Here is a 144,179-nt window from a genome sequence, read left to right as displayed (position 1 = left end):
CCACCACAAAAGTTTTTTTTTTTTTTTATGGTCTGCTAAACTGCAGACCGGAAGGTCGGCAGGACAGCAGTTCGAGACCCGAGTGCCACGTGATGGAGTGAGCTCCCATCTTCAGTCCCAGCTCCTGCCAACCTAGCAGTTCGAAGGCAAGAAATTGCAAGTAGATAAATAGGTACCGCTTCGGCGGGAAAAGTAACAGTGTTCCGTGCACCTTGGTGTTCAGTCATGCCGGCCACATGACCACAGAAGCGTCTTCGGACAGCGCTGGCTCTTCGGCTTAGAAATGGAGATGAGCACCACACCCTAGAGTCGGACACAACTGGTTGGGGACACCTTTACCTTTTTATGAAATCCACAGGTTGGATTCATAGTAGGAATGTCACGAGCCTCCGCAGGAAGGGTGGAGTCTGACAGACTCCCCCATGCCCGCCCTCCCGGTCCCTGTTTGCTGAGCCACGGGTCACCCTAGGACCCACTTGGCAATCAGCCCTGGGCTCAGCGAGCACCCAGCAGCTGCCCGCCCATGTTGCAAGCTGCCATTTTTCGCAACAACGGTGGCTTGGGCTCTTCTGGGAAAGCCATGTTGCAGAAATGGGGGCTGGAAAGGGGCCATTTACGCAACATTACAGGCGTGAATGGAGCATTCATGCCTGTAATGTTGCTTAAGTGACGAGAAGCTCATGCAGCACCATGAAAAAGGGTGGGTGGTGGTGGTGCCTCGGCAAGCGCCCAACAAAGCCAGCCATGGGGGAATCCACCCATCCCTAATCCATAGAAGCCTGAATTTACTTGAATCTGTTGTGTGTTTCTCCAGCATTCCTATTCTCAGTCATTGATGTCACTGAGGTTAGTTCTGCATTGGGTAATTTTTCCTGACAGGACATTTAATTGGCTGATTCAAAGGCAGCCTCATGGGTAGTTGACTGGGTAGTGACAGGACAAGTAGGCATACATTCACAGACATTCCCTGGTCATAGGGAGACTTTCCTTAATCAAGGTGCCATTATGTGTGATATCAAGGTGGCACTTCTAACAACAACAATGACAATATAGATGGCCATTAGGGCACTTTTGGATGTGCTCCAGAATCATAGAATCATAGAATAGTAGGGTTGGAAGGGGCCTATAAGAACATCGAGTCCAACTCCCTGCTCAGTTGTTGTTGTTGTTGTTCAGTCGTTCAGTTGTGTCCGACTCTTCGTGACCCCATGGACCATAGCACGCCAGGCCTTCCTGTCCTGCGCTCTCTCCCGGAGCGTGCTCAAGTTCATATTCATTGCATCCGTGATGCTATCTAGCCATCTCATCCTCTGCCGTCCCCTTCTCCTTTTGCCTTCAGTCTTTCCCAGCATCAGGGTCTTTCCCAGGGAGTTTTCTCTTCGCATTAGGTGGCCAAAATATTGGAGCTTCAGCTTCATTATCTGTCCTTCCAATGAGCACTCAGGGTTGATTTCCTTTAGGATGGACTGATTTGACCTCCTTGCAGTCCAGGGGACTCGTAAGAGTCTTCTCCAGCACCACAGTTCGAAAGCATCAATTCTTCGGCGCTCAGCCTTCCTTATAGTCCAGCTCTCACAGCCATACATTACTACTGGGAAAACCATAGCTTTGATTAGATGGACCTTTGTCGGCAAGGTGATGTCTCTGCTTCTTACTATGCTGTCTAGGTTGGCCATAGCTTTCCTCCCCAGGAGCAAGCGTCTTTTAATTTCATGGCTACAGTCACCGTCTGCGGTGATCTTGGAGCCCAAGAAAGTAAAATCTGTCACTGCTTCCATTTCTTCCCCTTCTATATGCCAGGAAGTGATGGGGCCAGAGCTCAGTACAGGACTCCAAGTCAAAGCATCCCTGACAAATGGCTGTCCAGCTTGATCTTGAATGCCTCCAGTGTGGGAGAGCCCACCACCTCCATAGGTAATTGGTTCCATTGTTGTGTTGCTCTAACAGTCAGGAAGTTTTTCCTGATGTTCAGCCAGAATCTGGCTTCCTGTAACTTGAGCCTGTTATCCCATGTCCTGTATTCTGGGATGATCAAGAAGAGACCCTGTCCTTCCTCTCTGTGACAACCTTTCAAGTACTTGAAGAGTGCTATCATCTTTCCCCTCAGTCTTCTCTTTTCAAGGCTAAACATGTCCAGTTCTTTCAGTCTCTCTTAATAGGGCTTTGTTTCCAGTCCCCTCATCATCTTCGTTGCCCTCCTCTGAACCCTTTCCAGTTTGTCTGCATCCTTCTTAAAGTGCTGAGTAGAGGGGAATTACTACTTCTTGGGATTTGGAAAGGAGCTATGCTTCTATTAATGCAGCCCAAAAAAGCATTTGCCTTTTTTGCAGCCACATCACTTTGTTGGCTCATATTCAGCTTGTGATGGACAACAATTCCAAGATCCTTCTCGCTTGTGGTATTGTTGAGCCAAGTATTGCCCATCTTGTAACTGTGCATTTGGTTTCTTTTTCCTAGGTACAGAACTTGGCATTTATCCCATTTAAATCTTTTTATTTTATTTTATCTACAGGTTGTCTGCTATTTGCTTGACTTTTCCTGTGTCTCCCTGGTGAAATGTGGCCAGAAGACCAAGCACATGCTATTAAGCTCTGTCTCTTCCCTCTGAATTTCCTGATGGTACCTCTCCCATCCAGGTTGGCAGGGTCCTCCTGGAGGAGAAGGCAGACAAACAGAATTACGAATGCGAAACATCATATGGCGAGATGCGACAAATGTGGCCAAATGCATCTATCCTGTTATGAGGAGATGCTTGGAGCCACTGTCCATGTGCATTCTAAATGCTCATTCGCAATCAACACTGGTTTGTGCTTAAGATAATGTAATTTGAAAGTCTGGTAGGAATGACAGTGAAGTCTAGAATAAGTCCATCACTGTAAAAAATAAAATAAAAAAGTGCAGCCAACTTCCCAGCAACATAAAAGAGCATCATTCTGATGCAGCTGTATGAAAAGAAGGTTTAATTAACGAATGCTGATAACATTTACAGCTTCCAAAGAACTTCAAAGACTATCAAGGAAATCGGGAGAATTTTGAATGAGAGAATTTGACTCAAAGCATTCTATAATGTTTCCAAACCTGAAAGCATTATTTTCCTCCCCTTCAGACGTCTAATTTAGATTATATACCAGAAGCCTGTAATAAACCTCCCACAAAGAAATAATAGTACTCGGTACATATTATGGGCTGTTCAACTCCCCTTTTAAATGCAGTTCTTGGCCCTCTGCCAGAAATGAAACAAAACAAAACAAAAACTCTTTCCATAGCAATGGCAATGTTAAGATCAAGAGAAGAGAGATAAGTAGATAGAATCCTGTAGGGATGGCAGAGAATTCTGCCACGGATTTCAGTGAGGCCGAATGCGCTGGCATTCGACCCCCCGAAATACGTGGCAGAATGGCCTGCCACCCCCCGCTCCCCTGCGGATCCCCCCCGGGATGAGACTTACCTGGGGCGGATGTTCCAGACTGTGGCGGCTCCAGCGGTGGCTTCGGCGGTGGCTGGTCTTCCGACCGGCTGCCGCAGCCACCATTTGCAGTCTGGTCTCTTTTTTTTTTTTTTTATCCAGACGTGATAGGCTACGTAAAGACTTACATAGCCAATCACATTTGGGTTAAAAAAAAACGCGTACGCAAATGGCAGCGGCTACGGTGGCCGCCATTTGCGTTGCTTATTTTTTGCCATTTTAGTCTATGTAAATATTTACGTAGACTATTACAGCGAAAAAAAGGGGAATGCAAATAGTGTACTGGGCGCTATTTGTGTTCCTTTTTTATTCGCCGTTTTAGCCTACGTAATTTTTTTTAATGTAAAAACGGTGAATAAAAAAGGAATGCAAATAACGCCCACTACGCTATTTGCATTCCCCTTTTTTTCACCGTAATAGTCTACATAAATATTTACGTAGACTAAAATGGCGAAAAATAAGGAACGCAAATGGCAGCTGCCATAGCTGCCTCCATTTGCGTACACTTTTTGTGTGTGTGTGTGTGTGTGTGTGTCATGATAGGCTACCTAAATATTTACGTAGCCTATCATGGTTAAATACAGGGACCCAAACGGTGGTGGCTATGGCAGCCGCCATTTGCGTCCCTGCTGCCCAGCGGCCGGATGTCCGGCTGCGGGTGGAGCTGGTCGGAGGCGCCGCGGAATCCCTGTGGAGCGGAACCGGCCGGGCAGGACTCCAGGGGGAGAGACGAAGCACCTCCCCCCCGTCAAGGATTCTGGGAGGAGGGATGGAGCGCCTCCCCCCCCACCGCGAAGCAGATCCGCAAAACGGTGACTTTTGTACATCCCTAGAATCATGTAGCATTAGAGTTGGAAGAGACCCTGGAGGTGATCTAGTTCAACCCCTCACTCACTGCAAGATCTACAATGCAGGATTTGTGATGGGCAGATGTACCCCAACAGAAATCCTAATTTGTTTGCCAGGTTATGAATAGGGATGCACGAAAGTCACTTACCTGGTCTCGCAGCTTGCTTCACGGTGGGGGGGAGGCGCTTCGCTGCTCCCCCGAAGTTCAGGCCGGGGGGGAGGCTTCCCGCCTCACCCGGACGAAATTCAGGCCGGGGGGGAGGCTTCCCGCCTCGCCCGGCCGAAATTCAGGCTGGGGAGATGCGCCCCGTCTCCCCGGCCGCGAACTTCAAAAGAAAAAAAACAAAACAAAATGCCCCTGTGATAGGCTACGTAACGATTAACGTAGCCTATCATGGCTAGATCTGCAAAGTCAGCCGTGATGGGCTACGTTAATCATCACGTAGCCTATCACGGGTGACTTTGGGAAAAAAAAAAGTGCGTACGGCTAATGGCGGCCCCCATAGGGAGCCGCCATTCACGTTCCTTATTTGGTCCCTGTAGTCTACGTAAAGATTTACGTAGACTACGGCGAAAATAAGGGCAACGCTATTTGCGTTGTCCTTATTTTTGCCGTAGTCTACGTAAATCTTTATGTAGACTACAGGGACCAAATAAGGAACGCGAATGGCGGCTCCCTATGGGGGCCGCCATTAGCCGTACGCGCTTTTTTTTTTAAGTCACCCGTGATAGGCTACGTGACGATTAACGTAGCCTATCATGGCTGACTTTGCAAATCTAGCCATGATAGGCTGCATTAATCGTTACATAGCCTATCACAGGGGCGGTTTTAGGGATGGCAGAGAATTTCTCCCCGAAACTTCGGGGGGCCGAGAGAATTTCTCCCCGAACAACCTTCAGAGGACTGAATGCGTTGGCACTCGGCCGCCCGAAGTTTCGGGGAGAAATTCTCCCCCATCCCTAGTATGAATTCCTCAGTCCAATTTCAGATGAAAGTTCTCTATTCATTTGAGATATCTTTGTGTATATATAAATTGTTTCACATGAATGTCAAGAAAGTGCATCTTGGGAATGGTAGCATGGCATCATACTATGAGTCATGGTGTCATGCGTCACTATGCTGTGTTCCCCTCTCTGTCTGTTTTCAGATGCCCTACTGTTTATCTTACACCCAGTAAGGAGTTGCTGGAGCCAGAGGGAGCAACCACAGTGCATACAGTCCAATCCACGTATTGGTCCGGGAATTGCGAATTAGGTCAGTTGACTTTAAAATGTGAACTGAATGAAATTCTCCATCAACCCTACCTAGGAATGTCAGAGGAATCTGGTTGTGGGGGGTAGAGCTTGAGGAGTTTTCATCGGCTCGGCCCCTCGGACTCTGTTCTGTCTTCTGTCAGCTGGCCAACTCAGTGTGCAATGAGTAGGGTTGGCGGAGAATTTCTGCACGAATCTTCGGGAGGCTGAGTGCCAATTCATTCGGCCCCCCGAAAGTGTTGGGGAAATTCTCCGCCGAATGTCCCTCTCGAATGTCCCTCTCGAATTCTTCAGCGAATGTCCCTCTCGGCGGCGGGTCCCGGCGGCGGTTCGGCGGCGGTTTGGCAGGGGCGGGGGTGGCAGCTGGTCTCCCGACCGGCTGCCGCCGCCACCATTGCAAAAAAATAAAAGTAAAGTAAAAAAAAAACCACACCCGTGATAGGCTACGTAACGATTTACATAGCCTATCACGGCTAGATTTTCAAAGTCAGCTGTGATAGGCTACGTAAATCATCACATAGCCTATCACGGCTGACTTTGAAAAAAAAAAGCGCGTACGCAAATGGCGGCTCCCATGGGGACCGCCATTTGCGTTCCTTATTTTGGGCATGCCTTTATTTTCAATATTTTTTAATAGCATGCTCTTATTTTCGCCGTAGTCTACGTAAATCTTTACGTAGACTAGACGTTGCAAAATAAGGAATGCAAATGGCGGTCCCCATGGGAGCCGCCATTTGCGTACGCGCTTTTTTTTTTTTAAGTCACCCGTGATAGGCTACGTGACGATTTACATAGCCTATCATAGCTGACTTTGGTAATCTAGCCATGATAGGCTACGTAAATCGTTACGTAGCCTATCACGTGTGTGTGTGTGTGTGTTTACTTTTTTTTTCACGGCCGGGTACACGGGGCGCTCCTACCCGGCCTGAATTTCACCGGCGAGGGATGGGGCGCCTCCCCCCCGGCCTGAATGTCGGCTGGGCGAGGCAGGGCGCCTCCCCCCCTCGCCTGAACTTCGGGGGGAGAAGCGAAGCACCTCCCCCCACCGCAAAGCAAGCTGCGGGATGAGGTAAGTCCCTTTCATCCATCCCTAGCAATGAGTCAGGCCAGCTGACAGAATTTCTGTATTTTATTTTTTTTTTTTTTGCGTAAAAAAAAAATGTGCACGGATTTCAGCTGAGACCCCCCCCCCCAATATGTCAAAAGTCTCTGGAACTTGGAGAAACCACATGGCTCAGCTCACAAAAGCAAGCCAAGTTGGGTGTGCTGTGGAAGTCCAGCAAGGCCAAAAAGGGCCGGATTTCCTGGCAACAGATATCCCTAACCCTACCTGACAAAAGTGGTGAACACTCCAGCACAGAGGAAGCAACAACCAGCCACACACAGAACAAAATGTTGGGCTGTGAGTATTCCACAGCCTGTTTTATTTGTACTCCTGACTTAGCCTTTGGGAGGTTTCCAGTAGCAGCCAGGATAGAACACGTTATCTATGATTGCAGAGTAGGAGCTGAATTTACTTCTAATATATATTTGTGTATGTGCATGTAGCTAACATTTGCAGGAAGTGTCAGAAATGTTGTGAACACTGACATTTATTGATAAGTCTTAAGACTGTGAAAGACTGTGGGTTGGATCCAGAATTAGTCAGAGTAGATCCACAGCCTGCATCATCTTGCAAGTGGCAATGAAATGCTAAAAAATCAGGGATGGCTCTGTATCTGTTTAATTAAAGGCAAGGAACTAAGATAATCCATCCGGTAATTTTCAATGGATTTAGGTAAGTGAGTGATCTTCCTGACAACATAATTGTAAAGTATTTCTGAAAATCTGGAATGGAAGTTAATTTGCTCACTTCAATTGCTTTCCTTTCTGTTCTAAGTGATTTTAATTTTTTTTCAGTTCTACGTATTCTAATTTTTGTGATACAGTGAAGACAGAAACACTGCAAGTCTTTCCAAGTATTGTCGGCCGGCTTAATTGTCATGTCCTGGGCTGAGATAGCAGAGCTCTATAGCAGTCTTCGCCAGCCTGATGCCCTCCAGATGTGTTGGACTACATCAGTGGCCATGCTTGCTGGGCATGATGGGAGTTGTAGTCCAACACATCAGAAGGAACATGGGTGATCAGTGGGGGTGGGGTGAGGCAATTGGAAGCTGCAGAATTGGTAGTGGTAGGACTTGCAGTGGCCACACCCAATGTACTAATTTGGGGGGGGGGTGATAGGCAGTGGTGCTCTTTGGGGACCAGGAGATGAAACCATTGTCCTAAAGTGACAAGTGTCAGAATGGGATATTGGACTAGTAACTGTTTTTATGGTGGCAGGTATCCACCATTGCCTAACTTTTTTAGCATATACTGTGTCACCACCAATAATTAATTAATTAATTAATTAATTCTTCTGATACACAATACGACAATTTTCATGGTCATCCTGGATTCCCATGGGACCTTACCAAGATCACAAGAACTTGGCCTTAATCTTACATTAATAAGCATTTTCACCCTGATCCATCTAGGGGCAGAGGGGTTCACAGAAACAGGTTGCTGAGTGCTTATTCCTAGATAAATACTGCATCTGCAACTGGGTGCTGCTCATGCAGCTCCTGAGACTGCAAAACCACTTCCAGGCAGCAGCCAAGGCTGCACATGCATAAGCATAGACATCCAATTGCACTGATTGCCAGTGTGGTGCAGTGGTTAGAGTGTTGGACTAGGCCTGAGCAAACCCAGATTCAAAGTAGCTTACAAGAGTTCACATGTTTCCCCACAGGAAATATTTTCATCTTCCCTGTCCACATGACACCAGAGCCCCTCATAGACATTGATGTAGAATGAAAACGTGCATGCTGGAGGAAACCAAGATTCTGTTGGTTGAATCTTCCCTCAACCTGTCCTATGCACATACATTTGAAAGTCTGAAAAGAGCTACCCATGCATACAGTATTATGGATGGAAGGCATTACCCATATGATTGGGAATCCTACAAAAGCATGGGCTGTCCCAATCATTTGTGGTAAGAGCCCTCAATATATACATGCATATTTTTTTGCTTGATGTAATAGGCTACGTAAATACTTACGTAGCCTATCATGGCAGCCTGGCTGGATGCAAATGGCGGCCACTACGGCGGCTGCCATTTGTGTCCACAACAGCCCGTCCGTGGCCGGAACTCCGGCTGCGGACGGCCCTGGCTGGCTGCTCCACGGAGCCGCCGCGGAGCGGAGCTGGCCAGGCAGGATTCTGGGGGGGAGGACCGGATCACCTCCCCCCCACCGAGGATTCTGGGGAGAGGGACGGAGCGCCTCCCCCCCACCGCAAACCACATCTGCGAAAAGGTAAGTGACTTTCGTACATCCCTATGCATCGGTGATGCTGTCTAGCCATCTCATCCTCTGCCGTCCCCTTCTCCTTTTGCCTTCAGTCTTTCCCAGCATCAGGGTCTTTTCCAGTGACTTTTGTCTTTGCATTAGGTGGCCAAAATATTTGAGCTTCAGCTTCAGTATCTATCCTTCCAATGAGCACTCAGGGTTGATTTCCTTTACGATTGACTGATTTGACCTCCTTGCAGACCAGGGGACTCGTAAGAGTCTTCTCCAGCACCACAGGTCGAAAGCATCAATTCGTTAGCGCTCAGCCTTCCTTACAGTCCAGCTCTCACAGTCATATGTTACTACTGGGAAAACCATAGCTTTGATTATATGGACCTTTGTCTGCATGGTGATGTCGCTGCTTCTTACTAGGGATGTACAAAAGTTCCACCACAGATCTCAGGGAGGCCGAATGCCAGCGCATTTGGCCCCCCGAAATTGGTAGCGGAATGGCCCGCCACACCCCGGCCCCCCCGGGACGAGACTTACCTTGGGCAGATCTTTCTGGCGGCGGCAGCTCCGGCAGCAGCTTTAACCATTTCCAGGTTAAAAAAAAAAGTAACGTGATAGACTATGTTAGGGATGGACGAAAGTCCCTTACCTCATCCCACAGCTTGCTTCGCGGTGGGGGGGAGGCGCTCCGTCCCTCCCCCTGAAATTCTGGCTGGGGGGAGGCGCCCTGTCCCTCCGGCCGAAATTCTGCGAAATTTCAAAATTTAGTCGAAATTCTCCCCCCTCCGGGGGGAGGCGCCCTGTCACCCATGATGATTAACATAGCCTATCACGGCTGATAGCCGTGATAGCCGTAATACCTTGGGCAGATGCATGGGAGATCTATTCAGAACTTCACATTAATACCATTAATACAATGCGGGGGGGGGATCAAATTAAATCCTGGGTACCAGGAATTAAAGAAAAAACAGGGGAATAACAAAAGAAAGGATGAACAAGATAGGATGCTTTGAAGGACCGTTGTCAACTGAACAAATGACACTCTCAACCATCCCGTTTCAAATGCTGAATTTTAACAATTGTTTACTTTTTTTCTTCATATAAGATCACAGTTCAGGCAGATTTCAAAAGAAATTAAGGTTTTTGTTTCTTTTTCTTTTTTAAACACCCTTAAACTAAGTGTTAATGGCAGAAAGTGAAGAGGATCTAAACAGCCTCTTGTTGAGAGTGAAAGTGGAGAGTGCAAAAGCTGGTCTGAAACTCAACATCAAAAAAAACTAAGATCATGGCATCTGGCCCCTATCACTTCCTGGCATATAGAAGGGGAAGAAATGGCAGCAGTGACAGATTTTATTTTCTTGGGCTCCAAAGTCATGGCAGACGGTGACTGTAGCCATGAAATTAAAAGATGCTTGCTCCTTGGGAGGAAAGCTATGGCAAACCTAGACAGCACAGTAAGAAGAAGGGATGTACGAAAGTGACTTACCTTTCCGCGGATTATGTTGATGGTGGGGGGGAGGCATTCCATCCCTCCCCCCTGAATCCTGGCCGGGGGGGGAGGCGCTCTGTTCCTCCCCCCCAGAATCCTGGGTGGCTGGCTGTGATCCGCAGCGATTCTGCGGAGCCGCTGGCCGGCTCCGCCAGCAGCCGGACATCTGGCCGCTGGCTAGCAGGGATGCAAATGGCGGCGGCTGTGGCCGCTGCCGTTTGCATCCCTGCAGTCAGCCGTGATAGGCTACGTAAATGTTTACATAGCCTATCACGGCTGATTTAAAACAAAAACGCGCGTACGCAAATGGCGGCGGCCATGGCCACCGCCATTTCGTTCTTTATTTTGGCATGTCTTAGTCTAGGTAAACATTTACGTAGACTAAGACGGCGAAAATAAGGGGAATGCAAATAGCGTAGTGTCTACGCTATGTGCGTTCCTCTAATTTTTGCCGTCTTAGTCCACGTAAATGTTTACGTAGACTAAGGCATGCCAAAATAAGGAACGCAAATGGCGGCAGCCATGGCCGCCGCCATTTGCGTACACGTGTTTTTTTTTTTTTTTAAGTCAGCCATGATAGGCTTAGGGGTGGACGAAACTCACTTACCTGTCCTCGAAGCTTTTCGCGGTGGGGGGGAGGCGCTTCGCTGCTCCCCCCACGAAGTTGAGGCCAGGGGGGGAGGCTTCCCGCCTCGCCCGGCTGAAATTCAGGCCGGGGGGGAGGCTTCCCGCCTCGCCCGGCCGAAATTCAGGCTGGGGAGGAGGTGCCTCGCCTCGCCCAGCCGCGAACTCAAAAGTTTTTTTTAAAAAAAAAAACACCCCCGTGATAGGCTACGTGACGATTAACGTAGCCTATCATGGCTAGATCTGCAAAGTCAGCCGTGATAGGCTACGTTAATCATCACGGGTGACAGGGCGCCTCCCCCCGGCCAGAATTTCAGGGGGAGGGACGGAGCGCCTCCCCCCCACCGCGAAGCAAGCTGTGGGATGAGGTAAGGGACTTTCGTCCATCCCTAACATAGTCTATCACGTTACTTTTTTTTTTAACCTGGAAATGGTTAAAGCTGCTGCCGGAGCTGCCGCCGCCAGAAAGATCTGCCCAAGGTAAGTCTCGTCCTGGGGGGGCAGGGGTGTGGCGGGCCATTCCGCTACCGATTTAGGGGGGGCCAAATGCGCTGGCATTCGGCCTCCCTGAGATCTGTGGTGGAACTTTTGTACATCCCTAGTAAGAAGCAGCGACATCACCTTGCCGACAAAGGTCCATATAATCAAAGCTATGGTTTTCCCAGTAGTAACATATGACTGTGAGAGCTGGACTGTAAGGAAGGCTGAGCGCTGACGAACTGATGCTTTCGACCTGTGGTGCTGGAGAAGACTCTTACGAGTCCCCTGGACTGCAAGGAGGTCAAATCAGTCAATCGTAAAGGAAATCAACCCTGAGTGCTCATTGGAAGGATAGATACTGAAGCTGAAGCTCAAATATTTTGGCCACCTAATGCAAAGACAAAAGTCACTGGAAAAGACCCTGATGCTGGGAAAGACTGAAGGCAAAAGGAGAAGGGGACGGCAGAGGATGAGATGGCTAGACAGCATCACCGATGCATAGGGATGTACGAAAGTCACTTACCTTTTCGCGGATGTGGTTTGCGGTGGGGGGGAGGCGCTCCGTCCCTCTCCCCAGAATCCTCAGTGGGGGGGAGGTGATCCGGTCCTCCCCCCCAGAATCCTGCCTGGCCATCTCCGCTCCGCGGCGGCTCCGTGGAGCAGCCAGCCAGGGCCGTCCGCAGCCGGAGTTCCGGCCACGGACGGGCTGTTGTGGACACAAATGGCAGCCGCCGTAGTGGCCGCCATTTGCATCCAGCCAGGCTGCCGTGATAGGCTACGTAAGTATTTACGTAGCCTATTACATCAAGCAAAAAAACACAAAAAACCAGCGTACGCAAATGGTGGCGGCTAGGGCGGCCGCATTTGCGTTCCCTATTTTTCTCTGTTTTATCCTACATAAATATTTACATAGGCTATTACGGAGAAAAAAAAGGGAACACAAATAGCGTAGTGGGCGTCATTTGCGTTCCTTTTCCCCCCGCCGTTTTAGCCTATGTAAATATTTACGTAAGCTATTACGGCAAAAAAAAGGAACGCAAATAGCGCCTACTATGCTATTTGAGTTCCCCTTTTTTTTCGCCATAATAACTTACGTAAATATTTACGTAGGCTAAAACAGCGAAAAAAAGGGAATGCAAATGGCAGGTGCCGTAGATGCCGCCATTTGCATTAGCTGTTTTTTTGGGGGGGGGTTGCTTGCCGTGATAGGCTACGCAAATACTTATGTAGCCTATCATGGCAAACAGCAGATGCATATGGTGGCCACGGCATGTGGTCGAAAGACCAGCCGCTGCTGCTGCCACCACCGGAACATCTGCCCCAGGTAAGCTTCATCCCTGGGGGGAGATTCCACGGGGGGCGGGGGTGGGAGGCCGTTCCGCCACAGGTTTCGGGGGGCCGAATGCCAGTGCATTCGGCCTCACTGAAAACCGTGGCGGAATTCTTCGCCATCCCTACCGATGCAATGAATATGAACTTGAGCACATTCCAGGAGGGAGTGGAGGACAGGAAGGCCTGGCATGCTATGGTCCATGGGGTCACGGAGAGTCGGACATGACTTAACAACTGAACAACAACAAACTAAGTGTACATTCCAGAAATACCAATACCAATACAAATTCTGTATTTTTCCAAAAGTCTGCTCTGGTAATCATATCTAATAAAATGGAATATCTTAATCCAGGGAGTACTCTGGTAGCAGTGGAACCTGTAAGAATTCCTATTTAAAAGAAGATATGAGATTGTTTTAATTGTGACCCTGAGAATTGTTCTACATAAAGAAGCTGCACATGACTGCTGATTTCATATGGGTCATTCCCCTCCATTTATTTCTTTGAGAGAAAAAGACTTGGGAAGGATGAAACAAAAACTTGGCAAGAACACAGAAGCTGAAATGAATTGTTTTTGGCCAGCTCTGTAACCATGGCTCAGATGTAGATGCTCCTTGCACAACATCTCAAACAAAACAAGTGGCCTAAATAACATCACACTCTAGTGACTGGGACTTTGAGTTGAGTTGGGTTCAACAAAACACTGATATTGGACCCATTGCAAGTTAGAATGCCTCCTTTTATTAACATTCTTCCTGTAAATAAAGTTTGGGGTGTCCCCCCGCCCCATTCCAGGCCAAGTTTATTGAAAAGAATACTTTTCCTACTATGAATTGCTCATCTGAAAACTTTCCAAGATGAAAACCTTAATTTAGAGTTATTTTCAGAATGAACTTTTCCTCTGTGGCAGGTATGCACAATCCAAACTTATACAGAGTTTGTGTATATGACACAATAGTTTGACAGCTGACATGCGGTAGCCATCAATATTTGACAATGTATCTGACAGCTGAGTTGCGATGGGATCTAGTAGATTTTTTGTTAACTCCATTCATTCAGCCCTTCAAAACAGATGAATTTTGGTGTCAAATCATTATTTTAAAAAGCATAACCATTTAATTTTGATGTCAGATTTCAACTTTAAAATCTGACTGTTGAAATCTGAACAGTTTTTAGATTTTGGATTTGGAAGGGGGATTTAATTTCAGTGCTAGAATGAACATTGGAGGGGTGTGGTTGTTAGGGTTTGTGATTAGTATCGGATGTATAACTGGGTTCAAATACCTGCAGCTGTGAAGCTCACCAGGTGACTGTGGACCACTCATTTCCTCTTGGCCAAATCTATCACCTAGAATCCATGTTAGGACAGTCTTGTAAATAAACCCACAGAAGTTAAAGCACCTGAAAACCAGAAATTTAGGCACTTGGCAAATGTGCCTGGGAAGCGTATTCCATAATCTGGGTGTCACCGTTGACAGTACATGCCCTTGTGAACTTCTGAAGGGGGAGGCACCTGGTATATAGAAGATCATAGCAGATCTCAGGAGCAGATGCTCCTTCAGATACTCTGGTCCACCTTTAATTTCCAAGCATGGTTCTCCAGGGAAGCATAGCTTCACCCACACCTCTTTCTGAAGGAAAGTAGCAGCTTCAGACTATTTCTAGAGCAACATTCTGAGCACTCTACAACTTAATGAGTCTAGTATCAACCCTACTGTCCACACGGAGCTCTCAATTGTCCTGAAGTTCAGTAATCTCACCTTCATCTTACCACCCTTTTCCTGAAGAGTAATTCAATAATAATTTATTTTTTCCTAGTGCCACCACTGGAGAAAAGTAACTATTGTGTATCTGAGGGGCGGTCATTCAGTTTTCCCACTGTTACAATTGCTTCATTTCATTCCCATTTGCAAGGATACATAAAAACAGGCCTTAACACTAGGGAATTTCATATGCACCCCCCTGTATCAAATTAATGTCTTGTGGGCCTGAATAGGCTAGTCCTGCCCCCCACATACACCTTCACCCTCACCTGTGGCTTTCCCATCATCTACAGGTTTGGTCAGCATGGGTCTCCACACCTACCCATGAATGTATGCAGAGCTCCTCCATGCCAGTAGGGACCCTGATTTGGCCAGAGTCTCTTCATGCATGGGAGAGCACTACACATATACATCAGTACACATATAGATGTGCATCAGCCTTTCTCAGACTGGCTGAACATGTGGATGGCAGAGAAGGATTCCCACTCCTGGTAACAGTGAACAGGGGCAAGGCTCAGCATTGGGGGTGGGGCTAGCAGTATGGCTATTAGGTAGGGCTATGCACAGACTTCCCACTTCACTTCAGATGCTATTTCGGGCACTCTGAATCAGCCCCACTTCGACTTGGACTGATTCGGATCCCCTCCACTTTGACTCAGATCTGAATCCAAAGTGAGATTCTGATATCCGGGTCTCTCGGTTTGGGCATTTTCCTATTGACTTGAAGGGGAAAACACAAATAGCCATAACTTTTTTCAGTTTTCATGATAAATATATGAAACCTAGGGGCCTTTCTGCCCCCATGGAGGGGATCCCACCGGCCAACTTTCAGACAGTTTGACTCAGTACTGGAGTCCATGGCAGAATTCTCCAACATCCCTAGTCTTTGTTCACATAGCCTTATATGCCCAAAGTGCCATGAATCTTGAGTATATGGAGGATGCACAGCACTTTTTGTGTGTAAGTCTATGTGCAACAAGTGATGTGAATTGCCTAGGTAGGAGGAGGCTCAATGCATGCTTCCACCGCTAGCCATCTCCTGCTTGTGAAGGGGAGATGGCTAGTGGTGGAGGCGTGCACCATACCTCCTCCTCCTCCTGCCTAGGCAATTCACATCACTTGTTGCACATAGACTTACAAATGGCAGCCACTTCGCCATTTGCATCCCTTCCTCTTGCCGTGATAGGCTACGTAGATACTTATGTAGCCTATCATGGCTTGGCAGGGATGCAAATGGCAGCCAGTGTAGCGGCCACCATTTGTGGCCGCAGCCTGGCAGTGGCCGGAAGTTTGGCTGCTGCCAGCCCTGGCCGGTGGCTCTGTGGCCTTGCCGAAGAGTGGAGTCGGCTGGGGAGGATTCCGGGGGGGAGGGACGGATTGCCTCCCCTCACACGGTGGACTGCTGGTTGGAATGGGGTAAGTGTTTCGCACACCCCTAACATAGACTTCCAGTTGCCATGTTTTTTTTTAAAGATGGCAATTGTGGTGGAGGTGGAGGGACCAGTGAGTGGGTGGGTGGGCATCCAGAGAACCCGGATAGGGGTGGGTTCTCACATCCCTAAGTAGCACCACCAGAATGATCTCTGTCACTGAAATGCAGCCATTTTTCTCCAGTCCTCCACCACTGTCACTGATTGGAGATTGCTGGGTTCCATTCAGCCCTGATTTGGCAACTAGAGTTTCTGTTCACCAAAGCTTCCTCCCTCCTCTTCCTCCTCTCTTCCTCCCTCCCTCTTCCTCAACCCCTCACTGGACTTCCTGAAGTTGATACTTTTGGCACCAGGCTGTCTGGGCTGCTCAGAACAAATCACTGAGTTGAATGTGGTGCTTTGTAGACAAGCTGCTTTGCTTTGGAGTTGCTCGTTCTGCTCTGCCTCATATCATGTGAAGGCACCTCCAAAGCAGCCTGCTTCGACTCGTTATTCAGGCTTCAGACCAAAGTGGTGCACAGCCCTACTATCAGGGATGTACCAACGTTGTTTAATTGGGTCCATCTGTCATTCATGGATTGTCAGGTATATTTCATTCATTCACAGATACATTCATTCATTCATTCATTCACTCATTGACTGAAATGTATTTAATGTATGAGAATTTTGTTCGTGTTTGCAAATGTGCATCAGCACAAATGCCCACTTGTGCAAATGTGCATTACCATTCATGTTTATTTGCGCAAATCCCACTAACATTATCAAAAATGGTCTGCAAGTCAGAGGAATCTGTGTGACTCAAACAAAGCCAGTCTGCTGCTGAATCCACAGGTCGAATTCAAAGAAATACAAACTCATTTGAATCTGTTGTGGATTTCTCCAACATCTCTACTGAAGAGGGTCTCAGTGCACTTCTCTACTGTTTCTTTTGATATCATCATCATCTAGGGATGCTGGAGAAATTTGAGATGGACTAGAATGAGTTCACAGTGTCAGTAATCCTTTGGCAGGCCAGCCCTACTAATAGGAAGAGTGAGGCAGCAAATAGCGTTGCCCTTATTTTCGCCGTAGTCTACGTAATCTTTACGTAGACTACAGCGACCAAATAAGGAACGTGAATGGCGGCTCCCTATGGGGGCCGCCATTAGCCGTACGCACTTTTTTTTTTTTTTAAGTCACCCATGATAGGCTACGTGACGATTTACGTAGCCTATCACAGCTGACTTTGCAAATCTAGCCGTGATAGGCTACGTTAATCGTCACGTAGCCTATCACAGGGGCGGTTTTTTTTTTTAAGTTTTATTGGAATGGCGGCGGCGGCAGCCGGTCGAAAGATCGGCTGCCGTCCCCGCCCCTGATGAAGACCCGATGAACCGCCGCCGGGACCCGCCGCCGGGAGGGACATTCGGGAAAGGTAAGTCCCGTCTCGGCGGGGGTGCGGGGGGTGGGGGGTGCGGATAATTTCTCCCCGAAACTTCTTTGGGGGGCCGAACACGTTGGCGCTCGGCCCCCTGAAGTTTCGGGGAGAAATTCTCCGCCAACCCTAGTCTACGTAAACATTTACGTAGACTACGGCGAAAATAAGGGGAACGCAAATAGCATAGCATCTACGCTATTTGCATTCCCCTTATTTTCGCCGTAGTCTACATAAATGTTTACGTAGACTAGACGTAACAAAATAAGGCACGCAAATGGCGGCGCCCATGGGCGCTGCCATTTGCGTACGCGCTTTTTTTTTTTTTACTCAGCCATGATAGGCTACGTAAAGATTTACGTAGCCTATCACGGCTGACTGCAGGATGGAAATGGCGGCGTCTATGGCCACCGCCATTTGCGGGCCCAGCCGGCCAGGATTCGGGGGTGGAGGGACGGAGCGCCTCCCCCCCGGCCAGAATTTCGGGGGGGAGGGACGGAGCACCTCCCCCCCAGCCAGAATTTGGGGGGGAAGGATGGAGCGCCTCTCCCCCGGCCAGAATTTTGGGGTGAGGGACGGAGCGCCTCCCCCCCACCACAAATCAAATTTAGTTAAAAATAAGTGACTTTCGTACATCCCTAGCTAAATGTTACATACTAAGGTAATTTATGTAAATCGTTGTGCATCCTCTTATGGAATTATTTGCATATTTTTCTGCACACACACACACACACACACATACACACACACACACACACACACACAATCAAATCCACTTGTGAATGGACAATGGAACAAAAGCTGCCTAACCAGCAACCAGCTACGAAACACAGACAGAGTGGATTTGACACAATCCATACAACCATATCATCATCATCATCTATATAGCATCATAGGAATGTAGGAAGCAGGCTTATATGGAGTCAGACCATTGGACCATCTAGCCCTGCACTGCTGACACTGTCAGCCACTCTCCAGGATTTCAGGCAGGATTCTTTCCCAGCCACCCCACCTGGAGATGCCAGGGATCAAACCTGGGACCTCCTGCATGCAAAGCATGTGCTTTGCCATTGAGCTACAGTCCCATCTATGCACATGGCACTTTACAATGAAGAGTTCCCAACCTCAAGGAGCTTACAGTGTAAAATCGAGACAAGGAAACAACAGGGGAAGCAGGGGAAGATTATGTGATCGTTTCAATTACACCAACTTTGGCTCCATTACAATAAGGTATAAGGACTACGGGAATGATCCAAAGGCTTCCTGGAAAAGGTGAGGTTTGGGGATGGACTTAAAGAAAATTAAGGAGGTGATCACTTGGAAGCAATCTGTGAGGCAGTCAGAGGGGCAGCAAGGGAAACTGGGCAGAGCCATTCAGAAAGGAGGAGAATTTTGGACAGTGGAGAGTGCTGGAGCTGGGTGAGTGAAGGTCACAGGAAGGGATGTCTGAGGTTCTAAGTGAAGGGAGATGAGGAGGGTCAAGGCCATGGAAGTCTCTGAAGGTAAGGACAGGAAGCTTGTCTTAAGGAGCACCTCCAGCAACACCAGACAGGCTGCTTAACAAGATCAGCCTCAGATGGCCTTCTCTCTTCCCATCAGCCAGGACAGCTAGACTGGTGGGGACAAGGGAGAGGGCCTTTTCTGTGGTGGCCCCCACTCTGTGGAACTCCCTCCCTAAGGAACTCCATCATGCTCCCTCTTTAATGAGCTTCCTCTGTGCATTAAAAACATGGTTGTTCAGGCAGGCATTTGGGGTGGGTTAGGGTATTTTAGAAAATGTTTTTATTGTAGAATTTTATTGTTTTAAACTGTTTTATTATATGTTGTACATTGCCCAGAGTGGCTGGGTGACCAGCCAGATGGGCGATTAATAAATTTAATAAATAAATATAAATAAATTGTGAAGGCCTAGAGCAAGGTATCTCACTGCCTGAGGCAAGAGAGAAGACATGCTGCCACATCATACTGCCACCCCTCCACACACTTTTTCCCCATCCTGCGCCCTCCACTCCACTTACCTTTACTTTTGCCATCACCATGTTGGCTCTATGGAGAACCACATGGACAGAAGAAGCAGCTGAGGGGTTTTCACAAAACCTCACTGGGGCTCTCATGGGAATTTGCATGGGGCTGGTAGGGCTTTTGCAGGAGTTCGCATGAGTCTTGGAAGACCTTGCAGGGCTCTTGCAGGAGTTCACGCAGGGCTTGGGGCTCTCATGGGAGTTGATGTGGGTCTCACAAGGCCTTTCAGGGCTCTTGGATGAGATTGTGTGGGTTTCACAAGAGCTCCACGGCTGCTTCTTCTAGCTACCCACAATAAGGGAAGGGCAGGTGGCTGCTCTAGAGAGCCGGCCAACTGCTCTCTCACTATGGCGAATGCCATGGCTGGAGACCAGCTGATGGGAATCCCCAGAACACCTGCTGGAGGCTGTGGCAGTGGGCCCTCTGGTGGGGGTGAAGGAGTGCACAGGTCACAACTCCTCCTGCTCTGCCACCTGATGCAGGCACCTCACCCTGCTTAATGGTAGGGATGTACGGAAGTCACTTACCTTTTCGCGGATTCTGTTCATGGTGGGGGGAGGCGTTCTGTCCCTCCCCCCGGAATCCTCAACAGCTGGCTGTGCTCCGCGGTGGCTCCGCGGAGCAGCTGGCCAGGCCCAGGCCAGGGCTGTCTGCAGCCGGATTTCCAGCTGCAGAGGGCTCTGGGTAAAAAGAAATAAATAAATGCGTACGCAAATGGCAGCGGCTATGGCTGCCACCATTTGCATTCCTTATTTTTCACCGTCTTAGTCTACGTCAATATTTATGTAGACTAAGACGAAGAAAAGAAAGGGGAACGCAAATAGCGTAGTGTACATCCCTACGAACATCCAGACTGCAAATGGTGGTGGCAGCAGCCAGTCGGAAGACCAGCTGCCGCCGCTGCCGGAGCTGCTGCCGGAGCCGCTGCCACCCGAAACATCTGCCCCAGGTAAGTCTCGTCCCGGGTGGGATCCGCTGGGGGGGGGCATGGAGGTGGCAGGCTGTTCCACCACAGATTTCGGGGGATCTCACCGAGATCCATGGCGGAATTCTCTGACATCCCTACTTCATGGGTAAGCTGGCCCTGAGCTTGTGAAGGAATTGGGAGAGGACAGGAAACCACTGAGGGGTTAAGGAGTGGAGTCACATCATCAGAATGATAAGAGAGCTAAATCATTTTGGCAGTATGTGAGCAGATGAAAGTGAGAAAACAGAAGGCCATCTGGTCATGTACACAACCTTCTCAACTAGGGTGGACATGTTTCCTCTTCTATAGAGGTCAATATCTATTTGAAGGGCTGCCACTGGACTATAGGGATGGCTGGAATGCTTACCTGCCATTCCGGGGGTAGGGGAGTCTGCAGGGGGGGGGAGGTGATCCATTCTTCCTCACAGAATCCTCTTTGGCCGGCTCCACTCCGGGGTGATTCCATGGAGTTGCCATCCGGCTCCGAAGCCCCAGAGATACAGCCACTATGGCCATATCGCTGGGGTAGGTAAGGTGAGTCTCTGGATGCAAATGGCATCTGGGACGCCATTTGTGGCCATAAAGGCCTTAGTTTAAGGTAAATGCAGCTGTGAATGGCTGCATTTGCCTTCAACTAAGGCCTTTACGACCGCAAATGGCATCCTGGATGCCATTTGTGTCCGTGGTTTTCATTAACGTGATAGACTATGTAAATATTTGTGTAGCCTATCACGTAAAAGCAGGGACATCACATAAAAGCAGGGCGGCACGGCGGATCCACTGGCAAGGACTTCACACTTCAGAAGAAGGTAGGGGATCCGATCCTCCACGGAGTTCGGGAGGCCGGATTCAGTAGAATCCAGCCGCATTGGGGTCCGTGGAGGATTTCTGCAACATCCCTACTGGATTATCCCCTATTTGAAGGTATCCTAGGGATGTTAGAGAATTCTGCCACGGATCTCAGAGGGGCCGAATTTCAGTGAATTCGGCCCCCCTGAATCAGTGGCGGAATGGAGTCCCCCACCCCTCCATCCTACGAAACCCCCGCGAAACAGAGCCTACCTGGCTGCGGCTCCAGCTGCTGCCGGGCTGGTGCAGATGCAAATGGCATCCTGAGTAGGGGACGCCATTTGCATCCCTATGGTAGCCCGTGATAGGCTTAGGGATGTCAGAGAATTCCGCCACGGATCTCGGTGAGGCCGAATGCCAGTGCATTCGGCCCCCCGAAATCTCTGGTGGAATGGCCTGCCACCCCCCATCCCCCCGCGGATCCCCCCCGGGACGAGACTTACTTGGGGTGGATCTTCCGGGGGGTGGCTGCTCCGGCGGCTGCTCCGGCAGCAGCGGTGGCGGGAGATCTTCTGACCGGCTGCCGCCGCCGCCATTTCCAGGCTTGTGGGGGAAAAAAAAAAGACGTAATAGGCTACGTAAAGATTTACGTAGCCTATCATGGCTAGGTTTTAAAAAAAAGAAAAAAAAGACGTAATAGGCTACGTAAATCTTTATGTAGCCTATCATGGTTGGGGGTGGGTTTAAAAAAAAAAAAGCGTACGCAAATGATGGCAGCTACGGCCGCCGCCATTTGCGTTCCTTCTTTTTACCGTCTTAATCTATGTAAATATTTACGTAGACTATGATGGCGAAAATCAAGGGGAACGCAAATAGCGTAGCGGGCGCTATTTGCGACCCCTTTTGATTCGCTGTTTTAGCCTACGTAAAGGTTTAAGGATTCCAGGGGGAGGAATGGAGCGCCTCCCCCCCCGGCCAGGATTCCAGGGGGAGGGACGGAACGCCTCCCCCCCACTATCAACATAATCCGCGAAAGGTAAGTCACTTTCATACATCCCTAGATAGGCTACGTAAATATTTATGTAGCCTATCACGGCTAAAGCAGGGACGCAAAAGGCCCTGTTGCGGGTTGGCCCGGCCGGCAGCTCTGCAGCTGGGCAAGATTCTGCGGGGGAGGAACAGATCACCTCCCCCCTGTCAAGGATTCCGGGGGGAGGAACAGATTGCATCCCTCCACCTGCGGAACCTGGCGGAGCCAGATAAGTGGGGTTTCGTACATCCCTAAGTTATCCTCTATTTGAAGGGCTGGCTGTCCAGTCCAGTCTGGTTTAAATATAAAGAACTACAAGAACTGTTGCCCATCACCAGTAAAGACTGAACAGGCAGGCACACAGGTCACCTGGGCCATATCTCCACAGCAACAGAAGGAGAAGGGAGGAGTGGCTTACTGGCATTTTTCTAGGACCCACTTTTGGTCTGGGCAGGGCTCCACACCATTCCAACTCACATCACGTAACATACTTCTGGGTACAGATGGGGTTGGAGTGAACGTCCCTGCTTTTATGTGATAGGCTATGCAAATATTTGCGTCTGCAGTCAGTAGTCCCCTTCAGCCAGGGCATGGTGGCCGTATCGCTGGCACTTTGGAGCCAGCCGGCAGCTCCACAGAATCTCTGCAGAACGGAGCCGGCCGAAGAGGATTCTGAGGGGAGGAATGGATCGCCTCTCCCCCCCCTGTGGACCCACCCCCCTGACTGGCAGGTAGGGTATTCGTACATCCCTAGAAGAGCGTGATCATATCTCCCCTAAGTCTTCTCTTCTCAAGGCTAAACATGCCCAGTTCTTTCAGTCTATCTTCACAGGGCTTTGTTTCCAGTCCCCTGATCATCTTCATTGCCCTTCTTTCTAGCCCTTTGGTGCAGTTGATCGCATTACTTACCTCTGATGTGCACATTTAGGTGACAAACCCCAATGAGCACACTGGGAGTTACTTCCAACTAGACACACATATGCTTGTGCTGGAAAGGAAACACCCCTTGACAGGTGTCACAGTGAAAGGCACCTCCCTGGGCAGGGCTAGCACACCTGGGCTAAATACAGGGGCTGGGGCACCCAATAGCTATACCGCAAAGAACCCAGTTTATGGAAAAGAATCAGACTTTATGCTGTCTCCAGAAATCCGGTTTTTCCCTGATAAGCTCTGGGGTGGCTGCTGGATGGCCATGACGCCATGTATCCCTAACGACCTCCAAACTCAGCCAGCTCGGAGTAAATCGCTGGTGGAGGCACCCTCTTGGTCACAGTCTTCCACACGATGATGAGATGTACTGTATTTCTATTTAAAGTACAATAATTATTTCTAAACTTGCATCTGAATATACAACATAGCATATGTAAATTTGATGCCAATGTGTGTCCTCTTTTGTCCTCTTTTTTGACAATTCGTAATTGGCCATCGTGTTCTCGACCGGCTGCCTTCTACATCTGAAAACTTTTTTTTTCTTTTTTGTCAGTCCTCATAGCTTATGCATTTTATTTCCTGGATCACATTTCCTTACCGCTCTCACCACATTTTGGTGTTTTTTTGTTTTTTTTAAAAAACAGAAGCCTGTTTCCTTTCTGTTGTTTTATGATGTGGTAAGCAGTACTGAACATACTATTGTAAGGGAAAGCTTGCCCGTGATTTCATTACTGCTTCCTTGCCTTTATAGCCCTGCATTTACAGTGGCTTTTTCAATTTATTCTTTAGATTGTCCACAGACATTTATGGGCAGGCTTCTACTGTTAAGTCAAAGTCCCTTTGAAAATTGTCTTGTTTCACTTTCAGTTCTGTACTCCTGGCCTTGATTTATGAATGCTGAGTGCCAGTAGGCATGTGCTATTTGTCAAGGGCAAAGATTCCTTTTCAGAATTACTACTAGTGTATTTTATAAGTCATTGAACAACTGGCTGGGTTTTCTCTCCCCTTTTTTTCTTTTGTTCTTTAATGCTGTGGGGGAAGGGGAAAGTGCAGCTAATATTAGCAAAGATGGGAGACTCAGATATCTGTTATACATTCCCACTATCATTCATCTGTCAATCTTCAAGAAGAATCACATTCTAATAGACTGGGTTGCTTGCTTCTAACAGCCTTTGTTAGTCCTTCTTATCGTGTTCATATTTGTTTGATTTCCTTTCTTTGGGTAATGCTCATTCAGTTTGAAATAAATAAAAATCAGACTTTCCTTCTATCTGTTAATAAACTGGTTTTGGTTCCCTTCATTTACTTTAACATCAAAATGTTTTTGCTTCGTCCTGTGCCAAGATCCCAAATATCTACTGATTTAACGCATTGTTAAGCAAAATAGGATAGTATTTTATTTAAACAACGTCCTTCAAACAATGTAGAAAACCTCTTTCAGCCTGAGAGCTAAATTCAATTTCAGAGAAGCTCTCAGGGGCTGCATTCCAGTGGTGGGTGAAAAATGCCAAAGGCAAAAGAGGGTTGGGCCAAAATACAAAAGAAACAAGAAACAAAAAGCAGCAGCCTATTTTAGCCTGAACTTGCTTCCAGTAACTAAGCCTTAGGAGAGGCATTTCAACCTTTTAGAATAGGGAAAAACTATACAAAAGAAGGGAAACCACCACATTATAGGTGATTGGGAGGAAAGGGGTGGGATCAGGGGAAGGGGACTGCCATCTGCGGGACCCTAGAGGGCCAGATTGGGATCTCAGGAGGGCTGGATTTGGCTGTCAGGCCTGAGGTTCCCCACCTCTGCCTTAAAGTAATGGTAGTGCATACTGGGGATGTATGGACTATGTAAAATCTATTCCGTCTGTGTTTCGCAGATTGTCAGGTGTCTTTTGTTCCATCATCCGCTCACAGACAGATGCGAATATTTTTTTTTCGTCATGCAGAAAAATATGCAAATAATTATGAAAGTATTTACGTATGTATTTATGTAAGTATCTACATAATTTACCATAGTACGTAATATTTAGCTTATTGTCTCCCATTCCATTCAATGTCTCTTCGTATTTTCTTATGAATTTATACTTATAAATTTCAGGAAAGTAAAAAAAAATCATCTGGAAGTCCATGGACTCGGTGCTGCCTGAGGGGGTCACTCTGCAGTGGATTCTGCATGATGGAATTTTAGAAATCTGAGCTCATTTGAGTCTATTTCTAATTTCTCCAGCATCCCTAGTGCATACTGCCCATGTTGGTTAAATGAGGGTACCTTGGATTTGAATCAGTAAAGTTTACTGTACCAGGATACCTGAGAGAGCACCTCCTTCTTTACCTACCTGCCCAATCACTGAAGTCATCAGAGGACATGTTCCTGGTGGTTCCACATGGACCCATGGCTAGGGATGTCGGAGAATTTCTCCACGAATCTCCGGGAGGCTGAATGCCAATGCATTCGGCCCTCCGAAATTGGTGGAGAAACGGTCCCCCCCCCCGGAATGGGACTTACCTTTGTCGAATGTCCCTGGCACTGGCAGCTCCCGGCGGCGGTTCGGCGGCAGTTCGGCGGTGGCGGCGGCTGGTCTTCTGACTGGCTGCCGCCGCCGCCATTTCCAAGGTGAAAAACAACAACAACAACAAATGTGATAGGCTACATAAAGATTTACATAGCCTATCACGGCTAGATTTTCAAAAAACACCATGATAGGCTACATAAATCCTTACGTAGCCTATCACGGCTGACTTTGGGGGGGAAAAAAAGCATGTACGCAAATGGCGGCGCCTATGGGCGCCGCCATTTGCGTTCCTTATTTGGGCACGTGTAGTCTACGTAAACATTTACATAGACTACGGCGAAAATAAGGGCAACGCTATTTAATAATAGGCCCAAATAAGGGCCCAAATAAGGAACACAAATGGTGGCGCCCATGGGCGCTGCCATTTGCGTACGCACTTTTTTCCCAAAGTCAGCCGTGATAGGCTACATAAGGATTTACGTAGCCTATCACGGCTGACTGCAGGGACGCAAATGGCGGCGGCTATGGCCGCTGCCATTTGCATCCCGGCAGGAGACGAGATTCGCAGCCGGAGGGACAGGGCGCCCCCCCCGGCCAGAATTTTGGCGGGTAGGAACGGAGCACCTCCCCCCCACCGCGAAGCAAGCTGCGGGATAAGGTAAGGGACTTTCGTCCATCCCTACCCATGGCCTGGTTGGAGTCCACAGGGAAAAGAGCCTTCAGCATGGCAGCCCCTTTCCCATGGAACTCCCTGCCTTTGGAGGTTAGGCAGGCGCCAATGTTGTGTTCCTTCCAGTGTATTCTGAAGACACTGCTATTTCAAGAGGCCTTCCTTGTGTAACCTGCCATGGTTTATTAAATTAGACCTTACTGGAAGTTGTCTTTTAAAAAAATGTTTTCACTGGTTTAACCTGGTGTTCTATTATTTTACCTTTGTTGTTCACTGCTCCAAAATCTTCTGATGTGGAGTGGTATATAAATAATGTAAATACATAAATTAAATAAATAAAGTTGCATTCAATGTGGAGTAAGTGTAGAATTCTGGTCCTTCACAGTTTCTAGTCTGTTCCTGGGGAATCTTAACAAAAGGAAGGGCTTCATGGTGGGGGGTCACAGTCTAGTTCCTGCTTAAAAACATGGTGCTAGGAGCCTCTTCCTTAATGTTACATTCAGATTTATTTATCTGATGGACAGCACTGCTAAATTATCCATTGTATGAACAGCAGGAGGAGGAAACCAGACTTCTGCGACGTGCAGACTCAGAACTCAGCTGGGATTGTGCAAAATGGGGGCCAGGATGTCAACACAGTTGCTGTTGCTTGTAGTGGTCACATAGAATCATAGAATCATAGAATGGTAGGGTTGGAAGGGGCCTACAAGGCCACTGAGTCCAACCCCCTGCTCAATGCAGGAATCCAAGTCAGAGCATCCCTGACAGATGGCTGTTCAGCCTCGTCTTGAATGCCTCCAGTGTCGGAGACCCCACCACCTCCCTCGGTAACTCAGTGTCATATTGCTCTAACAGTCAGGAAGTTTTTCCTGATGTTCAGCCAGAATCTGGCTTCCTGTCACTTGAGCCCATTATCCCATGTCCTGCATTCTGGAATGATCAAGAAGAGATCCTGTCCTTCCTCTCTGTCACAACCTTTCAAGTACTTGAAGAGTGCTATCATATCTCCCCTTTCTTCTATTCTCAAGGCTAAACATGCCCAGTTCCTTCAGTCTCTTCTCATAGGGCTTTGTTTCCAGTCCCCTGATCATCTTTGTTGCCCTCCTCTGAACCCTCTCCAGCTTGTCTGCATCCTTCTTAAGGTGAGGTGCCCAGAACTGGACACAGTACTCCAGAGGAGGCCAGACACACACACACACACACACACAAACACACCCTTAGAAGAAGAAGAAAGGCCAGTCCCTGGGCTACTGTCATATCTAATAATCAGAGCAATAGACTAAAGATTAAATACTTGTGGGAAGGTCTTAATCTGTCATTGAAATGTATACAGTGAAGACATCAGGTGGATCTCACTGGGAAGGGCATTCTACAGACCACTACAAAGGGGGGCCACTACAGATAAGGCTCTTAACCTGGTAGCCAACCATGATACCATTATGGATATCAGCTCCCAGAGAAGAGACTCTGAAGAGGATCCTAGCAATGAGGCAGGAACCTATGGGAGAAGGGAGTCCTTCTGGTAGAATGGTCCTAAGTTGTCCTCCTCCTCTAACAAATCCTGCACCCCAGACATCTCAGATCATGTGATCCTTGTTTAAGACATCATCATGCTCAGAGTTCCCCTGTCCCTACACCACATCATTGACGGCCACTGCTACAGGCAGGGGAAATTCACAGTGATGGGATTTACAAGGTGGGGTCCCAAGAGTACCTTTCAAAATGCCTGCCGCAAATGTACGAAACTCACTTACCTTTTTGCAGAATCTTTCGCGGTGGGGGGGAGGCACTCCGGCCCTCCCTCCGGAATCCTCGATGGGGGGGAGGCGATCCGGTTGTCCCCCCGGGATCCTTGATGGCCGGCTCCACTCCGCGGCCAGGCTGCAGAGCAGCCAGCCAGGGCTGTCCGCAGCAGGATTTCCGGCTGGGGATGGGCTGCTGCGGATGCAAATGGCAGCCGCCATAGCGGCCGCCATTTGCATCCAGCCAGGCAGCCATGATAGGCTATGTAAGAATTTACATAGCCTATCACAGCTACCCCCCCAAAAAAACCCAGCATACACAAATGGCGGCGGCTACGTCGGCCGCCATTTGCGTTCTCTATTTTTCGCCATTCTAGCCTACGTAAATATTTACGTAGGCAATTACGGCAAAAAAAAGGGAACTGCAAATAGCATAGTGGGCACTATTTGCGTTCCTTTTTTTTTTTCGCCGTAAAAGTCTATGTAAATATTTATGTAGGATAAAACGGCGGGGAAAAAAAGAACACAAATAGCGCCCACTACACTATTTGCGGTTCCCTTTTTTTTGCCGTAATTGCCTATGTAAATATTTACATAGGCTAGAACGGCGAAAAATAGAGAACACAAATGGTGGCCGCCGGAGCAGCCACCATTTGCGTATGCTGGGGGTTTTTTTGTTTATTTTAGGGGTTAGCCGTGATAGGCTACGTAAATTCTTACGTAGCCTATCAATGCTTGAAGGACGGCAATGGCGGCCGCAGCAGCCTGGCCACGGCCGGCCAGGAGACCAGCTGCTGCCGGAACCGCCACCACAGCATCCGCCGCATCCGCCCCAGGTAAGTTCCATCCCAGGGGATTCTGCGGGGGGGGGGCAGGGGGGCAGGAGGCCGTTCCGCCACGGATTCCAGGGGTCTGGCCTCACTGGAATCCGTGGTGGAATTCTCTGCCATCCCTAGATTTGTGACTTGTATCAGCAATATTGGCATGCAGTTCTTGCACTGATGTTTCTGGATTTATGAATGACAGCAGGGTGGATAATTTAACACATTTGTATCCTGTCCTTCCTTCAACTGAGGTAGATTAGAGATGGTTACTGGTTCATTGAGCTTTATGGCTGAATGGAGATTGGATCCCAGATTTCTAATCCAACATTATATCCACCACACCACACTGGCTTCCATCCCAAGCAAACATTCTGTTTCGTGCAGCTGCAAAAATAAATAAATATCCACTTTAGACATATGAGTGACCAGGGCAAAGGATCTAACAGAAATGAAATGACTCAGAGCCTGCATTAGATTAACAACTGAATTGTTTGAGGAAAGATGGGACAACTAGCTAAAAATAAATCACAGCTATAACTTTTATAACAACAGTGTATATACACTTACTGTAAGCCATAATTTACAGTGTCTTGACTCTGCTTTATTCCCTTATCTTGTATATCTGCCACCCCTTTCTTTAATGCTTCTTCAAATATATGACTGACTCAATTGGGAATTCTTTTTTTTAAAGACACAAACAAACATAAAAAATGCTAACCCAAATACTCCCGTAGAAACAAACATTTGTAAAATGAGAGATTATTCCACTGGGGACTCCCAGATGAATGCAGTGTGGAAAGAAAGGAAGGAAGGGTTACATATTTTCCCCCAAAACTTATTTATCATTAACTTTTAGCATAACCCTTAAATCCCCAGTCCCAATTTCAAGCAAGCATAAGTATACATAATGACATTTGCTCCCATGCTACCTTTGTCAACGCCAGACCATAGCCATAGCCAAATCCAGACATGTGTTCAGGGGCTGAGGCTCAGAAGGCAGGCGATATTATTCTTCTATTGACCAGGCAATGACAAACAGGTAGAGAAAAGTTGCTTTTCCCAGGAAAGTCAAAAGGAATTGCTTGTAGACTTCCTGGTAATATCTATGGGAAGCAGGATTTTGGTCTAGATGGACCTTTGGTATAGCCCACCAGCACTTTTTATGATCTTAGGATAGGCTTCTAGCCAGGTTGGACTCAGAATCTGCCTTCCATCAGAGGAAGGGCTCCACTCAAAGAAGGCCCCTGATCTATTTTTTGGGAACCCTTCACAGTTCACACCATTCAGCAGGGTCTCCTGACTCTCCATGTAGGACTTTTCAGGGGGCTGGAGGGGCTGCCGTGGGAAGGAAGAGTTCGGAAAGACCAATTCCACCAGTGCAGTTGATCCAGTGTAAATCTGGATCCAACCGATCGAGTTTGCTGGAAAGGCAAGCAAATCTTGAGAAATGGCTATTCATATGGGACCAAGCAGTAGTCAAAATGATGGCAGACTTTCAGCTGTAGATACAATAGGAGAGACTTTGCTTGCACTTTACAGTGGTGGGCTTGTTTCCAGTGGGTTTCAGTAGAGAACTCCACGTATCACATCACATTTGATTCTTTTTTCCTAACTCCCAAGCACATCCTGCAAGTCTATTGTTTAAGAGAGAATCACTGTCTTGACAAAATGTTCCAATAATGTTCTGAGGGGAAGATAAAACCCACTGACACTGAAGAAGGGTGTCGTGCAAATAAAGAGAACACTTTGACCCCAGCGATAGAGGAAAACTAATCAGCCTGTAATGCCGTACTATGGAAGCGTCTCATGAAAGAAAAAGTGATGGTGACAGCAGGAAGATGGATTCATGGGTGGCTAATTGCCAAAGATTCTGTAATGCTAAAAATACCAGGTTGTTAGAAATAACACTCCCTAGAATATATGGACAGTGGTGGCAAAATACTACATTTACATTCAGCTGCAAGGAGGAATGTTTTCTTCCCCACCCCCACCCCCCAAAAGGTAGACTTATTTAATCCATCCTGGCAGAACAATAATGGGGAAAGTTATTTTTCTTGTCATTATTCTTATCGAGAGGGTCATTGATTAGGCCCTGGGGAGTTTAATTACAGAAGAACCAGTGAATTCCAAAATTCAAATGCAACCATCCCCATGTGTGTTGTTGTTGCTGTTGTTGTTTTGAAGCACAGATAGCTGTGTTAGTCAATAGTGGGCAGGAAACATCCAAACTGCCTATGTAACCCTGCCAACTGGCTAGCACAGGTCACAGATTACTCCAAATATTTTATCCTGTGCAGCTCTAAAATCATAACATTGCTTTAAAGGAGGGGGGGGAATAGACAGATCAAATATTTAAAGAGATATCGTATCACAAATGTGTAAAACAAAATAACTTGCAATGTGTTAAGCAATAGTACAATTCCAGGACCCCTCTAAGAGAGTACACTGCACACAGGCAGGGTGTGTGTGGAAGCCACCAGAGGAACAAAGCTAAAACCCACAAAATGCTTTAGGAGTCCCCAGACCAACAGAAGTCTTCTTCTTGGGGATGTGCAAACCCACCCCCGTCTGGGTTCTCCGGGGGCCTGTCCAGCCCCTGCCCCCACTCGCCAGTCCCCAGCCCACACTCGAGCCAGCCCAATCCCAGACTTGGCAAGCAGCCTGCACTCACCCCAGCAGCCTTGTCAAACGCTGCCGTTGCCATATTTTGAAAAATAAAATGGCGATGGTAAAATGTGCATATTTGCATATGCGTGAAAATGCGCATTTCCGCAGATGGATATATTTGCACATGTGCAGAAATGTGCACTTGTGAAAATGCACATTTCCATGCAAGCACAAAATACACATTTTCACACACATGCAAATATGTGCATTTTTGCAATTGCCGTTTTATTTGTCAAAAAAATGGCAACTGCGGAGCTCAGTGAGGCTGCTGGAGTGAGTGTGAGCCACTTGCTGAGCATGGGCAGGGGATGAGCGGGAGTAGGGGCTTGGCAAGCAGGGCTCGGGAATGTGGGCAGAGGGAGTTCTGCCAGATTCCCGGGCAGAATCGGGTGCCCGTGCAGTCTCTACATCTTCTCCCACAGAGATGCTGAAGAGTATCAGAAAGTACTCTTGCTGGTACTGCAGTCTCTGGGCCTCTAATCTGTAACATTTGGGACAAGTCTCACTAAGCAAATTCCAGGCCACAGGGCTTCTCCTTTCTTCTGCTGCTGGCACGGCTGACTGAGATGATTTGTACTGTTACACAATAAAACAAAATGTGCATCACACCCATTTAACAATGTTTTAAACAGAAGACAAATGTAGTCCTATAAGCCTCAGCACAGCAATTCATTTACACTTTCATAACAAAGTATCCCCCCCACACACTCTCTCTCTACAACATCACTAACAATATCTCCTATCAAGGAAATTGCTGATTCAGGAGCCCCAAATGTCCCTAGGGATGGCGCGGTGCCCGTCTCAGTCCAGGATTCCAGCAGAGTGCTGGTGCTTGTGCCCTCTGAGCCGCTCCCACCAAGCCCCTGCCCCTGCTTGACCCCCCTCCCATGCTCACTGAGCTACCCACAACTTACCTGAGCCCCCTCCACCTCCATCATGATCACAATACTGTACCCATAGATTTGTATGCAGAATGGCACTTCTGCATACAAATCTTGAGTATATGGGCAATTCAGGCACCACTTCATGTATATGTCTGTGCGCACATTTTTACACAGACGTATGCAAAATGGCACCATGAATTGCCCATATATGCAAGATTCATGGCACCATTGTGCTTATATGTTTATGGGTGCAATATCGTGATCGCCATGTTTTTTCAGACAGCTCCAGGCTCCACCCAATGCCAGCTCCGGCCATGTCTACTGGCATGTAGTCTCAGACCCACCTCCCACCATGGCCCAAAGGCCTTCCTGGCCACATCAGCCACCTGGACAACCAGAGCATGGCTGGATTCAAGATGTCCCCATACTGCTTCTTTAGAGAGATCAAAACCTCATTGAAAACAGGCAACACCCCCACTCCTAGGTCAGATGGTCTACTGACTAACAGGACTTCTGTCTTGTCTGGACTGAGTCTCAGCTGCTTGTTAACTGGATAACCCACATCCTATGCGCTGGGTGAAGAAGTGCTTCCTTCCCTCTGTCCTGAGCCTCACTGACCTCTACTTTATTTGTCCATGCTGCCATTTAATCTGATTGGCTGTGGTGAGTGGCATGGCTTTGTTTCCAGATGTTCGTGATGCAGTGTTGTGATGTCCTTGACAAAATTACATGGGCCGCCACAACCAATCAGGTTAAATTGTACTGATGGCAAATGGTACTGAGAAGATCCACCTTGAAATGGTATCCAGAGGAGTAGGTCATATGTTTGTCTGTTGCAGAAAACAGGTAAGCACATTGTAGCACCTGACAGATGAACAGATTTAGTCTTTGAGGCGACACATCGACTCACTGCTGTTTTTGCTAGAGCAGTATAAAGATGTTTGTAACGAGTGTTGACAGTTGCTGGAAATATGAGTTCCTCTTCCGCATTCATGGAAATGTGTACAAAATGAAGCCAGCCTTAACCTCTTGATAATATGCTATTTCAGAAATACCCTTATATTGTGAACCAAAAACACAACCTGTAATGATTCTGTAATGTTAGAGTTAAGAACATAAGAAGAGAGATGCTGCATGAGACCAAAGGCCTGCCTAGTCAAGCATTCTGTGGCTCGTTAGATGCTCATGGGAAGCCCAGATGCAGGGCATAAGTGCAATAGCATGCTCTTGCTCACATTCCCCAGAAACTGTCATACGCAGGGGCATACTTCTTCCAACATTGTAGATAATTTACAGCCATCATGACTAGTAGCCATTGGTAGTCTTATCCTCCATGAAATGATTTAGGGAGTTTTAGCTCTCCTAATGGAAATCAGTGGGTTTATAACTACTTGATGGTAGGGGGTACACCAGACTGTCTCCCTACATTCAATAAGTGCATGGAGGGTGTCCCAGGGCTGTGCAGGTTAGCCCCATCCACTATGAAGACTATGTGCTGCCTCCGTCCTCTCCTGACAAATGTCCATGGATGTATGTGAGAAGGGTATCTCCATACCTACAGATGTATGGATGGTGAGATCCTACAGGTGATTGGATGGGGTTTCTCCTTGCCTGTGGGTAGGGTTGGCGGAGAATTTCTCCCCGAAACTTCGGGGGGCAGAGCGCCAATGTGTTCGGCCCCCCGAACAAGTTTCGGGGAGAAATCCTCCGAACCCCCCCGCACCCCGCACCCCCCCCCGGGACGGGACTTACCTTCGCCGAATGTCCCTCCCGGCGGCGGGTCCGGCTGGCGGTTCGGCGGGTGTTCGAGCAGGGCGGGAGAGGCAGCCGGTCTTTCGACCGGCTGCCGCCGCCGCCATTGCAATAAAAGAAGAAAAAAAACCGCCCCCTGATAGGCTACGTAACGATTAACGTAGCCTATCATGGCTAGATTTGCAAAGTCAGCCATGATAGGCTACGTCAATCGTCACGTAGCCTATCACGGGTGACTTTAAAAAAATAATTTAAAAAGTGTGTATGGATAATGGCGGCCCCCATAGGGAGCCGCCATTCCCGTTCCTTATTTGGTCGCTGTAGTCTACGTAAAGATTTACGTAGACTACGGCGAAAATAAGGGCAATGCTATTTGCGTTGCCCTTATTTTCGCCGTAGTCTATGTAAACATTTACGTAGACTACAGCGACTAAATAAGGAACGCGAATGGCGGCTCCCTATGGGGGCCGCCATTAGCGTACGCGCTTTTTTTTTTTAAAGTCACCCGTGATAGGCTACGTGACGATTGACGTAGCCTATCACGGCTGACTTTGCAGATCTAGCCGTGATAGGCTATGTGAATCGTCACGTAGCCTATCAGGGGGCTTTTTTTTTTTTTAACTTTCGCGTTCGCGGCCGGGCGAGGCAGGAAGCCTCCCCCCCGGCCTGAACTTCGCGGGGGGAGCAGCGAAGTGCCTCCCCCCCACCGCGAACGTCCTTCGAGGACAGGTAAGGGACTTTCGTCCACCCCTACCTGTGGGAGCTTTCTGCACATACATCTGCATCCATGGAGAACTTCTTCTCACGGACTTCCAGTGGACATTTGTCAGTGGAGAGGGGAGGCAGTGCATGGTTCCAGCAATGGGTTCTGACAACCTGCATGACCCCCACAATCCCCTTCACACATTTGTTGAATGCGTGGAGGAAGTTGTGTATACCTCATGCTTGGCCACACTGAACTTGGATTAAAATGCTTCGAATTGCTATGCAAGAGCAAATGAATCATTGTTGTTGTGTGTTTTTTAAGACACCTATTAATCACAGGAACACATCAGAACTTAAAGAATACAACTACAGTTTGGATTAACCTCACTAAAGCCATAAGAACATAAGAGCCACACTGGATCAGACCAAGGGTCCATCTAGTCCAGCATTCTGTTCACACAGTAGTCAACCAGCTGTTGACCAGGAAACCACAAGCAGGACATGAGCGCAACAGCACCCTCCCACCTATATTCCCCAGCAACTGGTGTACATAGGCATACCATCTCTAGAAAGCCATACTGTTCCAGAAAGAGTGGTTCCAGATTTGTTTCCTGAAATTCACCTCTTCTGACAATATATTTGTTTGTAGTGGTAATATGTTGAAATTATTAAATCAAATCTTTGATAACATATCAAATATGTTGACTAGTGAGATTTCAGCACAGTTCTGCCACATCTGATGGTTTCTAATGCTCTGGAAAACCTTTGGAAAGTGGTTGAAGCTAAGCCATGGTGCGTCATGATGGAGAATGTGCCAAGATTGGATGAGCACATCAAATCTACCACCCAAAAAGTCAGCTCATGATCCGGGTCAGCATCAGCATCTTGGTGTTCTTTGACAGATGCTGGGGGCCACTATTGCCAATTCTTTCTGGTGATAGGACCCACCTTTCTAGGCATGCCTCATTGGCCCTATTTTACTGTGCAATGGGTGGCTGTGAATCCTTCACTGCTGGTATGGGAGAGGACTGATATTAGGGCATTCACCTGATAGCACTTTGCTGGGGGCAGGGTTGTCCCTTGAACTCCCTATTGTGATAACTTCTCCATATAAAAATATGAATTGGCCCAAACAAACTGGTGAAGACTAGAGTCGTAGGAGAAATTTGTTTCCATACATTTTTGACAAGCATTTACCCAGTTTTCACCTCCCTGAAACGAACACATTCTGGAGACAAAACAGGTATATTTCTGAGCTCGTAATGTGATTCATGGGATGACACCCCCCCACCCCCATGCATCTGAACAATGCCTACATTTGAAAAAAGGGTAGGGAAAATGCATTCTTTTGAAAAACGCACACAAATGTGCCTTAATCCATGGGACAAAATGCACACATCTAAATCAATGTGCAGAAGTGATGCGTACATTTGGGTAAATGCACACAAAAATACACACAAATGCTCATGTGATAAGTAAGAAAAGGTTGCATTCTGATATGGACATGAGTCAGAATGAGCTTTGAGGTGGAATTTGGAGAACCTCAACCAGATCAAGTTTTGCTGATTCACACATCCCTAATGAAGACTTGACTGCCATGCATTTTGAACTTGAGGCTGAGGGGGGCACCCAATCTATTGTGTGTTGAAATATGCTAAGGCTATTTTGAACTTCTGTTTCAAGGCAAAACCCACTTTCCTTATTTGTTTGGTTTCCATTTCCAGCCAGCTTGATCATCCTGTGCTTAAACCCAAGTGCCTTCTGTCTATCCCCCACATACATACAAGAAAAGAGCTAAAATTCACAGAGCTGTCAAGACACCCATTAAAACAGAGAGATGCTGCAACTGTGGCATCAGCATTATAGAATTAAATCTCCAAAGGATTCACTTCCCTAATGAGAAGCAAGAGAGCAAAACTGAGGTGGAAAACTGAGCTCCTTAGAAATGTGAAATAAAGCAAAAATTAAAGGAGTTCAGAAACAGGGACTTCAGAGAAATCTCCACCCGCTAGGGATCTTAGAGGAGTCTTACCTTTGAGAATCCTGATGTAAGCTAATCTGATCTGGACCTTCATAACTAATGTGGATTCCATACTACTCAAAATTTTGCAATAAAGTTCTCAGCTCAAAAAAGCACCAAAATGCATTTTAAAATGCATAATCATATATATATATATATGTATGTATGTATGTATGTATGTGTGTGTATATATTTCAAAGTTGGGAGTTAGTTGGTGGTCCCTTTTTGACTGCCTTCCCATTGACCAATATTCATGAAACACACTTCATTGGAAAGCTCTTGACATGCAGATTCCATGAATAACAATGGTTTTCACTGTAATGAAATGTCAGGAGTGTATTTATGTCCATAAACCTTTTTTAAAAAAGAATTAGGCTGTCTTCTATAACAATAGAAGTACTATAACGTTTTATTTTTAATATCAAAAAGTCAGGTATAATTAAAAAAACATAATTAATTGCAAGTTGGAGCAAAATGAAATATGAACCCCGAAACAGTCTCTGTACACCTTTATAAACACAGGTACAAGCCAGAGTATAGTGAATTGCCAATAACGTACAGCCTGATAACAAATCATGAGGGGATTAAGAGACACCTACAGTTAAAAGTAACCCAGTCAAAGTTTAGTTATTGCTCAGAAAGTCTCTAGCTGTTAAATTTAACAAAACAACATTTACATGTCTCTGTTTTATAAACACAGGTGCAGGCCAAAGTACAATGATATGCCAGTAACATATAGCCTGTGAACAAATCGTGAAAGGATCTACATTGCATTGCCATGAGTTGTGCATGCTCATGGGCAAACCTCAAGATTTCAAGTTGTCGATGGACCACAACAAGGAAGTTACAGTGGCCTCCCTGGAGTATACACCAGGAACATTGTATTCAAGGACGTTTTGTAAAGATAAAAGATGTAGCACTTTGAATGTTTCAATAAATACAAATCATTAGATTTGATTTCTCTCTGCGAGCTGTGTTCATGGGTAACCAACTGGTTTAGAAGAAATTTTATTTATTTATTTATTTCATTTCTATACCACCCAATAGCTGAAGCTCTCTGGGCGGTTCACAAAAATTAAAAACACAAAGTACAGCATAAAACAATATCAGTATGAAAAGCTTAAAACCACAATATAACAGTACAACCAGAATAAAACCTAGCAGCAATGCAGAGACTAGGAAGCTAAAATGCTAAAATACTGGGAGAATAAAAATGTCTTCACCTGGCGCCAGAGGAGTACAACATAGGCACCAGGTGAATCTCTCTAGGGAGCTCATTCCACAGCTGGGGGGGGCACAGCAGAAAAGACCCTCTTACATTTGCCCTCTATCTATCCTGTGCCCTTCAGGTTTGAGCCAGGCAGGGCAGAAGGATCAGCAGAGGTGATTTCATCTCCTGTTCCTCCTCTTTCTAAAAGAACAAACAAAAAACAGCTAGATTGGCCTCTAGCTCAATTGCTGGTCATGGATGGTGATGGAGAGGCTGTAAGATCCTGGCCTCCCCTCTCTGCCTACCAGAACATCCCCTTTTTGACCTCCACAAGGTCTTATGAGGTTGCTGTTGCAACCACACAAGAGCAGCTGCCATGGTGCTTACCACAGTGGCTGCGATGAGGCAGGAGACAGGATCCAATATTGGGTGCCCCCTGCCAAGGTTGCAGGAGTGTCCACAGTGTTGGGAGGGGGATTCTAATGTATCCTACTGTCCCTGGGATACTCTCTCAGGGACCAGATGTTTGCTTTGTTAGAAATGCATACTTTGATGGGGGGGGGAGTGTTTATAAATGCATATTATTACAGAATATATGTTCAAAAATATATCTCTAAATCTGAATGTCCATTGTTGTTATTAAAATGCATACTTTGAGAAAAAATGTATGTATGGAAGCATATTTTTTAAAGAAAATAGGTTCAAAAATATATCTTTAAATGTGAATGTTTATTATTAAACATGAACTGGCATGCATTATGCTAATTGTCTAAGGCCCTCCTCCAGGTGCCTCCTCTGAAGGAGGCTCGGAGGAGGCAAGAAGGGTGAAGGCCTTCTTGGTGGCAGCCCCCCAATTGTCGAATGAACTCCCCAGCGAGGCCCACCTGGCACCAACATCATTATCTTTTCAGTAGATCTTCCTCTACTGCCAGGCATTTGGCAGCACGTGATCAGTTTTTTAACAGGTTATGGGATATTGATTGGATGTGTGTGTGTGTGTGCGTGTATGCATGTGTGTGTGTCTGCTGTCTGTTTATATGTTTGTAGTTAAACTGTTTTTGTATTATGCACAATACTGGATCTTTTAAGGTTTCAAATGTTTGTAAACCACCCAGAGAGCAGTTTTGGCTATTGGGCGGTCTAGAAAAGTAATAAATGAAATTGTTATTGTTATTGTTATTTCAATTCATGTGGAAAGAGAATGGAACAGAATTATGATTGATCTCATGTGAAATAACCACAGACCAAAAATAGACTGATTTGTCCATCCCCACCTCCCATGGTAACAGGATCACTATTCTATGCACACTTTCCCTGGAGCAAGCCCCATTGAATACAGTGGGACTTTCTTCTGAGAAAACCTGCATAGGCTTGCGCTGCACATGAACATGTTTTCAAGGGGTGTTCAAAATTCACAATGCTGACAATGTCCACCAAACAATAAGTGACAAATTTCAGCCCAGCCCAGTGATGTAGCCGTAAATTTTGTTGTGCAGGCATACATCATGATGGTCCTCATAGCCATGCCTCCAAGGAAGAGTCCAAAAATGCAGGCAGCTTTGTTTATCCATCTCCCTCTGTGTGTGTGTGTGTATGATGATATCTGAATTTTGTCAAGCTAACAGGTTTTAATTACCCATTCAAGACCAAGCCACACCAAAATACTTTGCACTAGGACAGGGATAGCTGCCAACAATATATTGTTGCTAAGAACATTTGTTTCCCCCTTCCCACCCCCCACGCCTGCCCCAGCTACTGTAAGCATTGCAGCTAAACTCAGAGGGAACCGGGAAGCCTGAAATGGATGGTGGATGGGTCATCATTCCTACTTGATGTCGTCATTTCTCCTCATCCCAAAGTCCTGGTGCTTTGACCCTTTGAGCGCTGGATCCACTACAGCACTGCTTCAGCCTTGCATTTCACCACAACGCCAGCAGCTGGAAAGACAGACAAGAGCCCCAAGTAAAAACAGAGCACTACGTTCCTTCTTGGCAAAAGGAAAGACGGCGCACAGGTTTAAGGAGCATCGAACTAAGATCCAGTTTCTTTAAGGTCGATGGTCTCCCAGGGATGACTACCCAGATATGTAGTGTATGGTTCTCCCCTCAGCCACGAGCCTTGACAGCCAGCCAGTGAAGGATTGTTAGTGCCTTTTCCAAAGGCCTTCTTGGGGACAAAGCAACTTGCCCTTCTCTGACCCACAAAACAAACTGCTCTTTTAGTGAACTTCAGAACAGAGCTGGGCACAAATGCCATCGCAAAATTCTCCACCCTATTTGTGGGCAGAGAAAGGGGGGGCAATTTCACTTAATTTCTCTAGGGAGAGGAGAAATTCTAGGGATGTACAAATCCCACTCACCCATCCGTTCCAGGGCATCGGCAGTGGGGGGGAGGCACTCCATCCCTCCCCCTGGAATCCTCCCCGGCCGGCTCCGCTCCATGGCAACTCCAGAATTCTGGCTGCTGCTGGGCTGTGATAGGCTACGTAAGTATTTATGTAGTCTATCACGACAAAAGGCAGCCACGCAAATTTGCATGGCTGCCTTTTGCCAGGATAGGCTACGTAAATACTTATCCTTATTTAAATACTTATCCTTACATAAATACTTATGTAGCCTATTATGGCAAAGAGCAGGGGCCCAAATGGTGTAGCGGCTGCCATTTGCACCCCTGCTCTTTGCTGTGATAGGCTATGTAAGCATTTGCGGCCGCAGCAGCCTGGCAGCGGCCGGGAGACCAGCCGGAGCCGCTGCTGCTGCCACCACCACATCTGCCGCCAGGTAAGCTCCGTCCTGGGGGGATTCCATGGGATGGCGGGGGGGGAGGCCGTTCCTCACTGGAGTCCGTGGCGGAATTCTCTGACATCCCTAAGAAATTCTCAACAGTTTGTCACAGACAGGGCTCACCACTGGCAGGGTTCTAGCACAGCCTCTTTCTTTTTCATATGGGTTGGGGGGGTGCTGCCACTGCAAGTGGCAACAGCAGCAACTGTGCTTTCAGGCTGGCCCCATTTTGCATCCACCACAATGTGAGGGGGGCAGTGTTGTGTCTCATTCCAGGGAAGAGGTGGAGCTAGTGCTGCATCAAAATCTGTCCTACAGTTTCCTGAAAGTTTTCTTCCCTCATGAAAGAAGCTTCAGTTTTTCTACCTCGTTCTTAGGATGTTTTATAATTTCTTTTGGGGGTGTTTCTGAGCTTACCTAATCACTAGAAGGCAACTTTCTCTCTCTCTCTCTCTCTCTCTCTCTCTCTCTCTCTCTCTCTCTCTCAGATGCATCTCTCCATTGCTCTGCAGTCTCCCAGGCTGCCAGTGCTTCCTGATCTGAAAAAGCCCCCTGGAAGGGGTTACCTCATGATGTCTTCCCCTGGGCCTTCATTGAAGTGTGGGAAGCCAAGGAGGATACAGGCTGCTGGCAAGATGATTGTATGATGAAAAACAGGACACTTAAGCACGCTCTTTGGCCACCTCCTAATTAAAGTAAACACAAGAAACCTGAACCCAACCTATGAGAATTTCTTTTAAATGTTCTTCTCCTTTTAATTTCTTTTCAAAAGCCTTTTTTTCCCTATCAAATTGAATGAGAATGGTTGAAAAAAATGTGGGATAAATTTTCGGCACAGCACTACTTCAGAATGATGCAATCCTGGAATATTCACATCCATTGATTACAACAGGGGTGGAGAACCATTTGGGGGGCTGGATTCCACGCCACACAAGATTTCCCCAGACCAGAGAAGGCAAGGCAGTGGAGGGGGTAGGGCTCGAGGGAGGGGGAGGGGCCTCATCTGAGGTCCCATAGGCCAAATGGGCCTGCTTGGTAGGTCAAATTTGGCATGCAGGAAGGAGGCTCCACATCCCTGCTTTACAATGTGGCGCCCTTGGAAGTCTGCACAGGTGTATATCCCATCCAGAGGAGACACCCATGGAAAGCTGGTGCAGGGAATTATGAAGGTAAGGATTAGGAAAGGGTGGAAAGGTATTGTGCTCAGCCCAAGCCCCCCATCCCCCCAGCCTGGCAAACATGCTCAGCACATATCCTGCAAGAAAAGCTTATGTTTGCTTAGGATGTAGGAAGACAGAGGGTTACTATAGCTCAGTGTTGTAGCAACCTTCTTCTCTAAGCTGATGCCTAAATGCAAAGGTGATTCTCCACTTTAATTGGTTGTACAATGTTAGACAAGAGGCATCCTGCACCAACACATTCTTAATAGCAGTTTGACTGCATTGCCAATGAAATTTTAGGGATATGATAGACAGAACTTAATTAATGATATCCATGAGTAACAGAATAAAGGCAATGGATACAGTTTTATTTGACTTTTTTTTAAAAAAATGTAGACCTTATCTTTCGCTGCTTTATACCCAGCTCTAATTAAATACGGATTTGTGATTTCCAAGACACCTGGAAAAGCAGTGTGGTTTCTAGAAAATTAATTGAAGTGCGAAGGTCAAAGTGTTCGAGCACTAGTGGATGCATTATTATGCAGATCTCGATTATTGCTCTGTGTATTGCTGCACTTTTATTACACTTCTTAGAATTGCAGGCTTGGCAGAGACCAAAAAGCTTCCATGAAGTCCAGCTAGCTTAGATGTGTGTGTTGTTATTTTTTTAATGGATTGGCCAAATTCAAAGAGTACAGCTTTATCAATGGCTGCAGGAGTGTTCCTATGGGCTATCCTATGCCCAGGCCCATAAGACACAAACCTGCATAAAATTTGCATATTTACACACACACACACACACACACACAGAATTAGGAGGATTCATTTATTTATTATATTTAGGGATGTGCGAACTCACCCCCGTCCAGGTTCTCTGGACTCCTGCCCAGCCCCTGTCCCCACTCGCCAGTCCCCGGACTGTGCTTGAGCCCCTCCCACTCTCAGTGAGCAGCCCACACTCACCCCAGTGGCTTCGTCTAGCTCATGGTCATTATTTTTAAAAAAGGGGGGGCAATTGCAAAAATGGGCATGTTTTTGTATGCACGAAAATGCGCATTTTTGTGAATGTGCATGTTCTCATTTGTGAAATTTGCAGTTTTGCAAAGGCACACATTAGTATGTGTATGAAAATGTGCATTTTTCATAAAATACACATTTTTGCAGTTTGCAAATATGCGCATTGGCAAAATGTGCATTTTTGCATACACGAATATATTTTTTATATATTTTTGCATGTGTGCAAATTTGCGCATTTTTGCCATCGCCATTTTATTTCTCAGAAAATGGTGATCGCAAAGCTCGACAAGGCTGCTGGGGTGAGAGCAAGCCATTCACCAAGCACAGGCCGGGGGCAAGCAGGGGCTCGGAGAGTAGGGCTTGAAGCAGGTCCACCAGATTCTTGGGCTGAATTGGGTGCCTGTGCCATCCCTAATTATATTTTTAATCCACCCAATAACCAATGTTCTCTCAGCAGATTACAAACAGTTATGAGACTAAGGGCACGATCCCATGAGATTCACCCTTGAAGATCAGAAGCCTCCAAACTTGGACACTTATGAGCATCCAGTGCAGAGTGGGAGATGCAGTCGGGGCAATCATCACTTCCACCGTACCTCCCGCCCTGCATTTTAGCTAGACAGGCTTTTTTGCCCATCTACCTTGGGTGCTGTGGAGGGGGAGGGAAGGAAACTGGAGATGCCTGGAGATACTGCATAAGTCATCCTCTCCAGTCCACTCCTCTCCCCACCCCACCCACAGAAACACCCTCTTTACCGCATTTCATTTATTGTATTTCTATACCGCCCCATACCCAAAGCTCTCTGGGCAATTCACAAAAATTAAGAACCATGTTATACAAAGTACAAAACCATTTGCATTAAAACACATAAACAGATAGCATAGACACAGACAAGATGTATCTAAAAACAATTTTAAAGCAAATGTATGTGACCTTAGTGAGGCAGCTGGCACAGTTCTCTGCGTGCTGGCTATCAAAGGGAGGGGAAGAGGGCAGGGAGCATGGATTCCTGGGTCTGAGTTTGGCGCACTGACCCTGACCTCGTATCCAGGAGTCCAAAATATCTGGTGCCCCCCACTCAGATGCTGTCTAAGGGCTATAGGATTGCTCCCTAAGATGCCATAACACCATTAAAAATATAAAATGCAGTAGAAATATTTAAAAGATTAAAATACAATGCAATGCAAAACAAAACAAAACAACAAACGGCAGAGGAATCAATAATAAAGCAGCCATTGAAATCTAGAATTAGGTGTCTAAAAAGCCTGGGAGAAAAGAAAGATACTTGCCTTGCACTGAAATGATTGCAATGTAGTTGTCACTTGAACTTCTATGGGTGGGGAGCATTCCATAAGTGGGGCACGCCTTCTCTCTTGTAGCTATGTGCCTAGATTCCTTCAGTGGGAGCACCCAGAAGAGGGCCTCTGAAGGGTCTGAGCAAGTACATACAGGACAAAATGGAGCAACCCTATGCAAGATTAGAGAGAGAGATGCCAGCTGGGGAATGCTGGGAGTTGTAGGACATTTTTTCTCTCTCTATCAACATGCGTTGGATTGCACCCCCAAGCAGAGAGACCCCTCCCTCCCCCATCCAATAGACACTCAAGTGGAATAGATCCTGGGCCTTGAGAATAAGTTCAGGGCTGGGGATCCATAGGCCCAAGCCTACCAATTCCCCTGACTGCCCGTTAGTAATTATGGATATATGGTGCCTCCATCTTTAAAGGAAATAACAGGACCAGTCCTACCATTAGGTGGGGTGAGGTAGCTGCATCAGGCAGCTGTTGTGGGGTGGCGGGGTACCATAAAAGGGTAGCAAATTGTTATTTACTGAATTTATTGTGATTATTGTAGGGATGTACGAAAGTCACTTACCTTTCTGCGGATTATGTTCATGGGGGGGGGTTCCGTCCCTCCCCCTGGAATCCTCGATGGCCGGCTGTGCTCCGCCGCACCTCTGCGGAGCAGCCGGCCAGGCCCAGGCCAGGGCCATCTGCAGCTGGATTTCCAGCCACGGAGGGCTCGGGGGGGGGGAACGCGTACGCAAATGGCGGCGGCTATGACCACTGCCATTTCTGTTCCTTATTTTTCGCCGTCTTAGTCTATGTAAATATTTACGTAGACTATTACAGTGGAAAAAAAGGGGAACACAAATAGCCGTAGCCACCGCCATTTGCGTACACATTGTTGTTGTTGCTTTTTACTGGGATGTGATAGGCTACATAAGTCTTTACATAGCCTATCACATCTCTGTAAAAAAAAAAACACAACCCAAACCTCCAGACTGCAAATGGCGGCGGCGGCAGCAGGTCGGAAGACCAGCCGCCACCGCTGCCGCCGCTGCCGCCGCCAGAGCTGCCGCCGCCCAGAACATCCGCCCCAGGTAAGTCTCGTCCCTGGGGGGATCCACAGGATGGCGGGGGGGGGTGGCAGGCCGTTCCGCCACAGATTTCAGGGGGCCGAATGCACTGGCATTCAGCCTCACCGAGATCCGTGGCGGAATTCTCTGACATCCCTAGATTATTGTATTTTTACTCCCAGGGAGAGGCACTTGTGGGATTTTCTGGCTCCGGTGCAACATTAAATTGCCCAGCCTTGGCTACTATACATCATGATGGGGAGAGGGTAGCATTTGCTGCTCCACTATGGGCAGTATGCCAGTGAATGCCACTTGCTGCAGATAAACGGTAGATAAACATACCAGGGAATATGAAGACCTATATTCTTCCATTATGTGTGTGTATGTGTGTGTGTGGGGGGGAGAGTCTCTCTCAATCCAGCTGTTTCCCTAGTATGCTTATTCCTCATTTTGTCCTTTCCCTGAGCATGTGCAGAGTGTGCTTTTTCTTCATACACAGAGAAGCTTGCTAATCTTTTCCTTCATGCTGCATTGTACAAGTGTGACTGCTTCAGAAAGAACTTTCCGTTATACTGTCTCTTTTTCATAGGGATGTACGAAAGTCACTTACCTTTTTGTGGATTGTGTTCGTGGCGGGGGGGGGAGGTGCTCCGTCCTTCCCCCCGGAATCCTCGACGGGGGGAGGCGATCTGGTCCTCCCCCCAGAATCCTCGACAGCCGGCTCTGCTCCGTGGCAGCTCCACGGAGCAGCCGGCCGGGCCAGGGCCGTCCGCAGCCGGATTTCTGGCCGCGGACTGGCTGGTGAGGACGCAAATGGCGGCCACCATAGCGGCCGCCATTTGCATCCAGCCAGGGAGCTGTGATAGGCTACGTAAGTCTTTACGTAGCCTACCACAGCTGGGTAAAAAAAAAAAATGACGTACGCAAATAGCGGTGGCTACGGCGGCTGCCATTTGCGTTCCTTATTTTTTGCCATTTTAGTCTACGTAAATATTTATGTAGACTATTATGGCGAAAAAAAGGGGGAACGCAAATAGCGTAGTGGGCACTATTTGCGTTCCTTTTTTATTCGCCGTTTTAGCCTACGTAAATAAAGACTTAACATAGCCTATCACGGCAAAGACCAGAATGCAAATTCGAAAGACCAGCCGCCGCCAATGCCGCTGCTGGAGCTGCCACTGTCTGGAACATCCGCCCCAGGTAAGTCTCGTCCCGGGTGGAATCCGCGGGGGGGGGCAGGGGAGTAGGCCATTCCGCACGGATTTCAGGGGGCCAAATGCCAGTGCATTCAGCCTCACTGAAATCCGTGGCAGAATTCTCTGCCATCCCTACTTTTTCATGAGTTTCATAACAGAAGTGTGGTGTAGTGGTGAGAGGCCAGCCCAAAGTCACCCAGTGAGATAACTAAGAGGTTTGATCATGAGCTGGATGTAGAAATGCAAAGCTGAGCTGGGGGGCAAGTGGGGTGCTGACATGTGTAGGAGTAAGTCGCATTGAACTCAATAAGACTTACTTCTGAGTAGACATGCACAGAGTTGGTTCTCCTCTCCATTTTAGCCTCCCAACGTCAACAGCAATGCTGGATGCGGAAATATAAAGCTTAGCAGGGAGAATAATACCTTGTGCTGGGCTCCAGGACTGGCACGGTCATTTTAAAAGGTTTTTTATTTCTTTCGAACAGCATTTCTTTAAACAAAGAGTGCATCGCTCAGGCACACCTAGGACAGCCTTGTTTTTGGAAGCCCTTAGGAGGAGGAAGTGTTTTGGCTGAAAGTAAATGGAGAGGGAGGACGTCAATTGAAAAAGAACACCCACAAACAGGGCGGTGAGCACAATTCATTTTTTTTTAAACTTACGTATTTATTATCAGAACATACTACACTGCTTTTTTTTTTTTTTAACGAAAATTCTGTGACTCTTTGTGGACGATGAAAAAAAAGCCGCATGACTGCTGGCTCCGCAGGACCTCGTGGTGCTGTTCCTCAGAGGATTCTGTGGCACGGACTGAAGGGAATGCGATCGCATTTCAGTCCATGGTGGAATTCTCTGATATCCCTACTGGCACTGCAAGACAAGATTCTCCATATAACACATTGATTAAACAGAAGGCAAGAACTGGGGAAAATATGAGATGCACCTGTTGACGTAATGGCATAAGAATGCTATTGCAGTTCAGCTCACTCATGTCATTTGGCTTGTTCTGCATCACTTAGTTTGCCATTTCTTTTACTATTTTGCATAATTTATCCTGTCCCTGCTGGTTGCATGGGTGTGTGTGTGTGGGGAGGGGGTATGGGGGTGTTGGTGGGGTGTTGGTGAAGGACTAGCAGTAGACACTTAACTCTGCTCCCTGATCAATGAAAACTTTTAGTCCACCACCCATTTGGCTTCTTCAAATACCTGAAGGGCCATAGCACACTAAGGGCTAAGAGTTGTTCTCTGTTTCTGGAGGGGACTAGAACTAATTGGCTTATGTTACAGGACTGAATGGTTCAGTTGCACATTAGGAGAAATGTCTTAATGGTAAGAACAGTTCAATAATGGAGCCAATTACTTAGAGGGGTAGAGCGCTCTCCCTCATTGGAGGTCTGGACAGTCATTAGTTAGGGACATTGTAGCATGGCCTACAAGTCCCTCTCCAACTCTGTGATGTAATATTTGGCATTGCCCACACACTTCCTTGCATATTGTCACTATAATAGGGGCCAGACATACCTATACTCTCCTCCCCCATTCCCTAATCAAATTGAAGCAGACATTCCTAGTTCGAGCCATACGAGAATTTCCTTTGTACTCGCAAAAGAGTCAAGCATGTCCTGATTGCAAACTCAAACATGAGCACAAGAAGAAAAACGTGTTGTCCAAAAATGTTTTCAAATTCTTGAACATGCGCTCCCTTTTGAGAATTACACAGATTTCAGAGAAAAAGCAGTTTGAAATCTATACCTTTTTTAAAAAAAAGAGCAGTTTCATGTCTTAGTCTACTGGGGAAAGTTATGCAGCTTTGAAAAATACTTAAATTTTTGTGCAATTTTCCCATTCGGTGGTGTTCGATTTGTGCAATTTTCCCATTTCCCATTTGCACAAATCGAACAGTGATCACAAAGCATTTGCAGAAATCAAGAGGAGATGATCACCAAACTGATGCTCGTAGAATCTGAATGAATGTGAACATCGCTTGTTTGCCCATCCCTAATTCTAAGTGTGCTGAAATTTGCACCCGGTGTACTTTCCCTGGGCTCTAGCAGGATCACAGATCTGTTGGTTTTCTTAAATTTAGATTATCTAGATAGTTTGGGAGCAAACAAGACAGAATCCAACCGAAAGATACATCTTGTGTAACATTGGGAACAGATATGCACAGAGTCATGTGAGTTCCTTCTCCATATTGGCATTAGATAACCGATCAGTAATAAGATTTACTGCTGATTTGGACATGCTTTAGCTGAGATAATCAAACACGATTTCTACAGGTGGACAGGTGCCTTGATTGGCTTTTAACACCTTCCTACCCCATTTCTTATTAAGAATGGTGCCTCAGGACCAAAGGCACCTTTCTTGTGCCTTAGGACCAAATTTCATGTGCTGTGCAGTTGCACTACACATAACTTTGCCCCAGTGTTGTTTGTTTTAAGCATGCATGCAGTCTTGAGCAGAAGGTCAGCCTGTTGGAAGAGGCACTTAAGCCTCTCCCATCAGGACATTTTTCATCCCAAAATCAACCCCAGCTGCTTTTCTCCCCAAGGGGGAAAAGATACTGGGGTCCCAGTATCTTTCCCACTATGGGGATAAAAGTAGATGGGGGAATTTTGAGTGGTGGAAAAGGAAAATGGCCTGAAAGAAAAGGGTTAAGTGGTCTGCCCCATCCCTCCCCCTAACTAGTCTTCTGCTCAAAACTGCAGACTTCCTATTTTATTATTTGTTTGTTTATTTATTACATTTCTATACTGCCCAATAGCTAGAGCTCTCTGGGCGGTTTCTTATAGGCACAGTATGGTTGCTTTTTGTTTTTAAAGTTAGGAGGCAAACTATACACAGTTGCACATCACATACAGTTTAACCCCTGTTCATCTCCACGAAACAATAGACCTTTGTTGTTGTTGTTGGTTAGCTGGATCATCTGTCAGCCCTTTCCCAAAGCATGTCATGCAGGTGGAATTTCAACCACACCCACTTCCTTATCCTCTCTGTGTGCTTCTTCCCAGTCTGCAGTCTCACATATTGTTCTGGGAATTATTGTAACAAAGCAAGAAAGACAGACACATTCCCCAACTTCACAGAGACTTACCTTCTCCGAGGTTCAATTTCTTATTGCATACAGTAGTACTGAGTCACAAAATCAGGATATCCTGAGGACGCCTGATTCAGGGTTGCAATCAAGTTGGTAATGATAGTCCTACAACATGGTTGCAAGTGACAGATTCACTGAGTAAAGAAACCCAAAGCCCTTTGTTGTTCCTCTTATTTCCTCAACCGTTTCCCATGCACTCCACTGTGTCATTTCATTTGTATGACAAGCTCCAAGCATCAATCCTGTTGCATGCGAACAAATTGCAGTAAAAAAAGAGGAAACAATCATGGACTGGTAATTCTGAATCAATGAGATGAAACCTGGTCAAGGGTGAAGGAGGTTGACATCCCAAATCAGGGGTGGGAGGTGGTGTAATTAAATCTGTACATTTTAATTTGGATTCTCTCATTATGAAACCTCAAAACAATGGGGAGTCAAGAACACACACTTTTGCAACATCCACATATTACAATTCCACCACCCAGCCCCCCCCCACCACCTTAGGGTAATGTATCTGTTGCTAGTTTTATACTTGTGTGTCTTGCCTTTATAGTGTTATTTCAGCATGGACATGGTTGAATACAGAGGGATTCAAACCCAGACTTTTAAGAACAAAGCATTCAAAGCCCTGGGCCTAGATGGATAAATCTATCAGTTTCAGTTTCTCCCACATTCTGTTTTTTGCCTTGAATATGGAGAACTTTGTGAATTCTTGTAAATTATAATCAAAATTTAACAGGAACAAAATTCTCATGCATTCCTACAACTACGAGATCTGTGCTTGCGAGCCATGGACTACCCAGCAGTGCAGCATGGAGATCTGCAGCTGGAATGAGAAACATTTTTAGCAGTGTTGATGTGATTAATGCATAGAATTGCACCCTTATATACTTTTATTTAAAATAGTGTTTAGGCCACATTTAAAGGTAGAACCCTCTATCCATTTATTTCTTGTCTTCCCTCCAGGCAGTATAAAGGTTCTTCCATCTTTTATTCTCACAGCCATGCTGCAAGGAAAGTGAGGATGAGAGCTAGTGAGGATGGTGATTGGTGACCATCCTAAGTTCAGCCAGAGAGCTTCAGAGGCAACAGGGATTTGAACTCCAGTCCTAATAGCCTGACATGCTCACCACTATAATCTGCTGGCTCTACTATGATGCAAATAACAGTATATCTATACACAGAATTCCACTGAAGAATCTGTCCATTCGAAGAACAGGCTGTTAGGCCCTCTGGATCTTTCTTTTTTTAAACTGGTCCACAATGGGAGGGCATAGGAATTGGGAATCCCAAGATACACAATTTTGATATGCAAACATACGTTCCATATCACTTTTGAGTGTTTGCTGTCTATTTACAGCTAGTATGGCTTTTGGTTCACAAGTGTCAATGTGTCCTTTCCCCTCCCAGTTGTATGGTTTAGGTTTTCATTTTCATAGATAGCCTCAGTAGCCTAGGGCTAAACTGCTTGTCAATAAAGGCTGGACCATTCACTCTCCATTGTGCAAAACCAGAAAATACTTGTTGGAAAATGCTCTCTTTTACAGAACAAAAATAGACTTGGGATTTGTAACTCATTATGCATCTAACGTCTAGTTACTACCAAAACCTGCCAAGGGAGCTGGGTGTTCCCATGTCAATGAGGCAAAATATATAATATGAATCATCTAAGCAATGCCTTTCATTTGCTTAAACCTTTACTATTTTCCCTGACAAGAAAAAGCTGCCAGTAAATTTCAGCCTCTCACACACCCGTCTTAGCCACTACCCATGAAACGATTGCTACGGCTACGCATAAGAAAAACAACAGCCCTCTTTCTAACTAAAACAGGACAATCACCGCTGATGTGTTTAATCCAGTTATGAATCTTCCACATCATTATATCAACCAATTGTATTTATTTATACACCGCCTTTCCACAATAAAATTGTGCTCAAGGCAGTTTACAACGAACTAAATAACTGACTTTTTTTTTACGCAAGCTATGCCAAATATAGCAACTGGGTTTTTTTTTAATGCCACTGCTTCTTTTCATAAGTACCATTCAATGCAATAATAATTCATTCCATTAAAAACATTTTAAGAAAAAGAAGAAACTAGATGAGTAACACATGATGATGACGATGCAATATATAATGCAACTACAGCATTTCAACAATTCGTTACAGAAACATATGATAACTCAGTTCAGTAACTTATCATAATGTGATAGGTTATTGAACTGAGTGATACATAAGTGTGGGGAAAATGTCTGTATAATATAGGAAGCTGCCTTACACAAGTCAGTCTATTTGTCCATCTAGCCTAATATTTTCTACTCTTCACTGGCGCTGGGTCCCCAAGTTACCAAGCAGAAGTGTTGCCTCATCACCTGCTACCTGATCTTTTTTAACTGGAGATGCCAAGATGTACCGGAACCTTCTGCATGCAAAGCACATGCTCTAACACTGAGCTGTGGTCCCATCTTGATCGCTGGAGAATTTTTACATATTCAAGGACCCACATATTTGGGTGGCATTTGTTTGTTTTGACAACTCCTTTCCTGTATTGGGATTTTCATAGTTCATATTCAAGACCGTGTGGTACAGCAGCCTTCCCCAACCTGGTGTCTTCCAGACATGTTGCACTACAACTCCCATCATCCCCAGCCAGGTCTGGATGGGGGTGGTGAGAGATGTGGCCCCGAATATCTGGAGGGCACCAGGTTCAGGGAGACTGTGGTAGAGGGTCCTCTCATATCCATTCGGGTTGCCATCCATGTTTGCTTGCTTATGTAAATTTTGTGATCCCGCAGAGCTGGAGAGATTTCTTCTTGCTTACCAAAGTTCCATTTTACATGAGCAAAGGACATTTCCCTTGCATACATCAAAGAGGAGGTATTTCATAGAATCATAGAGTCATAAAATAGTAGGGTTGGAATAGTAGGGCCTATAAGACCATCAAGTCCAACCCCTGCTCAATGCAAGAATCCAAGTCAAAGCATCCCTGACAGATGGCTGTCCAGCTTCATCTTGAATGCCTCCAGTGTTGGAAAACCCACTACCTCCCCATGTAATTGGTTCCATTGTCATATTGCTCTAACAGTCAGGAATTTTCTCCTGATGTTCAGCTGGAATCTGGCTTCCTGTAACTGGAGCCCATTATTCCGTGTCCTGCACTCTGGGATGATCGAGAAGAGATCCTGGCCTTCCTCTCGGTGACAGCCTTTCAGGTACTTGAAGAATGCTATCATAACTCCCCTCAGTCTTCTCAAGGTTAAACATGCCCATTTCTCCCTCTCACACAACACACTAGAACAGTGGATCACTGCATGGGTGAAATCCAACATTACTTGAGTAGAATACAGCTCATGCAAAGGATCTTTCTTTTCCCCACCTCCCCTCTGCAGCTTCAGTAGCCTCCCCACCACCAAGTGTCTCCATAGGTCAGGAGGACCAACCGAACATTGTGGGCTGTGTCTTTGGGGGCTAGTGTGGGAGGGAGGAATCATCCCCAAATTGGATAGAATAGTCTTGCACCATTCATGCAACTTATCCAATTTCAGCAATTCTCCCTCTCACTGCAGCCCGGTGTGACATAGACACAGCCCACAAAGTTGCCCTGACCCTCTGGACAGGGTTTTTAGGGAATAATGAAGACTGCAGGGGGCATGAGGAGAAGAGAAAGATCCACTGTGTGAGCTTGCCTTCCATACATGCGTACCATTGGAATTGACTGGCTGTAGGCTCAGGAGAGACAAAGGGAAGCTTCTCTACCACAAGATGTGACAAGAGTCATCCCTTAGCAATGCTGTAGCGGTAAATTTTGAAGTGCTCGTCACAATGGTCTCTGTCTGTCCCCAAGAAGAGTCCCAAAATGAAGGCAGCTGTGTTGATCCATATCAACAAGCAAGTTCCAGCAGTTTGGATCTCCACTAGGAGCAGGTTTTTTGTAAAACAAATGAGTCTTAATTGCCCATTCTATATCCCCACCAACAACTACTTTACATTACAACAAGGAAAAATATACTGTTGCTGGGAAAATTCATTTCCCTTGTAGCTACTGTGAAGAGTCCAGCTAAGCTTGAAGGAACAGGGAGGTCAGCAGTGGGGTGTGGGGTAGCAGATGACATCAGTGTCCCTAATAAATATTCCCCAGCACTGTGTCCCTGCGAGCCCTGACTTCACTACACCCCTGTTCCTTAGCTTAAAAAGGGATTCAACATGTTCACGGAGGGCAGGTCTATCAACAGCTATCACCTACAATGACTAAATGGAGCTCCTCTCTAGAAAGGCGGCATGCAGCAGATGCTGGGGACAAGCAACAAAGAAAGGCCAGCCACCTTCATGCACTGCCTGTAAGCACCCAGAGACATTTGGCTGGCTACTTGGACACAGAACATTGGATCAGTTGGAATCCTGGTCTGGTGCAGAAAGACAAAAGAAAGTAGTCAGTGGTAATTCACCTGCTTTGCATGTGGAAGATGCCAGGTTCAAGTCCTGTCAGAAACCCTGGAGAGCCACTTCCAATCAGTATAGACCAGCTTCACCCAACCACATGCCCTCCAGATGTTTTGGACTACAACTCCCTTCATCCCTGACCATTGGCCATGCTGGCTGGAGCTGATGGGAGTTATAGTCCAAAACATCTGGAGAAGGCCATTGTTGACAATACCAAGCATGATGGACAAAGGGTCTGACTTAATATACCTTCATAATTCATGTCTTGTTCAAGCCAAATGACACATTACAATAACTGCGTGCCATGTCATTGAAGGTTAGCTTATTATTTACTGTAGCAAAAGCATACAGGGGCCCAATTTGGATCGGGACCACCACTAGGGATGTACAGATTATGTAAAATCTATTCTGTCTGTTTTGTGGATTGTCAGGCATCTTTCGTTCTGCAGTCCGCCCATCGATGGAATCAGATTTTTTTAGTTCCCAAATTTGCACAAATGCACATTTGAACAAATGCACATTTGCGAAAAATGCCCAAATCCCCCCATTGCACAAAATCCCATTTTCATGCTTTAGCCTATGGGGAAATGTGCATTTTTGGCTAGGGCCTTCTGTGTATCTTTAGGACAAAATTTGCACAAACTTGGGGAAGTTATAAAAATGTTCTACAAGTCGGCGGAATCTGCCCAACAGGGGAAAAGCCAGTCCACTGAGGAATCCACCTGTTGGATTCATCAAAATCTGAACTAATTTGGTTCTGTTGCAGATTTCTCTGACATCCCACGGCACCAGGAAGGGAGGATTAAACCTACCATTTTTTCCTCAAAACTAAAGAAGAAAAGAGGGGGGGGAAGTCTCCATTGGCATCAATGGTAGTGGTGGAGAAGATTTCATCCTCCCCTCGCCGCAATGTGCGGCTGTCCCAGTCCAAACCAGGGCCACATGCACCTACACTAGAGTAAATAGAAAGCTAATCTCCAGCAACATGCTATGTGATTAGCGTAATAACATCGTGTGGTTTTGCTCATTACCCTGCATACACAGAGCGGCCTCCTTGGCTGAAGCAAAAGGGAAAGACCTTGTGAGGGGAAATCCATGAGCCCATCAGACGCTCGCCACCTACAAGGGAACACTCATTAGTGGTATGTGCTCCGTGTGGTTGATTTCACTGTCTCCAGACTTGGCTGCTTATTCTCACTATGAACTCTTCTTTGTGACTCACATTTTACAGAAGGCAAATGCCTCATGTCGTGTTTTATTTACCACACATACAGTGCTGCAAAATACAGACAAGCATTCCTTGAAAGATGCAGCTTTTGGTCATGCACGCTCCTCCATTTGGACTGCCTACACACAAAAAGACCATGCTGGGTCATTGTGCATAATACCACTGCTGGTGTAATAAGAACATCATGCAGGGCCCATCAGGCCAACCAAATCCAGATTTCCCAACTCTTTTCTGGGACATGTTGAAATAGGAGAAGTTGTTTAACTTGTTTTTCAGCTATGTGTATATAAAACACAAATTACCGTATTCTTATGTATTACAAGAACAGGAAGGGAGTCGTTTATGATAAAAATTGGTTAAAGTTTTACTTTTACTTTAGAAAAAAAAGTAAATTATAGTATTTTGGTCGAACTATTGTTCTTAAGTTATAAGCAATGGGTTGTCTCTAGACCAGCTTTCTCTGATGGGGCTTGAACTCCCATCTGCCCCAGCTAGGATGGCCAGTGGTCAGGAATCCTGGAAGTTGTAGCCTAAAACCACTGGAGAGCACTAGGATGGGAAAGACTAATCTAGGCTAAATTCAGTTCTGATGGGCACAACCTTCTCCAACTAATCGGGAAGTCCCAATTGGACACCTAGAATTCCTTTCCCACCAGGCCATAGATAAAGGAATCTATGATCCTTTAAGATGAGTGGGGTGAAGTCAGTGCCTGAAGTGGGAGGAGCAAAAGGGGAGTGGGATGGATTTGAAGGAACTGGGGTGGTTGCAAAGGAGGCCGAAAAAAAGAAGTGGGATGGTTAGGCCAGAATGAATTCTGTCCACCTGAAAAGAAGTTGGATGGTTATAGGTCCACCTGAAAAAGTGGGGTGGCATCCTGCCACAGGGCAAGAAGAAATGGTGCAAGGCTTCTCTTGTGCCCACATAAAGGGTGTGGCTTTTGCTTCTGTTCAAGTCAAGGTGGGCAATGCATGGCCAACAGGCCACATGTGGCCCGCCCTCACCTCTTTTGTGCCCCCCTCGCAGTGCCTCACTGCCACCCTGCCAAAATTCATTGGCATGGTGACAATAGGAAAAAAGTCTCCTTTTAAAGGTGAAAGCAGCAGATTGCCACCCAATTTTAAAGTAGAATAGACCCTTTTTTCAGCCCCCAACACTGTGACACCAAAATTAATCAGCAAAGTGCAGATCTTTGCTTTTAAAAGGAGCCCTTTCTCCTGTCAACACTGTGCCACTGAATTTTTGGCAGAAAATTCAGCAGGGCAATAGTAGGGGCAGGGATAGGACCATGTTTAGGGTCTGGGGGAGGCAATGCAGCCCCTAGAGCCCTGGAATTTCCCCTACCCTGGTTTAGATCATGTGAACTAAAGCTGGTCCTTAGAAATATGCACTCACAAGTTAATGCAGATCTTTAATCGGGAAGTTAGAGAACTGACTGGCTTATGCAGGCTGAGAAATTCACTGGGCTGTGTTTTCTTCTTTTCCGTTCCTTCCATCTGCTTCTAGCTTTGCTCAGTGACTGCCAATGCATTCTCACTGACCTTTTCCAGCTCCCAAGTAACAATGAAAAGCCATTTGGAGACTTTTGCCAGCCTCTGCAGTTAAACTCCAAGGATGGTTTGGTCCAGATGTTAAAATTTGAGTCACAGCATATTAAGTGTCTTACAGCCCTTGTCTGAAATTGCCAATTTCAGTCTGAAACAAAAACCAACTGGTGTGTGTGTGTGTGTGTGTGGTGGGTGTGTAGTGTGTGTGTGGCTCTCCTTCCTCCAAATTCAAACTTTAACAGAACCTTTATTAGAGTCAAAAGTTTTCCCTCCCCCCAGCATTAATATTGCTATTACAAGCAACAATAATTTAGAGGGTTGTCTATTTACAAGGTGGATGAAATATTCAGAGACTCCACTAATAACACCTTCTCGCTTAGCCAGCTGGAGATGGGGTGACAGCCACCAATTAACTGGAACAGCTGTAATAAAGAATACATCCTCTTCTTTACATGAAATTATGGAAAGGGGCAATAGTACCATCTTCAGTGAAATGTTCTGCGCAATACATCACCCTTAGATTGGAACCCCGTGGATACATGCTGCCCAATCCTAAAGATGGTTCAGAAACTTCAAGGGATGTACAAGAAATTCATTTCAGTTTGTTTCTGATCAGGACTCAGCCAGATCGAACATGGACTCGGATGCAATCTCCAGTCGGCGTCTGTACATTTCCAAGCTTGCAATGTGCTTTGTGGACCCCAAAAAATGTGTTTGACAGCACACACACATTTGAAAAATGTGCATAAAAGGTGTAATTTTGAAAAATGCACACAATACGATCAATGGGAGAAAATGCGTGCAGTGTAAAGATGCACACAATTGATGCCTAAGTATGGAAAAATACACACACACAAATACGCATAGATTTTCATTCGCAAAGAAAACTGACAGAGTTTGTAATCCAATACAGATGCGAGTCGGAATGAGCTTCGAGGTGGAATTTTGAGGACTTTGGCACTCTCGGGTTTTGCTGATTCACACATCCCTAGAAACTTCAGCTAGTGCAGAATGTAGCTGCTCATATGCTGGTAGGGGCCATGTGGTCAGAGCATGTAACACCTATACCAGGGGTGTTGAACTTCTTTCCAATGTAATTATTCCCAAATTTACATCTGTATGTGTCAATTAGCATATGCAAGTTTTATGCAATGTTTTCTTTTGCCCTCTGTTTCGGCGGTGCATTTCCTGGGGGAGGGGGGATGTGCAAGTGGCCACCCCAGTTCTGTGTGTAATCCAACATTTTCTTTCTTCCCTCCCCTTCCACTGCCCAAATCCTCTAATTTAGATACTTAGGGGGCTCAAGATGTCCATAAGGTCATAAAGATTCTCAAGAGAATGCAGGCTGAATTTTAAAATTCTTTTAAACAGCAAATGTATGCAGAGGGGATCAACATATACATTAAACACAAGGTCATGCCTCCAGGCCTCTGCATCATACACATTATAACAGTCCTAGCATGCTTAGCATTCTTGTCTACTCAGCCATTCCATTCAAGGCACAAATACACTAGGAAAGATTTGTCCTCCACCCCCTCCTAAGTTGTTTCTGCTGTGATGGGGGGGGGGCATCCATAAATAATCTCAACAAATCATGACCCAACCAAATGTTGTTCTTTTATAATCAAGGGTGAAATCCAATGCAAGTCCTACTTAGAATAGACCCATTGAAAAGACTGGGACTTAATTTAGTCATGAGTAATTTAAGTCCCATTCTTTTCACTTGGTATACTCTAAGTAGGACTTAGGTTGGGGTTTCCCCCAAGTTTTATGGGCCAGGGTCCACCAAAGCAAATCCCATAGCAGAAGGGACACCAGCGTGGAATCTATTTGATAGGACTGTACTGAGCATTTATATTGCACAGGCTTCATATTACCTCTGTAATCTTTACAGCTGCTCCATGAGGGAGGGACTAGCTCAGTGGTAGAGCACATGCTTTGCATTCCAAAGGTCCCAGGTTCGATCCCTGGCATTTCCAGCTAAAAGATCAGCTGTGAGAGATGTGAAAGACTTCGGCTGGAGCCCTGGAGAGCTGCTGCCATTCAGAGCAGACAATGCTGGGCTGAATGGACAAATAGTCCAATGTAGTATAAGACAGCTTCCTATGATCCTATTATACCCATATTGCAAATAGGGATGGATGGATCCAGAGCAGAGGCTGAGATAATAGTGGCTTGCCTAAAGGCACCTAGCAAGTTCATGGCTGGGGTGAGATTTGATCTCTGAATTTCTCATAGCACCACTTAGTTACTACATTTAGCTACACCAGAGCTCAGCATTTACATCAGGAGTGGGGCAACTGTGGTGAGTTGGGGTCCCACATTGGCACCCCCAGAACCCACCCTTGGCTGAACCCCTCCTCTGCCACTGCCAGAAGTGGCCAAATCCCCAGCGATTGTGGAAAATAGCAATTCCACTTGGAAACAGGGAGTGTGGGGAGTGCACACCTGCTTTCCCAGCATGCACTCCCCAGCTCACCAAACAGCTGTTTGCCAGACTGAGCAGGAGCAGGATACCTGAGAGAGTGCCTTCACCCTTACCAACCTGCCCAGTCACTGAGGTCATTGGAGGGCTCACTCCTGGTGGTTCCTCATGGACCTATGGCCCGATTGGAGTCCACCAGAAGATCCTTCAGTGTGGTGGCCCCCTTTCTTTGGAATTCCCTGCCCCTGGAGGTCAGGCAGGCACCAACACTGCATTGTTTCTGGTGCCTCCTGAAAACAGTACTCTTCCAGGAGGCCTTTCTTAATTGATCAGACACTGATTCTATTGGCATTGTGTTTTTAAACAATTGTAATTTTAATGTGGTATTTTAATGTTTTTATGCTCTTACCATTTTATCCCTTGTGTTCACTGCTCTGAAATCTGTTCTAGATATGGAGCGGTATATAAATATTGTAAACAAAACAATAAACAAACAAACAAATAAATAAATGATTCTGCTGGGGGAAACAAGCAGAGGGGTAGTGGAGCCAGGGCTCACAGGGATGCAGCACAGACACTTTTTTGTTAGACACTGACAGCATTTGCCACCCCACTCAGAATTCCCTGTTCCCTGGCAGTGGCCCCCGCAGATGTCCTCAAACCCACCACAGTTGACTGCATGAGGCCAATGAGCCACACGTTGCTCACGCCTGATTTATGTGTAGCAAATGAAACTTCTCTGCGGTTGGCCTGTGGGGTTGAGGCGGGGGGGGGGGAGGCCACCTTTACCAAATTAGAATTGCTAGACTTCTTCCTCCCACCCACCAGCAGCCCCAAACTCGGGGCTTGCCACCGCTGACTGCCACCACTCTATTCCACTCCACCACCGCTTCCTTTTTCTCCTCCTCCATTTAACCTTGAGACATGCTGCTGCCAGTGATGATCAAGATTCTTCAGTTGACCTGGAATGAAAGGAGGAGGAAAAGTCTTCTGGCAGCATTGTGGTAGGGTAGCCACTTATCCACCCCCCAAAAAAGTGGGCAGAGGAGGACACACATTTCCATAAAATGTGCATATGCTAATTTATATGTGTAGATGTACATTTAGAAATAATTCCTAGAATTTGATCTTCATAGAAGGCAAGCCAAATCACCCCTAACTACATTTTTCAATTCATTTGCACCCCACTCCCAACTCACCACAAAGCAGTTCCTCTTCATGCTCCCTCCCTCCCTGTCTCATAGGAATGTATGAGAAATTCATTTCAGGTTGTTTTTGACTAGAATTTGTCCAGTTCACATCTCCTGAAACTGAATGTGGGCCTGCCCGCAATCTGTGGCTGAAGTCCATACATTTCCAAGTTTACAATGTGATTCATGGAACAACAACAACAACAAGTGTGCAAAAAAAAAGAAGTGTACATTGATGTACATGAGAAAAAATGTGTACTTTTTTTTTAAGGGCACAAACAGGCTTTAATGAATGGGAGAAAGCGTGCACATTTCAAAAATGTGCACAGTTGATGCGTATATTTGGAAGTATGCACAAATCTTCATGCAAAAAGTAAAACAAGCAAAGCTCCCAATCTGAGATGGACAGAAGTTGGAATGAGCTTAGAGGTGGAATTTGGAGAACCTCAATGAGGTTCACATCCCTTCTCTCTCTCTCTCTCTCTCACACACACACACACACACACACACACAGGCACCACCTTTCTCCCCCTGTCTCCTTCTGTTGTTGCTCTCCAGCAATTGCTTGCACTCTGGTATACCAACTCTTCCATTGCTTCTGGAGCTAATGCACTGGGCACCGATCCCTATTTTCTCTTCAAGTGGCACAGTGGGGTGCGGCCTTGTCTGCTGGCAGCTTATTTTCATATTTTCTCTGGCAGGCTGTCCATAAACAAATGCCTGTTCCACATGCAGCCACAATCTTAAGCTGTGTTCAACGGTGCCGCTTTGCAAGGAGGGCAGCGACTCCTGTAATCAGCTTCACCTTCAGATTTGTTGAAAGAAAGAAAGAAAGAAAGAAAGAAAGAAAGAAAGAAAGAAAGAAAGAAAGACCACCACTCATCTCCATCTCAGAACCCCCTTCACCGAGTATCTGGTTTTCTGGAATTTTACTGGATGAAAAGGGAAAGAGGACACCACCGGAAATACCAGGCTGTATGAAAGAGGATATTTGGCCCACCACTGGAATGTGGCCTTTGAGAGCTTCTCCAAAATTAAATTCAGCTAAAAGAATGAAGCCTTGGGCTAAAAGAGGTTTCCCTCCCACTAAAGGTAAGATAGCTGGGGTATCATTTTTTTGAATGCATTCAAAATTGAAATACATAGGGAAGCATTCCAAAAAGTGATACCCAACCCAGGCTAACCCATCTTGAGTCTGAAGTGGAACAGTCCATTCTACTAACTCAGGAGGAGTCAACAACCTCCTTCCCATCCCACCTCCTTCCCATATGGGAAGTCTCAGCCACCCTTGAAGTCGCCATTGCTTTCATTTACTCTGAGTTCACATGACACCACAACCCACCATGGTTTAATTTAGCCATGGGGGATGTTGTGTAGTGCTGGGCACTAGCACAGGCCATTTTTGTATGGGAACTGCAGGCACCCAGATTACCATGGCTTGTCGGGTTGTGTGAATCTGGGTGGCATGGCTTGCTGGGAGTAGGCAGCAACCCAACAAAAGCCCATGGCTTATTTGAGGGTTGCTGCCCACTCTAACAAGCCATGCTTCCTGGGTTCACACAACATGGCTGGTGAGGGTAATATGCAAATTCTGCCGACCCACAACCAGCATGCATGGCACAGGAAATAAGTCATCGTGGCCTATTTTCCCTACCATGATCATCTGAACCTGGTCTCTGGCTAAGAATCATGCCTTAGGATTCCACAGTTCTGAAGGGAAGACAATGCTTTGTGAGGTCCATGTCAGAAGTACAAAAAAGAATCATGTTTCATGGGACATGTTTCAGACCTCTCTGCTTAATGTAATGAGCCCATCAACATAACTGGCTGGCTGCCGCTCCATTTCCCTTCTGAACTAATAAAAACAACAACAGCCCAGCACATTGTCTTAGGATAATGCTCTCTGCCATTTGTGTTCCCAGAAAGGGGGGGAGCAGTGCAAGTTGATTGGAGCCTATTAGTAAGATTGGAGTTAAATGATTTATTACATGGTGTAATAAACAGAAAGACGGGAAGAAAGGCAGCTGCAGGCTATGATCTCCTTTGTGTTTATAAATAGACCATTCCCATAAATATGTTTGGGAGCATCACCTAAAATCATTGGTCTGATCACTGCAAAGGGATACTTAAGTATATGGGTTCTGTTTTAATTTGACTGAAAATGGTATATATCCAAAAATACAGTTAGGCAGCAAGATGGCGTAGTGGTCAAAGTGTCAGACTAGGTCCTCGGAGATCAGGATTCAAATACCCATGATGACAATGGGGTGGCTTTGCACCTGTCACTAACTCTCAACCTAACCTACCATGAATGCCAACCTGAGCTCAATGGAGAAAGGCTGCAATTAAAATGCCATAAATAAATATTGAACCTCAGACCTGCAGACCAAACCCAGCCCTCCAGGGTTCTCCAGACAGCCACAAACCCTTCCCCTGTCCCCATTTCCTCCAACCTCCAATCGTTTGGTGGTTTCGTGGCTTTTGCACTTTTCTCCATTCTAAAAGGTTGCCATGCCAAGTATTTTGGGGTGTTGTTGTTGTTGTTGTTCAGTCGTTCAGTCGTGTCCGACTCTTCGAGACCCCATGGACCATAGCACGCCAGGCCTTCCTGTCCTGCGCTCTCTCCCGGAGCGTGCTCAAGTTCATATTCATTGCATCAGTGATGCTATCTAGCCATCTCATCCTCTGCCGTCCCCTTCTCCTTTTGCCTTCAGTCTTTCCCAGCATCAGGGTCTTTTCCAGGGAGTTTTCTCTTCGCATTAGGTGGCCAAAATATTGGAGCTTCAGCTTCATTATCTGTCCTTCCAATGAGCAGTCAGGGTTGATTTCCTTTAGGATGGACTGATTTGACCTCCTTGCAGTCCAGGGGACTCATAAGAGTCTTCTCCAGCACCTGGTCTTAAATGAGCAATTAAGAAATGTGAGCTTTACAACAGACCTGTTCCTGGTGCAGAAGAAAACTGCTAGATCTGGTATGTGGATAGGATTCAACACAGCTGCCTAAATGTTTGGACTCTCTTTGGGGGCGTGGCTATGGGGACTGTCACGATGAGCCCCTGCACCTCAGAATTTACCACTTTTCCACTCAGAGTGAATCAGGAGCTGGGAGACAGGACTGAAGAGCATTCAGATCTGGAGGGCAAGCCCGAAGTCTCAGGACTGAAGAGCAAGACAATGAATGCAAGGCATCAACCCTTTCTCCTAACCACCTATTGTTTGATGGTTTCCTGGCTTTTATGAAGTTTTTCCCATTCTAAAAGGTTGAAATGCCTCTGCTAAGACTTAGTTGATAGCAGTAAGAACTTTAAGCTAAAATAGGCTGGTATTTTGACCCCAGCTTTTTGCCTACCTCAAAGCTTCTCCAAAACTAAATTCAGCCCTCTGAAAAAACCATAAGCTTTTTAGAATAGGCACTAGACAAACCTTTTGTAAAAGTTCAGGAGCTGAGAACCTCTGGATAATTATCAGGCCATCTTTCTTCACCTCTATTATGTCACCAACCTTTTCTTTCAAAAAATATTAGGGTGGGACCAGAGAGGTGGAGTCAAGCTAGAACTTGGGAGTTCAGAGATAGAGCCAGGTAAAACCTGGTGGGCTATAGGTAGAACAAGACAGAATCTGGAATTTACCTGCTTTGCAATCTCCGGTAATAGTTACCAGGCAGTCAGACTGGTAAGATACTGGTGGATTGGTTAACCTGTTAATACTAATAAATCATCTCCAATGATTTATGAGGGACAACCCTTATTTTCTGCTGTCTGCCTGTGGTAAATCAAAGGATGGAGTTAAGAGATTTGGATTGGCTCAGAAATGAGCCATGCTATTTTCTTAACTGTGGTTGTGTGTGTGTGTGTGTGTAGGGGTGGGTGGGTAGCTCAGTTTATTTCCCATCTGTACAAGTTAGGAAATTTAAATGGCCTTTGCACAGCAACCATCTAGTGTGTAACTGCTTTTACTGTCAGATTGTACATTTCTTCTTGCTCACTGGCTCTCTGCCTGTCAAGCAAGCGAGTGGCAGCAATGATGAGAAAAAAGATGAGGAGGTCAGAAATAGCAGCTGTGACAATGTTGGTGAAAAGGTTGACTCACAAAGGGAGCTCATGGAGGGCATCTTGCCCAAGGGTCCTCCAAAACCTGGAGCTGGCATTGGGGTTAATTGTTGTAAATCACTGGTAAAGAAACATACCCTCTTACTACTAGTGGAGCCTCTAAAAAGGTATCCAAGGTCTGGAAGCACCTTGGCTAGCTCCTTTAGAGTTCTGACTGGTTCTGTCTAAAACCCAGAATAGATTCACTGCCCCACTGACATCGGAGCCACCAGCCTCCGCTGCCTCTTACATTTCCATGGCCATTTTGTCTCCCTCCTTAGTGGACAAGTTTGGTACAGTGGATTCCAAATAATTGTTCAGCCATAAAGGTCCCTAATTGTGCAACACTATGCATGTCCACAGTAAGTCCACAGAGTTCACTGGGACTTAACCCAGGCAAATGTGTATAAGAGTGTAGCCTCGGTGACTTAGCTGAATCTGGGCTGTTTTGTGGGCGAATGCAGTAATTGTACACTGCAAAAGAACTGCAGAAATGAGGAAATAATTACCCACTTTTAAAGCACCTTTTCCTAGAGAGAGGAAGATTGGCGTCCTTATTGTAAGGTAAAAAGAAGAAGCAACCGAAAAAAAACCCATTCACATACAGATCTTGCAGTATCTCTGTATTGATTTTAATTAGAGACTGCGGCGTGCACTTTACCTCGTCTGTTTGATCTCATCAATTTCCAGGCTGTCTCCTAATGCTCCGTTTTAAGTGCCTGCTGAAGTACAGTTTTTAATTGCCTATGAAATGCTTTTAAAGCCGCCATCCAGGTCTAAGCATGAAAGGCCACTTCAGAAGAAACTGTTACAGTGGCAAATGCCTGTTGAAAGATCTGTCAGGGGCAGCCTGATGTATACATGAGGAGCAGAAGTGGGAGGGTTGAGATTAACAGGTGTGAGAGAAGAACTGCCTAGGCCAGGCCAGAACAATCTGTGTGACTCACCACCTTCCGGCAAGCCAAGCGCAATCCACCAGATACTTGGCAATCTTATTTTTGGCACCGTGCTGGGACTGCAACCATAGGCAGGGCTGGCATGAAAGGGAGGCATGGTAGGGCACCTGCCAAGGGCCCACACTGCAGCAGGGGCCCACAGATAAGAACCCCCTGGAGTTGTTCCTCCTGGAGTTGCTCCTCCGCCGTTTGCATCCGGGTCTTTGCCGTGATAGGCTAAGTAAGTATTTATGTAGCCTATCATGGCTGGGCAACCCCCCCCAAAAAATGGTGTATGCAAATGGCGGCGGCTATGGCGGCCGCCGTTTGCATCCCCTATTTTTCGCCGTTTTAGTCTACGTAAATATTTATGTAGGCTATTACGGCGAAAAAAAGGGGAACGCAAATAGCGCCCACTACGCTATTTGTGTTCCCCTTTTTTTTCGCCATAATACCCTATGTAAATATTTACGTAGTCTAAAATGGTGAAAAATAGGGAACGCAAATGGCGGCCGCTGTAGCCGCCGCCCTTTGTGTATGCCTTTTTTTTTTTTTGCCCAGCCATGATAGGCTACATAAATACTTACATAGCCTATCATGGCTGCCTAGCTGGACGCAAATGGCGGCTGCTACGGCAGCCACCATTTGCTTCCGCAGCAGCCCGTCCACGGCTGGAACTCCGGCTGCGGACGGGCCTGGCTGGCTGCGGAGTGGAGCCAGCCAGGCAAGATACCAGGGGGGAGGACTGGATTGCCTCCTCCCCCTCGAGGATTCTGGGTGGATGGACGAAGCGCCTCCCCCCCCACCGCGCACACAATCCGCAAAAAGGTAAGTGACTTTCGTACATCCCTAACAAGATGTGTCTGTTAAACACATGTCAGGCAGGCAGGCCACCACAAATGGCAGCATTTATGGATGGACAGGTCTGTCTCTTTCTGGTCTATTTCAATTTTGCATGTATTCATTCATAGGTCCATGCCATCCTTTTTTCTTCCAAAAAAATCTGCATGGAAATTCACATATAATTGCACATTAAAATATGTATTTGTAGACATATTTTCTCACAAAATATGAATTTCTAAATGTGCTTAATCTAAGCGTATGGATTTCTCAATATATTGTATCCTAAAACATGCATATATTTGTGTAATTAAGACTTAGAAACACATTATACATTGGGACAATTGTTTCTAAAATGCTTATATTAAGAAAAATCACATACAGAAATGTGTGCATGAAGAGAAATGCACACAAAAATGTATATAGCTTCTCATGCAAACTTTAAAATCCTCCTCCTCCTCCTCCTCATCTAATAATCTCAAACAGATGTGGAAATGGGAAGGGATGGTGGAGAATTCCACCATGGACTCCAGTGAGGCTGAATTCCAGGGAATTCGGCCTCTGGAGTCCATGGCGGAATGTTCCCACTCACCTCCGCCTCCCACCAGATCATCGCGGAGCCAAATCCTCCTCGCCGGCAGCTCCATTCCTCAAGTGATACGGCTGCCATTACCGTCCGTATCGCCACGGATGAGAAACAGGAAGTGATCCAGATGCAAATGGTGTCCGCCATGCCATTCGCGTCACCGTTTCTTCTTGAGATAGGCTACGTGTCTGAATTTATGTAGCTATTTACGTAGCCTATCGCGTGAAAAAACAGGGACATTTTTTCACGCGATAGGCTACATAAATAGCTACATAAATACAGATGCGTAGCCTATCGCAAGAAGAAACAGGGACGCAAATGGCATAGTGGACGCCATTTGCGTCCAGATCACTTCCTGTTTCTCATCTGCAGTGATACGGCACGGCAATGGCAGCCGTATCGCTTGTAGAATGGAACCGGCCCGTGGCTCCACGGACTCACCGTGGAGCCAGTCAGCGAGGATCCCGGGGGGAAGGAACGGATCACCTCCCCCCCCCTGCAGAGCCCCCTGCAGAGCCCAGGTAAGGGGATTCATTCATCCCTAGAAATTGGACAAACTGAACTTGAGACTGGAAAAATGAGAAACTGAAATCGACAAATTTGTTGATCTGTATTGGCAACAGCTCTCTGGAAGCTTAGGCAAACCTGTTCTCATCATCAGTTTCCTGGTTTCAACTGGAGATGTCAGAGATTGAAAGTGAGACCTCCTACATCCAAAACCTCTGTTCTGCCACTGAGCTACAGTCCCTCTTAGAACCAGGCATATCCTTTCTTAAATGATGACTGCATTTATAAATCCAGAAATGGAAATCAAGGCCAAGGGAAAATGCTATAAAACCTAAGTAAGGTTTCAATCTCATATACTTAGGATGATACTAAAGCGTGTGAGAGAGAAATTGTGTGTACACCCCCCACACACACACACATACAGTTTTTAATTAGCTTCCTTGCTTGATGGGCAAAATAAATCTGTGATGTACAAAGCTTAGGACAATACTTGTGGATTCTAAAGTAGTGGATTGGCATGGCGGTGCCATTTCAATTCATAAGGAGGAAGACTTCCTGTTTGGTCTATGTGTGCAAGGAAATGTGACTTCTGTTGCTTGTTATTCTGAATGAATTTGGTCTAGGGTTGTATGAGAAATCAGCGTCAGTTCATTTTTGATTTACCCAGTTCGCACATTCTGGAGTGAACATGAACCCGGACACAATCTGTGGTCGAAGTCCGTTCATTTCCGAGGTTGCAATGTCATTCGCAAACCCAGAAAAACAAATGTGTTCGACAGCATGTGAACATATGAAAAATGTGCATGAAAAATATGAGTGCTAATGCACTTTAATCAATGGGAGGAGAATGCATACATTTCAAAGATGTGCACAATTGATGTGTACATTTGGAAAAAATATGCATGAAAATACGCATGGATTTTCATGTGAAAAGAAAAAAAAACCCCTCTCTCAACCTGATACAGGCTCAAGTCGGAATGAGCTTTGTGACAGAATTTGGAGAACTTTGGTGAGATGGGTTTGGCTGATTCACACACACCTAATTTGGTCAGAGGAGTTAGACAGCAGTCTAAATAGGTGAGGCAATGGGGGCATCTGCTCTGGACACAATCTGGACAGGGGCGGAAAGTGTGCATCCGTTTGGAATGTGGCTTGTGAAGATTCTAACTTTTTTTTCCCCCACACTGAGAATAATTAGGTGTGTTTTCAACCTGGCAGATAAAAAGCAAAATATCAGCTTGCTCAGAGGCTTAATGAGAGCAGCAGGCTAGGCAGAGCAGGGCACTTCTGCCTTATTTTTCCCTGTTGGATTGTATGTCTGCAGCCTAACTCAGCAAAGCACACTCAGACATTGAATACTGCTGGTGGGGAAAAAGAAGAACAGCGGAGACATACAACTCTGGCCAACCAGTGCTGCTGGAACAGCAGCAGTAAGAGCGACAGCATGTGAGCTCATGTATAATAGAACAGGAGGAGCAGTCTATCTGAGCAGGAACAGCTTGGCATTTCAGCAGCAGTACCATGTGCATTCTTCATTCACCCCAATTTTTTCCAGTCATTCCTCACAAGAGTCAGTCCAGGGGTAAATGCCTGTATTGTACTTTTAAGGTCTTTACCTAGGGCAGGTACATAATACTCTTAGGGTGCAATCCAATCCAGAGAGTTGGCAGCCTCCAGCCTTGGAGGCTACCGAGTATCCAATGCAGGGCGGGAGGACAGTGGTGGCTGTGTGCTCCAGCTGCCCTACATTTCTGCTAGACAGGCGATTTCACCCATCTAGTAGTGACACCTTGGACAGGAAGAGAAGGAGGCTGGGGTAGCCATAGGAAATGGCATAGGACAGCCGCCCTGGTCTCCTCCCATCCCTGCCCCCGGAAAAGCCCCCTTTCCCCATCTCCATGCTTTATTGTGTGAGCATGGAGAGGTAGCTAGTGCAGTTCTCTACGTACTGGCTATGAAGGGGATAAGGAGGGGGCAGGAAGCATGGTTTCCTGGCTCCAAACTCCAAGCCCAGTCTCCGAGCTCAGAGCCAGGAAACCGAACTATCCTATGTCCCCCCAGACACTGTCAAGAGGGCACTGGGTTGCTCTCTTACTGTCTTTACCTAGTACAGGCACATATGGTTCTTCAAATGTTGTTGGACTCCAACCCTGATCAGCCCAAGACAGGATGGCTGATGACCAGAGATGATGGAAGTTGTAGTCCAACAGCATCCAGGGGGTTATACGCTCCCCAGCCCTGGCCTAGTTCATAGAAGTTCACCGACAATAAGATTAAACATCTTATTTGTGTGTAGTGCCAGGACCCAGCAAGAGGGGGCAGTAGCAACTGAAAACTGGTTCTACATATGGCAATGGCTGGCTAAAGGCACTGCTTTTAGGTGAATGACTGTAAAAGTATTCTTACTGTTCCTGGTTCTGCTTATGGGTAGAACCCTAACCTCTCATCTTGGCATACCAAGCATCAACAGCACCACTTTATGGCTTAAGACGTAGGGCTCAATGGCATGGCCAAGGATGTACAAGAGGTCAGTGGCTGAACAAGACTTCTGCTGACTACAGCTGACAGAATTTACAGAGAGAGACACAGCATCTATTTACCTTTTTCCTGACTTGGTTGCTCACACAAAATATGGTTTGCCCAAAAGAAATACTGACTCCTAAACCTTAATCCTTGCCTTAGCCATAGTCAATACTTTGTCAATAGAGCTATGGTCAATAATTTACTTATAATAAATTAATAATCATAGCTAGCTACTGTATAATAGGCAGGGATATGGGTGTGAGGGCTGAGACAGAAAAGAAAAAGACTAAATGAGATGCAACAGGAATAGGTAGAGCTAAGCAAATACGCACAAGGGACAGATAAGGCAATTGATGGGTGTTTCCTAGCTGTGTGAGCAATGCCTTCCACTTTATTATACCAGCCCAGCCTCTTTTCACTCCACCCATAAAGAAAATACTCTCAGAAGGGCTCTGGAGCCATATAAACAGCCAGAATGTAAAGATTTTTCAAAAATTGAATGTTTTCAAGGTAGTGTGAAATGAAACAACTCTGTTTCCGTTTGGGCCGCACCCCTGTTCTTAATATTTGTACATGGTTTTGTGCCTTGAGCAAAGAAGTCATTCACAAGTCAATGTTTGCAACCCTAGACAAATGTTGTAAGTGTGTCAGAGATACCGTGGTGAATGTTGACATTCACCAAACTGCAATTAACAGCATTCACCTGCACATGTCTGAAGAGTGGGGAAATGAGTATGTTCGGACACGATATTTATTGGGAGTGACAGCATTCAGATTTGGATGTCAACGTTCACTATAATATCACCACAACACATGGACATTGTTACTATTTTGTGCTGGACATATATTTCTTCTCCCAAATGGTCTGTTTCCATCTTCCACTCCCCTTCCCCTACCTAGATGTTCTTTTCTTTCTTTCTTTCTTTCTTTCTTTCTTTCTTTCTTTCTTTCTCCCGTTGTACATTGGTAATTTGTAATAATTTATTTTATGCCTTTTCTGTGGCTCCGTGCTCAAAAATGTCATTTAAAAATAAATAAATGCTCCTTGGTTTGGAAGGCACTAAAAAAAAAAAAAAAAAAAGCCCTACCAAATTGCACCCCTGCTCATTAAGGATCACCCACCAAAGGTCTGTCTTACCCCTGTCCCCTGTTGACAAAATCCCAGAAGTAGAAAAGCACAGAAAAGTTCCCACCGAGCCCCTCACTTGAGAGGAGTCAAGCAACCAAGCCAGTCCAAGCTGCACACTGAATATTAAACAGAATATGCTGACCTTGAGAGAGAAACATTGGTTTGGCCCAAAATTCATGAAATTGACCCAGCAATCCAAGGAGAAATGATTTCATGAAATGCCTCCCCCTGATGTTGTTGCACTGATCCATTTTGTGGATTCAAGGTCAGTTTACATTCCAATTCCAAAGAAGGGCAATGCCAAAGAGTGTTCAAACTACCGTACAATTGTGCTTCTTTCACATGTCAGCAAGGTTATGCTCAAAATCCTACAAGCTAGGCTTCAGCAGTATGTGAACTGAGAACTACCGGAAGTACAAGCTGGGTTTCGAAGAGGCAGAGAAACTAGAGATCAAATCTCCAACGTTCGCTGGATCATGGAGAAAGCAAGAGAATTCCAGAAAAACGTCTATTTCTGCTTCATTGACTATGCTAAAGCCTTTGATTGTGTGGATCACAACAAACTGTGGCAAATTCTTAAAGAGATGGGAGTACCAGACCACCTTACCTGTCTCCTGAAAAACCTGTATGAGGGTCAAGAAGCAACAGTAAGAACCGGACATGGAACAACTGATTGGTTCAAAATTGGGAAAGGAGTACGAAAAGGCTGCATATTGTCGCCCTGCTTATTTAACTTATATGCAGAGTACATCATGAGAAACGCCGGGTTGGATGAATCACAGGTCAGAATTAAGATTGCTGGGAGAATTATCAATAACCTCAGATATGCAGACGATACCACCCTAATAATGGCAGAAAGCGAAGAGGATCTAAAGAGCCTCTTGTTGAGGGTGAAAGCAGAGAGTGCAAAAGCTGTTTGAAACTCAACATTAAAAAACCTAAGATCATGGCATCTGGCCCCATCACTTCCTGGCATATAGAAAGGGAAGAAATGGAAGCAATGACAGATTTTATTTTCTTGGGCTCCAAGATCACAGCAGACGGTGACTGTAGCCATGAAATTAAAAGACGCTTGCTCCTTGGGAGGAAAGCTATGGCACACCTAGACAGCAAGGTAAGAAGCAGAGACATCACCTTGCCGACCAAGGTCCGTCTAATCAAAGCTATGGTTTTCCCAGTAGTAATGTATGGCTGTGAGAGCTGGACTATAAGGAAGGCTGAGCACCGAAGAATTGATGCTTTCGAACTGTGGTGCTAGAGAAGACTCTTACGAGTCCCCTGGACTGCAAGGAGGTCAAATCAGTCCATCCTAAAGGAAATCAACCCTGACTGCTGACTGGAAGGATAGATACTGAAGTTGAAGCTCAAATATTTTGGCCACCTAATGCGAAGAGAAAACTCCCTGGAAAAGACCCTGATGCTGGGAAAGATTGAAGGCAAAAGGAGAAGGGGATGGCAGAGGATGAGATGGCTAGATAGCATCACCGATGCAATGAATATGAACTTGAGCACACTCCGGGAGAGAGCGGAGGACAGGAAGGCCTGGCGTGCTATGGTCCATGGGGTCACGAAGAGTCGGACACGTCTTAACAACTGAACAACAACAAAGTCCCATTGAGCTAAATGTGGCCTACTTCCGATTAGACATGCATAGAATTTTATTGTTAATCTCTGATATTCCCCCACCACCCCCAAATGCTCCATGAGACGCCTTTTACATCTTTGGCTGCGCTTTCAAATAATGCATCAATTTCACTATTTCACCAAAAGAAAATTAAAAAAAGAGACAAATTGAAACAACCCATTTTGATGCAAGTCAAACACCTTCTGGATGAACATTAAGACCATAAGAACATAAGGAGACCCATGCTGGATCAGACCAAGGTCCATCTAATCCAGCATTCTGTTCTCACAGCTGTCGACCAGGAACCCACAAGCAGGGCATGAGTGCAACAGCACCCTCCCTCCCATATTCTCCAGCAACTGGTATACATAGGCACAATGCATCTGGTACTGGAAGTAACACATAGCCATGAGGACTAGTAGCCACTGTGGGAACATTGCCACTTTGAACCAGCCCCAGACTGTGCAGAATCATCTCTCCTAAGCCTGCCTCTTGCATAGGGATGCAATCCTGGTTGGATTTCCTATCTCTAGATTCCTTTCTTTGCTGCCAAAAGTGCATTGTCTCATTTGTTTTCTTGCTTGCAACTGGGGATTACCATTTCTCCCTCTCTCTGGATTGGAAATCTCTATCTCCTTTTAGAATTTAAAGAGGGAAGCTGGATGTCTTGCTTGCCCATGGCATTTTATATTCCTGAGAACTTACGGTGATAACTAGGGATGTACAGATTGTATGAAATCTGTTCCGTCTGTGTTTCGTGGATTGTCAGGTGCCTTTCACTCCATCATCCGCCCATCAATGGGATCAGATTTTTTTTGCTTCCGAATTTGTGCAAATTCACACCTGTAAAAATGTGCAGCCTCCCCTCCCAAATGTGCATCTCTACGCTTAAGTCTATGGAGGAAAATGCACATTTTGGGCCAGGTTTTTTAAAAATTTATTTTGTGTATTTTTCTACGATGAAATTCAGGAAAATTAGAAAACCAGTCCACAAGTCTGCAACACCTGCCCGACGGGGGAATAGCCAGTCAGCTGCAGAAACTGTGGGTTGGATTCATGAAAATCCAAACTCATTTGGTTCCATTGTGGATTCCTCCGACATCCCTAGTGATAACTCACAGCTAACTCATCCCAGAATGAATTGTTCAGTCCTTCCTTTAGCTGAGGGTTCCCCTCCCACCCCACTACGAAAGGATCATATATATTTGGGGCCCTAGTTGTATGGCTCCATAGTACATGATCCACAGTGTTTCAAAAATCCAATCAACTAAGAACATTTTGAAAAAGTGCACCCAGGCTGGTGAAGGGTTGGGTCAGCATTCAGCAAATAGTTTTAGCAAAAGCCCACTTCTCTTGGCTTCATCCTTTGCTACCCTCTGTTACTAATGTCTTTGTTCCCCTCTCAAAGGGATACAGGAGACTTGTGATGGGATCTCCCTTTCTCTTTCCTTTTTTGTATTTCTGTTTTCATGAAAGAAGCCATAGAAGCAAGTTGCTATAAGCCCTCCTGTGAGGAAGATAAATAAATAAATAAATGAGGCATTATACAAGAATCTGCATCCCCCCAGGCCACCCCAAGAGGCAAATTGCAGTCTCAGGGGAGAGATTTAGATTGGGGAGACGGCACAGGAAGGATTTATTTATTTATCTGAAGTGTTTTTATGCCATTCTTCAGCCAAAAAGGCTCCCCCACTGGTGGCTTACATTTGATCCATAAAATATTACAGTCCTTGCCTGCTGACTTACATTCTAAAAAGACATGACACAGAAGGGAAAAGGTATGGGAAGGGAAGAGGAAAGAGGGAAGAAAAAATGTGTGTGTTTTTAGCAGGGCTGGTAAAACAGCCCTGCTCTCCCTCTCATCTCCCTCCATACAGGTTAAACAGTACTACTGCTCCCATCAGAACTGAACACACACAACTGACAGTTGTTTTAAAGTAGGGATGTCAGAGAATTCCTCCACGGATCTTGGTGAGGCTGAATGCCAGTGCATTCTGCCCCCCGAACTCCATGGCAGAACTGCCTGCCCCCCCGCCCCCCCACGGATCCCCCCCCGGGACGAGACTCACCTGGGGCGGATCTTCCGACCGTCTGCCGCCGCCGCCATTTCGAGGCTTGTGTAAAAAAAAAAAAAAAAGACGTGATAGGCTATGTAAAGATTTACATAGCCTATCATGGCTAGGTTTAAAAAAAAAAGGAAAAAAAGACTAGATAGGCTACATATATCTTTACGTAGCCTATCATGGTTGGGTGGGTTTAAAAAAAAAACACCCGCATACGCAAATGGCGGCAGCTACGGCCACCGCCATTTGCGTTCCTTCTTTTTACCATCTTAATCTACGTAAATATTTACATAGACTATGAAGGCGAAAATAAAGGGGAATGCGAATAGCGTAGCGGCCGCTATTTGCGTCCCCTTTTGATTCGCCGTTTTAGCCTACGTAAAGATTTACGTAGGCTAAAACAGTGAATGAAAAAGGGACGCAAATAGCGCCTGCTATGCTATTTGCGTTCCCCTTTATTTTTGCCGTCATAGTCTATGTAAATATTTACATAGATTAAGACGGCCAAAAAGAAGGAACGCAAATGGTGGCGGCCATAGCCGCCGCCATTTGCGTATGCAGTTTTTTTGTGTTTTTTTTTACCCAGAGCCCTCCGCGGCTGGAAATCCAGCTGTGGATGGCTCTGGCCTGGCCGGGCCGAGCCTGGCCAGCTGCTCCGCGGAGCTGCCACGGACCACAGCCGGCCATTCGAGGATTCCGGGTGGAGGAATGGAGCGCCTCCCCCCCACCATCAACATAATCCGCGAAAGGTAAGTCACTTTCGTACATCCCTATTTTAAAGTAAATAAAGTAGGGATGCTGGAGAAATTCGAGACTAAATTCGAGACGGACTAAAATAAGAATATGACCTGCGGAAACTACTGAGGAGTGCCCCCCTCAGGCTGCACAGAGTCCATAGACTTTTGGATTTTTTTTTACTTTCCTGAAATTTATGTATATAAATCCATAGAAAAATATCTAAGTTTCTGCTAAGGAAACATTGAATGGAACAGGGGACAATGCACTAAATGTTACATACTGAGGTAAATTATATAAATAAGTAAATACTTATGCAGGTATTTTTCCGTATGATGAAAAAAAATATTTGCATCCACCTGTGTGTGGATGACAGAATGGAAGGCACCTAACAATCCGCACAACACAGACAGAGCAGATTTTACACAGTCCGTACATCCCTAAAATAAAGACAGAGAACACAGGGATATTCAGTAATAGATTTCCCACATCACATCTGCCTGTTATGAACCTAAATGTAGACAGTACGCTCATGGAGGCAGGAATCTGTCTCTTTTGCTTACTGTACTATGTAAAAATCCCATAAGCAATGATGGTTCATTATTCATACTAGTCAAACAACAACCTATCAGATCAACTACAATATTAACTTGTGAGCCAGACACCATAAAACCCAAGATATACACTGGAAGTGGTGATACAGACAGTTAACCAGTGCTTTCGGCTTAATGTTTATCTGTTATTTTTTTCCTTTGTTGGCTTGTTGAAGTATTTCCCTGCACACAATTATTTTGTGAGCTTGTGTGCTCTTACGCCCTTTGGGGGCAGGCATTGCTGAAGAACACCGATATCTGTTTTTCATATTGTGGCTTTGTATAGTGCAAATGTACTTCACCATTTGTATGAAGTTGAAGGGACATGTTTTGCATGATACTGTATTGGTCTTTTGTGCAGGTTCTATCCTTTGGTGGAGAAGTAAGTTGCAAGGTTTCATAGGTACTTACTTACATTACAACTTGTGCTGTATTTCTTGGATGTTTGTGTGGAACCAACAAGAGAGATATCTATATCTGTCCCTATGACTTGGTGTGTCTGTATTATGTTGTGGCTTCAAAGTAGGGATGTGTGAATTCAATCAGCAAAACTTGAGCATGCTGAAGTTCTCCAACTTCCATCTGAAAGCTCATTCCGACTTGAGTCTGTAGCTGATTGTGAGCTTGGGAGGGGGGGTTGGCATGAAAATCCATGCATATTTTTGTTCATAGTTTTCCAAATGTATGCATCAATTATGCACATTTTTAAATCTACACATTATTCTCCCATTGATTAAAGTGCATTTGTGTGGCTTTTTCAAAAGTACACATTTTTTTTCATGCACACTTTTCAGATGTATGCATGCTGTTCAACACATTTTTTTTTTGATCTGCAGATCACATCACAAGCTCAGAAATGTATGGACTTCAATTGCAGATTGTGTCTGAGTCTGTGTTCAGTCCAGAAGGTTCATTTGTTTCAAATAAACGGAAACAAATTTATCATACAACCCTACTTAAAAGGCAGAAAATTGTGCAGAAAAAACAACAGTAACATCCAGAACATCTGGGAGGCTGGGTAAGAGGACTAACTTAGGGTCATTCCACATCATCTCCCCTTTTCTGCCACCAGTGTCTCCACAAAGTACTGATGAGGGGAGCAGCTCCAAACCATCTGGCCTGGTGAGAAGACCCTACTGCTCAAGATCTCAAAACATTATTTATGCTGGGGTGTCATGGTCCCTTGGGGTGCAGCAAGACCAGCTCTAGCAAAGGGGGTTGAGTTGGGTATTTCTTTTTTTTTTTACTGTAAATTTTGATCTGCTCCTATGGCTGAGTGGTTAGGCAACTGCTCTGGAGCTTCCAATGTGTGTTCAAGTCCCAGCAGTTCCCATTCTTTGGAAAAGGGCCACAGCTATTTATAGAGGGGACATAGCTAAGTAGGAGAGCAAATGTGTTGCATGCAGAAGGTCCTAGGTAGGGATGTATCCAGAGCCAGTGATTTTCAAGCTTGCCTAAATTCTCCAAAAATCACTTCGAAGCTCATTCCAGCTTCCTCCTGTTTTCATTATTGACCTGTTTTTTGGCTTGTTCAAACGGGGAATGTGCATATTTCGAATGGGAAAAGTGCTCGTTTTGGTCCATATCATTTAAAATTCCATACTTCCCCACCACTGACTAAAGTGTGACAATGCAGATTCTTTTCTGGGGAAAATGTGCATTTCAAAGTGCACATTTTTGAAAAATATGAATTTTCTAACACAATTGCAAATTCGGAAAATTGCGAATAGTTCTTGAAAAAAACATTCCTTCTCTTGTTCACATTCTGGATTGCAAGCGGGACATGTTCACATGATTTATGAACAAAAAATGAAATTATCATACATCCCTAATCCCAGGTTTAATCCCTGGCATCTCCCAGTAGGGCTGAAAAAACACCTGCTTGAAACCCTGGAGAGATGCTGCCAGTCAGTGTTGACAGTACTTGGGTAGATTGAGCCGACTCAGTAAACGGCAGCTTCCTATGTTCCTATGTTTATGTTTGTGGGTTTTATGTGTGTGCACATGTGTTGTGTGGGCCATAGGTCAATTGCAGAGCGCATGCTTTCCATGAAATGGTCCCAGCTTCGATGGCCAGCATCTCCAAGTAGGGCTGGGAAAGACTCTTGTCTGAAACCCTGGAGAGCCACTGCCTGTCAGTGTAGGCAATACTGGGCTAAATGGACCAAGGGTCTGACACCATGTAAGACAGCTTCCTTGCTTTTGTATGTGATTGTATCATTTCATTGTAATATTGAATCTGACTTGTCAACTCTGTCCGGTTTGAATCTGATTTGTTCTATAATGAAGTGTTGATTTAACATGCTGGATTTTGATATTGATTGACTGCCACCCTGGGCATGGTCCACTGTAGAAAAGTGGCATATAAGTAACACCAAGCTGTCATTATGGGCAAAGCCCTATGAACTCCACCCTCATTGCTTGGAAGCCCCCAAACTCAGAGGCTTCCAAGATTCCTATGCCCTGCCAGGCTGAAGGGCAGGAGGAACAGTGGAGGTGATCTTTGCCTCCCTGCCCTCCAATCTCCTTTATTTTCACTAGACAAGCTTTTCAGCTTTGGAGGTAGGGGAGAGGCTGGAGGAGGTGCAAGATATCTTGTATCCTGGCCACTCCAATCACCTTCCCTCCCCACTCACCAGAATGCCCCCTTTCCCCCTCTCCAAAGTCAATTTTCCAAACTTGGAGAGACAGCCAGTGTGGTTCTCTCCACACTGGCTGCAAGGGGTTGGGAGTTGATTCCCCTTTCTGAGGTTGGGGCACTGTCTTTGACCTCAGAAGGGGCTTTCCAAGCCATCCTGTGGTCCCTGGGACCAAAGGATTGCTCTCTCAGTGAAGGAAGCTTTTCAACCCAAAACATCCTCTCACCTTCTGCCAGTGCCAGACATCTAGATACATCCCAGAAAGTTACCACCACTACCCCTTTGGGGAAGGCCAGATGTCCATTCAAACCTTCCAACTCATCACAAAGGCCCATCTAAGCCTCAAAAGTACACCCCACCCCAAGCCACTTTTCCCATTTGAGTCGAGTGTGACTCTCCCAATAATCAATAATCATAAAGTTGGAAGGGATCACAAAGGTCAGCTCTTCCAGCCCCTGCCAATGTAGGAAATCCACTGCTACTGCATTCCCAACAGGTAGCATCCAACCTCTGCTTAAAAATCTCCGATGAAGGAGAACTCATCATGTTTCAAGACAGTGGCTGGGTTCACACAACAGGACAAGCCAGAGTGCAGGTTAAGTATGGGTTGTTGTTGAACCATGGGTTATTGATGAATGGTGGGTTGTTGTGTTGTGTGAACCCAGCAGTGCTAACAAACCATGATTTGTTAACCACAAACAACCCACAAAAGAACCCATGGTTTGTTGCTGGGTTGTGGACTGTGGGTTGTTTGTGGTTGACAAACCATGGTTTGTTAGCACTGCTGGGTTCACACAACACAACAGTTCAACAATAACCCAAAGTTCAACAACAATCCACACTCAGCCCAGACTCTGGCTCGTCATGTTGTTTGAACCAGGTCAGTTTGTTCCATTGCCAAACAGCTTGTACCATCAGGAAATGCTTACTAATGTTTTAGTGGAAATCCCCTTTCTTGTTATTTGAACCTGTTGGCTCAAGTCCTACACTCTGGAACGACAGAAAACAATTTCACTTTAACTTCACTGATGTGAGAACCCTTCAAATATCTCTAGTGGGCTGCCACTTTGCGTTATAATCATCTTTTCTCTGACCTATAATAATAAAAAAGAAACTCTCACATTTCACAATTCTCTGGATTGTGGCACATGTCTCTGATTTTGTGGGATCCAAAATGAATAACTTGAGTAAGCAGTTGCCCAGGTTGCTTCAACATATTTATATAAAGAACTCTTACATCTGTTTTGTCCAGGTCAACACCACGGGGTTGCCATTGTTGTTTTCATTTCAAAGGTTGGCAACTTTGCATTCTAACCGCCCTTGAGAGTGGGTGGCTGAGGAAGCCAACAATTTCATGTAGATGGTTTAGAAAAAGAACTCCCTGATTCTTTCACAAACATATCAATGTTTGCAGAAGCCCACGTTATCTAACCTAAGGATTTGGGTCACCTCTTTAAGAAGGTGATTAAGAAAGACAAATGGATCCCGTGGAGACAGTGGCCTCCCACAATTTCAGAATTAGTGTCTTCATGTTGCGGACCAACCGATTGAAACAATCAGACAAACAAAGATTTATCTGGCTGCATTTACTGACTCAGGGGGTCAAGCTTTGAAACGTTACTACTTCAAGCATTCAATGTGCTTCTCGTTGAAATTTTTGATGGCACTTGTAACAGCCCTGTCAGACAGGACAATATTGTTACATGCACTTCACTTCCCTGGACATAGGGTGGCCATGTGTCCTCTTTTACAGAGGACCATCTTTTATTTGAAAGGGCTGTCCTGTCTAAGTCTGGTTTAAATATAAGGCACCATAACAAGGGAGGGCAGCAGAGGCCTTGAAGTTCCCCATGAGCAGTTGGCAGCTGGACAGCAGACTGAACAGGAAGGCACAGAGGTCATCTGGTCAGAGTCTTCTCCACTGAGGCACTTTATTTCTGTGTAAATTATAATAATAATTTCTAAATTTGCATTTATACATTTACACTGGCATATGAATATGGACTTGAGCACGCTCCGGGAGAGAGCGCAGGACAGGAAGGCCTGGCATGCTATGGTCCACAGGGTCACGAAGAGTCGGACACGACTGAATGACTGAACAACAACAAATGTGACAGTGTATTGTAGTAGTTAGAGTGTGGGGCTGGGATGCGGGAGATCCGGGTCCACCCAGCCATGAAGCTGGGTGACTTTGGGCCAGTCACTGACCCTAACCCTGACCTGCCTCACAGGGTTGTTGTGAGGACAAAACAGAGAGGAGGAGGGTTATATAAGCCACCTTGGGTTCCTCGGAGGAAAAAAGGCAGGGTATAAATGTAGTAATATAACTGAAAATTGTATGCAAATATGTGTCGTCATTTGTTCGCTTTTTGGTGAGGCTTAAGTGGCCACCCTAACACTGAAAGGTTCCAGGGACAATGCTACTCAAGCTTGCTCTCTTACTTATTTGTTTGTTTGTTTGTTTTATTACATTTCTATCCCAGCCTTTTTTCTCCTTAAGGAACCCAAGGCGGTGTACATAATCTTCCTCCTCCTCCATTTTATCCTCACAGCAACACCCCTGTCGGGTGGGTTGGGCTGAGAGAGAGTCTGTGGCTGGCTCAAAGTCACCCAGTGAGCTTCCATGGCTGAGTGGGGACCAGAACCCGGATCTCCCAACTCCCAGTCCAACACTGTAGCCACTACGCCACACTAGCTGTTCTTGTGGAAGAGACTGGAGGCACACTGGAGGCTTTGGGGGGGGGGGCAGATAAGATTTGCTTCATTTCCAAATATACGAATGGAGCATAAGCGGAGTCAAACAGCAGGCATTCCAGAAGGCAGTGGATCCCCGAGCCCAGCCTTCCACAACCTGATGCCCTTTGGACTACAAATCCCATCAGCCCCAGACAGCATGGGCAATGGTCAAGAAGGCTGGAAGTTGTCATCCAAAACATCTGGAGGCCACCAGATTGGGGGAAAGCTCCTCTAGCCAATCTCAGATTGCCAAGGGAGTGACCCTACGTGCTCCTGGAGCCGTACGCCAGTTCACAGCCTTCTCTTCCCTCTGTCTGTTCCAAACTGCAGCAGGGACAGTGGAGGCTGGTGGCTCCGAGTTTGGTGGGGCAGGACTTCCATTCTGGTTTTCAGTCAGAACCACCCAGAACTCCAATGGAGTTATCCAAGGTGCTGAATCCCATCCCCCAAATAATTCAGCACCTTGGATAGCTCCTTTAGAGTTCTGACTGGTTCTGACTGAAACCCAGAGTGGATTCTCTGCCCCACAGACGTCGGACACATCAGCCTCCACTGGCAACATCCTAACTGTTACCTCCGATTAGGGATGTACAGATTCCCCACTGTCTGTTCCAGTGGAGAATCCATGGGGGGGGAGGCGATTCGTTCCTCCCGTCTGGAATGTGGGGTGGCTCCGCTCCATGGGGATTCCGCAGAGCTGAGGGCCGCCCTGTTCCGCCATCCACATGCCCTGGATTCCCTTGTTTTTTCGGCTCCCTGACCTTGCATATATAATTCCGTAAGTACCACCGAAAAATCCTTTTCATGTGCCCGCCCTTGGCCTCCTTAAGAGTAAAGCCCTTTGTGGGGATTCCCCATGTAACTTCCGATCACCTGACCGGACCTCACCGGACCTGACCTCACCTCACCTCACCTCACCTCCACAGACAATAAACAGAAAAGATGGAGGATTTCCGTGGACTTCGCAACTCAGCCCCAGTGAAAGAAAGCCTCAGGAAAATGCCTTGTAGAAAGGGTAAAGCTGTTCACATTCTTCTTCCTCCATTTCCAATTTATGGATTTCCTTTTGTAATTATTTTCATAAAATCTGCTGTTCGGCGGACAAAAAAATGAGGGGGCCGTGTGAGCTCCAGTCCGGATTGACTGGGCCGCCCCGTTCCAAGGAGGATTCTGTGGACCGGATTTGTCAGAATTCGATCCCATTTAAAATTTGGGTGGAATTCTCTGACATCCCTACCTCCGATCGAATACATACAATCAGATCCACCCAATCCATCAAATAAATCAAAATGATCAGGGGTATATCAAAGTGATCAGGGGTCCTGACTGTGGGAACTCTGGCAGCACAATCAGCTGCATATACTTAAAAGCCACCAATTCAGATCTTCATGCTCAACACATAAAATTCTTTGTTATAGCTGGGGGGCACAGGGACTGTTGGGGGCAGGGCTTGTGTGTTTGCCCATGCCCCATCCCCCACTTTATCTGTAACTATACTGCAGGTCAACACTTGCATAGCCCTTATATCAACTGGTGGTCAAGGCACAGCTACAGTGGCTGCTTGAAAAAAATCTGGCAACCTGACCAGGAGTTCTAAATCTTGTTGCAGGGACAGAGGGGGGGAGGGGGAGGGGAGAGAGAGAGAGAGAGAGAGAGAGAAGCTTTCCTTCTCATCTCTGGCTTACTGAATGTCTTGTTGGCTTGTAAACAGCTACTGCCTGGCTCCTGGTTGTCTGAGTCCAGCCTGTGTCTTGACTGCACAAATAAATCTCCCCCAAATTGAGTTCCACATGGAAATTGCCAGTCACCACAGGAGATTAATAACAATGGGAGTAATAACACCTCACCTGAAATTGTTCCTCTGTGTTCAATGGTCTGTGCGATTTGAGGAAGTGCCTGCTGGCACAATCCAGTCACAGATGAGGCTTTTCTCCTATTTGAAATGCCGCTTGACGAAGCTGCAACTCTGTGTGCCTAATTAGACAACCGGTATTCTTGCCTCTACATGGCACTAGATAACAGCTTAGCTTTTGGCCCCACAGGCCAAGATAAACATGATAACATCCGAAAGGGCTGATGGCAAAATTGAGAGGGTTAGCATCACCTCCCCATGCAACTAATTAAAACAACAAAAACAAAAACAACAACGAGGTTTAATTAAGCCAGGTTCTAAGCTGTCTACATTTGCATTTTGGGAAAACATCAGTCTTTGTAATGGGATATGCTGGCAGGAATCCTTTGCAATGATATAGGGCCAGAACATAAAATATACCTTGAGAACACTTGTTCTATTGAGACAAACTGGAGGCATGCGGGGTTTAAAGGGGGAGGGGAGATCTTTTGAATTCTTTGTGTTAATCTTTTGCCAAAACCCCCCAAAAATCTCCCCCCAAAGCCATTTATTCTGTTGTCTCTAGCGCCTTGGCTTAAAAAATTGCTGACACCTCTTGGGAAAGTCTTTACAAAAAACAAAAAGCTCACCCTTGTTTCAAAGATTCTCCTGCATATACTGCTGTCTGCTACAGTGTTGGCAAATGGCTGGCCACGGACAATAATTCACATTGAAAAGCATTGGTTTGCATTTATGTGTGTCTGTATGGTTTCTTTCTTTCAGAGCTATTCACTGGGATAGCTGATCAGGATCAGGCCCTCGTGCCATAAAAACCCTGTTAAAAACAAAACATTTGACTAAGAACTGTACAAAGATCAACAGCTCAAGTACATTCTCTGGCCCAGTTCAGATGTAACAGTGATTCTAATTGTGGTTAGTTCAAACGCACCAGGCTCGAACCAGATTTTCAGATCCTGGTTTAACTAACCACAGTTAGAATACTCCACAGTTTTCTGAGTGTGGAAGTAGCAGGACACAGTGGTTGACTCAAAACTGAAAGTTGATGCTTTCAGTGCCAGCACCCAGCATAGTGAGACAAATGAGGGACTAATTTCCTTACCCAACTTTAATTAATTCTTATGAATCTAGGAGGAAGATGAGTTCCTGAGAACTTAGTTGGTTTTTCGCCAACATTACGTTTGTACTTACAATGGAGTGATCACAAACCATTTCTTTAATTAAGCAGAGAATTCAGGATATAGACAGACAGAACCAGTTGTCACAACCTAACTCTGTTTGTTTCTCTTTAATTCATCAGGGGACATTTTTTGCATGTTGCAAAACACTAGTATTTACAGAATTCATTTACTTATTTATTTATTTGTTGCATTTATATCCTGCCTTTTTTCCTCTTGCAAGGAACCCAAGATGGCTTACATTATCCTCCTCCTCTCTATTTTATCCTCACAACAACAACCCTGTGAGGTAGGTTGGGCTTAGAGTCTGTGACTGGCCCAAAGTTGCCCAATGAGCTTCCATGGCAGAGTGGAGACTAGAACCCGGATCTCCCAGCTCCCAGTCCAACACTCTCACCACTACACCATGCTGGCTCTCCAGCTGGACTATCCCAAAGTCCCATGGGGCTTTCACAATAGTGAAGTTTAATGTGATGCAGTCCTGACTGTTAGAAGGCCAATATAAAGGAATACCCATTGCTTTTAGACTCTGCCCTTGGGATACTGAAACATTGATACAGATGATGTTTTATTGCAACTTTTATCAGGGGACTAGGGAAAATTGATTCAGTCAATGTTTGCATCATATCCTGACCGTTCAGATGTGGTACCACTTCTAATCTAGTCTGGAGGGGTGTAATGTCAGCATTACGCAGAATGGTGCAATGTTTTTAAATACAGTTTTAAAAATTAGATCAAAGATGTTTGCAAATGATGATTCTTGAATTTGATCATTTAATATTAAGTGTATGTGGTTGTTGTCCCTGTACTGTTACAAGCACATTTTTTTGTCTGTGCGTGCATTTCCTTTTATTTGTAAAGAAATGTACATGGTCTGTGGACCTAATTTTACTCTGTCTGTCTGTCTATGTATAAATGCAGCTTTTCTCGCCTCGGCATTTCCAATAATATTAGCTTTATCCCCCATGAATTTGTCTCATCCCCCTTAAAGCTAGTGGTGATCATGACATCTTTCTGCTGCAGCACATTCTGTCATTTAGCAGTGTCCTGGGTGAAGAAGTACGGGCAGGCTGGGGTGGGGGGTTGTATCTCTGTGTTAGAGCCCTGCTTTGCATGCTGAAGGATCCAGGTTCAGTCCTTGGCATCTCCAGGTAGTGCTAGGAAACAATCCTGCCTGAAATCCTGGAAAGCTGCTGCCTGTCACTGTCAACAATAGTGGGTGAGATTAGGGATGTCAGAGAATTCCGCCACGGATCTCGGTGAGGCCGAATGCCAGTGCATTCGGCCCCTCAAAATCTGTGGTGGAATGGCCTGACCCCCCCACCCCCCCCGCGGAACTCCCCCAGGACAACACTTACCTAGGGCGGATCTTCCGGGCGGCGGTGGCTCCGGCGGCGGCTCCGGTGGCAGCGGCTTTGGCGGCGGCGGCGGCGGGCAGTCTTCCAACCGGCTGCCGCCGCCACCATTTCCAGGCTTGTGAAAAAAAAAAAAGACGTGATAGGCTACGTAAAGATTTACGTAGCCTATCATGGCTAGGTTTTTAAAAAAAGGAAAAAAAGACGTGATAGGCTACGTAAAGATTTACGTAGCCTATCATGGCTAGGTTTTAAAAAAAAGGAAAAAAAGACGTGATAGGCTACGTAAATCTTTACGTAGCCTATCATGGTTGGGGGTGGGTTTAAAACAACAACAATATGCGTACGCAAATGGCGGCGGCTACAGCCGCTTCCATTTGCGTTCCTTCTTTTTACCATCTTAATCTACATAAATATTTACGTAGACTATGACGGCGAAAATCAAGGGGAATGCAAATAGTGTAGCGGGCGCTATTTGCGTCCCCTTTTGATTCACCGTTTTAGCCTACGTAAAGATTTACATACGCTAAAACGGTGAATGAAAAAGGGACACAAATAGCGCCCGCTATGCTTTTTGCGTTCCCCTTGATTTTTTGCCATCATAGTCTACGTAAATATTTACATAGATTAAGACGGCCAAAAAGAAGGAATGCAAATGGCGGTGGCCGTAGCCGCCATTTGCGTATGTGGTTGTTTGTTTTTTTTACCCAGAGCCCTCCATGGCTGGAAATCCGGCTGCGGACGGCTCTGGCCTGGCCGGGCCGGGCTGGGCCTGGCTGGCTGCTCCGTGGAGCTGCCGCGGAGCACAGCTGGCCGTTCGAGGATTCCGGGGGGAGGAATGGAGCGCCTCCCCGCCGGCCAGGATTCTGGGGGGAGGGATGGAACACCTCCCCCCCCCCATCAACATAATCCACAAAAGTTAAGTCAGGTTCGTACATCCCTAGGTGAGATGAACCAATGGTCTTACTCAGCATAAGGTAACTTCTTGTGTTGTTGTTGTAGTTGTTGTAGTAGTAGTTGTTGTTGTTGTCATTGTCAGTCCCAAATCTTCTATCATTCAGCGTCATTGGTTCACCCCAGGTTCTAGTATTATGAGAGAGGGAGAAATAAGTCTCTCTGTCCACTTTCTCTCTGCATCATTTCATTTTATACACCTCTATCATGTCCCCCTCTTTAGTCACCTTTTTTCCTAAGCTAAACTGTTGCAGATATTGTATCCTTTCCTCATAGGGGAATTGCTCCAGCCTCTTGATCATTTTGGTTGCCCTTTTTTGCATGTTTTCCAGCTCTGCAATCCTTTTGCAATGCGGTGACTAGAATGGTACACAGTATTCCAAGTGTGGTTGCACCATAGATTTGTAGATCTTGGAAGAGGGCCATCTCTTGGATATATTTACACAATAATAGTACTGTCGCCTTTGCTGTTGTACCTTCATTCCAAACAAAACAACAACACATTTCGATTTAGCCAGTCATTCAGCAACCATCAGTGGTACATCTCCCAATCAGAACACCACTGGAGGATATGTGGATATGAATAGATGTATTATTTTGGCTTGGGTGGCAGAGCTGTACAAGCTGAATTTGCTATTTGTTGTATGGATTTTCATTCAATGGGTTCAGCTGCTCATCTGCTCGCTTATTTATTTATTTATTTATTTATTTCTATACCGCCCAATAGCCAAAGCTCTCTGGGCGGTTCACAAAAATTAAAACCAAACGGTACACAATAAAACAATTTAAAATATATAGAACATTAAAACCACAATATAACAATACAACCACAATAAAACCTAGCAGGAGTGCAGGAATTTAAAAAGGAAGGTATGACTGCTTTGGTGTGGATTCAAGTAGAATTTAAGTGGGGAACTGGAGCCAATAACTTTAAAAAGAGAAGTGGAGAGGAGAGGAGAGGAGAGGAGAGGAGAGGAGAGGAGAGAGAAGGAGAGGAGAGAGGAGAGAGGAGGAGAGGAGAGAGAGAGAGAGATCCAGCTCTATTTATTTTTATATGACATTTCATTGTTCGTTTGTTTTTTCCCATGAGAAGTCCCAGCCACTGGGGTGGACATTTCCTGTCCTCCTCACATGGTTTACCCATCAATGGTATGTCCCCTGCTGTTCAGCATATTCCCACAGCTCAATGCTACACTTTGGTTTTCTACTGGCAACGTCCCTTGTAAATAGCAAGGATATTTGTTGGAAATTGAAGGAAATGGAATGTCTTGGCATCGATTCTGGCTCCATCTTTAATGTGCAGTCCTACAGATCCTGGGAAGATGCTTCAGGAGCCATTGGATACCATGGACCTCATCTTATATGGGTGGAGATGGAGGACTGCTGAGATGAGGTATGTCTGCTTCAGAGGTCTTTCCTTGATTGGTGGAAGGAAGCTGTGTGACAGTGGCCTCCCTGCTGTTGGTGCTCCACCAACAGTAAAGATGAAAGGGAACTATTTGGAGGGTGTGTCAGGGGCAGAATAGGGGAGGCATTGGATCTGCTGGATGCAAAGCCCCTTCATTCCCTAGACTTTCCCCTGGACTTGGGGGGGGGGCACTGTACCACCCCTGGACTGGCATTATTATTTCCTCCCACTGGAAATTGGAGGGGGGGCGGTGAGGCAAATCAGTGGGGAGAGGAGGAAAAGAAAAGATTAAAAGCCGCCCTCCATGTTTCACGATGGCTGCCACGAGCCTGGCATGGCCTTAGGACATGGTAGTTCCTCCACCACAGATTCTGCCCCTGCAACCCTCCATAAGATTGCTCTGACCAGCTGCAATCCTATACCCACTTACCCTGGGAATAAAGCCCCATTGAGCTCAATGGGATTTCCAAAGAGGCACATTTAGGATGGCACTCTTAAGTACCTACCACTTGATAGGTGGCATGGTTGAAATTGGGGTGTGTGTGTGATTGTGTCTTTTGAAGGCCCAGTTTAAAGGCAGCGAGGACCAATTCATTTAGGGGGGAAAAGGACCTAGAAATGTGATTGATTAATTAATAGGGTAAATGCCCAGTTTGGGTTGGTGCTGAGAAACCTGTCCATCGACAGCAGGAGCAAGTGCTTAACACTTACTCCAGAGTTAATAGCAGCTTGTAGGAGATGACGCCCCACCCGCACAGAAACAGATTTTGATGCCATTAAAGAGCAGCAAATCAGAAGCTGTGACATTTATTCTTAGTGTTTGTACTGAGGGTTGGGAGCTTTCATTTTCCACCTTAGGCACCAAATGAAGCTTGGACTGGCTCCCTACTATGGGATATCCTTCTTTTGTCATCATGGCACTCGAATGACATTTTGGATATTTTTATCTGGTATGGCCATTTTTTTTCTTTCTTTTTTTTGCAAATCGAGAACTTTCATGTCCCCATCCAGAGGGACTAAAAAAAAAAAGATGGGGGCAGGTTAACTAGGCCTTTTTGGTGTTTGGAGGTAGGCAAAATGAGTTTCCAAGTCACATTTAAAACCAATAGTCTATTCTGCCACTCTGATCTATGACAATTTACCTTCTCCTCTAATGAAATAAACATGCATGATAAATGGGATATTTTAAGTCTGGGATGTGGAACCTTCAGGCTGTGAGCCTAATCTGGCCTGCAGAGGTTCTGCCTCCAGCCTGTGGAGCCTCCTGTTGGGAATATTGCAACCTCATCTGCAATTTACTGGAAGGGGGGAGTGTTGCATTTAGTTAATGCGTGGGGATTTAGACCACAGCTAGCTTTAGGATCTCTAGAGCCTACAGTGTGGTTTCCTGCTCCTCCCCTTGTTCCCTGCCCCCTCTCTGACCTCCACCATTACTAGGAGCACATATGTTTGCTTTCTCTTTCTCTTGCTGGTGTAATGGAACACAATGAAATGGTCTGAACACTTTCTGTTTGAAACTATACACTGTACATGCATTTTTACACAAGAAATTGTGAGTAAACCATTTTATCTTTTCTTCACTAAAGAAGGGCGTGGTCTCTTTTTTTTTAGCTTTGTGCACATGCGGGACTGGTAAATGTTCATTCTACTCTGCCTTTTGTTTTGTTTCTTCTCTGCTAACTGCCTTTTTAACAGGAGGCAGCAATGCTAAATAATTCCCATCACCTCTTTGGGTTCCTCCAAGGGAGGGGGCTTGGCCTTAAAGCCCCTCCGCCTGGAGGAATCCCCGCTGTTATCTCTAACCACAGGTCAGAGATAACAGCAGGGAAATGGGCGGTGGGAGACTCAGCCAGCGCTGAGGAAAGCAGCTGCTCCTCCCACTGCAGGCAGTGTGGTTTTGTGTATCCCTTCAGAGTTGGCATGCATGCCAAGAGGAATGGCCACTTTTCTCAGTGCTGTCTGAGTCCTTTTGCATGGCATGCACCACATGAAAACCAGAAACTCAGCCCTTGGCAGGAGGAGGAGCTGCTCCTCTCAGCATCAAGTCTCTTTCCAGAACAGAAAGGCAAAGGCAAAACACCGAGGCGTTGGAGCCCCCATGTCAGTGGGTTTGGGCATGCCCACTGATGTCATACAGCTTGCAGAGGGCCAGGGTGCTGGTGGTATTTGGCCCCCCTACCCCCAAACAGTTCTGCACTCCTGGTTCAGCAACGTAAACCTTCCTATATCAAGTTTCAGTCCAGGCAAGGAAGTGACAGAAGGCAATGAATAGATATTCATGTTTCAAATTTCTCCATCGCCACCTTTCTGAGTGGTAGAATCTAATAGCTTTTAAGGGAGAAATCCTATCTGGATCGATGGTGGCCTCTGACCCTGGGGGCGACCGCCTATCCAGTGCAGGGCAGGAGGAGTGATGAGGAGCAGATCTCCTCCTCACTCCCCCTGCCTGGCTTTTGCGGCTAGACAACCAATTTCGGCTGTCTAGCTGTGGGACCTCAGAGTGCAGGAAGCCACGGCCGGACAACACATAGGATGTGTCGTACCAGCATTTCTGACTTCCCCACCCCAGCCCTCCCCCAGCAATGCCCTGTTTTTTGCTGCTCCATGCTGATCTTACGAGCACGGAGCATGGGAATGGTCTGCACTGCCTATGGGGCAGTGAGGGACAGGGTGGGGGTTGGTTCTCTGGGAACCAACCTATCCTATGGCTATCTAGCCACTGACTAGCGGCCAAAGGATTGTGCCCTAAAAGTGTGAAAAATGAAGTCCATTGTCAACAAGATTGAGAAGTCTTGCCAAATATTATTTTTCTTTTTTTTAAAAAAAAAAAGTTATTTCATGCATTGATCTTTATTTTAAAAACCATGGTCCATGCCTTGGAGGGCATTGAGATGCATGTGGAAGCAGAAAATTCAGCAGCTTCAGCTGACAGAGTATGTGGATGGCAATGCCGTAATCACAGGGTCATTGATCTAAATAGGCCATTGAAGAGCAAAAATCTGGCGGTCAAGATGAAAGAGTTCCTGAGAAACTGGCCTTTTATAGGGAGTTCATTAAGCAAAGAAGGCCACCATCACCTTCTTCTACCAGCACTAGACCTGCTTGGATGGAACGCAGGTTTCCAGCAGGGGAATGCCCAGAAGAGAACTATTGTGTGTTTTAAAATAACTGGCTTGTTTTCAGAGCATCTGATGGACGTTTGGCTTATATAACGGTGACCAAGTAGTTCACTGCACACATGCTGGACCATGACAAATTGATTTTGAACTATCACTTATCTGCCACTGTTGCTGTCAGAGAGGATACATCAGTGCATTTAATAAATGATTTATGAAATAGATAAAAGTATCTCCTGCCACCCCACCCTGCCTTCTCTTACTAGCAGCAATTCTTGAAAGTGGTTTGATTGTCTTAAGCTACAGCACTAATTGGCTGGGAGTTCATTTAGAATTCAAAGTGGGATGAATGTTTAAGGAGATAATGGGGTGAGAGTGGAGGTAGCATAAACACCTAATGATGCTTAGCGCATTCCTGGAGCACTTCAGTTCATGACAGCACATCCCTGGTTTCAGATTTCAGTGCATGCCGGACTGTCTCCAGGACTGTACTGTTATAGGGTTGGGGTTAGTCTGAATGATCTCTCAAGGATACCCCCCACACACACACACACACAACTCTATGAAGCTGGTTGTGAAAAGAGATTTTTAGAATGGGTCAAACTGGCTGGGCAAGTTTCGCCTGGGAGATTCCCTACTGTCTGGAGATTAGCTGAGGGGTGACTGTCCTCAGAGATGGCCAGACGTAGACCAGGGGCTTTGCTAGGTTCTTAAAAGATCTGGGGCACAGGCCTATAACACAAATTTGCATACACACACACACACACGTGTGTGTGTGTGTGTGTGTGTGTGGTGTGTGCATGTGTGTGTATAAATTACATACATACATAAGTGTGCACTGACCCCCCCCCCACTTCAACTCAGACCCTGATTCAGCATTTTGCAAAACATCCCACTTCTGCTCAGGCCAGTTTGTAGTCAGTCCACTTCGGCAGAGAACCACACCTGAGTCACGGTTTGGAAAAATTAGTCTTTATGCTTCCTGTTGACTACCATGGGAAATTAGAAAAGAAAAAAAACTAACTTTTCTTCCCCTCTTTGTCAGAACTGGATGATAATTGCAGGCATAGTAGCCCCCTAGAAGGGGATTGCACCTGCCCAATGTCAGGAAAAAAAGGTGCAAGGTTTATATTTTGATTTTCTTTTAAAGGAAACTGCAAATGAAATTTTCCTTGGAAGAATTGGATAAAAATTCAGGATTTATTGCCCCATCAGAAGAGATCATGTCTGCCAAATTTCAGAATAACAGCCACAGGGATTTTGGTGCAAGGGTAGCCTTGATATTTTGAGGTCTCCAAAAGAGGACATACTTTTCTCCCTATTTTCCTTGTGGACCATTGTTCTGAAAATTACACACAGCCTAGAGGTGTTCCTAGGTAAGAAACCAGCAAAGTTTCAGAAGGATAGGTGTAGCAGTTCTTGTAGAAGGGGACAATTTGGGGAAGGGGAGTGATTTGCTTTTCCTTCCCTTCACACCCCCCTCCCAATAGTTTTTGGGTAAATTTGTATGAAAGTGCACAGGTCATTACAGGTGTCCCACAGGCAAGAAATCTGCAACGTTTCTGAGGAATATACATATATGCAAATTTAGAATTACTAGAATTTATTTACATTTCACCAATGTTAGCAGCAGGAGAACATGGGTGGGAAGGTGCTATTGCATTCATGTCCTGCTTGTGGGTTTTCCGTGGGCATCTGGTTGGCCACTGTGTGAACAGAATGCTGGACTAGATGGACCTTGGTCTGATGCAGCACAGATCTTCTTATGCTCTTAAATATAGAATGCCTCTGAGCATATGCAGAATGTTTTTCTTTCACCACTGAGCACTTACATTATCTCCCTATCAGTTCTATCCCCCTCCATGAAACCATCCCTCCTCATCCTACCATCCTCCGGCAACTCTTCATAAAAACAGATGTCTTCTTTTGTGCAACTCTCCTCTACTTCCTCCTTGTTATGCACAAGCTCTCATTGTATCTTCCTCCCCATAACTTCATTTGTGCCAAGACTTCACCAGGATTCAGCCAATGAGTCTGTTTCCAAAACTAGGGCTAAGTTATGGAGAAACTCTGAGAAACTCACAGATTGGTTTTCTGGGTTTCCTGAATTTTGCACCAATCAATTTCAATGTAGAAAAATAAGCACAACTTTTCAAAACCAGCCAAAAATGTGCTTTCCCTCCATAGGCTAAAGCATGAAAATGTGCATTTTGGGGAAAATCTGTGCATTTCCACATGTGTGAATTTGTGCAAATACAAATTCGTACAAATTCAGAAACAAAAACCCCAACTCTGTCATTGGGCAGACGATGGAACGAAAGGCACCTTACAATCTGGGAAACACAGGTGGAACAGATTTTACACAATCCATATATCCCTAGCTGGAACTCTGAAACATCTTGCTCCTCAGAAGTGGGATGTACATAAGTAAGGGTGTGTACTGTGCACACTGGATTGATTCTTCACACATACACACAGGACACCTGATCGTTTTAGCTCCATTCTGATGGTAGAATCAATAACTGGAGGGGAATCTGATGTACAGGTATGGATCAACTTTACATGCATAGAGCCCATGCACATACAAGTAGGCCTTCTCTGCACAAGCGAGGATCTTGCAACATGTGTAAAGTCTCAGTGCACAAATCACAATCTATGTGCGGAGGTCAGGGCCTGTGGGTACAATCCTGATCTCCCAACTCCACATTTATTCAGGACTTCTGAATTGGCTGAACCACATCAGTTGATCACTAAGGCCTGGCTACCACTCAGGTATGAATTGTGAATTGGCTCTACTGAGAAACTTTGGGTTGGATCCAGGATCTGCCTTCTGCAAGAGGAAGGGACCTTCTGTGAAAGGAACAGTTTGACTTGCAGAAGGGCCCTCTGCCCAATTTTGGGAGATCCATCCTCCCACACACACACCTAGGGATGTCAGAGAATTCCGCCATGAATCTCGGTGAGGCCAAATGCTAGTGCATTCGCCCCCCCCCAAATCCATGGTGGAACGGCCTGCCCCCCACCCCCCGCAGATCCCCCCCGGGATGAGACTTACCTGGGGCAGATGTTCCAGATGGCGGCGGCTCCAGCGGCAGCAGCGGTAGCGGCTGGTTTTCCGACCGGCTGCCGCCACTGCCATTTGCAGTCTCGTCTTTTTTTTTTTTTTTACATCAGTGATAGGCTACGTAAAGACTTATGTAGCCTATCACAGCTGGGTTAAAAAACCAAACAAAACACGTATGCAAATGGTGGCAGCTACGGCCACCGCCATTTGCGTTTCTTATTTTTCGCCGTCTTAGTCTACGTAAATATTTACGTAGACTAAGACGAAGACAAGAAAGGGGAAGGCAAATAGCGCCTGCTACGCTATTTGTGTTCCCCTTTCTTTTCTTCATCTTAGTTTTCTTCATCTTAAATATTTACGTAGACTAAGACGGCAAAAAATAAGGAACGCAAATGGTGGCAGCCATAGCCACCGCCATTTGCGTATGCAGTTTGTTTGTTTTTTTACCGAGAGCCCTCCATGGCCGGAAATCCGGCTGCGGACGGCCCTGGCCTGGGCCTGGCTGGCTACTCCGCGGAGCCGCCACGTAGCACAGCCGGCCATCGAGGATTCCAGGGGGGAGGACCGGATCACCTCCCCCCACATCGAGGATTCCAGGGGGAGGGACAGAACACCTCCCCCCCACCATGAACAGAATCTGTGAAAAGGTAAGTGACTTTCTTACATCCCTACACACACCACAGCAGCTCACCACATTCAGCCGGGTCTCTTGGTGCTCTGTGTGGTATTTTCAGGGAGTTGGAGGGAGAGCTGTTAGGAGGAAGGGGCAAGGCAGAGGTTGGGTCTGTACCATGTGTAATGGAACTAAGTGGAGAGACTCAGGATCTAGTAAGAGAAGAGGAAGTGCTGGAACAGGAAGTCTGTGGGAGGGGCTCTCTCTCACTCACTCTCACGAAGTTCACATAACATCAATCTTAAAGGAATTGCACTGGCTGTAGAGATGTGCGAAAGTCACTTACCTTTTCGAAGGGGTGATTTGCGGTGGGGAGGAGGTCAAAATCCTAACCCGGCTGGCTCTGCTCCGTGGTAACTCTGCGGAGCCGCCGGCTGGGTGCATTTGCAGGCATGCGGAGCCTGCGGACGCAAATGGTGGCGGCTACAGCAGCCACCATTTGCATTCCCTTTTCTGCTGTGATAGGCTAAGTAAATACGTACGTATGCAAATGGCATCCCTGCATTAGTCGTGATGGGCTATGTAAGTATTTATGTAGTCTATCATGGCAAAAATGGGGAAGCGAATGGTGGCCGCAGACGCGGCCACCATTCGCAAAGCAGCGCGAACGGCACCAGAGAAGTGCTCTGTTTCACACACCTTTCGTGGGGGGGGGGGCTTTGTTCCGCCACGGAGTTCAGGGGGCCAAACTGAAATCCATGGAGGAATCCTCTGACATCCCTAACTGGCTGCTGATATGCTTCCAGTCGGAATTCAAAGTGCCAGCAATGACATTTAAAACCCTAAGCAGCTTGGGACCTTGATATTTGAGGGAGTGCCTCCCACTATATATGCCTGCCTGAGGACTGAAATCTGTTGGAGGAGCCCTCATCCATGTCCCACCAGTACAGACAGACATACACTATGGTGGGACATGGGAGAGGGCTTTCTCTACTATGGCGCCCTGATTATGGAATGCCCTCCCCTTGGAGGCCCAATTGTCACAGACATTGGTTTTATTTTGGCGTCAAGTTAAAACATGGCTTTTTATCATAGTTGCACATTGTTTTAATTGTTTTATTGATTTATATTTTAAATTGGTATTAACTCACTTAATGGCTTAATGTGTTTTTAGCTGTTAAAATTATTTATTATTTTATACAGTCTGAATTGATTTTATCTGTATGCCACCCTGAGATCCTAATGATATAGGGGGGGATATAAATGTTTTGAATGAATGAATGAATGAATGAATGAATACCACAGCCTAAATAGACTGATTGAGCACACTTATAACTGAATAAAGGCCTTTCCTCTGATCTAAAGTCTGCCAGTTATTTATGCTAATGAAAGAGGGTCTGAGCCCTAAAACACAAAAACAGTCTTAGGGTTTTTCTACATGAGGCTGAATCCTCTGCATCTACTTTCAGTTTCATAGCAGAATTGAGATCTTAGCACTACACAAAGAGCATTTCCTTTCCTGCTTTTCCAGTACCTAACTTCCAGGTGGCACTGTGCTATAGCAGTATAGCAGAAATTGTTGTTGTTGTTGTTCAGTCGTTAAGTTGTGTCTGACTCTTCGTGACCCCATGGACCATAGCACACCAGGTCTTCCTGTCCTCCGCTCTCTCCCGGAGTGTGCTCAAGTTAGGGGTGTATGAAACCCCGCTTACCTGGCTCCGCCGGGTTCTGCTGGGGGGGAGATGCTCTGTCCCTCCCCCTGGAATCCTCGCTGGGGGGGGAGGCACTCCGCGCCTCCCCCTGGAATCCTGGCCGGCTGGCTCCGCTCCTCAGGGATTCCGTGGAGCTGCCGGCTGGTTCCGCCAGCTGGCTTCGCCAGCAGCCGGACATCTGGCCGCTGACTAGGAGGGACGCAAATGGCGGCTGCCGTAGCCACTGCCGTTTGCATCCCTGTATTTAGCCGTGATAAGCTACGTAAAGACTTACATAGCCTATCATGTCTGGGTTTTAAAAAAAACACAAAACGTGTACGCAAATGGCGGCTACAGCCGCCGCCATTTGCGTTCCTTATCTTTGGCCGTCTTAGTCTACATAAATATTTACGTAGACTAAGATGGTGAAAATAAGGGGGAATGCAAATAGCATAGTGGGCGCTATTTGCGTTCCCCTTTATTTTCACTGTCTTAGTCTACATAAATATTTATGTAGACTAAGATGGCCTAAAATAAGGAACGCAAATGGCGCCGGCCATAGCTGCCGCCATTTGTGTACGTATTTTTTTTAAAAAAACCAGATGTGATAGGCTATGTAAGTCTTTACTCAGCCTATCACGAATGGGGGGGGGGGAACAGACTGTAAATGGCAGCGGCAGCCGTTCGGAAGACCAGCTGCTGCCACCGCTGCCGCCGCAGCCACCGCTGGAGCCGTCACCGTCTGGAACATCCGCCCCGGTTAAGTCTCGTCCCAGGGGGGATCCATGGGGGGTGGGGGGACAGGCCATTCCACCATGGAGTTTGCGGGGCTGAATGCACTGGCATTTGGCCTCACCAAGATCCATGGCGGAATTCTCTGACATCCCTAGCTCAAGTTCATATTCATTGTATCAGTGATGCTATCTAGCCATCTCCTTTGCCATCCCCTTCTCCTTTTGCCTTCAATCTTTCCCAGCATCAGGGTCTTTTCCAGGGAGTTATCTCTTCGCATTAGGTGGCCAAAATATTTGAGCTTCAGCTTCAGTATCTGCCCTTCCAATGAGCACTCAGGGTTGATTTCCTTTGGGATTGACTGATTTGACCTCCTTGCAGTCCAGGGGACTCGTAAGAGTCTTCTCCAGCACCACAGTTCGAAGGCATCAATTCTTCGGCGCTCAGCCTTCCTTATAGTCCAGCTCTCACAGCCATACGTTACTACTGGGAAAACCATAGCTATTTAGATGGACCTTTGTTGGCAAGGTGATGTCTCTGCTTCTTACTATGCTGTCTAGGTTTGCCATAGCTTTCCTTCCAAGGAGCAAGCGTCTTTTAATTTCATGGCTACAGTCACCGTCTGCGGTGATCTTGGAGCGCAAGAAAATAAAGTCTGTCACTGCTTCCATTTCTTCCCCTTCTATATGCCAGGAAGTGATGGGGCCAGATGCCATGATCTTCATTTTTTTAATGTTGAGTTTCAAACCAGCTTTTGCACTCTCTCCACTTTCACCCTCAACAAGAGGCTCTTTAGATCCTCTTCACTTTCTGCCATTAGGGTGGTATCGTCTGCGTATCTGAGGTTTGTTGATAATTCTCCCGGCAATCTTAATTCTGACCTGTGATTCATCCAACCCAGCGTTTCTCATGATGCACTCTGCATATAAATTAAATAAGCCGAGCGACAATATGCAGCCTTGACATACTCCTTTCCCAATTTTGAACCAATCGGTTGTTCCATGCCTGGTTCTTACTGTTGCTTCTTGACCCTTGTACAGGTTTCTCAGGAGACAGGTAAGGTGGTCTGGTACTCCCATCTCTTTAAGAACTTGCCACAGTTTGTTGTGATCCACACAATCAAAGGCTTTAGCGTAGTCAATGAAGCAGAAATAGACGTTTTTCTGGAATTCTCTTGCTTTCTCCATGATGCAGCGAATGTTGGCGATTTGATCTCTAGTACCTCTGCCTCTTCGAAACCCACCTTGTACTTCCGGTAGTTCTCAGTTCACATGCTGCTGAAGCCTAGCTTGTAGGATTTTGAGCATAACTTTGCTGGCATGTGAAATGAGAGCAATTGTACGGTAGTTTGAACACTCTTTGGCATTGCCCTTCTTTGGAATTGGAATGTAAACTATTCCAGTATTGTGGCCACTGTTAGGGATGGTGGAGAATTTCTCCACGAATCTCAGGGAGGCCGAATGCCAACACATTGGGCCCCCGAAATTGGCGGTGAAATTCTCCGCCCCCCCGCCTCCCCCGGATGGGACTTACCTCCCTCGAATGTCCCTGTTGGCAGTGGGTCCCGGCGGCGTTTTGGCGGGGGCAGCGGCCAGTCTTCTGACCGGCTGCCGCTGCCGCCATTACAAAGTAAATGTAAAACACACACACACACACACACACACACATGTGATAGGCTACGTAACGATTTACGTAGCCTATCATGGCTAGATTTCCAAAGTCAGCCATGATAGGCTACGTAAAACGTTACGTAGCCTATCATGGGTGACTTTGAGAAAAAAAAAAGCGCGTACGCAAATGAAGGCACCCATGGGCGCCGCCATTTGCATTCCTTATTGGGGCCCGGGTAGTCTATGTAAAGATTTACGTAGACTACGGTGAAAATAAGGACAACGCTATTTGCATTGCCCTTATTTTCGACGTAGTCTACGTAAATCTTTACGTAGACTACAGGGACCAAATCAGGAACGCCGATGGCGGCTCCCTATGGGGGCCGCCATTTGCGTACGTGCTTTTTTTTTTTAAAGTCACCCGTGATAGGTTACATGATGATTAACATAGCCTATCACGGCTGACTTTGCAGATCTAGCCGTGATAGGCTACGTAAATCGTTATGTAGCCTATCACGGGGCTTTTTTTTTTTTTTTTTAGTTTTCTTTTGAAGTTCGCGGCTGGGGAGACGGGGCACTTCTCCCCGGCCTGAATTTCGACCGGGCGAGGCAGGAAGCCTCCCTCCCGGCCTGAATTTCGGCCGGGCAAGGCGGGAAACCTCCCCCCCCGGCCTGAACTTCGGGAGGAGAAGCGAAGCGCCTCCCCCCCACCGCGAAGCAAGCTGTGAGACCAGGTAAGTGACTTTCGTACATCCCTACTTGTAAAGCCTCCTCAGACAGCCACTTTGCTTTCTTGCATTTTTTTTCTTTGGGATGGATTTCGTTGCTGCCTCCTGAACAATGTTACGGACCTCCATCCGTAGTTCCTCAGGCACTCTGTCTATCAGGTCTAATCCCTGAAATCTATTCCTCACCTCCACTGTATATTCATCAGGGATATGATTTAGGTCATATTTGAATGGTTTAGTGGTTTTCTCTACGTTCTTCAATTTAAGCCGGAATTTTGCGAGAAGCAGCTCATGATCTGAGCCACAGTCAGCTCCAGGTCCTGTTTTTACTGACTGTATGGAGCTTCTCCATCTTTGGCTGCAAAGGACATAATCAATCTGATTTCGATATTGCCCATCTGGTGATGTCCATGTGTAGAGTCGCCTCTTGTGCTGTTGGAAAAGAGTGTTTGCTATGTGTTCTCTTGGCAATACTCTATTAGCCTTTGTCCTGTTTCATTTTGTACACCAAGGCCATGCTTGCCTGTTATCCCAGTGATTTCTTGACTTCCTACTTTAGCATTCCAATCCCCTGTGATGAAGAGGACATCTTTTTTTGGTGTTAGTTCTAGAAGGTGTTGTAGGTCTTCATAGAACCAATCAACCTCAGCTTCTTTGGCCTCAGTGGTTGGGGCATAGACTTGAAATACTGTGATGTTGAATGGTTTGCCTTGGATTTGTACTGAGATCATTCTGTCATTTTTGAGATTGTACCCCAGTACTGCTTTTCCCACCCTTTTGTTGACTATGAGTGCTACTCCATTTCTTGCCCACAGTAGTAGATATGATGGTCACCTGAATTAAATTTGCCCATGCTTGTCCATTTTAGTTTGCTGATTCCTAAGTTGTCAATGTTCAATCTTGCCATCTCATGTTTGACCACCTCCAGCTTACCTTGATTCATTGATCTGACATTCCAGGTTCCTAAACAATATTGTTCTTTACAGCATTGGACTTTCTTTTCACCACCAGACATATCCACAGCTGAGTGTCCTTTTGGCTTTGGCCCAGCCGCTTCACTCTTTCTGGCGCTACTTGGAAATACCCTCTGCTCTTCCCCAGTAGTATATTGGACATCTTCCGACCTGAGGGGCTCACCTTCCGGCATCATCTCTTTTAGCCTTGTGATACGTTCGTAGGGATGGGGGAGAATTTCTCCCCGAAACTTTTGGGGGGCCGAGCGCCAACGCTTTTGGTCCTCCGAAGGTTGTTCGGGGAGAAATTCTCCGCCCCCCTGCCCCCCCCGGGATGGGACTTACCTTTCATGAATGTCCCTCCCGGCGGCGGGTCCCGGCGGCAGTTCGGCAGGTCTTCGTCAGGGGCGGGGGCGGCAGCCGGTCTTTCGACCGGCTGCCGCCGCCGCCATTACAAGAAAAGTAAAAAAAAAAAACACCCCTGTGATAGGCTACGTAACGATTAACGTAGCCTATCACGGCTAGATTTGCAAAGTCAGCCGTGATAGGCTACGTTAATCGTCACATAGCCTATCACGGGTGACTTAAAAAAAAAAAAAGCGCGTACGGCTAATGGCGGCCCCCATAGGAAGCCTCCATTCATGTTCCTTATTTGGTCGCTGTAGTCTACGTAAAGATTTACATAGACTACGGCGAAAATAAGGGCAACCCAAATAGCGTTGTCCTTATTTTCGCCGTAGTCTACGTAAAGATTTACGTAGACTACAGCGACCAAATAAGGAACGCGAATGGCGGCTCCCTATGGGGGCCGCCATTTGCGTACGCGCTTTTTTTTTTCTTCAAAGTCACCCGTGATAGGCTACGTGATGATTAATGTAGCCTATCACGGCTGACTTTGCAGATCTAGCCGTGATAGGCTACATTAATCGTTACGTAGCCTATCACAGGGGCTTTTTTTTTTTTTTGAAGTTCGCAGCCGGGGAGACGGGGCGCTTCTCCCCGGCCTGAATTTCGTGCACCCCTAGTTCCATGGGGTTTTCTTGGCAAGAATACTGGAGTGGGTTGCCATTTCCTTCTCCAGTGGACCACATTTTGTCAGAACTCTCTGCCATGACCTGTCCGTCTTGGGTGGCCCTGCACGGCATAGGTTATGGCTTCATTGAGTTATGCAAGCCCCTTCGCCACAACAAGGCAGTGATCCAAATACACAAGTGCAAAAAGTGTTTTCTTTTACTTTCACACATAATACCGTATATTCTTTGATCTAAAAACCTCACCAGAGGTGCTCCTTAAAAACAGAAGTGAAACGGGAGGGTCACAATGTCATCTAAAGAACCCCTGAACAACTGTGAGTAGGGAATGATGAGCACACAATACATGTCTCATGTAGAAAAGCTCTTCAGAACCCAAATGAAGATGGCACCAGAGGGCAGCACTTTGCTTTGCAGCTTGCCAGCCTCAAAAAGCATTTTTTTTATTTTTTTTTTACAAATTTGAGAAATAGAATAAAAAATTGGGAGTGCCGCGGTGACTGACGGGTGCCAAGGGAGGTGTCCGCAGTCACATTGGTGACCAAAGGCATGACGTTGGGCACCGTAGGGTTAAACCAAATGTGTTTTTGTTTGGGGCTTTTTCTTACTTGAATGGTTATATGGGCTGTTATATTTTCTCCCAAGAGAGAAACCAGAACTGAATTTAAGGTCCCTAATGAAATAAAAGAGCTCACAATGAAGACACACCAGGTCCTGACATTTCAGGCTGGTTATTAGCTTTCTTCCTGATGAGCAGCCGCTAATCCCACTTGAGGGGGGAAAAAAATAACTGGATTCTATTTTAATTGTTCATAATTGGATACAGAGAGATGCAACAGATTGATTCATTATTTCTATGTGCTACTGTCAGTGTTTAATGCTGTGCTTCAATTTCTGGTAAATTAATACACTGCTAAATGCTTGTACCGGTGTCATTTTAATCTGGTTCCATGTTAGCTGATGAATTTGTTCCTCTGTAGTCCTAAATACCAAGTAGTCTTTGAGGTCCTCATCCCCCACTTTTTTTTTTTTTAGAGTCTTCATTTAAAAAGACTGGAGGAGAGTTGGTGGTTGAAGTGGGAGTTAGAAGGACTAACAATGTCTTAGTTTTGAGAAATTGGTCTATCCACAAGGGAAATGGCAAAAAAAAAAAAAAAATGCTGCAAGAGAGGAATTATTCATAAAATCATAGAATCATAGAATAGTAGGGTTGGAAGGGGTCTACAAGGCCATCAAGTCCAACCCTCTGCTCAATGCAGGAATCCAAGTCACAGAGCATCCCCGACAGATGGCTGTCCAGCCTCATCTTGAATGCCTCCAGTGTGGGAGAGCCCACCACCTTCCTAGGTAATTGGTTCCATTGTTGTATCACTCTAACAGTCAGGAAGTTTTTCCCAATGTTCAGCTGAATTCTGGCTTCCTGTAACTTGAGCCCATTATTCCGTGTCCTGCACTCTGGGATGATCGAGAAGAGATCCTGGCCTTCCTCTCTGTGACAATCTTCCAAGTACTTGAAGAGCTCTATCATCTCCCCTCAGTCTTCTCTTCTCAAGGCTAAACATGCCCAGTTCTTTCACTCTCTTTTTATAGGGCTTTGTTTCCAGTCCCCTCATCATCTTTGTTGCCCTCCTCTGAAGTCTCTCCAGCTTGTCTGCATCTTTCTTAAAGTGTGGTGCCCAGAACTGGACACAGTACTCCAGATGAGGCCTAACCAGTGCTGAGTAGAGGGGAACTAGTACTTCCCGGGATTTGGAAGCTATGCTTCTATTAATGTAGCCCAAAATAGCATTGGCCTTTTTGCTGCCACATCACATTGTTGGCTCCTATTCAGCTTGTGATCTACAACAATTCCAAGATCTTTCTCACTTGTAGTGTGGTTGAGCCACGTATCCCCCATCTTGTAACTGCGCATTTGGTTTCTTTTTCCTAGGTGCAGAACTTGGCATTTATCCCTATTAAATGTCATTCTGTTGTTTTCTGCCCAGCGCTCCAGTCTATCCAGATCACTTTGAATGTTGTTTCTGTCTTCCAAGGTATTAGCTATCCTGCCCAATTTTGTGTCATCTGCGAATTTGATCAGCACTCCCTGCACCTCCTCCTCCAAGTCATTAATAGAAATGTTGAGAAGCACTGGGCCCAGGACTGAGCCCTGCACTACCCTACTCATTACCTCTGCCCAGTTTGAGAAGATCTCACTGAAAAGCAGTCTTTGAGTTTGATTTAGGGATGTACGAAAGTCACTTACCTTTTCGCAGCTTGGCTTCGCGGTGGGGGGGAGGCGCTTCGCTTTCCCCCCCCCGAAGTTCAGGTGAAGGGGGGGAGGCTTCCCGCCTCACCCAGCCGAAATTCAGGCCGGGGGGGGAGGCTTCCTGCCTCTCCCGGCCGAAATTCAGGCCGGGGAGAAGTGCCCCATCTCCCTGGCCGCGAAACAAAAAGTAAAAAAAAACAAAAAGACCCCGTGATAGGCTACATGATGATTTACGTAGCCTATCATGGCTAGATTTCCAAAGTCAGCCGTGATAGGCTACGTAAATCGTCACGTAGCCTATCACGGGTGACTTTGAAAAAAAAAAAGCATGTACGCAAATGGCGGCGGCCCATGGGCACCGCCATTTGCGTTCCTTATTTGGTCGCTGTAGTCTATGTAAAGATTTACATAGACTACAGCGAAAATAAGGGCAACGCAAATAGCGTGCCCTTATTTTCGCCGTAGTCTACGTAAATCTTTACGTAGACTAGACGTGCCAAAATAAGGAACACAAATGGTGGCGCCCATGGGCCGTCGCCATTTGCGTACGCGCTTTTTTTTTTTCAAAGTCACCCTTGATAGGCTACGTGACGATTTATGTAGCCTATCACAGCTGACTTTGGAAATCTAGCCGTGATAGGCTACGTATATCGTTACGTAGCCTATCACGGGTGTGTGTGTGTGTTTTTTACTTTAGGTTTTTTTTTGCAATGGTGGCGGCGGCAGCCGGTCGGGAGACCGGCCCCCGCCCCCGCCCCCGACGAAACGCCGCCAAACTGCTGCCGGGACCCGCCGCTGGGAGGGACATTCGCCAAAGGTACATCCCGTCCCGGGGGGGGCGGAGAATTTCACTGCCGATTTCGGGGGGCTGAATGCGTTGGCGCTCGGCCCCCCGAAGATTCGGGGAGAAATTCTCTGCCATCCCTAGTTTGATTCTGTAGTCAACTATGGATCCACCTGATCATTGTTTCATCTAGTCCACTTTGAGCTAGTTTGCTCATCAGGAGATCATGGGGCAGTTTGTCGAAAGCTTTGCTGAAGTCGAGGTATATGATGTCCACAGCATTCCCACAGTCCACAGGGGAGGTTACCTGATCAAAAAATGAGATCAGATTCATCTGGCAGGATTTATTCTTGACAAATCCATGTTGGCTTCGAGTAATCACTGCATTATTTTCAAGGTGCTTACAGATGGATTGCTTTATCATCTGCTCCAGAATTTTCCCAGGGACTGATATCAGACTGACTGGTCTGTAGTTCACAGGTTCCTCTGTTTTACCCTTTTTGAAAATAGGGACAACATTAGCCCTCCTCCAGTCATCTGGCACTTCCCCCGTCCTCCATGATTTCTCAGAGATCATAGACAGTGGTTCTGAGAGCTCTTCTGCCAGTTTCTTTATTACTCTAGGATGCAGTTCATCTGGTCCTGGAGATCTGAACCCATTCAAAGGAATTAAGTGTTCCTTAAACATATTCCTATCAATCTCAATCTGCAGTCCTGCTCCTTCTGCCTGTACTCCGCCTTTGCCAGGGAGGTCATAGACCCTCTTTTGGGAGAAGACTGAGCCAAAGTAGGAACTGAGCACTTCTGCCTTTTCTTTGTCATCTGTTATCATTTTGGCATCCTTATTTAATAGCTGAACAACCATTTCTTTCCTCTGCCTTTTACTATGCACGTAGCTGAAGAAAGCTTTTTTGTTGCTTTTAGCATCCCTCACTAACCTCAGCTCGTTCTCAGCTTTAGCCTTCCTGACGCCATCCCTGCAATTCTGTGCTACCTGCCTGTACTCTTCCTTTGTTGCTTAGCCTTCCTTCTACTTCCTAGATGTGTACTTTTTTGTTTTCAGGTCATCTTTAAGCTTTTTGTGAAGCCACATTGGCTTCTTCTGTTGTCTTCCACCTTTTTTTCTTGTTGGACTGGTTTGTAATTGTGCCTTTAAAATGTCCTTTAAAAAAAAACTCCCACCCATCTTGGACTCCTTTTCTCATTAGAGTCACTTGCCATGGGACCTTGCTTATCATTGTTCTGAGTGTATTAAAATCAGCTTTCCTAAAATCTAGGGATGTACGAAATTACATTTCGTTACATTTTAACAAAATGTGATTCGAGGTGGGAGGGACGTGCTCCATCCCTCCCCTGAAATTCTGGCCAGGGGAGAGGCGCTCCATCCCTCCCCTCCAAAATTCTGGCCGGGGGGGAGGTGCTCCGTCCCTCCCCCCCCGAATCCTGGCCGGCCTGGTCCGCAAATGGCGGCGGCCATAGCCTTCTCCATTTGCGTTCCTGCAGTCAGCCATGATAGGCTACGTAAATGTTTACGTAGCCTATCACGGCTGAGTAAAAAAACAAAAAAACACACATACGCAAATGGCGGCGCCCATGGGTGCCGCCATTTGCGTTCCTTATTTTGGCATGTCTAGTCTACGTAAACATTTATGTAGACTACAGCGAAAATAAGGGGAATGCAAATAGCGTAGACGCTACGCTATTTGCGTTCCCCTTATTTTCACCGTAGTCTACGTAAATGTTTACGTAGACTAGACGTGCCAAAATAAGGAACGCAAATGGCGGCGCCCATGGGCGCCGCCATTTGTGTACACACGGTTTTTTTTTTTTACTCAGCCGTGATAGGCTACATAAACATTTACATAGCCTATCACGGTATTTTTAAAAAATCTAGCCATGATAGGCTACATAAATCTTTACGTAGCCTATCATGTTTTTTTTTTTACTGGAAATGGTGGAGGCGGCAGCCAGTCAGAAGACCGGCTGCCGCAGCCACTGCCACCGAGCTGCCGCTGAGCCACTGCCGGAGCCGCCACCGCCAGGAAGATTCGCCCAAGGTAAGTCCTGTCCCGGGGGGGGCAGGGGGGACAGACCGTTTCGCCACCAATTTCGGGGGGCCGAATGCACTGGCATTCGGCCTCCCTGAGATTCGTGGTGAAATTCTCTGACATCCCTACTAAAATCCAGGGTACAGATTTGACTACACTTGGCTTTTGCTTCTTTTAGGACCATGAACTCAAGTATAACATGGTCGCTTTCCCCCAGAGTTCCTGTAACTGCTACTTTACCCACTAAGTAATCTCTTTTGGTTAGGATCGAGTCAAGGATAGCCAATCCTTCCTCTACTTTCTGTAGGAGGAAGTTATCCACCACACAAGTCAGGAATTTCTTGGAGGGGCCATGTTTTGCAGAATTTGTCTCCCAACAAATATCGGGGAAATTGAAGTCCCCCATTGCTACACTACATCATGCTTCCTTGAAACATTGGCAATTTGCTTTTCAAAAGTTTCATCCTTGTCTTCTCCTTGATTGGGTGGCCAGTAGTACACTCCGACCACCATGTTCCTTTTATTCTTTGCTCCATTTATTTTAACCCAGATGCTCTCGATGGGGCTACCATGCTCATCCTTCTGTATTTCTGTGCAGAGATATGTATTTTTCATATATAGTGCAAGCCCACCTCCTTTTCTGTTCCTCCTGTTCTTTTTGAACAAGTTATATCCTTCAATTGCTGTATTCCAGTCATGAGAGTCATCCCACCAAGTCTCAGTTATACCTTTCAAGTCATAATTTCCCTCCTGTATTAAGAGTTCAAATTTGTTTTGTTTGTTTCCCATACTCTGGGCAGTAGTATATATGTAGATATCGAAGACCATGTGCTTCATGGTCTGGCTTTCTTCCTACATGTTTGTGAAGACTATTATTGGGCGCTATTAGAGCTGTTCTCTCCATTGTAGTAGATGAGCCTTTGTCCATTGTTACCCCAACGTTATGTCTCCCTTCCTTGTAGGATTCAGTTTAAAGCTCTCCTGATAAAGTTCTTCATGCTGTGGCCAAACACATTCTTACCAGCATTTGTGAGGTGCGTGCAACCCATCCTTTGCCAACAGTCCATCTTCCAGGAAGTATAGCCCCTGGTCTCAGAATCCAAATCTCTCTTGTCAGCACCACCTTCATAGCCAGTCATTCACCCAGAGTATTTTTCTTTCCCTTTCTATCCCTCTTCTAACTACTGGAAGTATGGATGAGAAAACTATCTGGGTCCCAAAGTTCTTGAGTTTCCTTCCCAAAACTTCAAAGTCTGACGTGATTTCTTTGTAGCTCCACTTGGTGGTATCATTTGTTCCCACATGGATGAGAAGAAAGGGATACCTGTCAGTGGGCTTTATGAGGGCAGGCAACCCTCCAGTCACGTCTCTAATCCATCCTCCCAGGGACAGCATACCTGGCGAGTCCATAGGTCTTCGCGACATACTTGGGTTTCAATCCCACGCAGCAAGGAGTCTCCCATTACTACCACTCTTCTCTTCTTCTTGCTGTAGGCCTTGGTTTCATCACCTCTGCTTGGCTGACCTTCAGCCTCTTGCTTGCTCCCATGCAGGTTCCCCTGTAATTCTTCCTCTGCAGGCTGCCCTCCAGTCTCATCCTCAAGTACCTGGAAACGGTTCCCTAGTTCCACTGCCTCCACTGGTGCAGAGTGTCTTCTAGTTCTTCTGTTCCTAACTGTAACCATTTTCCAAGGAGTATCCTCTGCTTCATTTTTCCTCACCTCAGCAGTTTCCTCTTCTGCCTCAGCTTGCTGTTTCTCTTCTAACTCCAGTACTTCCCTTTGCTGCTGTAGTTCCACCGTTCTGTCCAAGAACTCTTCGTGTTCTCTTATTCCCTGGAGGGTCAACACTTGCTGCTCCAGTCTTCTTACTTTTTCTTCCAGCAGTGTGATCAGCTTGCACTTGCTGCACGTGTAGGCCATGTTGTGCTCAGGCAAGAAACAAACATGGCACACATCTTGCAGGTCACCACCCCTGGAGAGTCTTGTCCTTCCATAGTCACTTTTCCCTTTTTGTGTCCAGCTTCCTGGTTGTTCTAGAGTAGCCTGTGCCTGGTCCTCTACTCACTGGAGGTGAAAAACAGAGTCTCACTGGTATGGAAGTATGTGTAACAAGACAAATACATTTTTTAAAAAATGAAAAAATGTTAAAATAATAATAACAACAACAACAACAAAATATTCATATGGGTATCCTTCTTAACTTGAAAAGGAATGAAGTAATGAATACACAGCTCTCTGTTTTGATCATTGCTGATCAAGTCATAAGCTCAGTGATCCACAAACAATGTTTTTTTCTTCAACAAGTAAAATCTCCAGAAGTTGTCTTTTGCTTGTTTTTTAAACAAAATTGGGGCTTTGTTTTGTAGTCGTTGAGATCCCTAGATTCATCCTAGGAAATGCATTTCACTAATTTATGGTGCAATCCTATACATGTTTAGACAGAAAAAAGGCCTACAACTCCCAGCATTCCCCAACCAGCATGGGAGTTCAGCATCTTTCGAGTTCTGACTGCTTCTGACTGAAAGCCATAGCCGATTCACAGCCCCACTGAAATAGGAGCCACCAGCCTCCACTCTCTGTAAGCCCCCATGTGCAAACTGGAATTGTACAGTCTGCAAACAGATTTATAACCTCATTTTACATTTAGCATAACTAGGCCTTAAGTCTGTTTCTCTTTTTCTCACTCCATTCAAATGTGTGTATGTGTCAGGGGCAAATCTTTCCATTCCAATGTCGGGAGGTAGGAGCAACCTGGGTTTCTAGCTCTAGGTGCATCAAATAGCCATCAGTGTTCACTAGAAAGCCATTTTAGCCAGGAAGGTACACCAACGTATCTATAGAAATGGCACCTTTTCAGTGTGTAGTTACCTTTTTTTTTCAACTGGCTTCTGTAGTTGTGCTTAATGATGAGAGAACTTACCCCAAATGACTGTGTTATTTTGCCAGAAAGAAACAAATTAATCCATGTAATTTCAGATGAGAGTTCTCCTTTAATTCAAGATCTCATTCTGTGTAGATGGGTTTTTGCACAGGCACAATATCAAAGTGCATCTTGGAAACTATAGTCTGGAGTAATGTAATGTGTCATGACATCATGTGTCACCACATTATGTATCCCTTCATGACCAGTTGTTTCCATGTGACTTTTCTACATAATGTTTACTTGCCATCACTTTCTACGTAATGTTTACTTGCCATCACTGACTGAAGAGTGATACATGGATTGGTATAATGTATGGCTGTGAGAGCTGGACTATAAGGAAGGCTGAGCGCCAAAGAATTGATGCCTTCGATCTGTGGTGCTGGAGAAGACTCTTATGAGTCCCCTGGACTACAAGGAGGTCAAATCAGTCAATCCTAAAGGAAATCAACCCTGACTGCTCACTGGAAGGACAGATACTGAAGCTGAAGCTCAAATATTTTGGCCACCTAAAGCGAAGAGAAAACTCCCTGGAAAAGACCCTGATGCTGGGAAAGATTGAAGGCAAAAGGAGAAGGGGATGGCAGAGGATGAGATAGCTAGACAGCATCACCGATGCAATGAATATGGACTTGAGTACACTCCTGGAAAGAGTGGAGGACAGGAAGGCCTGGCGTGCTATGGTCCATGGGGTCACGAAGAGTCGGACACGACTGAACAACAACAAATATGGAGGTGTATAAAACCGACATGGCTGTTTCTTTAAACATGACTGACTTGTGGAAAGGGTTCAAATGCCAACCTTTCCCTAAAGGGTTAAAGTGACATCATCACATTTCCTCCTGAAACTCCTGCCATAGTTTAGATGCAGACAGCGCATGCTCTGGACCTTGCAATCTGTTCCAAAATTAGTAACACATTCGTAAGACGGCTATATAAACTTGCTACAAAAGTGAGCATTATGAACACCTGAGTTTCGACCAGTGAGCTAACTAATTATGAAATTTGGCAGCAGGAGTCAGTGTCATCTTGATTTGCAGGAGACAAAACCTCTCAGAGCATGAAGGCACTGCCGACTAACTGATGCAGATCAAACTGTTGCTGAAGAAATAACTTAGTCTTCTCTTGAGCGCTGAGAAGCGTGCATTGTACATTCCCAAGGACTAGTACAATAGGCTTCAAGCAGCCCAGTCCTATTCTACTCAGAAGTAAGTCCCATTAAGTTCAATGGGAGTATATTCCCAGGGAAGGGAGCAATCCTATGACCCTGGACAGAGTCTGGGGAGCCATAGGATATTTCAGATTCCTGCATCCGAGGTCAGAGACACTGTTCCAACCCTGAAGCTAGGAATCCTAACTCCTTCCCCCTCTTCCTTCCCCTTGCAGCTGGCTCAGGGACAACCTCTCAGCTGCCTCTCTGAAGTCGCAAAATCAACCTCAGAAGCAAGTTAAAGGGGACGTTCCTGTGGGCAGGGAGAGGAGGGGACTGGAGAGGCCAGCTTATGCTGTATCTAGAGGTCTCTCCTGCCTCCTTCCCTCTCCCTCCACAGTACCTCAGCTAGATGGGTGAAAAAGCGCATCTAGCTGAAATGCAGAGTGGGAGGCACAGCAGAGGCGAGAATCACCTCCTCTGCTTCTCCCACGCTGCACTGGATACTTGTAAACCCCCAAGTTTGGAGGCTTATGAGTATCAAGGGCACACCCAATAGGACTGCACCATTTGTATAGAATTGCAGCCCAAACCAGAAACTTCAGTTGTTGCCTTCTTACCAGTTAGAAAGTTTGCTTTTTTAGACACAATCCTTCTCAATGTTTCTTTTTAATTGCATGATATCATTTTCTTACCACATGATGAGACTATGGTCTCCAAATACAAACATAGGAAGAATATGGTGTAAATTATGAAGTAAATATATTCAGTATTTTAGACATCATCACTGTTGTCAGGAAAATACCTTTTTTCTGGAACCTCTGCTAGAAATGGAACCAATTACCTGGGGAGGTGGTGGGCTCTCCCACACTGGAGGCCTTCAAGACGAGGCTGGACAGCCATTTGTCAGGGATGCTCTGACTTGGATTCCTGCATTGAGCAGGGGGTTGGACTCGATGGCCTTGTAGGCCCCTTCCAACCCTTTTATTCTATGATTCTATGAAACTGCAATTTTTAAAAAATATATATAGATAAAAATAAGAGATAAATAAGAGATAAACATAAGAAATAAGGGGGAGATTAGTGGTACCCCCCCATCCTGTTCTTTGTTAAAATGTCAAGCTCATTTGTTCTTTGACTGAGTTAGACTTTTGTCTCTTGACAGCTGAAACCATAATTAAGAATTACTGCTGGCTGATCCTTTCCTTTCAGTTCTTGTGCTCTTTTCAATTAGGAAATAGTTTCTTGCTTATCAGACCAAGGTCCATCCAGTCAAACTTCTGTTTACAATAGAAGCCAGCCAGACTCCTCAAGGTGGGGTTTCCAAATAGGGACAAAACAGTGGATGAATCTAAACAGGCATCAAAGGGAAGAACCAGTGATTCACACTTCTGGCAAGTGCCATCTGGTACATCCCTTCCCTCAGTGGGCTGCTCCTACTCCTGAAGTCTGCCCTAAGCAAATGTTTCTAACTTAAACTGAGTAGCTTCCAGACACCATCTTGGTTTTGCCCTAAATGCCCCACAGGATAGGTCAGTATGGAGCATTGTGGGTGGCAAAAAAATGACCTCCACCACAAAAACATGGTGGTCACTGTACAGATGTCAGAGGAATCCTCAACAGAACTAAATGAGTTTGGATTTTCATGAATCTGACCTGCAGATTCCACAACGGACCAGCTTTTCCTCTGTTGGGCGGATTCTGCAGACTTGTGGACCATTTTCCTAAATTTCCTGAATTTTACACAGAAGTTGTTGTAGAAAAAATATGCACAATTTTTTAAAAGGCCCAAAATGTCAATTTCTCTCATAGGCTAAAGTGTGAAGATGTGCATTTGGGGGTAATTTATGAATTTCTGCATATGCGAATTTACACAGGTGTGAATTTGGGCAAATTTGGAGACAGAAAAACTATTTCATCAATGGGCAGGCAATGGAACAAAAGGCGCCTAACAATCCGCAAAACTCAGACAGAATGGATTTTGCACAATCCATATGTCCATAGGCCACTGTCGTTTTTGGTGGCAGCCATATTTTCCCCTCAGAAAAACATGGTGTATACTGTTTCCCAGTCTGTTTCCTGCCTCCCAGCTGAGCAGAGCAGAGCAGAGCAAGCTGCTCCAGCTGGTCCAGGGACTACAGAAGCAGGCAAGCTCCCAGAGAGCGAGTGAACAGAGCGAGCGAACAGGGGGAGCAAACAGGAGTTGGCCAGGGGAGTTGCAGTGGTTGAAGAGACAAAGGAGACAAAGGAGACAGAGGCTAAGAGGTAAGTGGGTTGCAGGAAGCCCAGGGCGCTGCCCTTTATCCTTCTGACTGGCTGTGAGCTCACCAGGAGCTTCTGAGAGCTCCAACTGAATTGGAGGGGTGTGGCCTGAGTACTCCCAGCAGCTGACTGGGCGGGAAGCTTCAGTCTGTTTCCCGCCTCCCAGCTGAGCAGAGCAGAGCAGAGCAAGCTGCTCCAGCTGGTCCAGGGACTACAGAAGCAGGCAAGCTCCCAGAGAGCGAGCGAACAGAGCGAGTGGACAGGGGGAGCAAACAGGAGTTGGCCAGGGGAGTTCGGCAGGGGAGGTCAAGGGGGAGGCCCCTAACATTTTTTTTTTTTTTAAACTAACTTTTTCCCATTTATTTGTCTTGTAACACACACTTCCACACCAGTGGGACTCTGCTTTTAACCTCTACTGAGTAGAGGAGCAGGCACAGGCTAGTCTAGAACAATCACAAAGCTAGACACAAAAAGGGAAAAGGGGCTATGGAAGGACAAGACTCTCCAGTGGTGGTGACCTGCAAGATGTGTGCCATGTTTGTTTTCTTGCCTGAGAACAACATGGCCTACACCTGCAACAAGTGCAAGTTGATCACGCTGCTGGAGGAAAAAGTAAGTGGACTGGAGCGGCGACTGTCAACCCTCTGGGGAATAAGAGAACACGAAGAGTTCTTGGACAGAATGGGGGAACTACAGCAGCAAAGGGCAGACCAGAAGCTTGAAGAGCAACAGCAAGATGAGGCAGAAGTGGGAAATGCTGAGGAGAAGAAAAATGGAGTAGAGGATACTCCTTGGAAAACGGTGACAGTTAGGAGAAGAAGAACTAGACGCCACTCTGCACCAGTGGAAGCGGTGGAGCTGTGGAACCGATTCCAGGTACTTGCAGATGAGACTGGAGGACAGCCTGCAGAGGAAGAATCACAGGGGAACCTGCATGAGAGTGAGCAAGAGGCTAAAGGTCAGTCAAACAGAGGCGATGAAACCCAGGCCTACAAGAAGAAGAAGAGAAGAGTGGTAGTAGTGGGAGACTCCTTGCTGCGTGGGATCGAGACCCAAGTATGTCGCGAAGACCCGTGGACTCGCCAGGTATGTTGTCTCCCGGGAGGACAGATTAGAGACGTGACTGAAAGGTTGCCTGCACTCATAAAGCCCACTGACAGGTATCCCTTTCTTCTCATCCATGTGGGAACAAATGATACCGCCAAGCGGAGCTACGAAGAGATCACATCAGACTTTGAAGCTTTGGGAAGGAAACTCAAGAACTTTGGGGCCCAGATAGTTTTCTCATCCATCCTTCCAGTAGTTAGAAGAGGGATAGAAAGGGAACGAAAAATACTCCGGGTGAATGACTGGCTACGAAGGTGGTGCCGACGAGAGAGATTTGGATTCTGGGACCACGGGCTATACTTCCTGGAAGATGGGCTGTTGGCTAGGGATGGGTTGCACCTCACAAAGGCTGGGAAGAATGTGTTTGGCCACAGCATGAAGAACTTCATCAGGAGGGCTTTAAACTGAATCCTACGGGGAAGGGAGATGTAATGTTGGGGGTAACAATGGACGTAGGCGCATGCACTGCAATGGAGAGAACAGCGCTGATAGCGCCCAATAATAGTCTTCAGACACATGTAGGAAGAAAGCCAGACTATGAAGCACATGGTCTTCGATGTCTATATACTAATGCCCAGAGTATGGGAAACAAACAGAACGAACTTGAACTCTTAATACAGGAGGGAAATTATGACTTGATAGGTATAACTGAGACTTGGTGGGATGACTCTCATGACTGGAATACAGCAGTTGAAGGATATAACTTGTTCAAAAAGAACAGGAGGAACAGAAAGGGAGGCGGGGTTGCACTGTATGTGAAAAATACATATCTCTGCACAGAAATACAGGAGGAGGAGCTTGGTAGCCCCATCGAGAGCATCTGGGTTGAAATAAATGGAGCAAAGAATAAAAGGAACCTGGTGGTCGGAGTCTACTACCGGCCACCCAATCAAGGAGAAGACGAGGATGAAACTTTTGAAAAGCAAATAGCCAATGTTTTAAGGAAGCATGATGTAGTAGTAATGGGGGACTTCAATTTCCCCGATATTTGTTGGGAGACAAATTCTGCAAAACATGGCCCCTCCAGGAAATTCCTGACTTGTGTGGCGGATAACTTCCTCCTACAGAAAGTAGAGGAAGGAACTAGAGGATCGGCTATCCTTAACTTGATCCTAACCAACAGAGATGACTTAGTGGATAAAGTAGCAGTTACAGGAACTCTGGAGGAAAGCGACCATGTTGTACTTGAGTTCTTGGTTCTAAGGGAAGCAAAAGCCGAGTGTACTCAAACGCGTACCCTGGATTTTAGGAAAGCTGATTTTAATACACTCAGAACAATGATCAGTAAGGTCCCATGGCAAACAATGCTAGCGAGAAAAGGAGTCCAAGATGGGTGGGAACTTTTAAAAAAGGAAATTCTCAAGGCACAATCACAAACAATTCCAACAAGAAGAAAAGGTGGAAGACAACAGAAGAAGCCAATGTGGCTTCACAAAAAGCTTAGGGATGACCTGAAAACAAAAAAGGACACATATAGGAAGTGGAAAGAAGGCCAAGTAACAAAGGAAGAGTACAGGCAGGTAGCACAGAATTGCAGGGATGGCGTCAGGAAGGCTAAAGCGGAGAACGAGGTGAGGTTAGCGAGGGATGCTAAAAACAACAAAAAGGCTTTCTTCAGCTACGTGCATAGTAAAAGGCAGAGGAAAGAAATGGTTGTTCAGCTATTAAATAAGGATGGCAAAATGATAACAGATGACAAAGAAAAGGCAGAGGTGCTCAATTCCTACTTTGGCTCAGTCTTCTCCCAAAAGAGGGTCTATGACCCCCCTGGCAAAGGCGAAGTACAGGCTGAAGGGGCAGGATTGCAGCTTGAGATCGACAGGCATATGGTCAAGGAACATCTCATTACTTTGAATGAGTTCAAATCTCCAGGGCCAGATGAACTGCATCCTAGAGTCATAAAGAAACTGGCAGAAGAACTCTCAGAACCGCTGTCTATTCTCTTTGAGAAATCATGGAGGACCGGGGAAGTGCCAGATGACTGGAGGAGGGCTAACGTTGTCCCTATCTTCAAAAAGGGTAAAAAGGAGGAACCTGGGAACTACAGACCAGTCAGTCTGACATCAATCCCTGGGAAAATTCTGGAGCAGATCATAAAGCAATCCATCTGGAAGCACCTTGACAACAATGCCGTGATTACTCGAAGCCAACATGGATTTGTCAAAAACAAGTCCTGCCAGACAAATCTGATCTCATTTTTTGATCAAGTCACCTCCCTTGTAGACCGTGGGAATGCTGTAGACATCATATACCTCGACTTCAGCAAAGCTTTCGACAAAGTGCCCCATGATATCCTGATGAGCAAACTTGCTCGAAGTGGGCTAGATGAAACAACGATCATGTGGATCCACAGTTGGCTACAGAATAGGACTCAAAGAGTGCTTATCAATGGGACCTTCTCAAGCTGGGGAGAGGTAACGAGTGGGGTACCGCAGGGCTCAGTCCTGGGCCCAGTGCTCTTCAACATTTTTATTAATGACTTGGAGGAGGAGGTGCAGGGAATGCTGATCAAATTTGCAGATGACACAAAATTGGGAGGGATAGCTAATACTTTGGAAGACAGAAACAAAATTCAAAGTGATCTGGATAGACTGGAGTGCTGGGCAGAAAACAACAGAATGGCATTTAATAGGGACAAATGCCAAGTTCTGCACCTAGGAAAAAGAAACCAAATGCACAGTTACAAGATGGGGGATACGTGGCTCAACCACACTACGAGCGAGAAGGATCTTGGAATTGTCGTCGATCACAAGCTGAATATGAGCCAACAATGTGATGTGGCTGCAAAAAAGGCAAATGCTATTTTGGGCTGCATTAATAGAAGCATCGCTTCCAAATCCCGGGAAGTACTAGTTCCCCTCTACTCAGCACTGGTTAGGCCTCATCTGGAGTACTGTGTCCAGTTCTGGGCACCACACTTTAAGAAGGATGCAGACAAGCTGGAGAGGGTTCAAAGGAGGGCAACAAAGATGATCAGGGGACTGGAAACAAAGCCCTATGAAGAGAGACTGAAAGAACTGGGTATGTTTAGCCTTGAGAAGAGAAGACTGAGGGGAGATATGATAGCACTCTTCAAGTACTTGAAAGGTTGTCACAGAGAAGAAGGCCAGGATCTCTTCTTGATCATCCCAGAGTGCAGGACACGGAATAATGGGCTCAAGTTACAGGAAGCCAGATTCCGGCTGAACATCAGGAAAAACTTCCTGAGTGTCAGAGCAATACGGCAATGGAACCAATTACCTGGGGAGGTGGTGGGCTCTCCCACACTGGAGGCCTTTAAGACGAGGCTGGACAGCCATTTGTCAGGGATGCTCTGATGTGGATTCCTGCATTGAGCAGGGGGTTGGACTCGATGGCCTTGTAGGCCCCTTCCAACCCTACTATTCTATGATTCTATGATTCTATGATATGATTCTCTCATCTCCCCTGCCCTCCCCCCCACACACAGAATGCTCCAAAATAAATTAATGTCCAGGGCACTGTGTGCAAATCCAAGATGGTATCCAGAAGGTGATTGGCACCAGAGTGGCAGTGAGGGTGGGGGAAATTGGGCACCGGGCTTGCATCTGACTTTTTTGTAACAATTTTTTTTTGTAACTTTCTGCAACATAGTTGAAGCAAAATGCTGCAGCAGCAGTGTGTGTCTTGTCCCCTAGGATGGGCCAGACAGGGGAGAAGGATAATCCAATCCAGCCCTCTTTGTCTCTCTACATGCATTTGCAAGACAGAGGGATAGCAGAGCAGGAGGAGGAGAGTGAGAGGAAAAAAGAAAGACACTGATTAAAAACCAAGGTATAATTTCTTTAAAAATGCATTTCTTAAATTGGGAAAATTGCTTCAGTGCATAATCATATGATTTCTCAGTAGTACTTATAAGTGAATTATAGGGTGTTTTCCCTCATGTCCTCAGTAGCAACAGAGCTACTCAGTTCAGTTTTGCCGACTGCCAATTGGAATAATCACAGAATAGCCTACAATTCAATTATAAATAACCTCTGGGAACTATATAATGATTCTCTATAACATGGTGGCACTCCATAACAGAACGACTAATTTTTATATGTATCATCACACTGCCATCCAGCATTTCTCTTGTCAAGACAAAATATATTCCTATACCTTGAACTTGTCTTGATCTACATATGAAAAAAAAATACAATGGAATGCTCATATACAACATCACTCTCGAATATATTTGCTGGTGAAAACAATTGAAGCAATCAGTTACAATGCTGAAACGGGAAGTTTTGTTCTATCTTTGAAGGGGAAAAAATCAAATCAACACATTAACTAATTCTGAGTGGAAGCTGAGTGGAAGCTGTAACATTGTACAAGTCAGCAAATAATGAAGTTCTTCTTTCTTTCTTTCTTTCTTTCTTTCTTTCTTTCTTTCTTTCTCCCCACCTCCCCACTAAGAGTTGTGTTACAGGAAACATGTCTGTAGTGATGCATTTTCCGGCAAATGACAGCTCTGATTAAATACCCAATAAGGACCCCCCGCAGTGGGTCCTGGGGCAAAGCTAAACACGGAGGGCCTGGAACCTACGGGATCAGATTATCATGAACTTTAATTGGCCACCCCTTTATTGGCTAGGCAACCATATTCTGTGAGAGGGTATTGAATCCCTTTTGCGTGGAATGTTTCAAACTTGACCAATTAAGGGGAAATCAACAGAAGAAAAAAAATCTTCATCAGGCTAAATGACCTAAGAGGACCTTTTCATCCGCCCTGAATTGCCCAGTTCTATAATTGTCCAACTTTCCCTAGGACTTCCTTCCTATCAGAACAGTTCCTTTTCATGAACAGCTCTAAAGGCATTGGCATCATTCTATCACTCATAGCACATTTGCTCTGCTAATGTTTCATGAGTGTCGAATGTGGATGTATGGCTTCTCTCCAAAATCGTGAACTAAATCATTAGGAAATGACATTAGAGAGACATTTCAGAGTTTTATAATGGTAATGGCTGTATGAAATGCCTTTCTTTCTTTCTTTCTTTCTTTCTTTCGTTCGTTCTTTCTTTCTTGTCTCTCTTTCTCTCCCCCTCCCTTCCTTTTTTCCTGTCAACCTATCAACCTCTGGAAAGTGTGAAGGGGTGATGCAAGTTTTTTTAAGAATAATCAGATGATGGGGCTCTGAGAGACAACCATCTTGTTGAGTTTATGGTTGATCCCCTGCTTTAAACCTGTTTCTGCCATAGCTCCCAATTCAATATTCTATCTTTTCTCCCTTGTATGTATATTAACAAATGAGCCCAGCTTCTTGTGGGTTAGAAGAGCCCTTAGTCTGATACAGTGAAACCTTCAAGCAAATTACACAGTTGCCAGAGCTGGATGCATATACCCACCCTATCTGAGTATAGCCATACCCACTAGCACCCCTACGCATGGCCCATGCCATGGTGCAGCCCTATAGCCCCATGAGGGAGGGGTCTGTCCACTCCATTCTCCCAACCCAGGGGGATGTGTGTGCCCCACAGCAGGAGGGAGGGTGCAGGCATATAAGTCTGTCCCTCAGGCTACCAATCTCTCTGAGCTTCAAACTTTATAGACTGAAAAGCTATGTGCTGGTTAGGGAAGTGTGCCTCTAGTGACTGAAGATGTTACTGCAGTCTTCAATTGCATGGAGATATTTAAAGTAATTTAAATTAATTGATGTATTTTTAAAACAAAACAAACCCCAAGGTATGCACACCCCTACAGTCTGTTTAGTATGCATGCTACATTTAGGATATCTAGGTTTCACAGTCTTGGTGCTATAGTGCTGACAGATGAATGGACAGACAGACAAACACACATTCTCTTTATTATGATAGATATATTTCACTATCCAGGGCCATGTTTCCATGACAATGGAAGGGTGAAGGAAATGGAGGAATACCGGATTTTTCATGGAATCGTCATAGCTCCACACAGAGCTCTACGAAGGAGTGCACTGCACTATTATAAGTCGCTGACAGAAACAGGGGATTGGAAGTGAACGTCATCAGACTGGCAGGGGCTCTCAACCAATAAGAGAGGCTCCCCCCTCCAGTCTCTACAGCCCTTTCTCCTCCCCATGAAGGTCTGGTTAGGCGATGATGCAAAGGACTGAAGCTGGCATTAATTACTCCCGAAAAGCCTTGAACCATACAGCAGAGCCACACAGCTTTGGAAATAGTACTTCACAGCCATTAGGGGAGCTACTATGCCTTTCACCCGATGAATACATGATGGACCTTGGGTCTATTTAGTGTTTTTGGTTTAATGGCAATCTCAGTAAATTTGGGAACAAGCCTCATTGACCGCAATGGGGCTTACTTGTGAGTAGACTTCCCCAGCCTATATCCGATTCCGCCCATTGTCCCCTCTTTCCCTCTAAAAACCGGGTTTCCTCATTAGCAGGCACCCCTGAATAAATGTACTATCACACGATAGCACAAATGTGTGATAGTGCAATTTTGGGAACAAGCCTCATTAACCATAACGGGAGTTAGCAAGAAGCCCTGAACTAATGTGCTATCACACAATAGCACAAATGCGTGATAGTGTTATTTTGAGAGAGAGTTATACAGCGTTAGCGAGATACTGACGTAAGAGGTATGCATATTCCTGGAGAAATGCACAATAGTGTTATAATGAGATAGTGAGGGTGGGTAGAAGTGCGCTGGAGACTGGGGCTTTTTTCACTATCGCATTATAGTGATGCTTTCTAAATGCACAACTGAGGATTCTGCAGTAACTGCCTCTGGAACTGCGATCTGGCTGGGAACTTATAGATGTAAACACCACCTGCAATGCTTTTAGTAGTGTAAGCCTTAGCCCCCAATGGGGTAAGGACTTTAAATGTACAGTTCACAGTCCACAGGCGGCTGTTGGTGGTGAATGTAGAGTGCTTACTTCAGGTTTGCAATGTCATGCTAAAGTGCTGTTTCGGTTTAATACTTCACTTTTTAAAAAAGAACTCTGTTCACCAGCCGGGAAATGGAAACATCAGGGAAACACAGGTGGGGAAAACGTTGGGGAAACACCCATTGACTGGGGTCACAGTGAAAGGCTAATGTACTGGAGTAAATGCAGAGGGTTGGTGTACACCACAACAGAAGCGCAGACAAGCTGAATTAAGGAAAATAATAGGACTATAAGCAGTCTCAGGAAATCCGATTTTTCTGTGATAAGCTCCAGTGTGGCTGCTGGATGGCCACGATGTCATGTACTCCTAACAACCTCCACACACAGGCAGTTCAAAGTAAATCACTCATGGAAACAGGCCCTAGGTCTGTCTTACTTTGTGTGATGTTGACAAGAGCTGAGTTTTCATGCTTTCTGGCCCAGTTGTGGATCAGAATCCAAGAGTTTAACAATGAGAGATCTGGGAGCAATTGAATGGAAGAAAAGAAAGAAATTGCCCGCCTCCAAAATTAGGGCTAAACTTCCCAGATGTTCTTAAAATCACATTTCTTTTGAAGGTGCTTCTGCCTTTTTCTCAGGCTATCAGAATCATCTGATAAAATTTCACTTGACTGTTACAGCAGGCTGCAACTTCTTCCTCTAGAGTAACAACAGCTATCAAAGGCTAATTCCAAATCTTGGTACAGTTGCTTTCTTAGAGTCAGCATGAAAACACAGCCAGCCAGTGTAGGAGAGGAGGGCATTTCATCACTGAAGTGTTCTTTGTGTCAAAAAACGATGGGTGGTTGTAACTTATAGTATTCTCCCCCCTCCCTCAACCATTCTTTCCAAATCAGAAAATCTGGGTTCCATCCATGGTTGCCTTACAGATGTTGCACATCTGTGTGGCCTTTACATTGCACTGCCTCTCTTCCCCTCCAGTTATGATGTATACCCATGGTAAAAATTTCAGTATATACTTACTGACTGAGAGAACATTTACATAACATTTCACTCTAGATGTGCATCTTGTGTTTTCTGCATGATTTTCAGTGTTCGCAATCAAGTAATTATATGCTGTAATTACTGGGTCTAGAAACCCTCTGAAGTCAGCTAGTTTACATACCTGACACAGTCACTTGTGCTGAACTGACCAGAATTTTCCTTTGATTCAGTCATCATGTACGAAGTCTCCACCTTTATTTAGACTCCTGTAGCCTTGTTTTGAGAACTGCACAGAGATAAACTCAGCAAATCAACTCCGTCATTGCTTCCAAACATGAAGAGCTACAAACATTGCTGGAAGAGTAGTTGTTGGCAATGCTACCACTAGGGTGGCAAAGTGTCCTCTTTTACAGAGAACAGCCCTCTATTTGAAGGGCTGCCAGAGGACTGTCCTCTATTTTGGTGTCCTCTAATTGAAAGGCTATCCAGTCCAAGTTCAGTTTAAAGAACCATCTGAAGGAAGAGCTGGGCCTTGAAAGTTGTCCACCATCAGCACCTGGGCAGCAGGCTGAGCACAGTCTGGTCACAGTCTTCCACACTATGGTGAGATGTACTCTATTTCTGATTAAATTAGAGTAATTATTCCTAAATTTGCATCTATGCATACAAATTAGCAAATGCAAATTTTACACAATAGGTGTCCTTTTTGTCCTCTTTTTGGGGGGGCAATTCACTAGTGGCCACCCTATCCATCCCCTCCCCTCGCGCATGTATATTTGACAGACTGTGGGGCAGGGGAGTGCATCTTGAGCCCTCCCAAGCCCCCCCCCCGAGAATGTATTGCATGATCAAATGCCTTCGTGTGCACATCCATGCTTGAATATAATCTGACCTTCTCTTGTTCGTAGCAGTCAAATTTGTGGGTGGGGCATCATACAGTTATCTGCATGTAGTCATCTGCCAGGTCTTGGCCAACCTGAGAACCAGACGACCATGGTCAAAGGTAGGCTGGGGGTTCAGGTTTTGGAGCAGGCAGGACAGTAGGCAAAAGGGCCAGTGACAGAAAGCATGATAGAAGATGCAGGGCTGGTCTGAGACATTTTGTTGCCTGTGGCAAAGGACAAGAAGGCATCTCCTTCCCATTCCAGGTAAGGATGGCATAGGCACCTGATTCTGTCTGGGAATCTGGCAGAACCCCCCCCCCGCCTGCACCCCCAAGCCCTGCTCCCCAAGCTCTTGCCCCCACTCGCCCTCTGCCCATGCTCAGTGAGTGGCCCGCACTCACCCCGGTGGCTTTGTCAAGCTCCACAGTTGCCATTTTTGAGCACTTTGCGATCTCCAATTTATTTTTCAAATCATGGCGACCATGGAGCTCTACGAGGCTGCTGGGATGAGTGAGAGTGATTCACCGAGCATGGGAGGGGCTTGAGTATGGTCCAGGGACCAGCAAGTGAGAGTAGGGGCTGGGTGGGCACCTGGAGAACCTGGATGAGGATGGGTCCGTACATCCCTAATTCCAGGTACAAATACCAACAGAACTGACAGTTGAATCTTACTTCAACATTAGCAATGGGAAAGCAACTTCAACCACACCTGAAGGCAGCAGGCTAGCTTAGGGGGCATATGGCAGACCAGGTGACCCACAGCTCTCTCTACTCCAACACCTTGCTGCCACCTCCCTGCACATGCTGCCTGAGGTGACCTCCTCACTCTGCCTAATAGTAGGGCTAGCCCTGAGAAGATGGACTGGGGATCAGGTTCCAAATCAAGCAGACAAGGATCAAAGGGCTTGAGGAAGACATTGCAGTAGAACAGCCTCTCCCAATGGGGTGCCCTCTGGATGTTTCAAACTTCAGCTCCTATCTGCCCTAGCCAATATCGCCAATGGTCAGGAATGTTGTGAGTTGTAATCCAAAACATCCAGAGGGCACCAGGTTGGGGAAGGTTGTGGTAGAATATGGGGCAGGGGAGGGAGATGGTGGACAGGTTCTGGAGAAGGTGGCAGGAGAGCCTGCCTGGGTACTTAGTGGGATGGATTGCCCAGACACAGGAACCAAGCTTGGAGAACAGGTATATAGAGCCAATCAGGGCCCTATTGTTTCCTTAGGTCACCTGGTCCAGCTGAAAGGATGATTTGCAGCCCCCTCTCTGACTATTTTAAGACTGGTGCTGTGGCACAAGAAAGATCAGGCCAGTAACTCCTCTTATCTTGGTGACACAAGGTATAAGATGCCTGGATCCCACCACTGTCTGAGCCCCAAGTTCAAGCACCTTACAGCCACAGTTCATGCATCTGTTCCCAATTCCCATGCACTTTCATGAATGACTGCACTTAGACACTGCATATACTCAGGGCCTATGCACTTCTCCCAGTTCCACATAAGCTGACATGGTGGTGCAGAGAGTCAAGTGCCTGAGTATGGTGGTTGCAAAAGGCCCTCATTTGAGATCCTGGCTTGCACATCCACAGGTTAAGATTTGCATGCCTGTGCTGCAGAGTTGGAAAATGTTCTCTCTCTTTTTGATAATCAGTGTGGAGGAGTGTATCAAGTGCTCGGTTTAGCCCAGGAAAACCTGAGCTCAAATCCCCACTCAGCCATGAGAGTTATTGCATAACCTTGGACAAGCCTTTGTGTCTCAGCCTAATCTCTAAAGGTATACACTGACCACCAGCTTTGACTCAAACCCCGATTTGGTGCTTTGGAAAATGGCCTGATTTGGGTCATACCAATTCAGAGTCTGTATGCTTTGATGCTGCACTGAACCCGAATCAAGTTTCAGAAATCCAAGGCTTCAGGCTTCCTATTGACTTTCATGGGAAATTTTTAAAAATGCCTATACCTTTTTTTTTTCACTTGTTCACAGCTGGATGATAGATGCAGGGATAGACTCCAATGGAAGCAGGGGATTCAAAAACACAATCTAGGGCAGATAACCAGTAAAGATCCATTCTGACAGATAACCAGTAGTAACGGGATAATCCTGTATGGCGTATATGTATTCAGATATGCCTCCAGTGTACATGCCTGCTCTGTGTCTCTCTGCTCCTACTTCTCACATCCTATGTGAGTTCTCTAAACTCCTGAACTTCCTGAAGCAGGAAGGCAGGGAGGGCTTGCACTGGATGCTGCTGTGCAGCTTTGGTTATGTCCAGGAGGCTGTTATATGTACAGCAGAGATGTTGGGAGCCATGGGAAATGTACTTACCATGGCTCCAGCTGCCTGGGACATTATCATAGCAATATCCAAGGCCTAAAGGAGACTTTGCCACAGCACCTGTTGCAAGTCCTCCTTGCTGTCCCAACTCAGTAAAGTGCGAAAAGAATAGTGGAAGGGACTGTGTTGCCCCAGCCGTGGGTGTTGAACTCTTAGGTTAGAGGTGCCAAGATAGTGATAAATCAGATTCAAAGGTTTACTTCCAAGGAGACTTTATGGGGTAACTTACAGCACACAGGCGTACCCAATGGTTGGATCAGACAGCTTCCCTGAACCCAGAGCCATGGGGTCAAATGGGTTTTAGACCATACATGTCAGCAATAAGGCAACACGACAGAAGCAAGCACTCCTAGCGTTCATTCCCGGCATAGGCTAGAAGTGTTTGGTTCTCAAGAACAGCTACCTAAGATAAACAAACTTTGCTTCCCAGGCAGATCTTGGTAACACTCTCACTCATTAGTATGGCATGTGCTAGGCCACGCTATCGGCCCTTTGAATCATCTTCACATGCTCAGAGGCTTACTCACAAGGGAATTGCAACAATAATGAACTTAAGCACACATTATGGATCTCTAGGCCCTCTAACACTACAAATGACTTGGCTACGCTCCTGGGGCCAATACAGGGACTCACATTGAACACCACAGTAGGAATGTGTGAGAATTTCATTTCCATTTGCAAATCATGTAAACATGTCCTGTTCACTATCCCAAACAGCCAGTATCTGCAAGAGAAGCCATTGCTCATGTACCGCCCACCCCACTGCATGACAGACTCCCTGGCCGAGTCCCTGGCTTGAGGTGGTCTCTGATGTGCGTGTGCAATCCCTTAACTTGTTGGTGTTGGGAGACTTCAATGTACATTCAGAGGCCGTCCTCATGGGGGCATCTCAGGACTTCATGGAGACCATGGCTTCCTGGGAGCTGTACCCTATTCCAACTGGGCCCACCTGTGTAGCCGGTCATGTGCTAGACCTTGTGTTTGTTTCTGGAGAAGTGGGGAGTGATCTGGAAGTCAGGGGTATATCCACCCCCCACTTGACATGGTCAGATCACTATCTGGTGACGTTGGACTTCTCAGTTCCACAACCCTTCTGCAGGGTGGAGGACCCATTAAAATGGCCTGCCCCAGGCGTCTTATGGATCTGAATGGATTCCTGAATGCATTTGGGGATTCTCTGGAGCATGCAAATGGCCATTCGGTCGAGCCCCTGGTGGGTGGGTGGAATGCCGCAATCACTGGGGCATTAGATCAGATGGCTCCAGAACGCCCTCTCCACCTGAACAGGGCTCGGACTGCACCATGGTTCAATCTGCGGTTATGACCTCTGAAACAAGAGGTGAGACAGCTAGAGCAACGGTGGCAGAAGTAGGGGTGAACGAAAGGCACTTACCTTTCGTCGAAGCTTGTTCGCGGTGGGGGGGAGGCGCTTCGCGGCTCCCCCTGAGAAGTTCAGGCCAGGGGGGAGGCTTTCCGCCTCGCCCCAGCCGAAATTCAGGCCGGGGGGAGGCTTCCCGCCCCGCCCGGCCGCGAACGCCATTGTTTAAAAAAAACAAAAAAACGCCCCCATGATAGGCTACGTGACGATTAATGTAGCCTATCACGGCTAGATCTGCAAAGTCAGCCGTGATAGGCTATGTTAATCGTCACATAGCCTATCACGGGTGACTTAAAAAAAAAAAGCGCGTACACTAATGGCGGCCCCCATAGAGAGCTGCCATTCGCGTTCCTTATTTAGTCGCTGTAGTCTACGTAAATGTTTATGTAGACTACGGCGAAAATAAGGGCAACGCAAATAGCGTTGCCCTTATTTTCGCTGTAGTCTACGTAAATCTTTATGTAGACTACAGCGACCAAATAAGGAACGGGAATGTCGGCTCCCTATGGGGGCCGCCATTATCCGTACGTGCTTTTTTTTTTTTTAAAGTCACCCGTGATAGGCTACGTGACGATTAACGTAGCCTATCATGGCTGACTTTGCAAATCTAGCCGTGATAGGCTACGTTAATCGTCACGTAGCCTATCAGGGGGCGTTTTTTTTTTCTTTTATTGGAATGGCGGGGGCGGCAGCCGGTCGAAAGACCGGCTGCCGCTCCCGCCCCGCTCGAACACCCGCCGAACTGCCGGCCGGACCCGCCACCGGGAGGGACATTCGGCGAAGGTAAGTCCTGTCCTGGGGGGGGGGCGCAGGGGGCAGGGGGGGTCTGGAGGATTTGTCCCTGAAATATGTTCGGGGGGCCGAACACGTTGGCACTCGGCCCCCCGAAGTTTCAGGGAGAAATTCTCCGCCATCCCTAGGCAGAAGTCTCGCTCCGAAGATCATTGGACATGGGCTAGAGCTGTATCTTCAACCTATCACATGGCGATGAAGGCAGCAAAAAAGGAATATTATGCTGCCTCTATCGCATCCACAGAGTGCTGTCCCAGGAGGCTGTTCCAAGTGGTCCGGAGCCTGGTCAGTCCAGTTGCTATGGAACCGCTGGAGCATTCTAAGGCCTCCTGTGAGGCAAGGCACTCTGCGGATAAAATTGATCGGATCAGGAGTCTTATTCCGTGCACCATGGATACAGTTAGCAAGCGAGAGGCAGTCTGTGGCAAACTGGTTTTGTTGGATCAGTTCCAGCTTCTTCCTTCTGATGAAGTGGACAAGGTGCTTTCATCTGTAAAGCTGACCACCTGCTTACTTGATCCTCTCTTTTAGACTACTGTAATGCGCTCTACATGGGGTTACCCTTGAAGACGGTTTGGAAGCTGCAGCTGGCACAGAATGCGGCAGCTTGCCTGATTAAAGGCACTCTGGTGCTGAAGGTAACACTGGTTACCATTTGTTTTCCAGGCCAAATTCAAGGTGTTGGTTTTGACCTTTAAAACCCCATATGGTTTTGGCCCAGCCTATCTCAAGGAGCGCCTCCAGCAACACCAGACAGGCCACTCAACAAGATCACCCTCGGATGGCCTTCTCTCTGTCCCATCAGCCAGGACAGCTAGGCTGGGGAGGACGTGGGAGAGGGCCTTCTCTGTGGTGCTCCCCACTCTGTGGAACTTCCTCCCAAGGGAACTCCACCATGCCCCCTCTTTAATGAGCTTCCACCAAGCATTAAAAACATGGTTGTTCAATCAGGCATTTGAGGTGGGTTAGGGTATTTTTAGAAATACGACATTTTAATGAGGAATTTTATTGTTTTAAACTGTTGTATTATTGTACATTGCCCAGAGTGGCCGGTTGACTGGCCAGATGGGCAATTAAGAAATTTAATAAACAAACAAACACAAGCAGAAGTGCTTTCCCCCCTCAATAAAGGTTAGCAAATTCCCACATTTGCGATCATGTTCAGAAAATGTGTATTTTTTTTAAGTGTGTACTTTCAAATACACACTTTTAAAAAAAAATACACATTCCTTCCCCCACCCCCAGCCTTTTCACACTTTAGTCAATAAGAGAGAGAGAGTGTGCACTTTTGAAGAATACATACAGAAAAGCCCACTTTCCCCATTCAGTATGCTCACTTTCCCTGCCATTCCAATGAGCTAAATAGAAGGTTGAAAATGAAAACAGGAGCAGGCAGGAACGAGCTTCAAAGTGATTTTCAGAGAATTTTCCTGTGCTTGAAAATGGCTGGTTCTCCTATCCTTCCATCACAACAGGGCTTCATTCAATTCTGGAACCAATTCAGAGGGCAGATTATTTGACAAACTTTGCTAGGATATTTCCTGAATTATTTCAGGAAAGCGGAAGAGGCTCTGACCACCACTGAACCCATATGTCAGTCTGGAAAGTCAGAAAACTCCAAATGTTGTCCTAATTCTGGCTTTGATCCTCCATATTCTCCTCTGGCTCTTTCCTAGATTCCTCCAGGCTCCTCCCCTATTCTGCTCTGCCGAGTGCTCTGCTACAGTAACTGCTCCAAGTTCCTAAGAAACTGGTAAGTGGGTCATTGTAATTAAAGGCCAATGATTTCACATTCTAATTCTAATGCTTTATTACTCAATGGAAAGCAAGCATAACCAAGATCCTTAAAGTACTGAGGAAATGCCAGTTTAATAAAAAAAGAAAAGAAAAAGAAAGGAGTCACATTAGAACAACCAAACACAAATTCTCCTTTCTTTGACCTTCTGATAGATGAGCTAGGCTAAAGTATTGTCATGTGGCAATAATCTTTGATTTTCTTCCCACTTGGTTTTATTGGATAGCCTTGATGGATGATCAATATTTTCCTCTCTATTGCTCCACAGTTGATTGCTGTCAAGGCCTTGCTCATCCTTTGGAGCATTGTCTTCCTAATTGCATCCTTGTTTCAACCATGCGATGGCACAACACTCCTTTCATTACTTCTGGGGCAATCTAAGAATGGATCCAGTTGGCAAGAGAAAGGAATCACAGCCTCTATTTTCCCTTGGAGAAGTCTGGGGATGCAAACATGGATCAATGCATTTCTCACATCTAACATTTCTAACATTATGAAGTTGTCACAAGGCTAGAAGGCCTGTTCACATGCATCATCATCAGCATCATCATCATCATCATCATCATCATTATTACCTGCCTTTTTCCCAGTACTGGGACATAAGGCGGCTTATAAAAATTAAAACGTGGGGCAGCCACTGAGAAGGCCTTCTCCCAGGTTCCCACCAAATGTGCCAATGACAGTGGTGGGACTGAGAGAGGGGCCTCCCCAGAAGATCTCAGGACATGGGCAGGTTCATAAGGGAAGATACGTGTTTCAGATAACCTGGACTGGAGCCATAGAGGGCTTTATAGGTCATAGCCAGCACTTTGAATTGTGCCCAGAAACAGACTGGAAGCCAGTGAAGCTGTTTTAGCAAGGGAGTTCCTGGGGATTTATGTAGCCTATCACAGCTGGGTTTAAAAAAAAAAAGCGTACACAAATATTTATGTAGGCTAAAATGGTGAATCAAAAAGGGACGCAAATAGCGCCCGCTACGTTATTTGCGTTCCCCTTTATTTTCGCCGTAATAGTCTATGTAAATATTTACGTAGACTAAGACGGCGAAAAATAAGGAACGCAAATGGCGGCTGACATAGCCACTGCCATTTGCGTAAGCGGTTGTTGTTGTTTTTTACCCAGAGCCCTCCGCGGCCGGAAATCCGGCTGCAGATGGCTCTGGCCTGGGCCTGGCTGGCTGCTCCGTGGAGCCGCCGCGGAGCACAGCCAGCCATCGAGGATTCCGGGGGGGAGAAACGGATCGCCTCCCCCCCCCGTCGAGGATTCCAGGGGGAGGGACGGAACGCCTCCCCCCCCCACCATGAACATAATCCACGGAAAGGTAAGTGACTTTCGTACATCCCTAACCAGCTCCAGTCAACAGTCTGGCAGCAGCTCTTTGAACCAAGTGCAGTTTCCGAACACTCTTCATAGGCAGCCCCACGTAGAGCACATTGCAGTAATCCAAACGGGATGTAACTAAGGCATGTGTTACTGTGGCCAGATCAGATATCTCCAGGAACAGGCACAGTTGGTGCACTAGTTTTAACTGTGCAAAAGCACTCCTGGCCACCACTGAAATGGAACTTGAGCATCAGGAGTCCCAGAGGCAGAAGCAGAGGTCGCAGCAAGCAGCGGATTCCCTCTCCTTCCGCCTTGCAGTTGTTCTTGGTTGGGGTCCTCCTCTCTCTTCCAAGGAAAGGTGTGGCGTGCATGCCGCACCACTACTTGATTAATCAAGACATGATAGAGGTCTACAGAATCATGCATGGTGTGGAGAATAGGGATAGGGAGACATTTTTTTCTCCCCCTCTCAAAATACTAGAACCCAGGGTCATGCTATGAAGCTGATTGGTGGGAGATTCAGAACAGATAAAGGAAATTCTTCTTCACACAGTGCATAATTAAACTATGGAATTCTCTACCACAGGATATACAGTAGTGATGGCCACCAATTTGGATGGCTTTAAAAGGGGGTTGGACAAATTCCTGGAGGAAAAAGGCTATCAGTGGCCACTAGTCTTGATGGCTATGTGCTACATCCAGAACCAGAGACAGTGAGCCTATGTACAGTAGTTGCTGGGGAACATGGGTGGGAGGGTGCTGTTGCACTCATGTCCTGCTTGTGGGTACCTGGTCGACAGCTGGTTGGCCACTGTGTGAACAGAATGCTGGACTAGATGGACCCTTGGCCTGATCCAGCAGGGCTCATCTTATGTTCTTAATCAGCTGGTTATTGAATAGTTGATGGCTGGCAGCTAAATGTATAAGCTGACTTCATTGAGACACACTGCTTTAAAGGTGATATGAAAATCCTAATGCTGGAGTTTGACCCAGATGGCTCATTCACATATGTGGGAGTTATCAAGTGCTGAATATGTATGTCAGAACCAGCACAATGCATTATTCACTTGTTCCGTGGAAGTCATAATGGCATACATGGAGGTTTCCCTTCAATAACTCTGGCCCAGGGTAACCCAGTGAGTTTCATAGAAGTGCAGGGATATGAATCATGGTCTCTCCTTGCCACAGATACAGTATGATACACTATGACATCACCAATATAGCTAGTCTACACATTCAGAGGGATACACATGGTATAGTCCCCCTAGGCTTACCACCTCAGAATGTGGCTGGAAAACAGAATGACAGACTGTTCCTCCAGTTAAAAGCAAACCTATTCCCACGCACATAGAAAACAAGGGCTTGGATCCAGGATCTGCCTTCCATGAGAGGATGGGACCTACTGCAAGAGGAAGGGCTCCCCTTCTGTAAGGTCCTTCCACCTGATTTTTGAGGTTCTCCCCCACCTGCCCCACACACTATAGCTCCCCAGCAGGGTCTCCTGACTCACTCTGTAGCATTTTCAGTGGGCTGAAGGGGTTGCCTGGGGAGGTGGGGCTTGGGGAGTCCACTTCCATCAGCAAAGTTGATCCAAAGTTGATCCTTCCATCTGGATCTAACCCCAAATCATCGGGGTGAGGGCTAATGTAGAACCCTTCCCCCTGATACTTGACAACAAGGTTTTTGTTTTTGTGTTTGTTTGTTTTTAATATGGGGAAACATTCAGTCATGTAATCCCCATCTGCAATCTGAAGTGGCACTGCCCCAAGAGGACTATACCACATGCCAAGTGTGTCAATCTGTACTTCTGCTAACTTTAGATGTGATATGGCTGCCCCAATTCCAAGGTATCTTCCTTGAGGGTACAATTAATGAGCTGTAACTCTGTGTTGCAGAGTTTAAAAAAGAAAAAGAAACAGCACAGTCAGAAGAACATCCATCAGTCAGTCACAATGAAAACTCAGAACACGAAGCAATGTGTTAAATGCAGAACCTATGGGACTTCACCACTAAAACTGAAAGCCAGATAATTGGTATAGCTACGCTGAGTGAACAGAATAGCCTCTTTACAATAGAGCCACTCCACTCCAAGAATAATTTGCGGTTGCATGGACTTTTAAGGTCAAAAAGAGAACTGAACCAAATGCAGCTGAAAAAAAAAAATAAAAAAATAAAAATGAAAATGTAGCTATTTGGATAGCCAGTGCTGATAACTATTCCCTGGAATATTTACCAAACAATATGAGTGAATGACAAAAGAAATAAGTAAAATAGGAAATAAGCAGATAAGACAAATAGTGCTTTTTACTGTGCTAAAACTCCACTCCTAGTTATATCAAGAGAAGTGCATTAAAAATGTATCTTGGTAAATGGTAGGGGTGCACGAAAGTCACTTACCTGGTCTCACAGCTTGCTTCGCAGTGGGGGGGAGGGGCTTTGCTTCTCCCCCCGAACTTCAGGCTGGGGGGGGAGGCTTCCCTCCATGCCCTGCCGAAATTCAGGCCGGGGAGAAGCGCCCCATCTCCCCGGCCGCGAACTTCAAAAGAAAAAAAAAACGCCCCTGTGATAGGCTACGTAACGATTAACGTAGCCTATCATGGCTAGATCTGCAAAGTCAGCCATGATAGGCTACGTTAATCGTCACGAAGCCTATCACGGGTGACTTTGAAAAAAAAAAAAAAGCGTGTACGCAAATGGCGGCCCCCATTGGGAGCCGCCATTCACGTTCCTTATTTGGTCCCTGTAGTCTACGTAAAGATTTACGTAGACTACGGCGAAAATAAGGGCAATGCTATTTGCTTTTTTTACTTTGCTTGTAATGGCAGCGGCGGCAGCCGGTCGAAAGACCGGCTGCCACCCCCGCCCCTGACGAAGACCTGCCAAACCGCTGCCGGGACCCGCCACCGGGAGGGACATTCGTGAAAGGTAAGTCCCATCCCGGGGGGGGGGGGGGGGCGGGGGGGCGGAGAATTTCTCCCCGAACAACCTTCGGAGGACCAAATGCGTTGGTGCTCGGCCCCCCGAAGTTTTGGGGAGAAATTCTCCCCCATCCCTAGTAAATGGAAGTTGAAGAAGTTAGGGAATTCTGAAGAGTCAAAGACAGCACATTGAGCAACATTATAACAAATGGGAATGGATGGATCAGACTATTTCTGGTCTGGGTCAATTTTGCAAGTGTTCATACATAAGTCCATTCTATTCCATTTCCTCAATAGTACATTTAAAAAACATCTGCACAAAAATGCATCTATAAATACATATTTAAATGTGTACTTTGAATGTATTCTCTCACAAAATACAAATGTATAAATGTATTTTCTCTAAATGTACTCATTTCTAAATAGGGATGGGTGAACCTGCGATGTCCAAGCTCCGAATTCCTCCTCAAATCTGTTTGCCTAGTTTGCATTCCTGAATGCGTCTTTTTTCGGTCAGGAAAAATTAGCATTTGTGGGCACTCAAAATGCACACTTTCCCACCATAGGCTAAAGCATGAAAATGCGGGTTTGGGGATGAAATGCACATTTTCAGAAGTCTGCACTTTATGTCCATCATGGAAAATCCAACCCGTTTAGGGCCTGACAGACTCCCATGGTGTTCCCAGTTGGCTAGCCTTTGCAAACTGAGTTGGGATCTCATTCCCAAAATCCAGGAACTTTCCTCCTTTTGTGCAAGAAGTTTTCTTGTTACAGGCATAGTTTGTGCAGATTAGGGAAATTACAGCCATAATTTGCCAAATGTGTGGAAATTATGGCCATAATTTGCAGAAAAACCCTGTTCCATGAAAGGGGGAAGTTGCCGCCACCATTGTGTGCAAACCCCTTGAGCTCTCCTTGCCAACGCCAACACCAGCAAGGACAGCACGAGTGGTTTGCGCATGGTGGCAGGCAGTGGCATTGGAGAGGAAGAGAGTCCTCCCTTCCTGCCACTGTGCACAAACCACTCACGCTTTCCTTGCCAGTGGGCATCAGCGGCAGCGGCAGAAGTCCATGAGCTGGTCTCACTCGTGCAGGTCGAGTCGGTCTAGCTTGCGGACAAGCGAGCTGAAGTCTGGGGGTGGGGAAGCTGTAGAAGCTCGGTGGACTCAACACCCTGGATGGATTCTTCCCACATCCCTAGTGCATTTGCAGAAGTGTGCACTTTTGAATGAGAATGGCAAAAAAATCCCAAGAATTGTGCTCCTACTCATGTTCAGGGTTCACATGGACATGTTCGCATGATTTATAAACAGGAATGAAATTCTCATGTATCCTTATTTCTAAGTATATTTTATCCTAATATATGTATTTTTCATGTAATTTTGGTACACTTCTTGAGCTGAGTTCTCCATCACCAAAAGTGCAAAATCTGAAGATTAATTACATTCCAATCTGTACACATTAGTTCAGAAGGTGTGGGTCTGGTCAGTTCACATTGGAATTTGTAAAGATCAAATCCCTCAATCCCCTCTAATGACAATGGTAAAGTGCATCCATTCCAGTTCAATTCAGATCAATCAATAAATGGATATTTTTCAACTAAAACAATGACAACAATGTATGTGATTTGTGACCACTGCAGTGGGGAGGAGGTGATTAAAGAGTCTAGGGGGCTGTATGGAATTCACTGTTCAGTTCTGAAGGTTATACCTATTATGGAGCCAGCATGTGTTCAAGGTGAATGGTAGGCTTCATATTTTTCATCATGGATGGATGCCTTTATTTCCTGTCCATGTCACTTTCCCATGAATTCAGTCCTAATTCCGTTCCATCCCATTTCTGCACTAATCCGCAGTTTAAAAAAGTAATCTATGCAAGAATTCATAGCCAATTTTTCAATTTATTTACAAATATGTATTCTTAAATGTATGAACTTGAGCACACTCTGGGAGAGAGCGGAGGACAGGAAGGCCTGGTGTGCTGTGGTCCATGGGGTCACGAAAAGTCGGACACGACTTAACAACAACAATTCTTAAATGTATGTTCTCTCAACATACAAATGGTTAATGCAATCATAAAAATGCAATATGTTTTGGGAACTGTAAACAACATCAGAACATTCAGGAAATGCAAAACCCGGTGGATAACTGATATTAGTCTGGGGATAGTGTGGATGAAGTCTGCTCAGATCAGAATTCACAGAGGTCAGATTCCTGAAGCATCCATGCCTACTTTAAAGAGGAATAAAAGCCAAAGAAAGTGGTCATAGAATCATAGAATCATGGAATAGTAGGGTTGGAAGGGACTCAATGCAGGAATCTAACTCAAACCATCCCTGACAGATGGCTGTCCTGCTTCACCTTGAATGCTCCCAGTGTGGGAGATCCCACTACCTCCCTAGGTAATTGGTTCCATTCTCGTATTGCTCTAACAGTCAGGAAGATTTTCCTGATGTTCAGTCAGAATCTGGCTTCCAGTAACTTGAGCCCATTATTCTGTGTCAGAATCTTAGGGATGTACGAAAGTGACTTACCTTCTCACGAAATTGATTCGCGGTGGGGGGGAGGCACTCCGTCCCTCCCCCCGAAATTCTGTCCGGGGGGGGAGGCACTCCGTCCCTCCCCCCCGAAATTCTGGCGGGGGGGCGCTCCGTCCCTCCCCTTTGAAATTCTGGCCGGGGGGGGAAGTGCTCCATCCCTCCCCCCCCGAATCCTGGCTGGCCGGGTGCTCAAATGGCGGGGGCCGTAGCCACCGCCGTTTGCGTCCCTGCAGTCAGCCATGATAGGCTACGTAAATGTTTACGTAGCCTATCACGGCTGAGTAAAAAACAAACAAACCTGTGCATACACAAATGGCGGCGCCCATGGGCGCCGCCATTTGCATTCCTTATTTTGGCACGTGTAGTCTACGTAAACATTTACGTAGACTACAGCGAAAATAAGGGGAACGCAAATAGCTTAGACGCTTACGCTATTTGCGTTCCCCTTATTTTCACCGTAGTCTACGTAAATGTTTACATAGACTACACGTGCCAAAATAAGGAATGCAAATGGCGGCGCCCATGGGCGCCGCCATTTGCATACGCGCGGTTTGTTTTTTTTTTTTACTCAGCCATGATAGGCTACGTAAACATTTACGTAGCCTATCACGGTGTTTTATAAAATTTAGCCGTGATAGGCTACGTAAATCTTTATGTAGCCTATCATGTTTTTTTGGTTTTTTTAACTTGGAAATGGCGGCGGCGGCAGCCGGTCGGAAGACCGGCCACTGCAGCCGCTGCCGCCGCACCACCACTGAACCACCACCAGAGCCGCCGCCAGGAGGATTTGCCCAAGGTAAGTCCCGGGGTGGGGGGGCAGACCATTTCACCACCGATTTCGGGGGGCCAAAGGCACTGGCGTTCAGCCTCCCCGAGATTCGTGGTGCAATTCTCTGACATCCCTACCTGCATTCTGGGATGATTGAGAAGAGATCCTGGCTTTTCTCTCTGTGACAACCTTTCAAGAAGAGTGCTATCATATCTCCCCTTCTTTTCTCAAGGCTAAACATGCCCAGTTCCTTCAGTCTCTCCTCACAGAGCTTTGTTTCCAGTCCTCTGATCATCTTTGTTGCCCTCCTCTGAAACCTCTCCAGTTTGTCTGCATCCTTCTTAAAGTGTGGTGCCCGGAACTGGGCACAGTACTCGAGATGAGGCCTAACCAGTGCTGCGTAGAGGGAACTAGTTCCTCACATGATTTGGAAGCTATACTTCTATTAATGCAGTCCAAAATAGCACAGGCTCACATGCTTCCTTCACTTACTGTACTTTCTTCTTCAGCTTCCCCTCACCCTCATTTGGTTTAAGAAGAGCTATGTGATCTAAAAGGTCCACAAGCCCAAGAATATTTCATTAAATATTCAGTGAACCTAATGTAGAGGTTAGGACATGCCAGTTGTTTGAGAGGCTGGCATGAAAGCGTCATCAGCAGTACTCAATGACCTGGTTTACACCATCACTGCAGCCCACCATGACCTATTAGCCGTGGTAGTTGGTGGCCGTGGGCCCCAGATTGTCGATCCAAGCCCCTGCAGCCATGTCTTCTCATTACATGCAAACCCAGTGAGGGTGGGTTTTTGGAGTGGTTGTCAAGCCACCCAGAACCCATGGGCTGTTTTAGGGTTGCAGATGGTTTGTCAACCATCCCAACAACCCACTCTCGCCGGGTTCACATGTAACAAGAAGCTATGGTGCACCCCCACTGCATTCTGGATATTCAAAATGGCAGCTGCCACTGTGATGAGAAGCCCCGCAGGGAAATTCACCCATGGTGGCTTGTCATTATGTGTGAGCCAGGCCAATGAGTGCTGTGGAGAATAAAGCACGAATGAGGAGGGTCACCCTTCCAAGCCAAGGGTTACAGTGGAAAGCTGGATCACAAATGAGAACTTTGGTTTGGCTGTCCATCCTATATGGAAACCACAGTGCTCAAATGAAGCATGTATGAATTGCATAGCAGGTGCAAAGTTGTATGAGGCATTTATAGAATCAGATAGGAGATACACCATTAAAAATTTAAAAACAAATCGTCAGATAGAATGTCTCTGAATAATCCAAGGAAAAGGGGCCTGGACTAATACCAAACAATTCATTCAGCAAGGAAACAGAACTCTGTGCTCAATGTTGCATCTTATTACATAAAACAGGGGTAGGCAACCTAGTACCTTCCAGATGTTTTGGACTACAGCTCTCATCAGCCCTCACCAGCATGGCCAATGGTAAAGGATTATGAGAACTGTAGCCCAAAACATCTGGAGGGCACCAGATTGCCTACCCCTGACACAAAGGCTCAGAGAATAGTCTGGAGTAGCACTGAGTTTCAATGGGGTGTGTGTGAGAGAGAGTTTCATGGACAGTTTTGCACCCCTCAAAATGTGCTCCCCAGTTTGGTGATTGGGGGACAGCAATTCCAAAAGGTGTAAAAGTGTTCCAGATCATTTCTGGAGTTTGTTTTAATTCAGGTGTTTATGTGCTTCATCACACAGATTTTTTAACTCCAGACACTTCTGCATACAGCAAAGTGACTCAAAAAAAGGACGCAAAGGAAGTAGAGGAGTTAACCACTGATATCACCACACAGCCAAAACTGATGAGATATTTGGATGCATGATGTCATTGCGTTCACTATGTGGTCCCTGATTGGCTGAGCTCAAATTTTGAAAGAGCTCTTTCAAGTACAAAAATCATGGTGCTGAAGCAGCAACAGAATGCAGAAGAATGGGCTGCAAACAAGGGTGAGAAAATGGCAAAATGCACACAAATGAAAGGGGAAAGTTACACTAAATTTTGCACAGATAATGAAATAGTGCAAAAATCCAGTGCAGCACTAGTCTGAAGGCATATGGCACAATTTGCTGTGTAAGCTATGGAAAGTCACTCTGTGTAATCTGTAGGCTGTGCAAGTCACTCCAATCATGTCAGAGGAAGAGTGATGGATAAGTATAATAAATAAATAATCTTGAATGGACTTACCCTGAATAAACTGATCAATTTGTTAATGTTCGTGTGCATTCCGCATTGTTGACCAGATCCAGTATTCTGCTCCACATGTAGACTGCCATGTGTGCATGGAGTAAGGAGCCTTGCTGCTCATCAGTGGAGGAAGACAGATGATATATTTGGTGTGTCTGTGTGTGTGTACGTGCATGAGTGTGCAGTTCAACGCCCTCCATTGAAATGAATGAGGGCCACCATACACCCAATTTCTAACTGCGCATGGATCTTTAGATTTGTCAAAATTGGTAAATTTCCAATACATAAAATCTCAGCTCATCTATATATGTGGGAGAGGAACACCACTCCCCACCTTTCTAACTATCTTGAATTTACAGCTTTTTCAGTGTAGTGAGTGGGCACTTTGTCCTTGTGCTATGAAGAAGAGAAATAGTAGGTTTCAGCATATCTTCTGTACCCTATTCATGCATGGTGAAATTTACTGTAATCATGTGTTTTCTGATACGCCTCCTTCCAAAGGAAATCAATCCCAGTTTTTCAGCTTCTTTTCTTAAGATTTTCTTTTTGTACTTAATCATTATGGGATGGCCTTTTGTACCTCTCTCCTCCATTTTCTGTAAAATCATTTTGAGATGGGCTGACTGAGGCTTCAGAGAGTACTCTAGATGAGGGCAAACCATTGGTTTACATAAGGGCTTTACAATTGTTTCCATATTGTTTTCTGTCCCATTTTTCTCCTTGCATCCAAATGTTTGCTTTGCTTTTGTTTTGGTCTGCAGCTGCAGCAACTAAGAAGAGCCCTTCATGGTGATGTGATATGACAATTCCAATATCCCTGAACGATTTCTTCTTTTGTATGCCACTTTGCTGATTGTAATGCCAATAGAAAAGCATTTTGAAATAACAACATGATGGCTGGAAAAGCAGAGCTAGCAAACACGATTAGGAAGGCCATTTCCTCTGGCTGGCTTTTTGCAAGCTAAATGTTAACTCTCAATTAGAGTTGAAAAAGAAACAGTCTGAACTCAGATAGAGCAAAGATGAGGCAAATCTAGCCCACTGTGATATTTCCTTGTTAACTTGGATCATAAGCAATACCTAAATAGTGCTTCCATACTTCCTAAGAAATCTCCATTGTGTCATGTGTATTCTAAAGGTGTAATGCGAACATGAACAGTTGGTTGGAGAAATGCTACTTGCCAGTATTGACCACTTCCAATACTCTCTGCAGCTGCCTCCACCTTTGACATCTGCCGAGGGGCTGGTCCATGATCTCTAATGACTGATGATGATGCCAGACACAGATGTGGGGTGTTTGTAGCAAGATAGGGCTTGGAGGGTCGAAACACGAGGGCGTTTTGATTAACAGGGATGATGACATCAGCTCAGACTTCTCTATTTCCTCTAAGCTTAGCTGCAATCCTCACAGTAGCTGGAGTGGGGGAATGGACTGGAGCAATTTGGGGATAGCTTGGTCTTGCATAGGCAATTAGCTTTACAAAAGATGGAGAAAGTGTTCTCATATTAACTAGGACTTAAGACCAGGGTTTGAAATGGATTTCGACGGCAGTTGTGATATGGATTCATGACATGTGTAGAAAATCATGCATGTAACAGACATCCCAAAGGAAATGGGATGTTTCTTAAAACATACGTGGAAGCCAACCATGTGGTTGGAAACTCTTTTGCTCAGTCATTCAGTCGTGTCCGACTCTTCATGACTAGGGATGGCGGAGAATTTCTCCACGAATCTCGGGGAGGCCGAATGCCAACGCATTCGGCCCCCTGAAATTGGTGGTGAAATTGTCCGCCCCCCCGCCCCCCCCGGATGGGACTTACCTCATGCGAATGTCCCTCTCGGCAGTGGGTCCCGGCGGTGGTTTGGCGGCCTTTGGGCGGGGGCAGGGGTGGCGGCCTTCCGACCGGCTGCCGCCACCGCCATTACAAAGTAAATGTAAAAAAACAACAACACACACACGTGATAGGCTACGTAATGATTTACGTAGCCTATCACGGCTAGATTTCCAAAGTCAGCTGTGATAGGCTACGTAAATTGTTACGTAGCCTATCACGGGTGACTTTGGAAAAAAAAAAGCGCGTTCGCAAATGGTGGCGCCCATGGGCGCCGCCATTTGCATTCCTTATTTGGGCCCGGGTAGTCTACGTAAAGATTTACGTAGACTATGGCGAAAATAAGGGCAACGCTATTTGCATACGTGCTTTTTTTTTTTTTCAAAGTCACCCGTGATAGGCTACGTAACGATTTACGTAGCCTATCACGGCTGACTTTGGAAATCTAGCTGTGATAGGCTACATAAATCATTCGTAGCCTATCACGTCTCTGTGTGTTTTTTTACATTTACTTTTTTATTTCACAGCTGGGGAGATGGGGCACTCCTCCCCGGCCTGAATTTCGGCCGGGCGGGGCGGGACACCTCCCCCCCAGCCTGAATTTTGGCTGGGTGGGGCAGGGCGCCTCCCCCCCCCGGCCTGAACTTTGGGGGGAGAACTGAAGCGCCTCCCCCTCACCGCGAAGCAAGCTGCGGGACCAGGTAAGGGATTTTCGTCCATCCTTATTCGTGACCCCATGGACCATAGCACGCCAGGCCTTCCTGTCCTGCGCTCTCTCCCGGAGCGTGCTCAAGTTCATATGCATTGTATCAGTGATGCTATCTAGCCATCTCATCCTCTGCCGTCCCCTTCTCCTTTTGTCTTCAATCTTTCCCAGCATCAGGGTCTTTTCCAGAGAGTTTTCTCTTTGCATTAGGTGGCCAAAATATTTGAGCTTCAGCTTCAGTATCTGTCCTTCCAATGAGCACTCAGGGTTGATTTCCTTTAGGATGGACTGATTGGACCTCCTTGCAGTCCAGGGGACTCTTAAGAGTCTTCTCCAGCACCACAGTTCGAAAGCATCGATTCTTCGGCGCTCAACGTTCCTTATAGTCCAGCTCTCACAGCCATACATTACTACTGGGAGAACCATAGCTTTGATTAGACGGACCTTTGTCGGCAAGGTGATGTCTCTGCTTCTTACTATGCTGTCTAGGTTTGCCATAGCTTTCCTCCCAAGGAGCAAGCATCTTTTAATTTCATGGCTACAGTCACTGTCTGCGGTGATCTTGGAGCCCAAGAAAATAAAATCTGTCACAGCTTCCATTTCTTCCCCTTCTATATGCCAGGAAGTGATGGGGCCAGATGCCATGATCTTAGTTTTTTTAATGTTGAGTTTCAAACCAGCTTTTGCACTCTCCTCTTTCACCCTCAACAAGAGTCTCTGTAGATCCTCTTCGCTTTCTGCCATTAGGGTGGTATCGTCTGCATATCGGAGGTGGTTGAGAATATAATTCTACACATATCCAAACTGGCCTGGAAGCAGCAGTTATGCCAGGAATGGTACATAAAGGGTTATGTTAAGGCTGGCACTCTTATTTGTGTAGTCTGTAGAACTACATGTTTGCTTCCAGAATGGAAGTAAGTAGGTAGAGCTATGTCCCATTTTGCTCAATTTCGTCATGAATTGGACACCACCATTAATGCAGTTCCATTGGTAGAGGCGTTCAGAGCACTGTCTGGTCCAGTTTTATTGGATGAGTTTCAGTTACTGAGGCCTGAGGATGTGGACAAGGTGCTTGGCCAAGTCCGATCGTCCACTTGTGTGCTTGACCCTTGCCTTTCATGGCTTATTAAATCAAACAAGGAGGGGTTGTCCGGCTGGGTCCAGGAGGTTGCAAATTCCTCCTTGAGAGAGGGAGTGGTGCCTGCCACTTTAAAAGAGGCAGTAATTAGACCACTCCTGAAAAAGCCTAACCTGGACCCAGAGGATGTTAACAATTATAGGCCAGTGGCCAACATCCCCTTCCTGGGCAAGGTGCTTGAGTGGGTGGTTGTAGGACAGCTCCAGGCACTCTTGAATGAAACGGATTATCTAGATCCATTTCAATCGGGCTTCAGGCCTGGTTTTGGAACGGAAACTGCCTTGGTCGCCTTGTGGGATGACCTCTGCCGGGAGAGGGACAGGAGGAGTGCGACCCTATTGATTCTCCTGGACCTCTCAGCGGCTTTCGATACCATTGCCCATAGTATCCTTCTGGATAGGTTGTCTGGGTTAGGAGTTGGAGGCACTGCACTACAGTGGTTCTGCTCCTACTTGGATGGCCGATTCCAGAAGGTGGTGCTGGGGGATTATTGCTCTGTACCATGGCAATTATGCCATGGAGTTCCACAGGGCTCTATTTTATCCCCCATGCTGTTTAACATCTACATGAAACCGCTGGGGGAGGTTATCCGGAGGTGTGGGCTGAGGTGCCATCAATATGCGGATGACACCCAGCTCTACCTCGCTTTCTCATCAAAACCAGGTGAGGCAGTGGCTGTTCTGAATCAGTGCCTGGGCACGGTAATGGACTGGATGAGGTCCAATAAACTGAAACTCAATCCAGACAAGACGGAGGTACTGTTAGTGGGTGGTTCGTCTGCCCAGCTAGGTGATATTCAACCTGTTCTGGAGGGGGTTGCACTTCCCTTAAAGGATCAGGTTCATAGTTTGGGGGTGCTCTTGGATCCAGAACTGTCACTTGAGGCACAGGTGAACTCAGTGGCATGGAGCACTTTTTATCAGCTTAGGCTGGTATACCAACTACGTCCTTATCTGGACAGAGATAGCCTAGCTACAGTTATCCATGCTCTGATAACTTCTCGTCTGGATTACTGCAATGCATTATACGTGGGGCTGCCTTTGAAAATGGTCCAGAAACTTCAGCTGGTCCAAAACAGGGCAGCAAGATTGTTAACAGGGAGTGGCCTGCGAGCTCATATTACGCCAGTACTTTTCCAGCTGCACTGGCTGCCGGTCCATTTCCGGGCCCGATTCAAAGTGCTGGTGTTAACATTCAAAGCCCTTAACGGCTTGGGGCCAGGTTACCTGAAGGATCGCCTCCTCCCATATGTGCCTGCCTGGACCTTAAGATCATCATCAGCGGCCCTTCTCCGTGAGCCCCTGCCAAAGGAAGTGAGGCGGGTGGCTACTAGGAGGAGGGCTTTTTCTGTTGTGGCACCCTGGCTCTGGAATGAGCTCC

This window comes from Heloderma suspectum, chromosome 5 (genome assembly GCF_057233095.1).
Source record: "Heloderma suspectum isolate Gila_16-S chromosome 5, 16-S_ref, whole genome shotgun sequence".
NCBI classification, from domain to species: Eukaryota; Metazoa; Chordata; class Lepidosauria; order Squamata; family Helodermatidae; genus Heloderma; species Heloderma suspectum.
This window is presented reverse-complemented; position numbering follows the sequence as displayed.